A 144,179-nucleotide genomic window follows, 5' to 3' on the forward strand; every position below is an offset into this window, starting at 1 on the left:
GCTCTCTTATGTGACTTGCCGGCATATTCAATATGCTGACCTACACGGCTGCAACGTCTTATGTTGCAGATATTTTCTTCGACGAGTAAGAGTACGATTCAGGGTTACGGTCCGCACTCAACTTGCCGTTGGTGTTTATTGGGACTCCACTGCCTTGACTGCTTCCGCTGAGATATTTAAGGTATATATCAGTTTTACGCTATTTACATGTGATTTCACTTTGATATATACATTGATGTACTGTGTGTGCCAGCATACTGATCCAGGGATGGCACAGATACATAGAGGCTTGACTCGTTTTGAGTCGGGTCGCTACAGAAATGGTATCAGAGCACGTGTTGACTGTAGGGCGTGACCCTAGAAACTGGAAACTTCTTAGGATAGGATCTCTCAAAAATCTTATTTTCGAGAACACCTTTCACTTCTCATCTCTTCTGATTTCATCAAATGTTCTCTCTCACCTCAAATAGTTATACAATACCCTTACCCCTTTGACCTCCTGAAAAATCAATGGAGTTCTACTTCAAAGTAAAGAGGATTTCACGATGCATTTGAAGAATTGAAGCTACAACCATTGAAGACTCTCAAGACCCGAAGAACTTGAAGACCCCGAAACGTTCCAATGTTTATATACCCACGTTAGTTACAATGATTTGTGAGCCGTCATTGGTTTGTGTTTTCCGACAGCCACAACTGAAACCTATTCTCAAAAATATTGTTTGTATTGTGTGTATCTCCCTCCCTCTCTTACTCGTCTCATCCCCAAAACCTCAACCCTACCAGATGGAGTATGAAGCTGGACTTGTAGTCTCTGGACCAATGACCCAGCTGGAGGCTGAAACATGGATTCAGAACATGGAGAACCACTTCGGGAGCAACTTGATCTCAAGGAAGTATGAAGTGGAACACGCTCTTCAGTACTTTACACAAAGTGCTGCAATCTGGTGGAAAATGCATCATGCCATACAAGGATTTAGTGGAGCAGAAACTTGGGACGAATTCAAGAACACTTTGTTAAGATCCCGACTTATTCGAAAGTGCTATGATAATCCGAAGGAGAAGACTTGTGCATGCAAGATCTGTGGAGAAATAGTACACACCCAGGAAGAACACAAGGACGGATGCACTCATTGTGAGGAAAATCACCCAGTTGAGGAATGCCCAACTAGTCAGGTGACTTGTTTCTTGTGTGAAGGAATCACCCACTACCCAGCTCAGTGTCACATTTACCCCAAGGTGCAACAAGTTGTCAAGCAGCAGAAAGATGCAATGAAGGAAACCCTTAAGAAGAAGATTCTAGAAGAACCGGTGATGAACGAAAATATTGAAGACCCTAATAGACAAGGTCTGACCAGATTTTTCTCCAATGCATGCTACTCATGTGGAGAAGAAGGACATTATTCACAGGATTGCCCGAAGGGAAGCCAAGAGTATCTGGGAAACTTCCCGACGGAAAAAGTGGAGTTTGATCCACTTGAAATAGAAGAACTGGCCAAAATAAAGGAGTCCGGAAAGAAGAAAAAGTACCCTCGGAAGAGCCAAATCTCTGCGAACATGGACCTGAGTCATGTCAGATGTTACAAGTGTATGGAATTTGGCCACCACAAATACATGTGCTCACGAAGGAAGCCGGAAACCCAAGGGGCAAAAGCAAACACTAAGATGCCTCGAGACTTGTCAGAACTAATTTGCTTTCGTTTCAAGGAAGCAGGACATTTTGCTAGCGATTGTCCACAAAGGAAGAAAGCTAAAAAGGAGTAGTTAAGTTTTGACCGCGGCAATTAGTGTAATCTGAAGAACTCTTGTTTTTCATGAGATCATGGAGTGAAATTTTTGTAACAGAAGTCCCTGAGATTGTAATAACATCATGAATAAATGGAATTTATTGTCTCATGATTGCCTATGTTGAAAATGTATGCGTTGTTTCTCTTCGAACAAAGATCTCTGAACAATTATGAGGATATGAGGAAATATGGTCTATGCAGGCATGAGTATAATTCATTTTAAGTGTTCTAGTAAGCGGTAAACCCACAAGATCCACTGAGTAGGAATATACCATAACTACCAAGGAGACATATACATTCCTCTGAGTACCTATTTACTGACACCTGCAGATGACAACTCTCTACGAGTCATTCCTCAAGGGCCCAGATACGATCATGACCCTGACCAGTGACCATGATTACCCAAAAATCCTGAAGGACATGAGAAGCACATTCATCTTGAAGGAGATGCAGTCTACAAAGGCTATCCATTCATGGAAAGTGGAGTAGAACTTTGGTATGTGGAAGTACACCTCCACCATGTGAAAGGAGTTTGTCCAAAGACTATGGGGCAATACTTTTTCATTTCATGTGTACCATGAGCAACCTTCTTTGATGCTGTTCGTGAAGCTCCAATGGAAGCCATACGTCAGATTGGAGAAATACTTGAAGCTAGACTCTGTCATACCCAGGAATACCTGAGTGAGGTACGTGCGGAGATGATGAAGATGAAGCTCATGACCACCATGATGAAGCAAAAGATGGATGATTTCAAGGAGCACATTGGAAATTTCGAGTGGAACTAAAGTACCTCCAAGAGAGACAGATGAATAAAGTTGGCAGAAATGCTTGACCATACCGAACAATGTGGATGGCAGCATTTGTAATAAAGTTATCTTGAATTTGGAGTTTTGAGAAGAAATTAAGGATGTAATAAAGGATTGATTATGAAATGAATATGATTTATGGATGAACCAATACCTTTTCATGGTAAACACACCAATGGAAAGTATCTCACAGAGTGGCGTGTGTACCAAAAAAAATAAGTCTGAGGATTATTATCATATGATGGTTACCCCAAGAATATGACGGAATGAAACACTATGGAAATTTAAAGGCGGAGTAACTCCAAGTATGCCTGAAACCCACAGACCCCGGGACTAACAAGGATCAAATACTATCTTTTTGGAGAAGGAAACTTGTTTCAGCAAACGTTTTCTTAGGAGCATACGAAAACCTGAGAGTTTTGAAGAAACAATAGACGTTTGTTCAGCTTGCAGAATCATTGGATTTATCCGAACTTCGTTCGTGGACAAGAAAAACTCTGCAACGCTTGTGAGGATGCCCAAGTGTTAGAATACGAGATTCACTAAGCCTTATACAAGGTAATGATTTCAGTGCGACATGGCTTGGCCACCATGACGACTTACTATTATCATTCTCTTGCTATTCGGAATGGTAAATCTGAGAGACTTACCCATAGTGAGAGACGACATTCTTTGAAGCTTTTGTTTAAGCCTTAGAATGGTATGATGAAAGGCCCATGTACATGGCATTTGTTGTCACGCGTAGGAAATTTTACGGTGAGGATGAAGACAAGACCTCTCTCTCTGCAGGATAACCACAAATGGTAGACCACCATGAGAACCATCGATATGTTATTTAGAATTGACCACGAGACTGTCAGTTAAAGAAGACCCAGTAACGGAAGAAACTTATATCAACAGAAGGACCCTCGTTTTAATGGAAACGTTATGAATATAGCAGACGATATGAAGACTGTGAGGAGTCAGATGCCAAAAACCCCAGAGGTTTGTTAAAATCTTAAGGGACCAGTAGCTCTCATTTTAAGTGTGGTAGCATCCCATTTTGCCGGAAGTTGGATTAGTTGGACGATCCCCAAACCCTAACCTTTCTTTCTTGCCTCTTCGAATCTCGAGGACGAGATTCATTTTAAGTGTGGTAGGTTTGTAACATCCCAAATTTTGGAATGTTAATGTAATTATTATATTGTTTGTTTGTTTGCTTGAGTGATTGAAAGTTGAGTGAAATTTGAAACTTTTCAAAAACTTTTGAATGGGAGGGAATAAAATGACTTTCCCCATCTCCGATGAATTCAAATTCAATCTTTTAAAAGCAAAGAGAGAAGATGACATGACTTCTTCAACTATAAAGAATTTGAACGGAGTTTGCATTTGAATCCTTTCAAAACTTTTGCCCTTGCTTCTATATTTTTCTTCCCCAAGAAAATGCCCCGACAAAATGTGAGGCATTTCTGAAATATTTTGAGCCAAGAAGACCCAAGTTTATGGGGAAAATATTTTGCCAAATGAAAATACAGCATAAGGGATTTTTCTGAAAAAACATTTTTTTTAAAAGTTTTTATTTTGGTGTTGGGAAAATGATAAACGAGAAGGAAATATTTTTCTGAAAATTTTGGTATATAATACCCCATATAAATATTTTTATTTTGTTTCCTTTTATTCTCTTTCTCTTGCTGTTTAAATAAAACAAATTGGGGGATTGCCTGGGCGAGATCCCCAAATCGCTGGGAGAGAATTCCCACGGAGCCAGATCGGTGGCCAACCACCCCCACGTAGCGCAACCCCTTTTCTTTCCTTTTCTTTTTATTTCTGTCTCCTTTCTTTCTTTCTTTCTTTCTTTTCTTTTCTTTCCTTCTTTCTTCTTCCTTTCCTTTTCTTCCCCACGTGACTTCTTCCTTCCCAGCGACCAGCCCTCCCATGGCGTGAGCCCCCTGCATCACGGGATTCCCCTCCCGATTCCCCCTCCCCTTCCTTCCCCCCTCCCCCCTCGGCCCCCTCCTCCCCACGCCCCCGAGTTCGGCCGGTACAGGAACCCCCGAAGCTCCCGGAGCTCATCCCCACCCACGAGAAGCCTCGCCGTCGCCGCTATCCGACGGAGGAGAACCGCCGCCGTCGACTGGTGCCCTTCCCCACGTTGGAACCTCGCCGGAGCCTCGTCCCCGTCGACCACCACGTCCCTGTTCGCCGGAGAAGAGACAACACCGGCAGCCACCTCTGTGAGCAACCCCATCCCCTCTCTTAGTCGTTCGATTAAAATCCTACGTGTGAGATTAGATCTGAAGATACCCCTTCGGTTCTTTTAAAAGAACCAACGGTTATTTTTATTAGTAAGTTTAGCCGAAGCGGTTTCTTATATAGCGGCCATCCGCTGTTTAGCCTATGCAACGCACACCCCAGAGCCAATCACAACACGCCACGTGGACCCCCGCTCACTAATTAGCTATTCAGTTTTCAGTGTTAATTCAAAAACAAAGAGAGTTTCAATTTTCTTTTACTCATAACTTTTGATCCATAAGTCTAATGGAGTAAATTCTTTTTCCAGTAGATCACAATTGTTCTGTAGGTTTTAAAAACATATAACTTGTCTATGTTTGAAATTTTTAAATTTGAATTAGATCAGATTTAGTTTAAACCTTGTTTTGCTTATTCCAGGAGTTTAAAAATAGCTTTTAATTTGATTCTTTTTGCTACTGATCACTAGTGATCTTAGTTAACAGTGGTTAAAATTTCAGAATTATTTGAGTATTTTAGCTCATTGTTTCTTGTGAAACAATTTCTGTTTCACCTCTTTTAGGATTATGGCTATTTCCTTTTCTATAATTGTTTTTAAATTATTATCTTTTATATTTCAGAAAGATTATGTTTTGTTTCTGTTAGTTAACAGTAGGTTTGCAACAAGTTTTATTTTTTATTTTTATATGTTATCATGAAATCAATTATAGTTCTCTAATAGCTTGCAATTGGTTTCTCCACTGTTTCAAATCCCGTTTGGAAATACTTTCAAATAGTTTTGTGAAAAATACTTTATTTTATCTTAGTTCCCTGTTATTAAAGTATTTTATTTTCTGTTAGACAAAAACTACTTAGTGTTTGACGTAGTAGAAGACTCCCTAGTCTTATTTGAAGTTTCCTTCGGATTCTTATTCACTCTCTCCTTTGTTTTGATTGCTAGAATGATTGCTAGTATGAGTGCTTATGTGAATGATATGTTTGTTATATAGATTTCAATCGGAGAGTGACGAGTAGTCTATCAAGTTATTTCTCGAGAAATTCTTCTTTGTCAACATCGCCAGGCAAGTCATTTGATCATGTATCACCTATGTTTTATGCATCGTAGTTCTACCATCCTATGCCCAATTGCATGCTGACTAGGTACTTGGAAATTATGGTTACATATTGTAGTATCATGTGGTAGGTACCCAACAACCCCGTTACTTGGCCCGGGACGACAAATTTCATATTGCTATGCTTGAGTAGACAGGATTCTGGTTGAGAGTTTACCACGAGTGATGCGAGGATACTTTAATAACCAAGATCGGTTAAGTCAAGACTTTTCAAGACCTCGTGATGCAATGCAACTCTAGGTGAAGGACGGTTGATCGGCTCCCTGGAGAAACCAGTGGATGACCCGGGATGCTGGAGACGGCCATGACATCTTGCGGAAAGCTTCACCCAGGCTCAAAGAGACGGACGGATATTTTCAAGACCCAAGGCTTACCTGCACAGCCACAAGTCATTATGGGCTCTGGCTTGGTTGGACAACGTGGCGACTCTGGACAGGCGGTGCTAGCAGATGTAGAAGAACGGTAGGATTGGATGGGCACCGACAGGGATTCAGAGGGACCCGTTGAAAGACCATGTTTTGATCATCCGGTCTTCAAACACCCTGAAGTGCGAGGACATACACAGAGGCGATCAAATCTTGTGGGGAACGTGTGCAAAACTCTGCAGAGTACTCAAACCTAATTGATTAGCCGTGTCCACGGTCATGGACAACTTGAGCCAAAGGAACTGAAGTTATCTAAAATTCTCAACATAAATAATAATATTGATGTGGGAATTATTGACAACTCGGGTATGAGAATTGGTTGGCGGAACCATCTCGTTAACAACCAACAATGTAGTAACATTTTGCTTTTAGCCCTCTCTTGATGTAGGAGAAAACTTGCTTTTCGCTAAAAACTTATAGCCCCACCTGCCATATATGCATATAGTACAGATGATTACTTTTCACCCCTCTCTTATGTGACTTGCCGGCATATTCAATATGCTGACCTACACGGCTGCAACGTCTTATGTTGCAGATATTTTCTTCGACGAGTAAGAGTACGATTCAGGGTTACGGTCCGCACTCAACTTGCCGTTGGTGTTTATTGGGACTCCACTCCCTTGACTGCTTCCGCTGAGATATTTAAGGTATATATCAGTTTTACACTATTTACATGTGATTGCACTTTGATATATACATTGATGTACTGTGTGTGCCAGCATACTGATCCAGGGATGGCACATATACACAGAGGCTTTACTCGTTTTGAGTCGGGTCGCTACAAAACACAAACGTTAGTTTAAAGACAACCCTATGGCTCCTGCCGGTTGCCACAGCATCGACGTGCAAGTCGATATTAAGTATTACAACATGATCATCTCATACATCCAATATATCACATCATGTCATTGGCCATATCTTATCACAAGCATACCCTGCAAAAACAAGTTAGACGTCCTCTAATTTATTGTTGCATGTTTTACGTGGCTGCTATGGGTATCTAGTACGATCGCATCTTACTTACGCAAAAACCACAACGGAGATGTGCAAATTGCTATTTAACCTCTCCAAGGACCGCCTCGGTCAAACCCAATTCAACTAAAGTTGAAGAAAGAGGCACCCACCAGTCATCTTTATGCAACGAGGTTGCATGTCAATCGATGAAACCAGTCTCTCGTAAGCGTACGAGTTATGTCGGTCCGGCCGCTTCAATCCAACAATACCGCCGAATCGAGAAAAGACTAAGGAGGGAAGGAAATCGAACATCATCGTCCACAAAACCTTTTGTGTTCTACTCGAGATAACATTTACGCATGAACCTAGCTCATGATGCCACTGTTGGGTTACGTTGCATGGGAAGCAAAGAATTTCCTACGCACACAAAGATCTATCATGGTGATGTCCATCTACGAGAGGAGATTTGGATTTACGTACCCTTGTAGATCGCCCAGCAGGAAGCGTTAAGAAACACGGTTGATGTAGTGGAACGTATTCACGTCCCTCGAACCGTCCCACGAACCGTCCCACGATCCATCCCACGATCCGTTCCGATCTAGCGCCGAACGGACGACACCTCCGTGTTCAGCACACGTACTATTCGACGATGATCTCGGCCTTCTTGATCCAGCAAGAAAGACGGAGAAGTAGATGAGTTCTATGGCAGCGTGACGGTGCTCCGGTGGTGGTGATGATCTACTCCTGCAGGGCTCCGGTCGAGCTCCGCAGAAATCTGATCTAGAGGTAAAACTACGTGGTATAGGTTTGAGTTGCATGTGGCAAAGTTGTGTCTCAAATCACCCCTAAACCACCAATATATATAGGAGGGAGGGGGAGGGATAGCCTTGAGGCAAAAGGCCTCAAGGGTGCGCCGGTCAAGGGAGGAGGAGGAGGACTCCTCCAATTTGGCTTGGGAAGGAGGAGTCCTTCCCTTCCTTCCCACCTTCCTCTTTCCCTTTTTCTTTTATTTTCCTTTGGTATTTTCTTATGTGGCACCATGGGCCCCTTGGGCTGACTCCGCCAGCTCACTAAGGACTTGTGGCGCCACCTTAGTGCCTTGGGCTCACGCCCGGGTGGGTGGGCCCCTCCCGGTGAACTCCCGGAACCCATTCGTCACTCCCAGTACACTGCCGGAATTGCCTGAAACTTTCCGGTGACCAAATGAAACCATCCTATATATCAATCTTCGTTTACGGACCAACATTCGAAACTTCAGTGTGCAGACCCCGTGTGTCGTCCGTGATCTCATCCGGGACTCTGAACAACATTCGGTAACCACACATATAACTCAACTATACTAAAACATCATCGAACCTTAAGTGTGCAGACCCCGCGGGTTCGAGAACTATGTAGACATGAGCCGAGGCACTCCTCGGTCAATATCCAATAGCGGGACCTGGATGCCCATAGTGGATCCTACATATTCTCCAAAGATCTTTTCGGTTGAACCTCAGTGTCAAGGATTCATATAATCCCGTATGTCATTCCATTTGTCCTTCGGTATGTTACTTGCCCGAGATTTGATCGTCGGTATCCACATACCTATTTCAATCTCGTTACTGGCAAGTCTCTTTACTAGTTCCGTAATACAAGATCCCATGACTTACACTTAGTCACATTGCTTGCAAGGCTGGTGTGTGATGTTGTATTACCGAGTGGGCCCCGAGATACCTCTTCGTCACACGGAGTGACAAATCCCAGTCTTGATCCATACTAACTCAACGAACACCTTCGGAGATACCTGTAGAGCACCTTTGTAGTCACCCATTTACGTTGCGACGTTTGATGCACACAAGGTATTCCTCCGGTGCCAATGAGTTATATGATCTCATGGTCATAGGAACAATATACTTGACACACAGACAACAATAGCAATAAAACGACATGATCAATATGCTAGGTTCATAGTTTGGGTCTTGTCCATCACATGATTCTCCTAATGATGTGATCCCATTATCAAGTGACAACACTTGTCTATGGTTAGGAAACCTTGACCATCTTTGATCAACGAGCTAGTCAACTAGAGGCTTACTAGGGACAATGTTTTGTCTATGTATCCACACATGTATTTGAGTTTCCAATCAATAGAATTATAGCATGGATAATAAACGATTATCACGAGCAAAGAAATATAATGATAACTAATTTATTATTTCCTCTAGGGCATATTTCCAACAGTCCTTTCAAAATAAAAATGCTAAAGAAAGCTTTTCGTACAAAATCATATAACTTGTCATTCTTGATCTTCCTAGCATAAGGTATAAATCATGAGCACCTTAGTGTCAAATCAAGCAATTGGATCGTACTTTTTAATGCGCTTCAACTTTTTATTACTCACTCAATACATGAGCGTGAATGAGGGATATAGCATAAAGGTGGAATAGAATATGGTGGTAGGTTTCAAAGGGTAAAAGTGAAACAAAAGTCTCGCATCAACTCTGCGTATCAACGGGCTACCGAGATGCCCATCAATAGATACCTATGCAAGGAGTAGGTATTGCCATGAAAATGATGCACTAAGAGCTATAAGTGTATGAAAGCTCGACTGAAGCTAAATGGTTGTGCATCCAACTTGCTTGCTCATGAAGACCCGAGGCATTTGAGGAAGCCCATCTTCGGAATATACAAGCCAAGTTCTATAATAAAAAAAATTCCCACTAGCATATGGAAGTGACAAATCAAGAGACTCTCTATATGAAGAACATGGAGCCACTTTGAGGCACATGTGTGGTAATTAGCATGCCCCTTCTCTCTTTTATCTCATTTATTTATTTGGTTTTTTCATGGTTGGATTTGTTTTATTTTTTTCCTTTTTTCCTTGTCTTCCCCATTATTTTCCTTTTTTTGTGGTGGGCTCATTTGGCCTCCCCCATTTTTCATTTTTCGTCCGGAGTCTCATCCCGAATTGTGGGGGAATCATAGTCTCCATCATCCTTTCCTCACTCGGACAATGCTCTAATAATTAATAATGATGATCATCACACTTCTATATACTTACAAGTTGATCCCCAGAACGAAGTATGACTCTAATTATCCCCTACGTTAATGCCTCTGGCAGTGTACCAGGATGTGAAGTGATCTAGCATAGCATAAACATCAAAAAATGGACAAGACATGGAAATATCATGCTAGCTATCTTACAATCATGCAAAGCAATATGACAATGAATGCTCAAGTAATCAAAACAGAAGCGGTGGAAGTTGCATGGAAATATATCTCAGAATGGCTATGGAAATGCCATAATAGGTAGTTATGGTGGCTGTTTTGAGGAAGATATAATAAGGCTTGTATGCAATAGAGCATATCATGTCATGAGGTTTGGATGCACCGGATAAAGTTGCCCCGATCCTCGAGGTGAGAATGGGCAATGAACGGTACCGAAGAGGCTAGCAAATATGTGGAGGTGAGAGTGAGTATATCCATGGATTCACATTAGTCACAAAGAACTCACACACTTATTGTAAGATTTTATTATCTCTCTCGAATCAAAGCACTACTCGCATGCCCCTAGGGTGAAGGTTGGGAGGACTTAACCATTGCGCGACTATGATTATAATAACACAAAGGATTTCAATCAAGGATAAATTATGCTCCAACTTCATCGCATAACCAAAGACTACACGTGCATGCTTCGGGAGTCACAAATCTTAACATCATTATTCTTACTAATCCACAATCATCAACTGGTGCACCCACATTTACTATCTTAATGTCGCAAAACTATTGCAGGGAATCAAACATATCATACTGAGTGATCTACAAGTTTTATGTAGGATTTTATGACTAAGCATGTAAATGGACAATTCCTTTTGACTCTCTAAATAGGTATAGGTGAATCATGAGAGTTTAATTCTTTCTACGAAATACCATGCTCTAATAAATATAAGTGAAGCAGAAGAGCACTCTACAAATAACGGTTTTCTATATGTAGAGAAACAAGCAATCCAAACTTCAAATGATATAACTGAAGCACATAAAGCATTCTATAAAGCCATACTCAAAAGATATAAGTGAAGTACAATGAGCATTCTATAAGTCAACCATGGACTATCTCATACCAGCATGTTTTATTAAATAAAAGTGAAAACTAAATACAAACGACGCTCCAAGATTTATGCATATCACGTGAACAAAACAAAGACGAAAACATACTGATACTTGTTAAAGAAAGATGGGATAGCTTCCGGGGCATCCTCAAGATTAGACGCTTGAGTCTCCTCAGATATTTACTTAGGGTGCCTTGGTCATCCCCAAGATTGAAATCTTGCCTCTCCTCCATCTTCTCATATCGAGACCTCCTTGAACTTCGAACACTTCATCCACACAAAACTTAAGAGAAAACTTGTGAGAGCCATTAGTATAATAATCCAAATTACTACCTTAAATACTGTTGGAAACCCATTCATATTTGTTTGAATAATAGCTACTGTAATACAACTTCTCCATGGCTTATACCACCGATAGAATCGATAGTTTCATCAAAACGAGCAAAACAATGCATCAAAATAGAATCTGTCAAAAACAGACCAGTCTATAGTAATATGAACATTGACCATATTTCTACAACTTTAAAAACTCTGAAACATTAGGACGAAATAAAAAAGTTACACAACATTACTGTGTATAAATTTCAGAAACTTTCATGTTCGAGTAAAAATGTAAATTCACGCACCAGAGACAAAGTTTTTGTTTTTGCACCACACATACCAACAAGCGACCTAATCATCCTAAAGGAAAATCTTGGAACATTATTTTTATAATACAACGGAGTTGTACAAGGGCATAAGTTTTTTTTGAGAAACTCATGAAAAATTCTACATTGTTTCCATGAGCATGAACACAAGTGTTCAAGGTCGACCCTCACTTCTCCAATGCATAACCTTCCAATCGCTTCTATTTTTGAAAAAGTTTTAAGTTCCCCTATATTTGTTTTGTTTTAAAGCCTTTTAAAAGCACTCAACATAATGAATTGACTCTATAAAACTTCCGAGTTGTATCCCGGGGAGCGCTTTCTTTAAAGCCATTAAGCTAGGCATAAAGTACTCAAGCAATGGATCCACACGGATCCCAAGGTATATCAAAGCCAATTTTAATTAACAATGATTTGTAATTTAGTAGTGAGCACAAAGAAACATATATCATGCAATGAAAAAGTCTAACTCTCTTCGTATGTGTCGGCATGTCATAAAAAACAATTCATGCACATGAAGTAAAGGCCAATACATACCGAAGTTTCTTGCAATTTTATCGTGTCGGAAACATAAAGATGTGGAGATGTAGTTCCTCTCTCATAATAATTGCAAGTAGGAGCAGCAAGCACATGCATATTACATCCATAAAAATCATCACGTGTAATGGTAAAACACATCCCATCAATATAATCCTTAATAAGAGCAAACTTTTCTGTAATAGTGTAGTTGGGAGAATTCAAAAACATAATAGGACTATCATGTGTGGGTGCAATGGAAACAATTTCATGCTTAAAATAAGTAACTACAGCAATTTCGTCCCCATAAGCATAATTCATATTGGCATCATGGCCACAAGCATAGCAAGCATCAAGTTCGTCAAAAAGGGATATTTCAAACGAATCCAAGGGATCATAGAAATCATCATAGCATTCATCCTTCGGTAAGCACGAAGGAAAATTAAACAATGTATGAGTTGAACAGTTACTCTCATTAGAAGGTGGGCATGGGTAGCTAATCCTATCTTACTCCCTTTGTTCTTCGCTCTCCTCCTCATATTTTTCATCTAATGAGCTCACAGTTTCAGCAATTTCTTCTTCCATAGATTCCTACAAAATATTAGTTTCTTCCAAGGCAGCAGACATTCTCTCAATAAATTCATTAATATGGGCATTGTATTCATAATTTTCATAGCAATATTTAAGTATGGAAAATTTTTCAGGTTTGTAAAGAATAGCATCATACTTTTCAATAAAAGAAGCAATTTCATAAGCACCCTTAAAAGCAACGTATTCTTCTATTTGTTCCACATCATAGTAATCATATAAAACATTAGCATAAGAAGCCAAGGTTTCATTATCATTAAATTCACATTGAAATGGAAGGTGTGAAGTCTCCATCTTAGAGCAACAAGTATAGTCACACCTCAAGCATAAATTCCAAGCTTACCAACGCAACATGTTAATTTGATCCCATAAGTGTTTTCCTTTTTGAGTCAGGCGATAATCCCTAAAATACTCATGTTGATCCAACTTGCGTACCATCATCAAGATCAATGGGGAATTCTCAAGATTATCAAAGTAGTATTTAATGTTTTCCACATAACCATCATCACGGGTTTCAGGAGGTTCTCCATATCCATGAGGAGCAAGTAAAACTAATTTTTTTGGTGTTTCTTGTTCGACATCCATAAGTAAAGATATAAAATAACTAATAACAGAATATAAAAATTACTTAGTGATAAAGCAAACAAGCACACATGGGAATATTAACCCCACGCTATTGCTCCCCGACAACGTCACTAGAAAAAGGTCTTGATAACCCACAAGTATAGGGGATCGTTTGTAGCCCTTTTCAATAAATAAGAGTGTCGAACCCAAGTAGGAGCTAAAGGTAGAACAAATATTCCCTGAAGTTATATCGACCACCGATACAACTCCACGCACACTTAACGTTTGCGTTACCTAAAACAACAATAAACTAGAAGTACTTAGTAGGTGTAATAGATAGGTTTGCAAGATAATAAAGAACAAGTAAATAAAAGTTAGGTGTTGTTTCGCAAGAAAATAAAGAGCATGGAAATAGAAGTTAGGGGTTGTTTAGTAGAAAGCTTTTTGTGTAATGCGAGAAAAAGATTGTCCATAGGAAATTGAATATAACGTGATAGATACTTATCATGTGCAATGAGGGAGAGGCATACGCTAACACACTTTGTGTACTTGGATCATATGCATTACGATTGGACCTCTAGGAAGCATCTGAAACTACTAGAAATCATTAAGGTAAACCCAACCATAGCATTAAACACCAAGTCTTGTTTACTCCCATACGCGCACAACTCCCTTACTCGGGTGTAAGTTTCTGTCACCCTCGCCACCCACTATAAGCGAATCATGAACATATTGCAAACCCTCCAGTGTGTATCCTTCACGTGTGAGCCAGACAGAAGGCACCTTAGGACAACACCATATCAACACACAACTCATATCAATAACATCATATCACAATTAACCCGTAAGACAAAACAGACCTACTCAAACATCATAGGATAGCCACATAACATAGGGAAATAGTATGTAGTGTTGAGCACCATGTTTAATTAGAGAGTTACAGCGAGAAAAGAGGTGTTACACCGCTGCATAGAGGTGGAGAGGGGTGGTCATGATGGTGGCAAAATTGTTGATGTAGATAGTCGTCACACTCCTTGCCCCGACGACACTCCGGCGCCACCGGGAGAGAGGGGGAGAGAGCCCCTGATAACCCACAAGTATATGGGATCACAATAGTTTTTGAGGGTAGAGTATTCAACTTAAATTTATAGATTCGACACAAGTGGAGCCAAAGAATATTTGCAGGTATTAGCAGCTGTGTTGTCAGTTCAACCACAGTTGGAGATTTAGTATGTGCAGCATAGTGATCAGTAGCACAATAATATGATAGTTTTGATAGCAGTTGTAACAATAGCGGCAGTAACAGTAAGAGTGATAACAATTTTGTAACCGTTGTAAGAACAATAGAAATAGTAGTAACTTAGCAAGAACAATATGTGGAAAACTCGTAGGCAGTGGATCGGTAATACTGCTGGATGATATTCATCATGTATCAGTTATAACAAAAGATGACACAGAACTAGCTCCCGTTCATTGATATACTGTAGGCATGTATTCCGTAAATAGTCATGCGTGCTTATGGAAAAGAACTTGCATGACATCTTTTGTCCCACCCTCCCATGGCAGCGGAGTCCATAAGGAAACTAAAGGATATTAAGACCTCCTTTTAATAGAGAACTAGAACAAAGCATTAACACATTGAGAATACATGAACTCCTCATACTACGGTAATCACCGTAAAGAATCCAAATTATTGTCACTTTGAGGTATGCGGATCCTAACACGTAGTAGGTGCGTATAACTTGCAAGATCGGATCATGAACGTAGATATAATGGTGAAAACATAAATGGTCCACATCTAAAATCATGGCACTCGGGCCCTACTGACAAGCATTAAGCATAACAATGTCATAGCAACATCCATCTTCGAACATAGTGGATAATAGGGATCAAGTCGTGACAAAACTAACTCGATTATATGACGAACCTCATCCTGCTCTTCACGGACCAGCAAGCCTACGAAGGTATTACTCACTCCTGGTGGAGAGCATCATGGAATTGCGATGAAGGATGGTTGGTGATGACGAAGACCTAAGGTTCCCCTCTGCGGAGCCCCAAACAGACTCCAAATTTGGCCTCCCGATGAAGAATAGTAGGTGGTGGCGGCTCCATATCGTGAGACGCGATGAAACTTCCTCTCCTATTTTTCTTTGGAAATAGGATTTTATAATGCTGGAGTTAGGGTCAGACGAGCCCCGCGGGCCCCACTAGCCACCAGGCCGTGCGAGGGGGGTGGCACACACTGGTGCCTAGTGGGCGCCTGGGGCCTCCCCTCCGATGGTTCTTGGTTCTAGTATTTTACTTTTATCTGATAAAAAATTCAAAAGTTTTGTTCCATTCCAAGAACTTTTATTTCTGCACAAAAACAACACCATGGTAGTTCTGCTGAAAACAACGTCAGTCCGGGTTAGTTTCATTCAAATCATGCAAATTAGAGTCCAAAACAAGAGCAAAAGCGTTAGGAAAAGTAGATACGATAGAGACGTATAACTCCCCCAAGCTTAACCCATTGCTTGTCCTCAAGCAATTCAGTTAACAAACTGAAAGTGAAAAATAAAAAACTTTTATGAACTCTTTTGTTCTTGTTTACATATACATGCTTAGAGAGCACCCATGTTTTGAGCATAAATCATGACTAATCATATCGGCAATAATAACCATTAGAAACTATATTAGCTCATATCAATGCCATAATCAACTAGAGAGCAATAATAAGATAACTCAAACACCAACACTTTGTTAAAACAATCATGATATAATATGGCAATAGTGGTATCTCGCTAGCCCTTTACGAGAACATAAAACATAAACGCACACCGCCTCCAAAGTTCAAGAAGCGACTAGGCATTGTAATTCATGGTAGAGGAGATCTAGTCATGCTCCAAAAAACGTTTAACTAGACACAAAGCATGAGGATGACAACAATGCTCTCAGGTCTGGTACTTATTTGAGAAGGTGATGACTCAAAGTAAAAATAAAATAACATGAAAGTAAATAGAAAGTCCCTTCATAGAGGGAATATTGGATTTGCAGTGGTGCTAGAGCTCATAGCGAAAATCAGAGATAAATTATTTTGGGTGGTACATCCTTCTTGTCAACGTTACGACCAAGATTTATCAGTATCTTCCATGCTAAACAAATTAGCGGTGGTTCCCAAGCAGTAAAATTAAAGGTTTACCCCCCTCCACCAACAAACACACTCCACAGCTAGCCGAATCCATGGGTGCCTGATGACCCACAAGTATAGGGGATCAATCGTAGTCCTTTCCATAAGTAAGAGTGTCGAACCCAATGAGGAGTAGAAGGATCTGACAAGTGGTTTTCAGCAAGGAAATATCTGCAAGCACTGAAATTATCGGTAACAAGTGATTGTGTGGTGAGATGATTCGTAGCAAGCAACAAGTAACAAAAGTAGCAACGGTGCAGAAAAGTGGCCCAATCCCTTTTATAGCAAGGGACAAGCGTGGACAAAGTCTTATAGGAGGAAAAACGCTCCCGAGGACACACGGGAATTTCTGCCATGCTAGTTTTCACCATGTTCATATGATTCGCGTTCGTTACTTTGATAGTTTGATATGTGGGTGGACCGGCGCTTACTTGGACAAGCATCCCACCTATGATTAACCCCTCTCGCAAGCATCCACAACTACGAAAGAAGAATTAAGACAAAGTCTAACCATAGCATTAAACTAGTGGATCCAAATCAGCCCCTTGCGAAGCAACGCATAAACTAGGGTTTAAGCTTATGTCACTCTAGCAACCCATCATCTAGTTACCACTTCCCAATGCCTTCCTCTAGGCCCAAATAATGGTGAAGTGTTATGTAGTCGACATTCACATAACACCACTAGAGGAAAAACAACATACAACACATCAAAATATCGAACGAATACCAAATTCACATGATTACTATTAGCATGACTTATCCCAAGTCCTCAGGAACAAAAGTAACTAGTCACAAAGCATAATCATATTCATGACCAGAGAGGTAATGAGTAGCATGAAGGATCTGAACATAAACTCTTCCACCAAGTAATCCAACTAGCATCAACTACAAAGAGTAATCAACACTACTAGCAACCTTACAAGTACCAATCGGAGTCGTGAGACGGAGATTGGTTACAAGTGATGAACTAGGGTTTGGAGATGAGATCGTGCTGGTGAAGATGTTGATGGTGACGAGTCCCCTCCGATGAGAGGAGTGTTGGTGATGACGATGGCGGCGATTTCCCCCTCCGGAAGGGAAGTTTCCCCAACAGGATCATCCTGCCGGAGCTCTAGATTGGTTCTGCTCAAGTTCCGCCTCGTGGTGGCGGCGAATCCACGAAAAATCTCCTCCCTTATTTTTTCCTGGACGAAACCCTTCATATAGCAGAAGAGGGGGGCCAGAGGGCCAGCAGGCTGCCCACAAGCCCTCATGGCGCGGCCTGGGGGGGCGCCGCGCAGGCTTGTGGCCACCTGCACGCGCCCCTCTGGCACTTCTTTGGCCCTGTATTTTTTATAAATCTGGAAAAAAATCCTCGTTGATTTTTACGGCGTTTGGAGTTGCGCAGAATAGGTATCTCAAGTTTGCTCCACTTTCAGGCCAGAATTCCAGTTGCCGGCATTCTCCCTCTTCATGTAAACCTTGCAAAATAAGAGAGAAAAGGCATAATTATTGTAACGTGAAGTGAAATAACAGCCCAAGAAGCGATAAATATCAACATGAGAGCATGATGCAAAATGGACGTATCAATCCACCATGGATAAACTCGTTGTAAAATATAGTCATCATGACGAAAAGGGATGTAAAGCGTTTCGCTAAGCGAGTGGCATAAATACCATCGTGGATTTTACCCTTAGATTTGTTAGTGTGTAAATGACGAGCAATAATAGCTCCCAAATTAAAGGTGTGATTGTTATGGATTGCTCGGGGTGCAATGGAAAGGTCAAGAGATCTAAGTATACCACCCTGTTCCCTAGCAATTAAACACTTCATGACAAATGAAGCAAAGTAGTGCACCGAAGGAAACTGCAGACCTGTTGTTGTGGCTTTCGACACGCCTCTTCCCTCACCCACCGTTAAAGTGAGTAGGAAGTCCTGAAACTCGGCATGCTTGGGTTCCCTTAACTCCCCATTAGAGGGAATTAACCATAGCTCACAAATTTCAGTAAGCGACATTTGGTGGGTTTCAACATATAAATTAAACCCCACTAAAGGTGGATCATGCCAATTTAGAAAATACAAATTTTGAACAAAGGAATTAGTAAGGGTATGGTATTGGTCACACTCATTTGCGATGAAGTTGGCCGACCCAGCATTTGCCACGAATTGCGCAAACTCATGGTGGAATCCGACTTGTTCCATGAAGGGAATGTGTGGACATTCGCATGGCCGGACCTCTATCAATAACGGGGTGGTGAGTCCAGCAGCATATGATTCACCAACAACCACCTTGACATTCTTCTTGGATGAACTCCTCCTGCACAGGTTCATGTTTCCACGAACAAATTTCTGAATTTTTTTGGGCCACAACATAAAGTTATCAAGACTTCACAAGAATGATAGAAACTACTCATAAGGATGCCTAGAGCCTAAAACAAGCATTCAAACTACTTGCAAATTCAAGAATTCAACATGCAAGCTCATCTACAGCAGCACCTAGAGTAGCTTATTACTTCTAAGGTAAACCACTAAAGCAAAAAAACTATTTGGAGGAGTGGGGGAGTTACATACCAAGGAGCAATCCCCCCCAAAACAGTTTTAGAAACGGAGTTTCGAGCAAAGAGATCAAAATCCATGGGTTTGAGAGCAAGAACATGAGAGAGAGATACATGGATTTTTTTGTAGGTAAGTGATGAAGTGAGCTGAAGGAATAAGTGAGGGGACCCCTGAGGGTCCCACTACCCACCAGGTCGCACGTGGTGGGGGTGGCGTGCCCTGGTGCCTAGTGGGCACGTCGGACACCTCCATGTGATATTTTTAGTGCCAGATATTCTCAAATATTCAGAAAAAATCATGTGAAAATTTTAGTTCATTTGTAGAATTTTATTTTTGGGCACTTTCTTATTGCACGGGGAATTCAGAAATAGGATAAACATGGTATTTATTGTCTTTAACTAAAAATAACAGGAAAAATAAAGTGGGTACAGAAAGTTATGCCTACTCAATTCATCAACCTCATGCCTCTTGAAAATGATTCATTAACAAGGTTGATCAAGTGTTATTAACAACCACTTCCAATTAGCATGATCCCGAAGAATTTTCGTAAAACACTAAGTTACCTCAATAGGTATGTGCATATCCCCAACAATAAGTATCTTATATTTATTTTTGAAACCAGGTAGAGGTAGTTGAAAACTTCCATTGGTGATAGTCGAAGAATTTTCAATAACATTAACACTATTCACTTGAAATTGTTTCCTCAAAAAATGCACCATATGTTCTTTACCATTGACATGAAAAGTGACTTTGCTTTTGTTGCAGTGAATAACAACCCCTGCAGTATTTACGAAAGGTCTACCAAGGATAATGGACATGTTTTCATCCTCGTGCATATCAAGTATAACAAAGTCTGCCAAGATAGTAACATTTGCAACAACAACGGGTACATCCTCACAAATACTGATAAGTATGGCAATTGATTTGTCAGTCATTTGCAATGAAATTTCAGTAGGTCTGAGTTTATTCAAGTCAATTCTTTTGTATTAAGAGAAATGCATAACACTAACATCATCTCCTAGATCACATAAATCAGTTTTCACATAGTTTCTTTTGATGGAGCATGGTATAGTTGGTATTCCTGGATCTCCTAGTTTTTTAGGTACTCCATCCTTAGAAGAATAATTAGAAAGCATGGTGGAGATTTCAGCTTCTGGTATTTTTTTATTAGTGATGATGTCTTTCATATACTTAGCATAAGGGGACATCTTTAAAAGATCAGTTAAACGAGTACGTAAAAATACTCGCCTAAGCATTTTAGAAAAGCGTTCAGATTCTTCATCATATTTTTTCTTTGTTGGTTTGGGCGGATCAGGCATGGGTTTTTGAACCCATGACTCTCTTTCTTTTCCATGCTTTCTAGCAAGAAAATCTCTTTTATCGTAACATTTATTCTTAGGTTGTGGGTTATCAATATCAACAACAAGTTCTATCTCATCATTGTTATCTGGTTCTTTGTCATTGTCAAGTTGAGCATCTACATGAGCATCATCATTATCATTTTATTTATCACTAGGTGACTGTCACTACCAGATTGAGTTTTAGAATCAGATATAGAGATATCATTAGCATTATCAAAAGGTTTTTCTACTTCAGGTTCACTAGAAGTATGCAAGTGATACGTCCCAAACGTATCTATAATTTCTGCTTGCTCCATGATCTTTTGGGTGACATTGTTATATGTTTTGCTACACTTTTATATCTTTTTACACATATTTGGACTAACCTACTAACTCGGTGCACCTAGTGCCAGTTTCAGTGTGCTGATATCTTTTTTGCAGGGGATTTTACCAAACTTTCGAGAGCCCCAAAAATCCCGACAAAAATATATAAAAATCAGCATGAAAGAAGCTTCTAGATCACCGAAGATGGGCCAGAGGGGAGCCAGGGGTTGCCTAGGCGGCCACCCTGCATGGCCTGGCCCATGGCCACGCCCACAGGCCGCCTGGGTGGGCCCCACCTCCTCTGACGCCCTCCTTTGGCCTATATTTACCCCTCCAATCGGAAACCCTTCCATCATATCCAGAATCGCGAATTTCTCCATCGTTCAACCGCCGCAGCGCTTCCGAGATCGGGAGCGTCAGGAGACCTCTTCCCGGCACCCTGCCGGAGGGAGGATTGACCTCCGGGAGCTTCTCCACCGCCATGGACGCTTCCCAGACGTGCCGTGAGTAGTCCTCCTTGGACCATGAGTCCATGACCAGTAGCTATTCGATGTCTTCTCTCCAATCTTGTGCTTCAATAATTAGCCCTTGTGAGCTGCCCTACATGATCAAGGCATCTATGTAGTTTTCCTGCTATTACTATGCTCAGTTTGTTGGGATCTGCTAGATTATGAGATTGTGTTCAGATTGTTATGAGTTATATATTCGATTATCCTTTTATATTATGTTCTTTAGTGATTCATGCATGTTCTCCACTGCTCTTTATTGCTTTGGCTGAGTAGTAGATTGGAACTCCAAGAGGGAGCGTTATGCATGGGTTCATGTCCCCTGATGTCTAGACTGAGTGACAGAAACATGAGACTAGGGGATGTGCTCTTGCCACCAGGGAGAAAACAACGGTGCTTGTGACCACGATTGCAAGGATTGTTTACCTTACGCATAATTCTTTAATGCAGTTGTCCGTTGCTTTCAATTTACACTTTGGGTGGGGCTCGCAACTTAATACCAGCGAGATGTTCTGGATAGATATCTCAAGGTGGATGATTAGTAAGTAGATGCTGACGAATAAACGGTCTACTTGTCTTCGCGTACTGCCCATTACTATTGAGCCTCTAACTTTCAAGTAGCATGATTAGCATTGCAGTGCGTTTACAATTCTATCAATTGCCCATCTGTAATTTGTTTACCCAAGCATAGTTGTTGATCGTCTTTTGGGAGAGAGACATCACTAGTGAAAATCATGTGACTCAGGTCCATATCACCACCATTGCTTACACCTCCATCATTTACTGCTTTCATTTACTTTTTCGTTGCAATCACTATCACTATTCTCGCTTGTGTTTTGATCCTTTGCAAACTACAAGGCCGGGGAGATTGACAACCTCTCTGTACACGTTGGGAGCGAAGTTATTTGTTGTGTGTGCAGGTCCACGTCTTCTGCTAGCGCTAGGGCAGAGAACACCTACTTGTTGATCCTCGGAGTCCTCCTAGTTCGATAAACCTTATAGTCTCTATATCTTTTACTTGCGCTAGGGCAGGGACTCCAGTCTTCAAGATAGGGGAGTTGCACGGTATCTTTTACCTTTGCTTTTTAGTCTTGTTAGTTTGCTTTCTAGTTTTTGCTTTAGAGTCTTATACCAAAAACCACAAAAATATTAGTTACTTTGCTTTTAGTTGTTCTTTCTTCTTAGTCCAACATGTTAGGGTTTGATGCTTTGAGGGAATCTGAGGTCCTAGATTTCCATCAAAGAAATGGACAAAATATGAAGGAGGCTTGGTATAGAATTTCTGAAGCACATAAAAGAATTATGCCTTGGATACCTATTAGAATTGTTCTTAGACATTTTTATCATGGTCTTTTTATTTGGTGTAAACACACTCTTGATATTATAGCTGGAGGAGATTTTTAGAGTGTGAAGAGGCTAGAGGACTTGATATTATACATGGTCTATCTAAATACCTTGTTTATGGTCGTGGATATGACACTATTATAGATGGACTTGCTACCATTGAAAGTAAAATAGATGATCTAGACATAAGAGGAAGAGAGAAACCCATGGTTGATAAGAAAAAGGTTTTGAAAATAGATGATGACTGGGAGCCTTTTGTTAGAATTAGCATCTCTAACCAAGACTTCCTTGCTTATTGTGATGTTGGATCCATGGTTTCTACAATGCCAAAAGTTGTTTATGACTCTCTAAGCTTTTTGAACACAGACAATTTTTCATCTTATCATGAACATGCTAATGGGTATATTTCTGAAATCCAGGGGAAGGTAAAAGATGTCCAGGTTACATTCTTTAAAAGGAATGCAACGGTTGATTTCTTCATCATGAAGCCAAACCAAGGAAACATAGTGCTTGGAAGGGACTTCCTTTGAGCCATGAAAAGCTTCATTGATATAGGTAAAGGACACATACGCTTATGTGGGAAAGCGAAAGGTACGTACCCGTTCCCTAGGAAAAATAAGGATGAACTTGTTGAGGATACGTTTCAAGGTTTTGATGATTCCAATGACTTTGGTGAATTTTGATCCTCCTTTTTGCATCATGCCTAGCTCAAAGGCATAAAAGAAAGCGCTTGTTGGGAGGCAACCCAATTTGTTTTTACTTTCATTATTAGTGGTCTTGATGCTTGTTACTACTGTAGCAACATCATTGTATCTTTATTTTCAAGCTTTGTGCCAAGTTTTAGCCTCCGATTGCAAGAAAGTTCAAAAGTTGTGACATGTTGTCCAGAAACAGATTCTGTCTGCTTGACGGAAAAATTGGCCAAAACTCACCGGATCATCTTTTTGATCTGAATTGTTTTGACAGCATGCTCTATATAATTGTCTTTCTCGCATCTGTTCTGAGTTTTTTTATTCGAGTTGCATAAGTGCCCCAAAAAAAATATTTACTACGTGATGTTCTGTTTTTCACAGATTCTGCCACGCTTTGCGTTTTCATCATTTTGCAAATATTAAGCTTGCTTTTCCTTTGCAAAAACCTTTTGGCAATCATGAGAAACAGTAGATTTTCATTAAAATATATATTTCCAGTAGGTAATGAATTATTTCGATCCTTTGCAAACTACAATGCCGGAGAGATTGACAACCTCTGTGTACTCGTTGGGAGCAAAGTTATTTGTTGTGTGTGCAGGTCCACGTCTTCTGCTAGCGCCAGGGCAGCGGACACCTACTTGTTGATCCCCGGAGTCCTCCTGGTTCAATAAACCTTACCATCTCCATCTAAGGGAAACTTGTTGTTGACTACATCTCCACCTTCCACTTGGGGTAACCAACGAGGAGCGAGAAGTATATTCATCAACTCGTCATCAGCAAGGTCCTATCATTTTTATTTTTATTTTCTTCCTAGAAGTACTATGTGCATCAACATTAATTCATTGTGAATCTTGTTCAGTTCTTTTAGGATGACCTTATGGATATAGTGGATCTTGAGTCATTGTTCCTCCTCTAGTCATTACTCTAACAACATGATCATTCAAATTATTATTCATTTCAAGAAGTAGCTCACTTTGAGATTTAGCAACTTGTTCTTGTTGAGTTTGAATTATAGAAGCATGTTTTCCTACACCTCTTACATCATTGGTTATTCTAAATAACAAGTCAATTAAGAGAGCAATCATTTCAGAGTTTTGTTTTAACTATTTCATAACATAGGAGTTGAAATGATCTTGCTTTATAATATAATTATCAAACTCATATAAGCATTGACTAGGATGTTTATAGTAAGGGATGTCACCTTAATCAAACTTTAATGGGGGATTTACATCCACCACCTGTGGTGGTGTTTTGAGACCATGTATTTCTTTGATAGGTGGTAAATTCTTAACATCTTTAGCTTTAATGCCTTTTTACTTCATACATTTCTTTGCCTCATGCATAGTTTAAGGATTAAGGAATAAGATACCCCTCTTCTTTGGAGTGGGATTAGGCGATGGTTCAGGAAGTGTATCATGACCCACAAGTATAGGGGGTCAATCATAGTCCTTTCGATAAGTAGGAGTGTCGAACCCAACGAGGAGCGGAAGGAAATGACAAGCGGTTTTCAGCAAGGTAATTTCTGCAAGCACTGAAATAGTGGTAACAAGTTGTTTGATAACAAGATAATTGTAACAAGTGACAAGTAGAAATAGTAACAATAGGTCCACCAAGGTATCCCAATCCTTTTGTGGCAAATGACATGCCAGAACAATTATTTTATAATAGGCAAAGCGTTCTTGAGGGCACACGGGAATTTCGTCTAGTCACCTTCGTCACGTTGGTTTATTTTGCGTTCGCTATTTTGATAATTTGATATGTGGGTGGACCAGTGCTTGGGTGGTGTTCTTACTTGAACAAACCACCCACTTATGATTAACCCTACCGCAAGCACCCAAAACTATGAGAAAAGTATTAAGAATAAATTCTAACCATAGCATTAAACATAGGGATCCAAATCAGCCCCTTTACAAAGTAGTGCATAGACTCGTGTTTAAGTTTCCGCCAGTCTTGCAACCCATCCTCTAATTACTACTCCACAATGCATTCCCCTAGGCCCAAAATATGATGAATTGTTATGTAGTCGACATTCACATAACACCACTAACGGAATCACAACATTCATATCATCAAAATATTGAACGAATATCAACTTCACATGACTACTGATACGTCTCCAACGTATCTATAATTTTTGATGGTTTCATGCTATTATCTTGTCAAACATTGGATGTTTTGCATGCCTTTTATATATTTTTTGGGACTAACTTATTAACTCAGTGCCAGTTCGTGTTTTTTCCATGTTTTTGACCCCTTTCAGAGGAGATTTTGAAACGGAGTCCAAACGGAATAAAATTCCCGAAAAGAATTTTTCCATAACGAAAGAAGATCAGGAGACGTGAGAACCAAGGCAGGGGGGCCCAGGGGCCCCACAAGCCCTTACCCCGCGGCCAGGGGGAGGCTGCGACTCACGGGCCTGTGGGTCCCCTGGACGCCCTCTGGTTGCGCCTATAAATTCCCTAAAAATCCCAAAAAAATCAGGAGATCATCGAAAGTACTTTTCCGCCACCGCAAGCTTCTGTCTCCGCAAGATCCCATCTGGGGCACGTTCTGGTGCCTTGTCGGAGGGTGGATTCGGATACGGAGGGCTTCTTCATTAAGACCATGACCTCTCCGATGATGCGTGAGTAGTTCACCATAGACCTACGGGTCCATAGCTAGTAACTAGATGGCTTATTCTCTCTGTTGGATCTTCAATACAAAGTTCATGATATTCATGGAGATCTATCCGATGTAATCTTCGTTTGCGGTGTGTTTGTCGAGATCCGATGAATTGTGGATTTATGATCAGATTATCTATGAATCTTATTTGAGTTTCTTCTGATCTCTCTTATGCATGATTTCATATCCTTGTAATTCTCTTCGAGTTGTGGGTTTTGTCTGGCCAACTAGATCTATCATTCTTGCAATGGGAGAAGTGCTTGGTTTTGGGTTCATACCATGTGGTGACCTCACCCAGTGACAGAAGGGGTAGCGAGGCACGCATCGTGTTGTTGCCATCAAGGGTAAAAAGATGGGGTTTTCATCATTGGTTTGAGATTATCCCTCTACATCATGTCATCTTGCTTAAGGCGTTACTCTGTTCGTCATGAACTCAATACACTAGATGCATGCTGGATAGCGGTCAATGTGTGGAGTAATAGTAGTAGAAGCAGAAAGTATCGGTCTACTTGTCTCGGACGTGATGCCTATATGTATGATCATTGCCTTAGATATCGTCATGACTTTGCACGGTTCTATCAATTGCTGGACAGTAATTTGTTCACCCACCATAATACTTGCTATTTTCAGAGAAGCCTCTAGTGAACACTATGGCCCCTAGGGTCTACTCCACACCATATTTTCAGCCTTACACTTTTTACTTAGTTGCACTTTCCGCCTTCAGATCTCAATTTGCAAACAATCTTGAAGGGATTGACAACCCCTTTGAAGCGTTGGGTGCAAGCTTGTTTGTGTTTGTCTAGGTACTCTGGACTTGACGAGACCCTCCTTCTGGATCGATACCGTGGTTCTCAAACTGAGGGAAATACTTACTGCTCCTCTGCTGCATCACCCTTTCCTCTTCAAGGAAAAAAACCAACGGAAGCCCAGTCTCCATCAACGTGTCAATTTCTGGCGCTGTTGTTTGAGAAGTAGCAGAAGGATTTCTGGCGCTGTTGCCGGGGAGGAAGATCAAGTCAAGAACTCATCCAAGTAGGTGTCGCAAACTCATCTCTTGCATTTACTTTGTTTGCCACTTGCCTCTCGTTTTCCTCTCCCCCACTTCAAAATTTGCCTTTTTCGTTTGCCTTTTCGTTCGCCCTTTTTCTCGCCTGCTCTTTGTTTGCTTGTGTGCTTGCTTGCTTGCTGAAGTCACCATGAATGAAAACACCAAACTTTGTGAATTCTCGAATACTAATAATAATGATTTTATTAGTACTCTGATTGCTCCCGCCACTAGTGTGGAGTCATACGAAATCAATGCCGCTTTGCCGAATCTTGTTATGAAAGAGCAATTCTCTGGCCTTCCTAGTGAAGATGCCGCATCCCATCTCAATACCTTCATTGAGCTTTGTGACATGCAAAAGAAGAGAGATGTGGATAATGACGTGATTAAATTGAAGCATTTTCCTTTCTCGTTGCGAGATCACGCAAAAACTTGGTTTTCTTCTTTGCCCAAAAATAGTATCGATTCTTGGGATAAGTGCAAAGATGCTTATATATCCAAGTATTTTCCGCCGGCTAAGATTACCTCTCTCCGTAATGATATCATGAATTTCAAGCAACTTGATAATGAACATGTTGCACAATCTTGGGAGAGAATGAAATTAATGATTAGAAATTGTCCCGCTCATGGCTTGAGTCTTTGGATGATTATACAAATCTTTTACGCCGGCTTGAATTTCGCTTCTAGAAATATCTTGGACTCTGCCTCAGGTGGAACATTCATGGAAATCACGTTAGGGGAAGCCACAAAGCTCCTAGACAACATCATGACAAACTACTCTCAGTGGCACACTGAAAGGTCACCTACTAGTAAGAAGGTACACGCTATAGAGGAAATTAACTCGTTGAGTGCTAAGATGGACGAGTTAATGAATTTGGTTGCTAGTAGAAGTGCTCCTTTGGATCCTATTGATATGCCCTTGTCTTCTTTGATTGAGAGTAGCAACACTAGCTTGGACGTTAATTTTGTTGGTAGGAATAACTTTGGCAACAACAATGCTTTTAGAGGAAACTATGTTCCTAGGCCTTTTCCTAGTAACTCCTCTAATAATTTTGGCAACTCCTACAACAATACTCATGGAAATTACAATAGATTACCCTCTGATCTAGAGATTAATATCAAAGAGTTCACCAACTCTCAAAAGATTTTCAATGCGTCCATAGAGGAAAAGCTACTCCAAATTGACGATTTGGCTAAGAGCGTTGATAGAATGTCTAGTGATGTTGATGCTTTGAAAGTTAGATGTACTCCTCCCAAAGTCAACATGGATGAAACGTTGAAATCTATGCTTGTTTCCATGATTGAGAGCCAAGAACGAAACACCCAAATTTGTGCTAGACATGAATGGCTTAAAAAGGCGTGTTCTCATGATGAGAATCACGAAGATCTTAAAGTGCTTGGTGTGACTCCCATTGAATCTTTGTTTTCTTGTGTCAAACCTAATGATTATGGGGCTGGATATGAATCCACTTTGGTTGAAAAGTGCCCCAATGATTCGGAGTCCATCTATCTTGATGTTAAAAGCATTGAAAGTGGAGTATAAGATGTTAAAACTTTGAGTAGTAATGAAATTACTACCGTGGATTTCAAGGGATTCAATTATGATAGTTGCTCCTTGATTGAATGCATTTATTTGATGCAACCCATGTTAAACTCTCCACACGCTTATAGCCAAAACAAGGCCTTTACCGATCATATCGTCGAAGCTATGATAAAATCGCTTGAAGAGAAACTTGAATTGGAAGTCTCTATCCCTAGAAAGCTTCATGATGAGTGGGAGCCTACCATCAAAATCAAAATCAAAAACTATGAATGCAATGCTTTGTGTGATTTGGGTGCTAGTGTTTCTGCGATTCCAAAGTCTTTATGTGATGTTCTGGGTTTTAATGAGATTGAATAGTGTTCTCTTAATTTGCATCTTGCTGATTCTACTGTCAAGAAACCCATGATAAGGATCAATGATGTTCTTATTATTGCAAATAGGAACTATGTACCCGTGGATTTCATTGTGCTTGACATTGATTGCAATCCTACATGACCTATTATTCTTGGTAGACCTTTCCTAAGGACTATCGGTGCTATCATCGATATGAAGGAAGGGAATATTAGATTTCAATTTCCTTTAAGGAAGGGCATGGAACACTTTCCTAGAAAGAAAATAAGATTGCCTTATGAATCCATGATGAGGGCCACCTATGGTTTGAGCACCAAAGACGACAATACGTGATTCTATCGCTTTTATGCCTAGCTAAGGGCGTTAAACAATAGCGCTTGTTGGGAGGCAACCCAATGAATTTATCTTTTTATTTCTGTTTTATTGCGTACACACCATGAAAATTCTGTTGTGATTGTGTTTTTTGTGTTTCTTTTCGTGTTTGAGCCAAGCAAAACCTTTATGACTAGTCTTGGTAATGGTTGTTTGATCCTGCTGGAAAAAGACAGAAACTTTTCGCTCACGAGATGATTTTTCATTTTTTTTTCAGAAAGAGGTTTTGAGTTTATTCTTTTTTCTGCTGGTTGATATGCCTTTTGCCGAGGCCGTCGTAATTTTTCAGATTGTTTGAGGTACCAGAAGTATACGAAGTATACAGATTTCTACAGACTGGTCTGTTTTTGTTAGATTCTGTTTTTGTTGAGTTGGTTGCTTGTTTTGATGAAACTATGGTTAGTATCGGGGGGTACTAGCCATGGAGAAGTGAGAATACAGTAGCCCAACACCAATATAGATAGAATTCAAGTTTTCTATAGTACCAAAATAAGTGGTAGTTTGTTTTCTTGTGCTAATGTTATCACGAGTTTCTGTTTAAGTTTTGTGTTGTGAAGTTTTCAAGTTTTGGGTGATGTTCTCATGGACAACGAGATAAGGAGTGGAAAGAGCTCAAGATTGGGGATGCCCAAGGCATCCCAAGCCAAATTCAAGGACACCAAAAAGCCTAAGCTTGGGGATGCCCCGGGAAGGCATCCCCTCTTTCGTCTTCAATCCATCGGTAACATTACTTGGAGCTATTTTTTATTCACCACATGATATGTGTTTTGCTTGGAGCGTCTTGTATCTTAGGAGTACTTTATTTTTGTTGTGTCACAATCATCCTTGCTGCACACCTTTTTCAGAGAGAGAGACATGCACTCATCGTGATTTTTCTAGAATGCTCATAGTGCTTCCCTTATATCTTTTGAGCTAGATACTTTTGCTCTATGTGCTTCACTTATATATTTTAGAACACGACGATGCGTGATTTGGTAGTTGGATTATGCTATGAAAGTAGTCCCAAATGTGATGTAAGTCCCCCCTTTGTTTTTAAAACATTGACTTTTAAAATTGGTAGATGTAAGTCCGGCAGAAGATAATTCGAAATCCAGAAAAAGCAAGCAAACGTTGTGTCCGGTACTTAGGCTGGCATAGTCATTGGTGCAATATATGGGTTTCCTTGCCAGCTGCTGGCATAGTCATTGGTGGACTAAGTTGATTGCCTCCGTCTGCACCCAGTGCGGAGCATAGGTCTTCCACTAGGCGTGGGGTGGAACCCTTCCGCATCCTCGGGGGGCCCTGGGCGTATACAGCCTCAGCCCGTTATTACATGAGAGTGTCATGGTGGGGGTGTATATGGGAGGTCGCGAGGACGCTTTGGCCTCGCGAGTGTCCCTAGCCCCGAGGCATAGGCGCCTGATTCCAGAAGTCATTGGTGGACTATGTTGATTTCCACCATCTGTACCCAGCGCGGAGCATAGGTCTTCCACTAGGCGTGGAGTGGGCCCCTTCTGCGCCCTCGGGGGGGGGGGGGGGGCTGGGCGTATACAGCCTTGGCTCGTTATTACGTGAGAGTGTCACGATATGAAGTAGGTTCCAGAAGGATTGAAGGACGATGCAGAGGTGCGACGGGTTGATGTAGTTCCTCCGCGCTCCTTCTCCGGATGCCGGTTGAGGGATTTTTTATGGCTCTACGTTGACATGTCCCAGTCCCGCACATTTCCCTGCCGTCATGAGGCGCCTCACGAGACAAGGCCCCGACAGCCACCGATATCGACCGGACCTGGACGGCACCAGGGTGGTCAAGTGGCTTTGTGACCGGTAAGGCTCCTGAGGTGCGATGTTCAGGAGCCCCTTTTAAGTTCGAGCGGCTCTGCATCGCTAGGATCCAGCCCCGCACATTTCCCAACCACCGTTGCGTGTGACCGAATGAACGGATGTAGCTACGGGGTCAAGCCCTGCCACACTAATAACGACCGAATGTCCGTGGATGATATCAAAGGCAGCAGTTGGCCTTGTGTCCGATAAGGCCCCTGATCCTCCATGCTCATGAGCCCCCTTTTGGCGCTCATGCGACTCTGCGTCGCCAGGACCCGGTCCTGCACATTTCCCAACCGCCGCTGCTTACGACCGAATGGACGATCTCAACTACAGGGTCAAGCCCTTCCACCCTTGATAATGACCGAATGTCCATGGACGATATCAAGGGCGGCAGGTGGCCTTGTGATCAGCAAGGCCCCTGAGGCGCGATGCTCAGGAACCCCCCTTTGATGCTCAAGTGACTCTCATTTTATCTTGTTGATTGTGGCCTGGGGAGCCGCGGGGCCTCCCCAGTCCCTGTGTCAGGGTGACGTGCACCGGCCGGAGCCCCCGAGCGGGGGGTGGGGGGGGTGGGGGGGGGGGTGGATCGCTCGAAGATGCAAGCAAGGCAAGATGTGAGGTCGCCGAAAGGATGCAACAGGAGTTATAGAAACATGAGTAAATGAGGTGATATGCAGGGGAACGCCGTGAACACCTGAGGTCGATGCGGTCAGCAGGCACTCTCTAGAGCAGTGAACCCAAAAAATTACCTCGCGTAGCTTCTTCGCGTGTGAGGGCGCCCCGTGAGGCCCGACCCTCAGCGCGTGCTCCACCTCCGTGGTTGCCGCGGGTGACCCACGCCACTTGTGTCTTATCCGGTCCTTTGATGTTTCTCCGTGATGGCGACGGCTGGCGTCACGCCTCGTGGCCTGGGGGCACTATGGGCCTCCAGGGCCTTCCATACTCCTGAGGAGAATAGGCGCCCAGGGTGGACGCTTGAGGCCCTTCCTCGTCGAGAGGGTTAGGCAACATCGCATGCTCCGGCATGTAAGGCTCCATGTAGGCGCTAAATCGACCTTTGAAGTCGTTCAGCAGCGCGACGGTGGCGGTCTCTCTCGGCGTCTGAGTGGGATCCCCCTGGCTGTGTTGTTCAAAGATCTTCGTGTGATGGGCTTCCGCGCGGAGCCGCTTGTTCCTGTTGCCGCCGTTGGTTGGTCCCAGTGTTGCTCGGTGTAGACTCCCCCCTTGGTGCCCTTGTGTGTCTCCGTTGCCGTAGCTTGCCCGCGGTGGCGCCTCTGTCGCCCATTGCTAGCTGCACTTGAGGGAGCGCTCCTTCCTGGCCCTCCGGGTTGTCGGGGGCCGACCTGGTCTTGGTGATGCGCGCTGGTGTGTGCATCCAACGACCCGCTATTGTCGTTGTGCCTCGGGTGGTTGCTGGCATACCGCGCCTCGAGATCGGCCGTCGGAATCTGGAGGAGGAGAAGGGAGGCATGCGACGCATCTCTCTCGGCCCCGCCCCGCGCAGGAGGGGCTCCATCGCTTGCAGGCCTAGGGAACGGCATGAGGTGCGAGCCCCCGACCACTAGCGCCTACAGCCTTGAAGGAGAGTGGGGTCGGATGGTCTTCTGGGCAATGGCGATCAGCTCCATGATGTGGTCTGCCCAGGCGTCGAAGCCCCCTTGCTTCGGTCGTTGGAGGAGCATCTCGCTCGCCATATTCAATGCGTCGTGTGCGCCGAGGTCCGCCAAGTTGATGCGGCACGTCGGGGATGTCGGTGGCGCCGTGCAACCACCGGGCGCATGGGTGGCGCGGGTGGTCTTGACGGTGGAGGTGATGTTGACGATCTGGTACGAGCCACCTGGTACCACACCGTCGGTACACGTTGTGGCTGCTATGGTATGATGGTTGGAGGCCAGCTCGACGAGGCTCGAAGAAAGCTTGCTGGGTGATGTCCCACAAGCGTATGGGATCGCAGCAGTTTTCGAGGGTAGAGTATTCAACCCAAATTTATTGATTCGCTCACAAGGGGAACCTAAAGAACATTCTCAAGTATTAGCAGCTGAGTTGTCAATTCAACCACACCTGAAAGATTAGTGTCTGCAAGCAAAGTATCAGTAGCAAGGTAGTACGATAGCAACGGTACCAGAAAAAGCTTTGACAATCCCCGGCAACGGCGCCAGAAAAAGCCTTGTTGACGGGATGTTAATGCCAACAAAGTCTTGCAACAAGTAACAAAGGAGTAGCAAGTAACAGCAGTAGTGACAGCAGCAGCAAAGTAACAAGTAACAGCAGTAGCAACAACAACAAAGTGAGAGCAGCAAAGTGGCCCAATCCCTTTTGTAGCAAGGGACAAGCCTAGGCAAAGTAACGTAGCGAGGACCAATAGTAAAAGACTCGTAGGCAGTGGATCGGTGATGGATGAGTGTGACGGATGTGATTCATCATGTAACAGCTATAACACGGAGAGATATGTGGCTAGCACCCGTTCATCGATCTAATGTAGGCATGTATTCCGTATGTAGTCATACGTGCTTAGGGAAAAGAACTTGCATGACATCTATTGTCCATCCCTCCCATGGCAGTGGGGTCCTAATGGAAACTACGTGATATTAAGGTTCCCCTTTTAATAAAGAACCGGACCAACGCATTAACACGCGGTGAATACATGAACTCCTCATACTATACTCATCTCCGGGAGTGGTTCCGGCTATTGTCACTCCGGGGTTGCCGGGTCATAACACATAGTAGGTAACTACAACTTGCAAGATAGGATCTAAAACACACATATATTGGCGACAACATAATAGGTTCAGATCTGAAATCATGGCACTCGGGCCCTAGTGACAAGCATTAAGCATAGCCAAGTAGTAGCAACATCAATCTAGAACATAGTGGATACTAGGGATCAATCCCCGTCAAGAACTAACTCGATTACATGATAGATCTCATCCAACTCATCACCGTCTAGCAAGCCTACGATGAGATTACTCACGAACGATGAAGAGCATCATGGAATTGTCGATGGAGAATGGTTGATGATGACGACGGCGACGATTTCCCCTCTCCGGAGCCCGAAACGGACTCCAGATCTGCCCTCCAGATGAAGAACAGGATGTGGCGGCGCCTCCGTATCGCAAAACGCGATGAAACCTTCTCTCTGATTTTTTTTCCAGGCAAAACGGAAGATATAGAGCTGAGATTGGGGGCGGTGGTGCCACGTGGGCCCCACAAGCCCTCACGACGCGACCATAGGGGGTGGCCGCGGCCCAGGGGCTTGTGGCCCACTAGCACGCCCTCTTCAGTGGATCTTTGCTCATGTATTTTTCTTTTATTCCAGAAAAAATCTCCATCAATTTTCAGGACGTTCCGAGAACTTTCATTTCTGCACAAAAAACAACACCATGCCAATTCTGCTGAAAACAACGTCAGTCCGAGTTAGTTCCATTCAAATCATGCAAGTTAGAGTCCAAAACAAGGGCAAAAGAGTTCGGAAAAGTAGATACGACGGAGACGTATCAACTCCCCCAAGCTGAAAGCCTTGCTTGTCCTCAAGCAACCCAGTTGACAAACTGAGAGAGACAGAAGAAAACCTTGACGAACTCTGTTTGATCTTGTTGTTGCAACCATGTCTAACTCACAACCAGAATTTCAGCAAGATCACAATCAAACCACATAAGCTAATGACATCTAGGTCTCACGGTAAACTCATATCAATGGCATAATCAACTAGCGATCAAATAATAATAAGCCTCAAGTGTCAACACTTCAATCAAAACAACATGAAGCAGTACGAATAGATCGTATCTCGCTAGTTCTTTCTGAGACCGCAAAACATAAATGCACAGCACCTTCAAAGACCAAGGGTTGACTAAACATTGTAATTCATGGCAATGAAGATCCAGTCATAGTCATACTCAACACAGTTAAAAGCAAAGCATAAAAATGACAAAGGTGCTCTCTAATTGGTGCTTTTGTAAGAGGAGGATGACTCAACAGGAACATAAATAGACAGGCCCTTCACAGAGGGAAGCATTGATTTGCAGAGGTGCCAGAGCTCAAGCTTTGAAAACAGAGATAATAATTTTGGGTGGCATGCTTTCATTGTCAACGCAATGACTAAGAGTTCTCAACATCTTCGACGCTACACATGCTATAGGCGGTTCCCAAACAGAAAAGTAAAGTTTTGACTCCCCCACCACCAATCAATCACACTCCATGGGTAGCCGAATCCTCGGGTACCGTCCAAACCAACATCAATCCTGGGGGAGTTTTGTTTGCAATTATCTTGTCGATTTGAGTATGGAACTGGGAATTCCAATTACCGGCCCCTTTCTCGTGAATGATAGTGAATAAACACATATCGAGGATAATACGCCTAGCATGGAAGATACCAATAGCCCCCTGTCACCACATGAGCGGTTCGGGCATGCAAAATAGATTATTTCTTGAAGATTTAGAGAGTGGCACATGCAAATTTACTTGGAACGGCAGGTAGATACCACACATAGGTAGGTATGGTGGACTCATATGGCACAACTTTGGGTTTATGGGAGTGGATGCACAAGCAGTATTCCCTCTTAGTACAAGTGAAGGCTAGCAAAAGACTGGGAAGCGACCAACTAGAGAGCGACAACAGTCATCAAAATGCATTGAGATTAACTAATATTGAGTGCAAGCATGAGTAGGACATAAATCACCATGAACATGAACATCATAGAGGCTATGTTGATTTTGTTTCAACTACATGCGTAAACATGCGCCAAGTCATGCCACATGAAACATTCAAAGGAGGATACCATCCTATCATACTACATCATAGTCATCTCAACATTCATGTGGGCATCCAAGACAAACCATTATAAGCTCCTAGCTAAATAAGCATGGCATAAGCAACTATGATCTCTAAGTTGTCATTGCAAACATGTTTCTCTCACAACAAAGCTGAATAAGGCATGATGAGCTAGTCATATTTACAAAAACAAAATAGATCGAGTTCATACCAGCTTTTCCAGGCTTAGTCACTTCATCATATATCGTCATTATTGCCTTTCACTTGCACGACCAAACGATGTGAACAACAATAAGCGTGCTCGTGCATTGGACTAAAGTTGGAATCTGCAGGCAAACACAAAGGAGAAGACAAAGTAATATGGCTCTTTGAAAGCTAAACAGGTATGCATGCAAGAGCCACTAAACATTATAACCAATATCTTCTACCTTGACCCAAAGAAAAAGAAAACTATCTACACGGGAAAGCTCCCAACAAGCAAAAGAAGAAAAAGAAAATCTTTTTGGTTTGTTTTCTTTCTCAAACTAGACAGACAAACGAAAAGAAAACGAGAAAAAGAAAATAAACTAGCATGGATGATACAGTGGCAAAGTGTGAACACCGGCTAACAAAGTGAAAGAATGAGCAAGAATGTAAAGTCGGTGAGAACACGTACTCTCCCAAGCTTAGGCTTTTGGCCTAACTTGGTATACTCCCAAGGAAGGTCCTGGCGAGACCCAAAATCATAATCGGGGTTATAAGGGAGCGCTGCAGGCATTGCCTGAATAGCTGCCTCACGGAGACGAGCAGCCGTCACCTCCCTCTCATACTCCTTTGCCTCTCCTCTGGTTATGTAATATCTCTGTTTTACCTGAACGTCAAAGAAAGCAGGAGCAGGAAGGGTAATATGCAAAACACACTGTCGGTTAAATATCAATCGGTATAGGAGGGATTCATCATCCCTCTCAAGGAACGGGTAGCGTGTCATAGCGACGCGATCAAGGAAAGCTGTATGGAGTGGGGGATCTCCTGCGCGGATGGGTACTCCAAGGAAATTTGCTATGCGAGTGACATAGATCCCACCAAAGAAATCCCCTTCAACGGCATTCTTATTCAGCCTCCTTGCTATAATATCTCCCATGTTGAAGCTTTTGTCACCCGTCACTGCGTTCTTAAGGATACTGAGGTCGGGTGCGCAGAGGTGACAATGCTCAATCTTGCCATCAATGCATCTACCTATGAAGAGGGCAAAGTAATGTAAGGCAGGAAAATAAATACTCCCCATGGTAGCTTGCGTAATGTCTCTAGTTTCTCCAACCGTAATACCAGCGCAAAAATCTCTAACCTAAGATTTAGGAGGATCACTGAGGCTACCCCAAGTAGGTATTTTACAAATCCTACTGAAATCCTCTAAATCCATGGTATACGATTTATCATAGAGATCAAACAGTACCGATGGCTCACGGCCAGCTGAAAATTTGAATCTACGAACAAAAGAGGTAGTGAGAGCAACATACTTTCACATTTATCGGAGATGAATTCTTTGAGTCCGACGTTGCGAACAAGTGCATCAAACTCATCTTTGAAACCTGCCTCAATCATAAATTCATCAGAAGGCCATTCACAAGGTTGTACCTCCGCGTCCCTAGGTTGGTAAGGATCAGGCTCCCGAATCGCAAGACCGGGACCTCCCTTGCTTGAGAAACCACCATGAAAGCTTCTCCTGAACATCTTCCTTTTCTGAAATTTTCAGTGACCCAAAGGAAGGGTGAACAAGGTTCAACTGAACTAGTAGCAACTACTCCCACAAGTGCCTAGAGACCATATTACGCATCAAAACTACTTGGGACCAGCTAGAATCAGCATACAAAGCTCAAGAACATGGTCACCAAGGCAGCAAAAATACGCGGAGTATAAGGCACTAGAGCAAAACTAATTGGACCAATGGAGGAGTCACTTACCAAGGAGTAATTTCCCCAAAACAGTTCAGAGTATGGTGATTTGAGCAAAGAGATCGAAAATCCCAGCAAGAGGAGCAAGAACACAGGTTTGAACTACGAAACGATTTTTTCTGGAGGTAGGAGAAACAGATGGAAGCAAGAATGAATGGAGGGGGTGAATGTGGGCCCCACAAGCCTGGGTGGCGCGGCCAGGGTGGTGCCTGCGCCCCTAGGGCTTGTGGCCCACTGGTGTGGCCCCCAGATAGACTCTTTGTCCCAACATTTTTCAAATATTCCAGAAAAAATCATACTAGATTTTCACAGTGTTCGGAGAACTTTTATTTTCGGGGTACTTTTCTACCGGACGCTAAAACAGAAAACAGGGAAAACTAAACTAAATCTATCATTTTTCTTCTAAGCAACCTAAAGTGAAAGCTTGGAACAGAGGTTTGTGACTCCTTGATTTATCCATCTCATGGTCATCGAAAGAAATCCGTCAATGGGGTTGATCAAATCCCCTCGACAAAACTTTCTCGAATCGCAAAAGAAGATCGAGAATTTTCGAATCGTCACTAGGTCACCTCAATGGGGATATGTATCTCCCCAACAAGCAAATCATACTTCATCTTGACACGAGGAATAGAGCATTCAAAGCTCCCAATAAGAATCGATGAAGTTTTTTCGATAGCATTGATGCAATGTACTCGATATTGTTTCTTCGGAAAGTGCACCGTATGCTCATTACCGTTGACATGGAAAGTGACATTGCCTTTGTTGCAATCTATAACAGCCCCTGCAGTGTTTAAAAAGGGTCTTCCGAGGATGACAACCATGGCATCGTCCTTGGGAATATCCAAGATAACAAAGTATGTTAAGATAGTGGTGTTAGCAACCACAACAGGCACATCCTCGCAAATGCCGATAGGGAGAGCAGTTGATTTGTCGGCCATTTTGCAGAGAAATTTCAGTGGGTGTCAACTTATCCATCTCAAGTCTACAATAAAGAGAGAGAGGCATAACACTAACACCGGCTCCAAGGTCGCATAATGCAGTTCTAACGTAGTTGCCTTTTATGGAGCAAGGTATAGTGGGCACACCGGGGTCACCTAGTTTCTTAGGAGTTCCACCCTTGAAAGTGTTATTGGAAAGCATGGCGGAGATCTCAAGATCAGGTATCCTCCTCTTATTAGTCACAATATCTTTCATGTACTTAACATATGGAGACATTTTGAGCATATCTGTCAAACGCATTTGCAGAAAGACAGGTCTGATCATCTCAACAATCGCTCAAAATCCTCATCATCATTTTTCTTGGATGGTTTGGGAGGAAAGGGCATGGATTTCTGAACCCATGGTTCCCTTTCTTTACCATGCTTCCTAGCAGTCAAGTCATTCTTATCGTATCTCTTAGTCTTAGGCTGTGGGTTATCAAGATAAACACTAGGTTCAATCTCCACATCCTTTTCATTGCTAGGCTGAGCATCTTCATGGACATCACTATTGATATTATCTCATCACTAGATTGTGTTTCAGCATTAGAGACAGAGGCATCGTTTGGACTCTCATGTGTAGCAGCAACAGGGTTGCTAGCGTGCATGTTCCTATCATCTTTCTTCTTCTTCTAGGATGACTAGGTGCATCAGTGCTAACTCCTTGAGACTCTTGTTCAACTCTCTTCGGATGACCCTCAGGATACAAAGGTTCCTGGGTCATTCTACCGCCTCTAGTGACGACTCTGACGGAATTGTCATTCAACTCGTTGAGCAAGTCATTTTGAGCTTTAAGTACTTGTTCTACCCGAGTAGTAACCATAGAGGCATGTTTACTCAGAAGCTTAAGATCATTGATGTTTCTGTCCACACAAGCACTTAAATGACTAAGCATATGAGCATTCTTTTCCAATTGTCTGCTAACATAATCATTGAAACTCTGTTGTTTGGCAACAAAGTTATCAAATTCATCCATGCATAGGCTAGCAGGTTTATCAAAAGGAATATCACTCTCATCAAACCTACGCAGAGAATTTACTTCCAATACTTGTATCGGGTTATCGAGACCATGGATCTCTTTGATAGGTGGTAGATTTTTGACATCTTTAGATTTAATGCCTTTCTCTCGCATAGATTTCTTAGCTTCTTGCATATCTTCAGGACTGAGGAATAGAATACCTCTTTTCTTCGGAGTTGGCTTAGGAGGTGGTTCGGGAATAGTCCAAGCATTCTCATTGCACAAGATGTTGTTCAACAGAATCTCAACTTGTTCTACGGTTCGTTCCCTAAAAACACTACCGGCACAACTATCTAGATGGTCTTTGGAAGCATCGGTAAGTCCATTATAGAAGATATCAAGTATTTCATTCTTCTCAAGAGGGTGATCAGGCAAAGCATTCAGTAGCTGGATGAGCCTCCCCCAAGCTTGTGGGAGACTCTCTTCTTCAGCTTGAGCAAAGTTGTATATTTCCTGCAAGGCAGCTTGCTTCTTATGGGCAGGGAAATACTTTTCAGAGAAGTAGTAGACCATATCCTGGGGGCTACACACACATCCAGGAGCAAGAGAAGTAAACCAGGTCTTAGCATCATCCTTTAGGGAGAAAGGAAACAACTTGAGCATATAGTAGTGTCGGATCTTTTCCTCACTAGTGAATAGGGTGGCTATAGCGTGCAGTTTGGTAAGATGGGCTACAACCATTTCAGACTCATAACCATGAAAAGGATCAGATTTGACCAGAGTGATTAACTCAGGGTTGACAGAGAATTCGTAATCCTCATCGGTCACAAAGATAGGTGAAGTGGCAAACTTCGGGTCGTATTTCATCCTAGCGTTCAGAGATTTTTCTTTCCACTTGCGCAGAAGTTTCTCAATATCATAGCTATCCTTACACGCAAGAAAATCCTCAGCTATCTCTCCCTCCATAACATAGCGTGTATGAGGCATAACAGGCAATTCAGGCATAGTAACAGGTTATACTTCAATAGTATCAGCAGTTTCAGAAGTATCATCACATCTAGCAGCAGCTCTAGCAATATGTGCATCAAGGAATGCACCAAGTGGCAAAGCAGTATTAGGCATAGCAGACATAGTATCTAGCATAGCATCATCACGCGTAGTATCAAGCATAGCATCATCAGGCATAGTATCAAGCATAGCATCATCAGGAATAGTATCAAGCATAGCATCATCACGCATAGTATCTAGCATAGCATCATCGGCAGCAGAAGTAGCATCATCAAGCATAGGAGACATATCAAGATTTCTAGCAGGAGGCGATGTCGCAAACTTACTCAAAACTGAAGGTGAATCAAGTGCAGAGCTAGATGGCAGTTCCTTACCTCTCCTCGTAGTGGAAGGCAGGATTTTAGTGCTTGGATCTTTCGGATTCCTCATAGTGATTAGCAGACGTCAATCCCAAGTGACTCACAGAATATAGACGTGCTTCCTCGGCAACGGCGCCAGAAAAAGCCTTGATGTCCCACAAGCGTATGGGATCGCAGCAGTTTTTGAGGGTAGAGTATTCAACCCAAATTTATTGATTCGCTCACAAGGGGAAGCTAAAGAATATTCTCAAGTATTAGCAGCTCAGTTGTCAATTCAACCACACCTGAAAGATTAGTGTCTGCAAGCAAAGTATCAGTAGCAAGGTAGTACGATAGCAACGGTAGAAGAAAAAGCTTTGACAATCCCTGGCAACGGCGCCAGAAAAAGCCTTGTTGATGGGATGTTAATGCCAACAAAGTCTTGCAACAAGTAACAACAGAGTAGCAAGTAACAGCAGTAGTGATAGCAGCAGCAAAGTAACAAGTAACAGCAGTAGCAACAGCAGCAAAGTGAGAGCAGCAAAGTGGCCCAATCCCTTTTGTAGCAAGGGACAAGCCTAGGCAAAGTAACGTAGCGAGGACCAATAGTAAAAGACTCATAGGCAGTGGATCGGTGATGGATGAGAGTGACGGATGTGATTCATCATGTAACAGCTATAACACGGAGAGATATGTGGCTAGCTCCCGTTCATCGATCTAATGTAGGCATGTATTCTATATGTAGTCATACGTGCTTAGGGAAAAGAACTTGCATGACATCTATTGTCCATCCCTCCCGTGGCAGCGGGGTCCTAATGGAAACTACGGGATATTAAGGTTCTCCTTTCAATAAAGAACCGGACCAACGCATTAACACGCGGTGAATACATGAACTCCTCATACTATAGTCATCTCCGGGAGTGGTTCCGGCTATTGTCACTCCGGGGTTGTCGGGTCATAACACATAGTAGGTGACTACAACTTGCAAGATAGGATCTAAAACACACATATATTGGCGACAACATAATAGGTTCAGATCTGAAATCATGGCACTCGGGCCCTAGTGACAACCATTAAGCATATCCAAGTAGTAGCAACATCAATCTAGAACATAGTGGATACTAGGGATCATTCCCCGTCAAGAACTAACTCGATTACATGATAGATCTCATCCAACTCATCACCGTCCAGCAAGCCTACGATGAGATTACTCACGAACGATGAAGAGCATCATGGAATTGTCGATGGAGAAAGGTTGATGATGACGACGGCGACGATTTCCCCTCTCCGGAGCCCGAAACGGACTCCGGATCTGCCCTCCAGATGAAGAACGGGATGTGGCGGCGCCTCCGTATCACAAAACGCGATGAAACCTTTTCTCTGATTTTTTTCCAGGCGAAATAGAAGATATAGAGCTGAGATTGGGGGCGGTGGTGCCACGTGGGCCCCACAAGCCCTCATGCCGCAGCCCAGGGGCTTGTGGCCCACTAGCACGCCCCCTCCGGTGGATCTTTGCGCAGGTATTTTTCTTTTATTCCAAAAAAAATCTCCGTAAATTTTCAAGACGTTCCGAGAACTTTCATTTCTGCACAAAAAGAACACCATGGCAATTCTGCTGAAAACAGCGTTAGTCCGGGTTAGTTCCATTCAAATCATGCAAGTTAGAGTCCAAAACAAGGGCAAAAGAATTCGGAAAAGTAGATACGACGGAGACGTATCACTGGGCGTCGGTCATCGTGGCAGCGGGCTTTGGGAAGATGAAGCTCGGAGAAGACCTCGACAGGCCCCCTCCCTGGCGCGTCAAATGTCAGATTTCGGGCTCCGCAAAACTCTAAAGATTCGAACACGGGGGGCGGGTACGAAGATCTCTCATGGCCTAACCTTGCCTAGCTCGTTACTCGATGGGCAGGACAAGGAACTCACTCGATGGTGAGGAAGACAAAGAACACAACAGTTTACCCAGGTCCGGGCCGCTGTGAAGCGTAATACCCTACTCCTGCTTTGGTGGATTGCCTCTCTCGAAGGAGGGTGGATGAACTAGTACAGTCTTCTTGAGGACCTTCGGAGGTTTGGTGGATCTGCACCGTGCTAGTAGGTGAATGAAATGAATCGAGGGGGGGGGGGGTTCTATGAAGCAACCTATCCTCTATATGTAGTCACGGCCCGGGTCCTCTTCCCTTATCGTTTCGACGGGAAGGGATCCCACAACAGACAATTTCGAAGGGGGGCACGGGAACATGCTTCCCCTGTCCAAAAGTGGTATTCGCCTGCAAAGTGGTTGCCAGCACTGCAGGGGCGGGTTCAGGGGTGACGCCCGTCCTACTAGGGGCGTCCATGGCTTTGTTACACCATAAGGGAAACCTTTGGAAGATGCCTTCACAGCCCCGGTACGTCCTTGCCTCCTTTTCACTAAAGGGGAAACTGCGCCACCCTGCTGTGTGTTGCTCGCCTGTCCTTCCCTTGTGTCATCCTTGACTCCTGAGGACGGGCCTCGCCTCAGAATATCTGCTGCTCCGGAGGGGTCCTGAGGAGGCCCCGTGCGGGTCTTGATGCCGTTCCTCCTCGTGAGGCTTGGCCCCTCACGCGGGCCTTGCCTTGAGTGATGTCGGGCCTGTTAGCTTGCTTGATTAAGTGGGCCAGCCCTGGGCCGCAGGCAGGCAGGTCTGGGTACCCGCATTCCCAGAACGCCGACAACAATCTACTTATGATTACCCTCTCTCGCAAGCATCCACAACTACGAAAGAAGAATTAATAATAATCTAACCATAGGATGAAACATGTGGATCCAAATCAACCCCTTATGAAGCAACACATAAACTCGGGTTTAAGATTCTATCACTCTCAAAACCCATCATCTATTTGTTACTCGACAATGAATTCCCTTAGGCCCATAACATGGTGAAGTGTCATGTAGTCGACATTCATATGACACCACTAAGAGAAGTAACAACATCCATATCGTCAAAATATCAAACGGATACTAACTTTACATAATTACTTATAACAAGACTTCTCCCATGTCCCGAGGAACAATAATTACTACTCACACATCATCAACATGTTCAAGATCATATGTGTAATAATAATAATTATGGATATAAACATAATATCTTCCACCAACTAATCCAAGAAGCATTAACTACAAGATTTAATCAACACAACTAGTAACCCACATATACCAATGTGAGGTTTTCAGACAAAGATTCGATACACGTGATGAACTAGGGTTGTAGATGAGATGGTGTTGGTGAAGATTGGTCCTCCCACGAAGGAGGAAGCGTTGGTGATTACGATGGATTTGATTTCCCCCTCCCAGAGAAAAATTCCCTCGTAGAATCTCTTTGCGGAGAGAGAAAGGGACTCTGCCCAGGTTTCCGCCTCGACATGGCGGCACTTCGTCCTGAAAGATAACTTATGATTTTTTGTAGGGTAAAACGCATCATATAGGAGAATATGGTTGCGAGAGGGCTAGCTGGGGCCCCACAAACCATCAGGGCGCAACCAGGGGGAGCCCTATTGTGTTGTCCCTAGCTGGTGGCCCCTCTCTGGTATATTTTCGTACCAAAAATTCTAAAATATTCCAAAAAAATTCTCAGTAAAGTTTCATGTCATTTGGAGCAAGTTGATTTCCTCCCTTTTCTTGGTTTCGTGGTCGAGGATTCCAGTTTCAAGATTTTTCCCTCTGAGTGATGTACCTTGCATATTTAGAGAGAAAGGGCATAAGAATTGTATGATAATAGGGGATAATGGGCAGGATCAATACAAATATCAATAGTAATTCACGATGCAAAATGAGCGTATCAACTCCCTCAAGCTTAGACCTCGCTTGTTCTCAAGCGGAAGCCAAGCTCGAAAATAATGACCACATGATTTCAGAGAGAGAGAGATGTCCATAAAAAGAGAATACAATCATGAGAGCGTCATGAATAATAGCATAACAACAAGTATTTTGTCATATAACTTCTCATAAATAAGAGACAATCCATTCACAACTATTGGAGTATGAAGCATAAACCCACATTGGTAATCAACAGACTATGTTCTTAGTCTTTAGGGAAATCATAATTCATCATAATACAGAGGATGTTCTATGTAAGAGCTTTCTTTTTGGAAAGTTCACATACTCAACTATCATTTAATCTTCTACAATTGCTCACGCTCAAGGCATATTTTTAGAGCTCATGTTTCCATAGGACACATAGGAAGATAGGGGGCTTAAATGGCTTGCCACCCAACTTAATTACTGCTACTTCTTGAGCTTGCATTGGTTTTTCCCTTGAAGAAGAAAGGGTGATGCAGCAAAGTAGAGATAAGTATTTCCCTCAGTTTGAGAACCAAGGTATCAATCCAGTAGGAGTATCAAGATGAGGCACCAAGGCACCTGCGCAAAGACAAACAAACTTGCACCCAACGCGATAAAGAGGTTGTCAATCCATTTACGATTACTTGCTAAGTGAGATCTGATAGTGATAATTTGTAAATATAAATAAATAAATAAAAGTTCAGCAAGATATTTTTGGTATTTTTGTATGTAGATCTGAATATATAATGTGTAAAATAGACCCGGGGGCCATAGTGTTCACTAGAGGCTTCTCTCATGATAGCAAGTATTACGGTGGGTGAACGAATTACTGTCGAGCAATTGATAGAATCGCGCAATGTCATGACGATATCTAAGGCAATGACCATACATATAGGCATCACGTCCGAGACAAGTAGACCGATACTTTCTGCATCTACTACTATTACTCCACACATCGACCGCTATCCAGCATGCATCTAGTGTATTAAGTTCATAACAAACAGAGTAATACCTTAAGCAAGATGACATGATGTAGAGGGATAAATTCATGCAATATGATATAAACCCCATCTTTTTACCCTTGAAGGCAACAACACGATGAGTGCCTCGCTACCCCTTCTGTCACTAGGTGAGGACACCGCACGGTATGAACCCAAAACCAAGCACTTCTCCCATTGCAAGAATTATAGATCAAGTTGACAAAACGAAACCCATAACTCGAAGAGAATTACAAGGATACGAAATCATGCATATAAGAAATCAGAGGAGACTCAAATAATATTCATATATAATCTGATCATAAATCCACAATTCATCGGATCTCGACAAACACACCGCAAAATAAAGTTACATTGGATAGATCTCCATGAAGATCATGGAGAACTTTGTATTGAAGATCCAAGAGAGAGAAGAAGCCATCTAGCTACTAGCTATGGACCCGAAGGTCTGTGGTGAACTACTCACGCGTCATCGGAGAGGCAATGGTGTTGATGAAGAAGCCCTCCTTATCCGAATCCCCCTCCAGCAGGGCACTAGAACGGTCCCCAAATGGGATCTCGCGGAAACAAAATCTTGCGGCGGCGGAAAAGTATTTTCGTGGCTCTCCCTGTTGGTTTGGGGATTTTAGGAAATTTATAGGTGAAATAGCTAGGGCAAAGGAGGCACGGGGGGCCTACGCGCCTGCTAGGCGCCCCCCCGTGGGGCGCGCTTAGGGGGCTCGTGGCCTCCTTCGTGGCCCTCTGCCTTGGTTCTCAAGTCTTCTAGATCCCTTATGTTATGGAAAAAATCATCCCAAAGGTTTTATTCCGTTTGGACTCCGTTTAATATTCTTATCTGAAAAAGGTCAAAAACACGGAAAAAACAGAAACTGGCACTGGGCACTGAGTTAATAGGTTAGTCCCAAAAATGATATAAAATAGCATATAAATGCATATAGAACATCCCAAGTTGATAATATAATAGCATGGAACAATAAAAAATTATAGATACGTTGGAGACGTATCAAGCATCCCCAAGCTTAACTCCTGCTCGTCCTCGAGTAGGGAAGTGATAAAGACCTTATTTTTGATGTGGAATGCTACCTAACATATTTGTTCTTTGTAACTTCTTTATTGTGGCATGAATGTTCAGATCCATAAGATTCAAAACAACAGTTTAATATTGACATGAAAACAATAATACTTCAAGCATACTAGCAAAATAATCATGAACTTTTGAAATAACAAGGCCAAAGAAAGTTATCCCTACAAAATCATATAGTCTGGCAATGCTCCATCATCCCCACACAACGAATTTAAATCATGCACAACCCTGGTATTTCCCAAGTAATTGTTTTCGTACTCTTACTTTCTCAAACTTTTTCAACTCTCACGCAATACATGAGCGTGAGCCATGGACATAACACTATAGGTGGAATAGAGTGTGGTGGAGGTTGTGAGGCAAAAAGGAGGAGATGGTCACATCGACTCGGCGTATCAATGGGTTATTGAGATGCCCATCAATAGATATCAATGTGAATGAGTAGGGATTTCCATGCAACGGATGCACTAGAGCTATAAGTGTATGAAAGCTCAAAAATAAAAACTAGTGGATGTGCACCCAACTTGCTTGCTCACGAAGACCTAGGGCAATTTTGAGGAAGCCCATCATTGGAATATACAAGCCAAGTTATATAATAAAAATTTCCACTAGTATATGAAAGTGATAAAACAAGAGACCCTCTATCATGAAGAACATGGTGCTATTTTGAAGCACAAGTGTGGAAAAAGATAGTAGCATTGTCCCTTCTCTCTTTTTCTCTCATTTTTTATGGGCTCTTTGGCATCTCTTTTTTCATTTTATTTTTTTATTTTTTTTGGTGGGCATCTTTGGCCCCTTTTTTTATTTGGGCTTCGTTGGCCTCTTTTATTATTTCCTCACATGGGACAATGCTCTAATAATGATGATCATCACACTTTTATTTACTTACAACTCGATACTTAGAACAATAATGATTCTATATGAAATGCCTCCAGCAGTGTACCGGGATGTGCAACGATCTAGCTTAGCGTATGACATTGAAACATCTCGCTAGCTATCTTATGACCATGCAATGGCAATATGAAAGTGATGGCACATGTCATGAGACGGAACGGTGGAAGTTGCATGGCAATATATCTCGGAATGGCTATGAAAATGCCATAATAGGTAGGTATGGTGGCTGTTTTGAGGAAGGTATATGGTGGTTTTGTGCACCGGCGAAAGTTGCGCGGCACTAGAGAAGCTAGCAATGGTGGAAGGGTGAGAGTGCATCTATACCATGGACTCACATTAGTCATGAAGAACTCATATACTTATTGCAAAAGTTTTATTAGTAATCGAAACAAAGTGCTAAACGCTTACTCCTAGGGGAATGGTTGGTAGGGGTTAACCATCGCGCGATCCCGACCACCACACAAAGGATGACAATCAATAAATCGATTATGCTCCGACTTCATAACATAGCGGTTCACCAAATGTGCATGCTACGAGAATCACTAACCTCAACACAAGTATTTCTAGATTCACAACACCCTACTATCATAACTCTAATATTACCATATCCATATCTCAAAACTAATTGTGAGGAATCAAACTTCTCTTACTAATAAATGCACTTGAATATGAAAGTTTTTATTATATCCTATTCGGATGCCTATCATATTTAGGACTAATTTCATAACACACGCCAATTACCAAGTTACTTAGAGAGAGCGCTCTCAAAATGATATAAGTGAAGATCGAGAGTTTTTATTTCTAAAAAATATGACACCGCCGTGCACTACAAAGATTTAAGTGAAGCCCTAGAGAAAAATTATCTAGCTCAAAAGATATAAGTGAAGCTCATGGGAGAAAAATTATCTAGCTCAAAAAGATATAAGTGAAGCACATGCGAGCTAAATTGCCTAACTCAAAAGATATAAGTGAAGCTCATTGAGTATTCTAACAAATTCACGATGAGTGCATGTCCCTCTCAAAAGGTGTGCAGCAAGGATGATTGTGATAAAACAAAAAGCAAAGACTCCTATAATACACGACGCTCCAAGCAAAACACATATCATGTGGTAAATAAAAATATAGCTCCAAGTAACGTTACCGATGGATTGAAGACTAAAGAGGGGATGCCTTCCCGGGGCATCCCCAAGCTTAGGCTCTTTGGTCTCCTTGAATTTGGCTTGGGATGAATTGAGCATCCCCAAGCTCAGGCTCTTTCCACTCTTTATTCCATTGTCCATAAGAACGTCACCCAAAACTTGAAAACTTCACAACACAAAACTTAAACAGAAACTCGTGATATCATTAGCATAAGAAAACAAACCACCAACTTTTTAAGTACTGTAGTAAACTTAATTTCAATATAGATTCATGTTATATTACTGTATTATCACTTCTCCATGGCTTGTACCCCCCGATACTAACCATAGTTTCATCAAAATAAGCAATCAACACAACAAAAACAGAATCTGTCAAAAACAGAACAGTCTGTAGCAATCTGTATATTTCGTATACCTATGCTATCCCAAAAATTCTGAAACAATTATGAAAATTAGGGAAATTTGCATATCAATCAGCATAAAGAAGAATCAACTCAAAATATCTTTCTGTATAGGAAGTAAAAATAATTTCGTGAGCACAAAGTTTCTGTCTTTTTGAACATGATTAAACAACTATCACCAAAACTAATCATAAAGGTTCTACTTGGCACAAACACTAATTAAAACATAAAATACACAATCATAACAGAATCATGATGGTGTGGAATCAACAAAGAAGAAAGTAAAAAGCAAAAATAAATTTATTCATTGGGTTGCCTCCCAACAAGTACTATTGTTTAACGCCCTTAGCTAGGCGTAAGGCAATAGATTCAAGTGTTGTCATCTTTAGTGCTCAAACCATAAGTAGTTTTAATAATGGATTCATAAGGCAATTTTATTTTGTTTCTAGGAAAGTGTTCCATTCCCTTCTTTAATGGAAACTGAAATTTAATATTCCCTTCCTTCATATCAATAACAACACCAATAGTCCTAAGGAAAGGTCTACCAAGAATAATGGGACATGTCGGATTGCAATCAATATCAAGCACAATGAAATCTACGGGCACATAGTTCCTATTTGCAATAATCAAAACATCACTGATCCTTCCCATAGGTTTCTTAATAGTGGAATCTGCAAGATGCAAATTAAGAGAGCACTCATCAATCTCATTGAAACCTAGAACATCACATAAAGATTTTGGAATTGTGGAAACATTAGCACCCAAATCACACAAAGCATGGCATTCATAATTTTTAATCTTAATTTTTATAGTAGGTTCCCACTCATCATGAAGTTTTCTAGGAATAGATATTTCCAACTCAAGTTTCTCTTCAAGAGATTTCATCATAGCATCAACGATATGTTTGGTAAAAGCCTTATTTTGGCTATAAGCATGTGGAGAGTTTAGCATGGATTGCATCAAGGAAATACATTCAATCAAAGAGCAACCATCATAATTAAATTCCTTGAAATCCAAAGTAATAATTTCATCACTATTCAAAGTTTTGATATCCTCTACTCCACTTTTAGTATTTTTAGCATCAAGATAAATAGACTCTGAATCATTGGGGCATTTGTCAACGAAAGTGGATTCACATACAGCCCCATCATCATTAAGATTGACATTAGAAAACAAGGATTCAATACGAGTCACACCAAGCACTTTAAGATCTTCGTGATTCTCATCACATATTTTAGGTTTAGCAGCCATTTTATTGACTAAGGTAGCTTGTTTATCAGAAATCTGGCCTACCAATTTTTCAAGACTAGCAAATTGAGAATTTAACGCAAGGAATTCTTTGGCCATATCATCAACCTATTTATTCATATAAGCCATAAAAGAATTTTGCTCCCTTAGTTCACCACGAAAGTAACTATTATGATCAAACTGTGTAGACATGAAGCTTTTAGCACTAGTTTCAATCTCTTCCAACTTTTTATAGTAAGCATCATAATCATTTGGTTAGGCCATGAGGATAAATAAGATAGTACACACGAGAAAAACGAAAGCAAGCGAAAGAAAGGGCGAATGAAAAAGGCAAATAAAGAAAGGCAAATATTTTAGTAAATTTTGTTTTAGATGTGGGGGAGAGGAAAACGAGAGGCAAATGGAAAATAATGTAAATGCAAGATATGAGTTTCCGATAGGTACTTGGTAGATATGCTTCACTTGAATACTCCCCGGCAACAGCGCCGGAAATTCTTCTTGCTACTTCTTGAGCTTGCGTTGGTTTTTCCCTTGAAGAGGAAAGGGTGATGCTGCAAAGTAGAGATAAGTATTTCCCTCAGTTTGAAAACCAAGGTATCAATCCAGTAGGAGTATCAAGATCAGGCACCAAGGCACCTGCGCAAAGACAAACAAACTTGCACCCAACGCGATAAAGGGGTTGTCAATCCCTTTACGATTACTTGCAAAGTGAGATCTGATAGTGATAATAGGTAAATATAAATAAATAAATAAAAGTGCAGCAAGGTATTTTTGGTTTTTTGTATGTAGATCTGAATATATAATGTGTAAAATAGACCCGGGGGCCATAGTGTTCACTAGAGGCTTCTCTCATGATAGCAGGTGTTACGGTGGGTGAACGAATTATTGTCGAGCAATTGATAGTATCGCGCAAGGTCATGACGATATCTAAGGCAATGACCATACATATAGGCATCATGTACGAGACAAGTAGATTGATACTTTCTGCATCTACTACTATTACTCCACACATCGACCGCTATCCAGCATGCATCTAGTGTATTAAGTTCATAACAAACAGAGTAACGCCTTAAGCAAGATGACATGATGTAGAGGGATAAATTCATGCAATATGATATAAATCCCATCTTTTTACCCTTGATGGCAACAACACGATGCGTGCCTCGCTACCCCTTCTGTCACTAGGTGAGGACACCGCACGGTATGAACCCAAAACCAAGCACTTCTCCCATTGCAAGAATTATAGATCAAGTTGGCAAAACGAAACCCATAACTCGAAGAGAATTACAAGGATACGAAATCATGCATATAAGAAATCATAGGAGACTCAAATAATATTCATAGATAATCTGATCATAAATCCACAATTCATTGGATCTCGACAAACACACCGCAAAAGAAAGTTACATCAGATAGATTTCCACGAAGATCATGGAGAACTTTGTATTGAAGATCCAAGAGAGAGAAGAAGCCATCTAGCTACTAGCTATGGACCCAAAGGTCCGTGGTGAACTACTCATGCATCATCGCAGAGGCAATGGTGTTGATGAAGAAGCCCTCCGTGTCCGAATCCCCCTCCGACAAGGCACCAGGAAGGTCCCCAGATGGGATCTCGCGGAAACAGAAGCTTGAGGCGACGGAAAAGTATTTTTGTGGCTCTCCCTGTTGGTTTGGGGATTTTAGGGAATTTATAGGCGAAAGAGGTAGGGCAAAGGAGCCACGGGGGGCCCATGAGCCTGCTAGGCGCCCCCCTGGGGCGTGCCTACGGGCTCGTGGCCTCCTCCATGGCCCTATGCCTTGGTTCTCAAGTCTTCAGGATCCCTTCTATTATGGAAAAATCACCCCGAAGGTTTTATTCCGTTTGGACTCCGATTAATATTCTTATCTGAAAAAGGTCAAAAACACAGAAAAACAGAAACTGGCACTGGGCACTGAGTTAATAGGTTAGTCCCAAATATGATATAAAATAGCATATAAATGCATATAAAACATCCCAAGTTGATAATATAATAGCATGGAACAATCAAAAATTATATATACGTTGGAGACGTATCAATTACCTCTAGGATAATGTCAACAATAATGAATCATGATCATTTACATCCACTTGGATATATAAGTTTGAATCTTTCCTCAACACATCGTGCTTGCTACTATAGGATTAATAGGTTGGAAGAGGGATAAACTTTATTGACTCAAGCACATAGTTAAACTCCTGAAATTAAAAGATAGGCCCTTCGCAGAGGGAAGCAGAGGTTGTCATGCACTTTTAGTTTGTTAGATGTGTGAACTCTTAATGCAAAGGAATGTCACTTTATATTTCCCCTTATGATAGAAAACTTTATTACGCACTCTCTTGCTTTTATTTGTTTGCCATCACAAGATCGTACAAAGCATATTTCCCCTTCCAATAAGAGATCATACATGTTTAGGAGCAATTTTTATTGCTTGATGAACCGATGAAAACTTACTTGAAGGATCTTACTCAATCCATAGGTAGGTATTCTGGACTCTCATGGCAAGAAACTGTGTTTCAGGGTTATGGATGCACAAGTAGTATCTCTACTTAGTGCAGAAGTTTTGGGCTAGCAAAGGATCTAAAGCAAGCATCACATGTTGGAGGATCCAAGACCATATAACTTCTATGTGAATATAAACTACCAAGATTATTATGTCATCTTCCATGTCCAATATCAACATTTAATCATTATATAATTTTTTATGAAGGCTCACAATCATAAAAGATGTCTAGGATAGTGTATTTATAGGCGAGTTTCCTCTCCTCTATCATAATCTTGATTAGATTGCAACAATGACTAATACTGTGTTTGTTTACTATCAACAAATTTTATCACTTATACCCTTTTTGTGTGAAGTCATTACTTCTCATGAGATGAGCATACGATCTTTATCTTTCTTTTTATTGCCATGCTATGATGATGGGTGCCCACAGGTAAACCACAAAAACTGAACTAATCTTTATTATATAACTCGCATACTTGATTACAAGGATAGGTGTAACTCAAAGCAAAAGTTCTAAGGAAAGCATATCTGAAATTTATTTCTCTAAATCACGAAACAACTAAGGATCGAACTAAGATAGATAGTAATGATGGAATTGATGGTGATACGATACCGGGGAACCTCCCCCAATCTTGGAACAACCAAGGGTGGTGCCCATACCCATGTACTCAAGCGTCCTCTTTAGGTGATGGTGGTGGTTATGTAGCAGCATTCTTCTTCTCCAGCTTACGTCGAAGGACAAAATTATCCTCCCTCAAATCATCGTTCTCTTGCTCAAGCTTCAATATATTTTTGCATAATCCAATCTTGCTTTCTTGTAGAAAACATGACGGGATAAATTGTTCCTTAGATTTCTTCACCCTATTTGGGAAACTGGACTTCTTGAATTCCACATGCTAATCTTCGGGATGAGGTAGTGGAACTTCATCTTCATGTGAGTCGGCTTCCCTTGTTTCCTCCAAATCAGTGTCCTCCTTCTGATTCGTGGACCAAAGGTAGGGATAGATATCCCCAAAGATCTTTGGGTCCAAAATATAGTAGGACACATAGCCCTCTCCATCTGAATCTTGAGACAACATATTCCAATCCTGCCAGAAAAACAACTGAAAAAAAAGAACAGAGGAGAAACCCACGATGAGGTGGTCAATACACATGGGAGTATATATAATGGAATTTTCCAGGTAATAATACGTGCCCAAGAAGAATTCGGAGTACGGGAGGTGCACGAGTGCCCCACAAGCCATCACGGCGCGGCCAGGGGGCGCCCTGTTGGCTTGTGCCTCCCTCGTGGGTCCTGTGGACTCCTAATACGTCCATTTTGCATCATGTTTTCTGACTGTTATTTATAATGTTTTTATAAACAATAATTATTTTGGGAGTATTTATAATGCATTTTCTCTCATAAAATGCAAGGTTTGCACAAAAGGGAGGAATACTGGCAGCTAGAAATCTGGACGTGAAAAATCTACGTCAAGTTACCTATTCTGCACAACTCCAAATGAGCTGAAACTTCATGGAGATTTTTTGTGGAATATATAAAAATTACTGGAGCAACGAGCTACTAGAGGGGGCATGTAACATCACAAATTTTGGAATGTTAACACAATTATTAGATTGATTGTTTGTTTGTTTGAGTGATTGAAACTTGAGTGAAGTTTGAAACGTTTAAAAAAACTTTTGAATGAGAGGGAATAAAATGACTTTCCCCGTTTCCTGTGAATTCAAATTCATTTTTTTAAAACCAGCGAGAGGAGATAGCATGAATTCTTCAACTATAAAGAATTTGAATCAAGGTGGCATTGGAATTCCTTTCGATTTTGCTTTGCATTTTGTTTCTTCCTCACTCACGGAATGCCGGGAACAATACTTTGTCAAACAAGAAAAAAAGAGAGGAGGAACATGACCCTCCAAAACCCGGGTATATTCTTTGAATTATTTGAGCCATGAAACCCAAGACTTATTTGAGAAAATATTTGCAAAAAGAAATAAAGCATTTAGGGATTTTCGGAAAAACATTTTTTTAGTTTTTATTTTGGCCGTGGAAAAATGTCCATCATTTAGATTTTATTTTTCTGATAATTTTAGTATATAAAAACTATTTATTCCGAATTTATTTGGTTTCCTTTTTTATCGTTTACTTTTCGGTTTTTGAAAATAGGAAAGAGATCTCATTTATTTGGAAATAAAGCGCTGGCCCATTAAGAGGTTCCCAAAAACTGGCCCAACAAGATCTTCTTCTTCCTCACGTTCTCCCTCCTCCCACGAAATTCCATAGCCATGGTGACAGGAACCTCCACCTTCCCGATCTTCATCTCCTTTCCTTCCCGGCACCTCCTGAGCCCCTCTATATAAAGCCCCGATCCTCCTCGTTCCATTTTTCCCATCACCGCGCCCTCTCCCTACCCGTAGCCTCCTCGCCACCATCTTCCTCTTCCCTATCAAGAACACCACCAGGAGCTCTCCTGGATCAACCCTGCCGAGCTCCTCCAGCGCCCATGCACTCCCCGCTCCCTCCCTGGTACCCTGCTGCACTCCCCTAACCCCACCACACCCTCGTCGCCCTACCGTCCCTCACCCCGTCGCCCCCTTGGCCCTGCAGGACCACCTCGCCGGCCATCTACAGGAAGCAGGAGCCACCAGGAGCCATCATCCCCACCTCGACAGGAGCACCCCAAGCGCCGAACCCCCCCTCCTCGGCCACCCCCACCCCGCCGGTGATTTCCCCCACGCCGGAGCTGCCCCCCCCCCCACGCCGGCCATCCCACCGGAGCTCCCCATCTCCTGTGTCCACGGTGAGATCCTCCCCTCCTCTCTCTCTTTTCTTTTATTGTTTCCCACCATAGGATCGTTAGCCTACGGTGTAGATTAGAAGGGAATACCCCTTCGGTTCTTTAACAAGAACCGGCCATTTATTTTTATTAACCGAATAGTTTTTTCTTATATTGCGGCCGTCCTCTAGATAGCCTAAAACGTGCACAGCCGGGAACCAATCAGGATCCGCCACGTCACTTTTTCGTTTTTATCTTTTTCAATTTTTGTTTCCGAAACAAAACCAGTTCCAATTTTGTTTCCCTTATATCTTTTAATCTAGAAGTCCAATGCAGATGAATCTTTTTTGCGTTAGATCACAATTTGCTTGTAGTTTCCGAAAACATATTATTTGCCTATGTTTGAAATTTCAAAATTTGAATTAGAACAGATTTGATTCAAATCTTGTTTTGCTTATACCGGGAGTTTAAAAATAGCTTTTAAATTAATTCTTTGTGGTACTGTTTCCTATTGAACATATCTTTCAGTAGTTTAAGTTTCAATTTTTTTTTAATATTTTTACTTGGGGGTTTTACCAAAACCGATTATGTTTTGGTTATGTAAAGTGAATTGCATCACTTTATGCTACAGTGTTTATGTGTTAGTGATTGTAGTGCTTATTGTGTGTATTTTGTTTGTATTGATAGATCACCCGGAATGCGAAGCTTGCTACCTAGAAGCGCTTGAGCACGACAACTATCAGCAAGGCAAGTCACGTTGAACATATGATTACCTATGTTTTATATGCATTGTAGTTCTAGCTTTCTTCACCCAATTGCATGCAAAGTAGGTACTTGGAAATTTTGGATCTTGATGTATTATCATGTGGTAGGCACACACCCCCTTGTTACTTTGGCCGGGACGTTATTATGATATGCTCCTAGTAGACGGGGTTTTGGTTGAGTGTTTACCATGAGTGTTGTGAGAACTTAATAATCAAGACCTGAAGAACTCCAAACTTGCAAGACCTCAGAACGAAATATACCTCTGGGTGAAGGACGGTTTAGATGGGCTTCCTAGAGAAACCAGTGCACGACCCGGGATGCATGGGGAAGCGCCATGGCATCTTGCGGAAAGCTTCACCCAGGCTCAAAGAGACGGACGAATATTTTCAACACCCAAGGCTTACCTGCACAGCCACAAGTCATTATGGGCTCTGGCTTGGTTGGACAACGTGGTGACTGTGGACAGGCGGTGCTATGAGATGTAGAAGAATAGTAGGATTGGATGGGCATCGACAGAGGATCAGAGCAACCCGTTAAAAGACCATGTTTTGATCATCCGGTCTTCAAACACCCTGAAGTGCGAGCACATACACAGAGGCGATCAAATCTTGTGGGGAGCGTGTGCAAAACTCTGCAGAGTACTCAAACCTAATCGATTAGCCGTGTCCACGGTCATGGAGAACGTGAGCCAAAGGAACTGAAACTATTAGGAATTCTCAACGCCATTTATTATTGATGTGGGTAATATTAACTTGGGTATGAGAATTGGTTGGTGGAACCATCTCATTAACAACCAACAATGTAGTAATATTTTGCTTTTAGCCCCTCTCTTGTGGTAGGAGAAAACTTTGCTTTCCGCTAAAAAAAACTTACAGTCCCACCTGCCATATATGCATATAGTATAGATGTTATTTTTACCCCTCTCTTTTGTGACTTGCCGGCATATTCAATATGCTGACCTACACGGCTGCAACGTCTTATGTTGGAGATACTTTCTTCGACGAGTAAGAGTACGATTTAGGGTTACGGTCTGCACTCAACTTGCCGTTGGTGTTTATTGGGACTCCACTCCCTTGACTGTTTCCGCTGAGATTTTGAGGTATATATCAGTTTTACGTTATTTACATGTGATTGCACTTTGATATATACATTGATGTACTGTGTGTGCCAGCATACTGATCCAGGGATGGCATAGATACACAGAGGCTTGACTCGTTTTGAGTCGGGTCGCTGCAGATATGGTATCAGAGCACATGTTTACTGTAGGACGTGACCCTAGAAACTGGAAATTTCTTAGGAAAGGATCTCTCTGAAAATTTATTTCTAAGAACATCCTTTACTTATCATCCCTTCTGATTTCACCAAATGTTCTCTCTCACCTCAAATAGTTAGACAATACCCTTTCCCATTCGACCACATGAAGGATCAACTGAGTTCTACTTCAAAGTAAAGAGGATTTCAACATGCATTTGAAGAATTGAAGCTGCACCAATTGAAGACTCTCAAGACTCGAAGAATTCGAAGTCCCTGAAGCGTTCGAATATTTATAAGAATATTAGAAGTCCAAACCCCTGTTATATACCCATGTTAGATATGATGATTTGTGAGCCGTCATTTGTGTGTGTTTTCCGACTGCCACAAATAAAACCTATTCTCAAAAATATTGTTTGTATTGTGTGTATCTTCCCCTTTCCCTCTCTCTCTTACCCATCTCATCCCAAAAACCTTGGACCCAATAGATGGTGTATGAAGCTGGACTTGGAATATCTGGACCAATGACCGAGCTGGAGGCTAAAATATGGATTCAGAACATGGAGAACCACTTCGGGAGCAATTTGATTTCAAGGAAATGTGAAGTGGCACACGCTCTTTAGTACTTTACCCAAAGTGTTGCTATCTGGTGGGAAATGCATCATGCCATACAAGGATTTAGTGGAGCATAAACCTGGGACGAATTCAAGAAGACTCTGTTGAGATCCTATCTGATTCATAAGTGCTATGATAGCCCAATGAAGAAGCCTTGTGCATGCAAGATCTATGGAGAAATAGGACACACCCAGAAAGAACACAAGGAAGGATGCCCTCATTGTGAAGAGAATCACCCAGCGGAGGAATGCCCAACTAGTCAGGTGACTTGCTTCTTGTGTGAAGGAACCACCCACTACCCAGCCCAGTGTTACCTTTACCGCAAGGTGCAACAAGTTGTCAAACAGCAAAAAGAAGCAATGAAGAAAACTCTCAAGAAGAAGATTATAGAAAAACCCGTGATGAAGGAAAATCTAGAAGACCCTAATGGACAAGGTCTAACCAGATTTTTCTCCAATGCATGCTACTCATGTGGAGAAGAAGGACATTATTCACAGGATTGCATGAAGGAAAGCCATAAATATCTGGGAAACTTCCCGACAAAAAAAGTAGAGTTTGACCCTCACGAAATGGAAGAACTGAACAGAACGAAGAATTCCGGAAAGAAGAGAAAGTACACTCGGAAAAGCCAAATCTTTGCAGATAAGGATGTGAGTCATATCTCATGTTTTAAATGCAAGACGTTAGGTCACTATGCCAATATGTGCCCAACAAGGAAGCATGAAAACCAAGGAGTAATAGCAAACTCCAAGAAGCCCCGAGACTTGTCGGAACTCATTTATTTTCATTGCAAGGAAGCAGGACATTATGCTACTAATTGTCCACGGGGGAAGAAAGCTAAAGATGGAGTAGTTAAGTTTTGACAATGGCAATAAGTGTAACATGAAGCCTCTTGTTATCAGGAGTTTATGGAGTTAAATTTTGTAACGGAAGACTCAGAGATTGTAATAACTTCATGAATCAATAAATTTATTGTGCCATGATTTCCTATGTTGAAAGTGTATGCGTTGTTTCTCTATGAACAAAGATCTCTGATCATTTATGAGGATATGAGAAAATATGGTCTATGCAGGCATGAGTATATTTCATTTTAAGCGTGGTAGTAATCGGTAAACCCACAGGATCCAATGAGTAGGAATGTACCATGCATACCAAGGAGTCAAACCCAATGAATACCATGGAAGGAAATGTTGGATCATATCAAACTATGGGTGTGACAACCGTTGAATAATGTACCTTGGAATTGGAAATTTGAGGAGAGATTTAAAATGAGGAACAAACACTTTTATTGGTACACAAGCCAATGGCAAGGAAAAAATGAGTTCAAGGAATTCAATCGGTACCACGGTTGCATCCCAAGATTTTCATGAAGGTTGCTCCAAGAGCATGAAGGAATAAGCTATGACTTGTCGGCAAACGTTTTCTTAGGAGCACGCATAAAACCGGAGAGTGGTAAAGCATATGATAGATGTTTTGTTCAACTTGCAGAATCCAATGGATTATCCGAACTTCGTTGGTGGACAAGAGAAATTCTGCAACACTTGTGAGGATGCCCAAGTGTTAGAATGCGAGATTCGCTAAACCTTATACAGAGTAATGATTTGGGTGCGGAATGGATTGATCACCATGACGACTTACTTTTATCATTCTCTTGCTATTCGGAATGGTAAATCTGAGAGACTTACCCATAGAGAGAGAAGACGTTCTTTGAAGCCTTTGTTAAGCCTTAGAATGGTATGATGAAAGCCCATGTACATGGCAGTTGTTGTCACGCGTAGGAAATTTTACGGTGAGGATGAAGCCAAGAACCCTCTCTCTGTAGGATAACCACAAATGGAAGACCACCAGGAGAATCATCGATAGGTTATTTAGAATGATCACGAGACTGTTAGTAAAGAAGACTCGGTGACGGAAGAAGCTTATAACAATAGAAGAGCACTCGATTTTGATGGAAAACGTTATGAATATAACAGAAGAGCATCACCAAAGGAGTTAGTATGAAGAAAGTGAGGAGTCAGATGCCAAAACCCCAGAGGATTGTTAAAACACTTTGAGGGACCAGTAATCCTCATTTTAAGTGTGGTAGCATCCCACTTTGCAGGAGATTGGATTTGTTAGAAGACCCCCAAACCCTAACCTTTCTTTCTAGCCTCTTCGAATCTCGAGGACGAGATTCATTTTAAGTGTGGTAGGTTTGTAACATCCCAAATTTTGGAATGTTAACATAATTATTAGATTGATTGTTTGTTTGTTTGAGTGATTGAAATTTGAGTGAAGTTTGAAACTTTTCAAAAAACTTATGAATGAGAGGGAATAAAATGACTTTCCCCGTTTCCTGCGAATTCAAATTCATCTTTTTAAAACCAGCGAGAGGAGATATCATGACTTCTTGAACTATAAATAATTTGAATCAAGGTGGCATTGGAATTCCTTTCTATTTTGCTTTGCATTTTTTTCTTCCTCACTCACGGAATGACGGGAACAATACTTTGTCAAACAAGAGAAAAAGAGAGGAGGAACATGACCCTCCAAAACCCGGGTATATTCTTTGAATTATTTGAGCCATGAAACCCAAGATTTATTTGAAAAAATATTTGTAAAAAGAAATAAAGCATTTAGGGATTTTATGAAAAAAAAAATTTTGCTTTTTATTTTGGCCGTAGAAAAATGTCCATCATTTAGATTTTATTTTTCTGATAATTTTAGTATATAAAAACAATTTATTCCAAATTTATTTGGTTTCCTTTTTTATCGTTTACTTTCCAGTTTTTGAAAATAGGAAAGAGATCTCATTTATTGGGAAATAAAGCGCTGGCCCATTAAGAGGTTTCCAAAAACTAGCCCAACAGGATCTTCTTCTTCCTCACGTTCTCCCTCCTCCCAGGAACTTCCATAGCCATGGTGACAAGAACCTCCACCTTCCCGATCTCCCTCTCCTTTCCTTCCCGACACCTCCCGAGCCCCTCTATATAAAGCCCCGATCCTCCTCATTCCATTTTCCCCATCACTGTGCCCTCTCCGTGCCTGTAGCCTCCTCGCCACCATCTTCCTCTTCCCTGACAAGAACACCACCAGGAGCTCTCCTGGATCGCCCCTGCCGAGCTCCTCCAGCGCCCAGGCACTCCCTGCCCCCTCCCTGGTACCCTGCTGCGCTCCCCTAACCCCACCGCACCCTCGTCGCCCTACCATCCCTCACCCCGTCGCCCCCTTGGCCCTGTAGGACCACCTCGTCGGCCATCTACAAGAAGCAGGAGCCACCAGGAGCCAGCGTCCCCACCTCAACAGGAGCACCCCAAGCGCCGAACCCCCCCCTCCTCCGCCACCCCCACGCCGAAGCTTCCCCCCCACGCCGGCCATCTCACCGGAGCTCTGCAGCCCCTGTGTACACGGTGAGATCCTCCCCCTCCTCTCTCCCTTTTCTTTTTTTTGTTTCCCACCGTACGATCGTTAGCCTACGGTGTAGATTAGAAGGGAATACCCCTTCGGTTCTTTAACAAGAATCGGCCATTTATTTTTATTAACCGAATAGTTTTTTCTTATATTGCGGCCATCCTCTATATAGCCTAAAACGTGCACACCCGAGAACCAATCAGGATCCGCCACATCACTTTTTCGTTTTTATCTTTTTCAGTTTTTGTTTCCGAAACAGAACGAGTTGCAATTTTGTTTCCCTTATATCTTTTAATCTAGAAGTCCAATGAAGATGATTCTTTTTTTGCGTTAGATAACAATTTGCTTGTAGTTTCCGAAAACATATTATTTGCCTATGTTTGAAATTCCAAAATTTGAATTAGAACAGATTTGATTTAAATCTTGTTTTGCTTATACCGGGAGTTTAAAAATAGCTTTTAAATTAATTATTTTTGCTTATGTTTCCTATTGATCATATATTTCAGCAGTTTAAGTTTCAATTTTTTTAAATATTTTTACTTGTGGTTTTTACCAAAATAGATTCTGTTTTGGTTATGTAAAGTGAATTGCATCACTTTGTGCTATAGTGTGTATGTGTTAGTGATTTTATTTTGATTGTTAGTGATTGTTGTGCTTATTGTTTGTATTTTGTTTGTATCGATAGATCACCCAGAGTACGAAGCTTGCTACCTAGAAGAGCTTGAGCACGACAACTATCAGCAAGGCAAGTCACGTTGATCATATGATTACCTATGTTTTATATGCATTCTAGTTCTACCTTTCTTCACCCAATTGCATGCAAAGTAGGTACTTGGAAATTTTGGATCTTGATGTAGTATCATGTGGTAGGCACCCACCCCCTTGTTACTTTGGCCGGGACGTTATTATGATATGCTCCTAGTAGACGGGGTTTTGGTTGAGTGTTTACCATGAATGTTGTGAGAACTTAATAATCAAGACCTGAAGAACTCCCAGACTTGCAAGACCTCAGAACGAAATATACCTCTGGGTGAAGGACGGTTTAGATGGGCTTCCTGCAGAAACTAGTGGACGACCCGGGATGCATGGGGAAGCGCCATGACATCTTGCGGAAAGCTTCACCCAGGCTCAAAGAGACGGACGGATATTTTCAAGACCCAAGGCTTACCTGCACAGCCACAAGTCATTATGGGCTCTGGCTTGGTTGGACAACGTGGTGACTCTGGACAGGCGGTGCTACGAGATGTAGAAGAATGGTAGGATTGGATGGGCACCGACAGAGGATCAGAGGAACCCGTTGAAAGACCATGTTTTGATCATCCGGTCTTCAAACACCCTGAAGTGCGAGGACATACACGGAGGCGATCAAATCTTGTGGGGAACGTGTGCAAAACTATGCAGAGTACTCAAACCTAATCGATTAGCCGTGTCCACGATCATGGACAACTTGAGCCAAAGGAACTGAAACTATCATGAATTCTCAATACCATTTATTATTGATGTGGGTAATATTAACTTGGGTATGAGAATTGGTTGGTGGAACCATCTCATTAACAACCAACAATGTAGTAATATTTTGCTTTTAGCCCCTCTCTTGTGGTAGGAGAAAACTTTGCTTTCCGCTAAAAAATCTTACAGACCCACCTGCCATATATGCATATAGTATAGATGTTATTTTTACCCCTCTCTTTTGTGACTTGCCGGCATATTCAATATGCTGACCTACACGGCTGCAAAGTCTTATGTTGGAGATACATTCTTCGACGAGTAAGAGTACGATTCAGGGTTACGGTCTGCACTCAACTTGCCGTTGGTGTTTATTGGGACTCCACTCCCTTGACTGTTTCCGCTGAGATTTTGAGGTATGTATCAGTTTTAAGTTATTTACATGTGATTGCACTTTGATATATACACTGATGTACTGTGTGTGCCAGTATACTGATCCAGGGATGGCACAGATACACAGAGGCTTGACACGTTTTGAGTCGGGTCGCTACAGGGAACCTGGTGAGCATAAGACACCAGGGCACTGATATGTCTCAAACGTATCTATAATTTTTGATGGTTTCATGCTGTTATCCTGTCAACTTTGGATGTTTTATATACCTTTTATATCTTTTTTGGTACTAACTTATTAATTCGGTGCCAAGTGTCAGTTCCTGTTTTTTCTGTGTTTTTGACTCTTTTCAGATCTGATTTTGGAATGGAGTCCAAACGGAATAAAATCCCAGAAAAAAAAATTCTAGAACAGAAGAAGATCGGGGGACTTGAGGGCCAAGGCAGGGGGCTCACAGGGAGCCCACAAGCCCTGTTGCAGCGGCCAGGGGGCCCCGCGGCAACCAGGCTTGTGGCCTCCCTGGCACTCCCCAACCCTAGCTCTTTGGCCTATAAATTCCCTAAAATCCCAAAAAAATCAGAGCATCCACGAAAACACTTTTCCGCCGCCGCAAGCTTCTGTTTCCACGAGATCTCATCTGGAGACCCTTCCCGGTATCCTGCCGGAGGGGACTTTGGAGTTGGAGGGCTTCTAAATTATCGCCTCTCCAATGACTCGTGAGTAGTCCACTTCAGACCTACGGGTCCGTAGTTAGTAGCTAGATGGCTTCTTCTCTCTCTTGGATCTTCAATACAATGTTCTCCATGATCTTCGTGGAGATCTATCCGATGTAATCCTCTTTGGTGGTGTGTTTGTCGAGATCCGATGAATTGTGGATTTGTGATCAGATTATCTGTGAATTATATTTGAGTCTTTGCTGATTTCTTATATGCATGATTTGATATCCTTGTAAGTCTCTCCGAGTCTTGGGTTTTGTTTGGACAACTAGATCTATGATTCTTGCAATGGGAGAAGTGCTTGGTTTGGGGTTCATACCGTGCGGTGACCTTTCCCAATGACAGAAGGGGCAGCAAGGCACGCATCATGTTGTTGCCATCTAGGGTAACAAGATGGGCTTTCATCATAGATTTGAGATTGTCCATCTACATCATGTCATCTTGCTTAAGGCGTTACTCTGTTCTTATGAACTTAATACACTAGATGCATGCTGGATAGCGGTCGACGTGTGGATTAATAGTAGTAGATGCAGAAAGTATCGGTCTACTTGTTTTGGACGTGATGCCTATAGATATAATCATTGCCATAGATAACGTCACGACTTTGCGCGGTTCTATCATTTGCTCGACAGTAATTCGTTCACCCACCGTCTACTTGCTTTCAGGAGAGAAGCCACTAGTGAACACTACGGCCCCGGGGTCTATTCACAACTATCGTCTCCACTTTTACTTTTACTTTCTTTTTTTACTTTTTGCTTTCAGTGGTCACTTTGCAAACAATCTATAAGGGATTGACAACCCCTTCATAGCGTTGGGTGCAAGCTCTTTGTGTTTGTGCAGGTACTTGTGACTTGACGCGATCCTCCCACTCGATCGATACCTTGGTTCTCAAACTGAGGGAAATACTTACCGCCGCTGTGCTACATCACCCTTTCCTCTTCAAGGGAACACCAAGGCAAGGCTCCAAGGCCGCGGGGAAATCCTTTGCATATTTGCCAAGGAAGTCCCTATAGGCGTAGCCCGCAGCAGAAGGATTCCTCGCGCCGTTGCCAGGGAAGGTCTGTTGTTGCAGTAGCAGAAGGATCTCTGGCACCGTTGCCGGGGAGGATCGCTTGCCGAGGAAGATCAAGACAAGAATAATCTCCCGTCAACACGCCGATTTCTGGCGCCCTTGTCGAGGAGGAGAGATCATGTCAAGATCTATCCAAGTAGGTGCCAAAAACTCATCTCCTGCATTTACCTTTTTTGCCAGTTGCCTCTCGTTTTCCTCTCCCCCACTTCACATTTGCCGTTTTCGTTTGCCGTTTTCGTTCGCCTTTTCGTTCGCCCTTTTTCTCGCTTGCTTTCTGTTCGCTTGTGTGCCATGTACCTTCAATATGATTGCATCTTCGCTTGCTGAAAATCTAGTGATATGGATCCTCATCCACTTGCTAATCTCTTTAAGAGATCCACTTATGTGGAACCAATTGCTAGTGAGGTTAGTGCACTTTACTTTCTCTATGGAGTTTTGCTTGAGATGCGTGAATCTGAAAATCGTGATGAAGAAATTTATGAAATGATTCACGAGGACTCCTTGGATGAAAAGCATGATTGCAATGGTTTCACTATAAATCCTATTAGTGACAATCATGCTAAAAATATGCAAAACACTAAGCTTGGGGATGCTAGTTTTGCTTTGTCCACAGCTTGTTGCAATAATCATGATTGGGGTGATGATCTTTCTGATGATCTTGAAAATTTGTTCAAACCTCATGATGAATATGATATTTGCAATAAAATTGAAAGTGGGTTTGGAGAAGTCATGACTTTAGTTGATGATAATCCCACTATTTTTGAAGAGCGTCAACTTTGCATGCATGTGGATCACGAAAAGAATATCCTATGTGATAGTTACATTGTTGAATTCGAACATGATCCCACATGTAATTGCTATGAGAGAGGAAAATATTGTGGTAGAAACTTTCATGTTACCAAATTACCTCTTGTTATGTGGAAATTGCTATTGTCTCTTTCTTCTTCCTTGCATTTGGTAACTATTGGTTGTCTTGACAATCTGTTTTCCTATAAAATGCCAATGCATAGGAAGTATGTTAGACTTAGATGTGATTTTCACATGCTTTATGATGCTCTCATTGTCGTTCAATTCTTGTCTTTTGTGTGAGCATCATTGAATTACCAATGCCTAGCTAAGGGCGTTAAACAATAGCGCTTGTTGGGAGGGAACCCAATGAATCTATCCTTTTTATTTCTGTTTTGTGTTTTCCACAGTTTCATAATTCAGTTATGATTGTGTTTTTTGTGTTTCTTTTGCGTTTGTGCCAAGTAAAACCGTTATGATTAGTCTTGGGGATGATCGTTTGGTCATGCTGGAAAAGACAGAAACTTTCCGCTCATGGAAATAATTTTAATTTTTTTTCTGTAAGAGCTTTTGAGTTGATTCTTTTTGTTGCTAATTGCTACGAAAATTCTTCAGACTGTCATAATGTTTCAGATTTTTTTAAGGACCATAAGTATACATATTGCTACAGACTAGTCTGCTGTTAACAGATTCTGTTTTTGTTGAGTTGGTTGCTTATTTTGATGAAACTATGGATAGTATCGGGGGGTATTAGCCATGGAAGATTGGAAATACAGTAACCCAACATCAACATAAGTAGAATTTAAGTTTGCTACAGTACCTAAGGAAGTGGTGGTTTGCTTTCTTATACTAATGTTATCACGAGTTTCTGTTTAAGTTTCGTGTTGTGAAGTTTTCAAGTTCTGGGTGAAGTTCTTATGGACAAAGAGATAAAGAGTGGCAAGAGCTCAAGCTTGGGGATGCCCAAGTCACCCCAAGTTGATTCAAGGATGTCGTAAAAGCCTAATCTTGGGGATGCCCTGGGAAGGCATCCCCTCTTTCGTCTTCAATCCATCGGTAACGTTACTTGGGGCTATATTTTTATTCACCACATGTTATGTGTTTTGCTTGGAGCGTCTTGTATCGTAGGAGTCTTTTATTTTTGTTGTGTCACAGTCTTCCTTGCTGCACACCTAGAGAGAGATACATGCACTCACCGTGATTTTGTCGAGCTTCACTTATATCCTTTGGTTAGACAATTTAGCTCACATGTGCTTCACTTATATCTTTTGAGCTAGTCGATGTTGCTCTATGTGCTTCACTTATATCTTTTAGAGCATAGCGGTGCGTGGCTTGGTAGTTGATCTATGCTATTAAAGTAGTCTCAAAAGGGGTAGTTATCCAAAGGGATATGAAAACTTCCACCTTCATGTGCATTGAGTGGTTAGAGAAGTTTGATTCATCTCAATTAGTTTTGAGTTGGGGTTGTGGTAATATTGAAGTTATACTAGTAAGGTGTTGTGGATCTAGAAATACTTGTGTTGAAGTTAGTGATTCCCGTAGCATGCACGTATGGTGAACCACTATGTGATGAAGTCTGAGCATGATTAGTCTATTGATTGTCATCCTTTGTGTGGCGGTCGGGATCACGCGATGGTTTATACCTACCAACCCTTCCCCTAGGAGTATGCGTTGAATGCTTTGTTTCGATAACTACTAAAACTTTTGCAATAAGTATATGAGTTCTTCATGACTAATGTTGAGTCCATGGTTTAGATGCACTTTCACCTTCCACCATCACTATCCTCTTTAGTGATGTGCAACTTTCGCCGGTGCATAAAACCCACCATTAGCCTCCCTCAAAACAGCCACCATACCTACCTATTGTGGCTTCTTCAAAGCCATTCCGAGATATATTGCCATGCAACTACCACCATGACATGTGCCACCACTTCTACATTGCCATTGCATGATCATAAGATAGCTAGCATGATGTTTCCATTGATGCCTATGCCATGCTAGATCATTGTCACGGTACACTACCGAAGGCATTTCATATAGAGTCATCATTGCTCTAAGTTTTGAGTTGTAAGTGTGATGATCATCATTGATGGAGCATTGTGCCATGTGAGGAAATAAAAGATGCCAGCGAAGCCCATTTATAAAAAGAGGCCAAAGATGCCCACCAAAAATAAAAAAATAAAAAAAAGAGGCCAAAGAGCCCACCAAAAAAATGAGAGAAAAAGAGAGAAGGGACAATGCTACTATCTTTCCACACTTGTGCTTGTTAAGCACCATGATATTCATGATTGAGAGTCTCTTGTTTTGTCACCACCATATAGCTAGTGAGAAATTTTCATTATATAACTTGGCTTGTATATTCCAATGATAGGCTTCCTCAAAATTGCCTTAGGTCTTCGTGAGCAAGCAAGTTGGATGCACACCCACTAGTTTTCTTTAAGAGCTTTCACATACTCTTAGCTCTAGTGCATCATTATTATGGCAATCCCTACTCATTCACGTTGATATCTATTGATGAGCATATCCATAGCTCATTGATATGCCTAGTCAATGTGACCATCTTCTCCTTGTTTGCCTTGCAACCTCCACCACACTCCATTCCACTTATAGTGCTAAAACCATGGCTCACGCTCATGTATTGCGTGAGGGTTGAAAAAGTTTGAGAAAGTAATGGTGTGAAAACAATTACTTGGCCAATAGCGAGGTTGTGCATGATTTAAATTCGTTGTGCAAGGATGATAGAGCATAGCCAGACTATGATTTTGTAGGGGTAACTTTCTTTTGGCCTTGTTAGTTGGAAAGTTCATGATTACCTTGCTAGTTTGCTTGAAGTATTATTGTCTCCACGTCAATAGCAAACTATTGTTTTGAATCTAATGGATCTGAACATTCACGTCACATAAGAGGAGTTACAAAGGACGTCTATGCTAGGTAGCATGAAAGCATCAAAAATTCATTCTTTATCACTTCCCTACTCGAGGACGAGCAGGAGTTAAGCTTGGGGATGCTTGATACGTCTCAAATGTATCTATAGTTTTTGATGGTTTCATGCTGTTATCTTGTCAACTTTGGATGTTTTATATACCTTTTATATATTTTTTGGGACTAACTTATTAATTCAGTGCCAAGTGCCAGTTCCTGTTTTTTCTGTGTTTTTGACTCTTTTCAGATCTGATTTTGGAACGGAGTCCAAACGGAATAAAATACCCGGAATAAATTTTTCCAGAACAGAAGAAGATCGGGGGACTTGAGGGCCAAGGCACGGGGCTCACAGGGAGCCCACAAGCCCTGTTGCCACGGCCTGGGGGCGCGGCAATTAGGCTTGTGGCCTCGCTGGTACTCCCCTTGCCTAGCTCTTTGTCCTATAAATTCCCTAAAATCCCAGAAAAAATCAGGGCATCCACGAAAACACTTTTCCGCCGCCACAAGCTTCCGTTTCCGCGAGATCTCATCTGGAGACCCTTCCTGGTGCCCTGCCGGAGGGGACTTTGGAATTGGAGAGCTTCTACATCAACATCATCGCCTCTCCAATGACCCGTGAGTAGTCCACTTCAGACCTACGGGTCCGTAGTTAGTAGCTAGATGGCTTCTTCTCTCTCTTGGATCTTCAATACAAAGTTCTCCATGATCTTCATGGAGATCTATCCGATGTAATCCTCTTTGGCGGTGTTTTTGTCGAGATCCAATGAATTGTGGATTTGTGATCAGATTATCTTTGAATTATATTTGAGTCTTTGCTGATTTCTTATATGCATGATTTGATATCCTTGTAAGTCTCTCCGAGTCTTGGGTTTTGTTTTGCCAACTAGATCTATGATTCTTGCAACAGGAGAAGTGCTTGGTTTTGGGTTCATACCGTGCGATGACCTTTCCCAGTGACAGAAGGGGCATCAAGGCACGCATCGTGTTGTTGCCATCAAGGGTAACAAGATGGGCTTTCATCATAGATTTGAGATTGTCCATCTACATCATGTCATCTTGCTTAAGGCATTACTCTGTTCTTATGAACTTAATACACTAGATGCATGCTGGATAGCGGTCGACGTGTGGAGTAATAGTAGTAGATGCAGAAAGTACTGGTCTACTTGTTCTAGACGTGATGCCTATAGATATAATCATTGCCATAGATAACGTCACGACTTTGTGCGGTTCTATCAATTGCTCGACAGTAATTCATTCACCCATCGTCTACTTGCTTTCATGAGAGAAGCCACTAGTGAACACTACGGCCCCCGGGTCTAGTCACAACTATCGTCTCCACTTTTACTTTTACTTTGCTTTGTTTACTTTTTGTTTTCAGTTCTCACTTTGCAAACAATCTATAAGGGATTGACAACCCCTTCATAGCTTTGGGTGCAAGCTCTTTGTGTTTGTGCAGGTACTTGTGACTTGACGCGATCCTCCCACTGGATCGATACCTTGGTTCTCAAACTGAGGGAAATACTTACCGCCGATGTGCTACATTACCCTTTCCTCTTCAAGGGAACACCAACGCAAGGCTCCAAGGCCAAGGGGAAATCCTTTGCATATTTGCCAAGGAAGTCCCTATAGGCGTAGGCCGTAGCAGAAGGATTCCTGGCGCCGTTGCCAGGGAAGGTCTGTTGTCGCAGTAGCAGGCACACCAGGCCCCTTAGGTGCGCCCTGGTGGGTGGTGTTCAGCCCGGCCTACCTCCGGTGCCCCCTTCTGGTATATATTTGGTTTTGACCAAAAAAATACAGAGGAGGAATTTTAGGACGAAGCACCGTTGTCTCGAGGCAGAACTCGGGCAGGAGCACTTTTTCCCTCTGGCGGAGCGATTCCACCGGGGGAACTTCCCTCTCGGAGGGGGAAACCATCGTCATCATCATCACCAACAACCCTCTCATCTTGGGGAGGCCAGTCTTCATTAACATCTTCAAAAGCACAATCTCCTCTCAACCCTAGTTCATATCTTGTGTTCAATCTTTGCACCGGAACCTTAGATTGTTGCTTGTGAAGGGCTAGTAGTGTTGATTACATCTTGTAGTTGATTACTATATAGTTCATTTGGTGGAACAGAAAATGTTCAGGTCCTTTATGAAAATTAATACTCCTCTTATCTTGAGCATGTTTATCATTTGTGAGTAGTTACTTTTGTTCTTGAGGCCACGGGAGAAATCATGTTGCAAGTAATCATGTGAACTTGATATTTGTTGAATATTTTTATGGTATGTATCTTGTGATTCCCTTAGTGGTGTCATGTGAACGTCAACTACATGACACTTCACCATATTTGGGACTAAGGGAATGCATTATGGAGTATTTATTAGATGATGAGTTGCTAGAGTGACAAAAGCTTAAACCCTAGTTTATGCGCTACTTCGTAAGGGACCGATTTGGATCCAAAAGTTTAATTCCATGGTTAGATATTTATCTTAATACTTCTCTCGTAGTTGTGGATTCTTGAGAGGTATTTAATCACAAGTAGGAGGTTTTTTCAAGTAAGAACAACACCTAAGCACCAGTCCACCCACATATCAGACTATCAAAGTATCGAACGCGAATCAAGCTATCATGGTCAAAGTGACTAGATGAAATTCCTATGTGCCCGCAAGAACGCTTTGACTATAATAAGAAACCACTTTGGACTGTCCTTTGCCACAAAAGTATTGGGGTACCTTGCTGCACTTATTGTTACTCTTGCTACTAGTTACTTGTTATAGCTATCTTGCTATCAAACAACTTGTTAACGCTATTTCAGTGCTTGCAGAAATTACATCGCTGAAAACCACTTGTCATTTCCTTCCGCTCCTCGTTGGGTTCGGTACTCTTACTTATCAAAAGGACTACAATTGATCCCCTATACTTGTGGGTCATCAAGACTCTTTTCTAGCGCAATTGTCGGGGAGTGAAGCGCTCTTGGTAAGTGGAAATTGGTAAGAAAATTTATTGCTATGTGCTGAAATTTATTGTCACTTGTTACTATGGAAAAAAATTCCTTTGAGGGGTTTGTTCAGGGTTTCTCCACCTCAACCGGAAGCACAATTAGTTGCCTTCAACCTACTGCACCTACTGAAAATATTAGTTATGTAATTCCCTCGGGTATGATAGAACAACTACTAGCTAATCCTTATGCAGGAGATGGAACTGAACATCCTAATAAGCACTTGATATATGTGGATGAAATTTGTGGATTATTTAAGCTTACAGGTCTAGCCGGAGATGATGTTAAGAGGAAGGTTTTCCCTTTATCTTTAAAGGGAAAAGCATTGGCATGGTATAGGCTATAAGATGATATTGGATCATGGAACTAGAATCGATTGCAAATGGAATTTCATAAAAAAATTATCCTATGCATCTTATTCATCGTGATCGGAATTATACATAATTTTTTGCCTCTGAAGGAGAAAGTATCTCTCTAGCTTGGGGGAGTATTAAGTCAATGTTATATTCATGCCCCAATCATGAGCTCTTGGGATAAATTATTATTCAAAACTTTTATGCTTGGCTTCCTCGCAATAATGAAACCATGCTCGATGCTTCTTGTACTCGTTCTTTTATGAAGAAGACTATTGAATTCAGGTGGGATCTCTTAGGAAGAATGAAACGCAACTCTGAAGTTTGGGAACTCGATGAAGGTAAATAGTCAGGTATTAATCTTAAGTATGATTGTTTTAAATCTTTTATGAATACCGATGCTTTTCAAAAGTTTAGCACTAAGTATGGACTTGACTCTGAGATAGCAGCCTCCTTTTGTGAATCATTTGCTACTCATGTCGATCTCCCTAAGGAGAAGTGGTTTAAATATCATCCCCCTAGTAAAGAATAAATTAAGGAACCAACAATAGCCAAAGAACAAACTATCATTTATAATGTTGACCCAGTTGTCCCTACTGCTTACATTGAAAAAGATCCTTTTCCTGTTAAGATAAAAGAACATGCTAAGGTTTCAACTGTGGTTCACAAAAGTGATATTAAATCACCTAAACCTTCTGAAAAACTTGAGGTAGAACCTAATGTTGCTATGGTTAAATATCTCTTGAAAGAAAATATTGATGGGCATGCTATCCACTACTGTGGTGAAACTGCTAGAATTGCTAACCCTCATGGGAAAGATAAACATAGAACAATTGTTGGCATGCGTGTCATTTAAGTTAAAATAGGAGATCATTGTTACCATGGTTTATGTGATATAGGTGCTAGCATAAGTGCTATTCCATTTACTTTGTATCAAGAAATTATGGATGAAATAGCACCCGCTGAAATAGAAGACATAGATGTTACTATTAAACTTGATAATAGAGAAACCATCGCACCACTTGGGATTGTTAGAGATGTTGAAGTCTTGTGTGGGAAAACAAAATATCCTACTGATTTTCTTGTTCTTGGTTCCCCACAAGATGATTTTTGTCCCATTATCTTTGGTAGACCTTTCTTGAACACCGTTAATGCTACTATAGATTGTCATAAACAAACTGACGGTCTTAATTTTTGTGGTGATTCTCATGACTTTAATTTTTCCAAGTTTAATAGAAAACATCATAGGAAATAATTTCCTAATAAAGATGATATAATTGGTCTTGCTTCTATTGGTGTGCCTCCTACTGATCCTTTACAACAATATATTCTAGACCATGAAAATGATATGCATATGCATGAGAGAAATGAAATAGATAACATCTTCTTTGAACAACAACCTTTGCTTAAACACAATTTGCCTATTGAAACTCTAGGAGGTCCTCCTCCACTTAAAGGTGATCATGTGTTTGAATTGAAACAATTGCCTGATACTTTGAAATATGATTATCTTGATGAAAAGAAGATATATCTTGTTATTATTAGTGCTAACCTTTCAGAACATGGAGAAGAAAGGTTATTGAAAGTTCTGAAGAAGCACCGAGCTGCTATTGGATATACTCTTGATGACCTTAAAGGCATTACTCCCACTTTATGTCAGCATAAGATTAATACGGAACCTGATGCTAAACCGATTGTTGATCACCAACGTCAGTTGAATCCTAAAATGAAAGAAGTGGTCAGAATTGAAATATTAAAGCTTCTGGAAGCAGGTATAATCTATCCCATAGCTAATAGTAGATGGGTAAGCCCCGTTCATTGTGTCCCTAAGAAAGGAGGTATTACTGTTGTTCCTAATGATAAGAATGAACTTATTCTACAAAGAATTGTCACTAGCTATAGAATGGTAATTGATTTCAGAAAATTAAACAAAGCAACTAGAAAGGGTCATTACCCTCTACCTTTTATCGATAAAATACTAGAAAGACTCTCTAAGAACACACATTTTTGCTTCCTAGATGGATATTCAGGTTTCTCTCAAATAATTGTTTCACAATCTGATCAAGAGAAAACCAATTTTACTTGTCCTTTTGGAACTTATGCTTATAGACGTATGCCTTTTGGTTTATGCAATGCACCGGCTACCTTTCAAATATGTATGACTGCTATATTCTTGGATTTTTGTAAAAAGATTGTGGAGGTTTTCATGGATGATTTTTCTGTTCATGGAACTTATTTTGATGATTTCTTGAGCAACCTTGATCGAGTTTTGAATATATGTGAGCAAACTAATCTTGTCTTGAATTGCGAGAAGTGCCACTTCATGGTTAATGAAGGTATTTTCTTGGGTCATAAATTTTTTGAACAAGGCATTGAGGTGAATAAAGCTCAAGTTGATGCAATTGAGAAAATGTCGTGTCCTAAAGATATCAACGGTATTTGTAGTTTCCTTGGTCAATTTGGTTTCTATAGGAGGTTTATTAAAGACTTCTCTAAAACTTCTAGGCCTCTTACAAATCTTCTACAAAAGGATGTTCCATTTGTTTTTGATGATGATTGTGTAGAAGCCTTTGAAACACTTAAGAAAGCCTTGACCACTGATACGTCTCAAACGTATCTATAATTTTTTATGGTTTCACGCTGTTATCTTGTCTTCTTTGGTTGTTTTATGTACCTTTTATATCTTTTTTGGGACTAAATTATTAATTCAGTGCCAAGTGCGATTCCTGTTTTTTCCGTGTTTTTGACTCTTTTCAGATATGATTTTGGAATGGAGTCCAAACGGAAGAAAAACCCCGAAATGATTTTTTCCCGAACGAAAGAAGATCAGGGGGCCTTTGGGCCAGGCCAGGTGGGCTCCACGGAGCCCACAAGCCCCCACTCCGTCACCAGGGGAGGCGACGGTGGGCAGGCTTCTGGCCTCCCTGGCCGCCCCCTGACCTAGGTCTTTGGCCTATAAATTCCCAAATATTCCGCAAAAAATCAGGGGAGCCTCGAAAATACTTTTTTGCCGCCACAAGCTTCCGTTTCCGCGAGATCTCATCTGGAGACCCTTCCCGGCGCCCTGCCGGAGGGGACTTTGGAGTTGGAGGGCTTCTTCATCATCATCATCGCCCCTCCAATGACTCGTGAGTAGTTCACTTCAGACCTACGGGTCCGTAGTTAGTAGCTAGATGGCTTGTTCTCTCTCTTGGATCTTCAATACAAAGTTCTCCATGATCTTCATGGAGATCTATCCGATGTAATCTTCTTTGGCGGTGTGTTTGTCGAGATCCGATGAATTGTGGATTTGTGATCAGATTATCTATGATATATATTTGAGTCTTTTTTGATTTCTTATATGCATGATTTGATATCCTTGTAAGTCTCTCCGAGTCTTGGATTTTGTTTGGCCAACTAGATCAATGATTCTTGCAATGGGAGAAGTGCTTGGTTTTGGGTTCTACCATGTGGTGACCTTTCCCAGTGACAGTAGGGGCAGCAAGGCACACATCAAGTAGTTGCCATCAAGGGTAAAAATGGGGTTTTTATCATTGGTTTGAGGTTATCCCTCTACATCATGTCATCTTGCTTAAGGCGTTACTCTGTTCTTATGGACTTAATACACTAGATGCATGCTGGATAGCGGTCGACGTGTGGAGTAATAGTAGTAGATGCAGAAAGTATCGGTCTACTTGTTTTGGACGTGATGCCTATAGAGATATAATCATTGCATATATATCGTCACGACTGTGCGCGGTTCTATCAATTGCTCGACAGTAATTTGTTCACCCACCGTCTACTTGCTTTCATGAGAGAAGCCACTAGTAAACACTACGGCCCCGGGTCTATTCACATCCATCGTTTACACCTCCGCTTTTACCTTGCTTTGTTACTTTGTTGCTTTCAGTTCTAACTTGGCAAACAATCTATAAGGGATTGACAACCCCTTCATAGCGTTGGGTGCAAGCTTTTGTGTTTGTGCAGGATCTTGAGATACTCCTCCGCCGGATTGATACCTTGGTTCTCAAACTGAGGGAAAGACTTACTGTCATTGTGCTACATCGCCATTTCCGCTTCGAGGGAAGACCAACGCAAGGCTCCAAGGCCACGGGGGGAATCCTTTGCATACTTGCCTAGGAAGTCCCTTAAGGCGTAGCCGCAGCTGAAGGATTCCTGGTGCCGTCGACACGACTATTTCTGGCGCCGTTGCAAGGGATGCACAGCAAACATCAGAAGTATTTCTAGCGCCGTTGCCGGGGAGGAGATATCAAGATCTATCCAAGTAGGTCTCACAAACTCTTCTCTTGCATTTACTTTTGTTGCCAGTTGCCTCTCGTTTTCCTCTCCCCCACTTCACATTTGCCATTTTCGTTTGCCTTTCTCCTTCTCCATTTTCTTTTCCCTTTGCCGATTTTCTTGCTTGCTTGTGTGCTTGTTTGGTTTTTGAAGTCATCATGTCTGAAAACACCAAACTTTGCGACTTCTCGAGCACTAATAATAATGATTTTATTAGTACTCCGATTGCTCCCGTCACTAGTGCGGAATCGTATGAAATAAACGCAGCTTTGCTGAATCTTGTTATGAAAGAGCAATTCTCTGGCCTTCCTAGTGAAGATGTCGCATCCCATCTCAATACCTTCATTGAGCTTTGTGATATAAAAAAGAAATGAGATGTGGATAATGACGTGATTAAGTTGAAACTTTTTCCTTTCTCGTTGCGAGATCGTGCAAAAACTTGGTTTTCTTCTTTGCCTAAAAATAGTATCGATTCTTGGGTAAGTGCAAAGATGCTTACATGTCCAAGTATTTTCCGCCGGCTAAGATCATCTCCTTACGTAACGATATCATGAATTTCAAGCAACTTGATCATGAACACGTTGCACAATCTTGGGAGAGGATGAAGCTTATGATTAGAAATTGTCCCGCTCATGGCTTGAGTTTGTGGATGATTATACAAATCTTTTACGCTCGCTTGAATTTTGCTTCTCGCAATATCTTGGACTCCACCTCAGGTGGAACCTTCATGGGAATCACGTTAGGAGACGCTACAAAACTCCTAGACAATATCATGACCAACTACTCTCAGTGGCACACTGAAAGGTCGCCTGCTAGCAAAAAGGTGCACGCTATAGAAGAAATTAACTCGCTTAGTGCTAAGATGGACGAGTTGACGAATTTGGTTGCTAGTAGAAACGCTACCGTAGATCCTAATGACATGCCACTATCTTCTTTGATTGAGAGTAGCAACGCTAGTTTGGACGTGAATTTTGTTGGTAGGAACAATTTTGGCAACAATAATGCTTTTAGAGGAAACTATGTTCCTAGGCCTTTTCCTGGTAACTCCTCTAACAATTATGGCAATTCCTACGGCAACACTTATGGAAATCACAACAAATTACCCTCTGATCAAGAGAGTAATATCAAAGAGTTCATCAACTCTCAAAAGATTTTCAATGTGCCCATAGAGGAAAAACTACTCAAAATAGACGATTTGGCTAAGAGCATTGATAGGATGTCTTGTGATATTGATGCTTTGAAACTTAGATGCGCTCCTCCCAAGGTCAACTTGGATGAAACTTTGAAAGATATGTGTATCTCCATGAATGAGAGCAAAGAAATAACCGCCCAAATTCGCGCTAGACATGAATGGTTTAAAAGGGTGCGTTCTAGTGATGCAAATCACGAAGATCTTAAAGTGCTTGGTGTATCTCCTCTTGCTTCCTTGTTTTCGCGTGTCAAACCTACTTATGGAGGGGCTGGATATGAATCCACTTTGGTTGAAAACGCCCCAATTATTCGGAGTCCACCTATCTTGATGATAAAGGTGTGGAGAGTGGAGTAGAAGAAGTCAAAATTTTGGCTAGTAATGAAACTCCCACTTTGGATTTCAAGGAATTCAATTATGATAATTTCTCCTTGTTTGAATGCATTTCTTTGATGCAATCCATTGCAAACTCTCCACATGCTTATATCCAAAGCAAAGCCTTTACCACGCATATCGTAGATGCTATGATGGAATCTCTTGAAGAGAAGCTCGAACTAGAAGTCTCTGTACCTAGAAAACTTCATGATGAGTGGGAACCTACTATCAAAATCAAGATCAAAAACTATGAGTGCAATGCTTTGTGTGATTTGGGTGCTAGTGTTTCCGCGATTCCAAAGTCTTTATGTGATATTCTTGGTTTTCATGAGATTGAAGAGTGTTCTCTTAATTTGCATCTTGCGGATTCTACTGTCAAGAAACCCATGGGGAGGATCGATGATGTTCTTATTGTTGCAAATAAGAACTATGTACCCGTGTATTTCATTGTACTTGACATAGATTGCAATCCTTCATGTCCCATTATTCTTGGTAGACCTTTCCTAAGGACTATTGGTGCTATCATCGATATGAAGGAAGGGAATATTAGATTTCAATTTCCTTTAAAGAAGGGCATGGAGCACATTCCTAGAAAGAAAATAAGATTGCCTTATGAATCTATGATGAGGGCTACCTATGGTTTGAGCACCAAAGATGACTATACGTGATTCCATCACTTTCGCCTAGCTAAGGGCGTTAAACAAAAGCGCTTGTTGGGAGGCAACCCAACGAATCTATCCTTTTTTCTTTCTGTTTTGTGTTTTCCACACTTTCATAATTCTGCTATGATTTTGTTTTTGTGTTTCTTTTTTGCGTTTGTGCCAAGCAAAACCGTTATGATTAGACTTGGGGATGATCGTTTGGTCATGCTGGAAAAGACAGAAACTTTCTGCTCACGAAAAGAATTTTAATTTTTTTATGTAAGAGCTTTTGAGTTGATTCTTTTTGCTGCTGATTGCTACGCAAATTCTTCAGACTGTCGTAATTTTTCACAATTTTTGAAGTACCAGAGGGATACAAAATATACAGATTGCTACAGACTGGTGTGCTGTTAACAAATTATGTTTTTGTTGTGTTGGTTGCTTATTTTGATGAAACTATGGATAGTATCGGGGGGTATTAGCCATGGAAGATTGAAAGTACAGTAACCCAACATCAGCACAAGTAGAATTTAAGTTTGCTACAGTACCTAAGGAAGTGGTGGTTTGCTTTCTTGTACTAATGTTATCATGAGTTTCTGTTTAAGTTTCGTGTTGTGAAGTTTTCAAGTTTTGGGTGAAGTTCTTATGGACAAAGAGATAAAGAGTGGCAAGAGCTCAACCTTGGGGATTCCCAAGGCACCCCAAGAGATTCAAGGATGCCGTAAAAGCCTAAGCTTGGGGATGCCCCGGGAAGGCATCCCCTCTATCGTCTTCAATCCATCGGTAACGTTACTTGGGGCTATATTTTTATTCACCACATGTTATGTGTTTTTTCTTGGAGCGTCTTGTATCGTAGGAGTCTTTTATTTTTGTTGTGTCACAATCATCCTTGCTGCACACCTAGAGATAGAGACATGCACACACCATGATTTTGTTGAGCTTCACTTATATCTTTTGCTAGACAATTCAGCTCACATGTGCTTCACTTATATCTTTTGAGCTAGATAATTTTGCTCTATGTGCTTCACTAATATCTTTTAGAGCACAACGGTGCGTGGCTTGGTAGTTGATCTATGCTTTGAAAGTAGTCTAAAAAGGGGTAGTTATCCAAAGGGATACGAAAACTTCCACCTTCATGTGCATTGAATAGTTAGAGAAGTTTGATTCATCTCAATTAGTTTTGAGTTGTGGTTATGGTAATATTGAAGTCATGCTAGTAAGGTGTTGTGGATCTAGAAATACTTGTGTTGAAGTTAGTGATTCCCGTAGCATGCACGTATGGTGAACCGCTATGTTATGAAATCTGAGCATGATTAGTATATTGATTGTCATCCTTTGCGTGGCGGTCGGGATCGCGCGATGGTTTATACCTACCAACCCTTCCCCTAGGAGTATGCGTTGAATGCTTTGTTTCGATTACTAATAAAACTTTTGCAACAAGTATATGAGTTCTTCATGACTAATGTTGAGTCCATGGTTTAGATGCACTTTCACCTTCCACCATCACTATCTTCTTAGTGTCGTGCAACTTTCGTCGGTGCACAAAACCCACCATTAGCCTCTCTTAAAACAACCACCATACCTACCTATTATGGCTTTTTCAAAGTCATTCCGAGATATATTTCCATGCAACTACCATCATGGCATGTGCCACCACGTCTACACTGCCATTGCATGATCGTAAGATAGCTAGCATGATGTTTCCATTGATGTCTATGCCATGCTAGATCATTGCCACGGTATACTACCGAAGGCATTCCATTTAGAGTCATAGTTGCTCTAAGTTTTGAGTTGAAAGTGTGATGATCATCATTAATGGAGCATTGTCCCATGTGAGGAAATAAAAGAAGCCAAAGAAGCCCACAAAAAAAGAGGCCAAAGAGCCCACCAAATAAAAAAATGAGAGAAAAAGAGAGAAGGGACAATGCTACCACTTTTTCCACACTTGTGCATATTAAGCACCATGATCATCAGGATTGAGAGTCTCTCGTTTTGTCACCACCATATAGCTAGTGGGAAATTTTCATAATATAACTTGGCTTGTATATTCCAATGATAGGCTTCCTCAAAATTGCCTTAGGTCTTCGTGAGCAAGCAAGTTGGATGCACACCCACTAGTTTTCTTTAAGAGCTTGCACATACTCGTAGCTCTAGTGCATCATTTGTATGGCAATCCCTACTCATTCACATTGATATCTATTGATGAGCATCTCCACAACTCATTGATATGCCTAGTTAATGTGACTATCTTCTCATTTTTTGTCTTGCAACCTCCACCACATTCCACACCATCTATAGTGCTATAACCATGGCTCACGCTCATGTATTGCGTGAGAGTTGAAAAGGTTTGAGAAACTAAAGGTATGAAACAATTACTTGGCCAATACCGGGGTTGTGCATGATTTAAATTCATTGTGCAATGATGATAGAGCATAGCCAGACTATATGCTTTTGTAGGGATAACTTTCTTTTGGCCTTGTTATTTTGAAAGTTCATGATTACTTTGCTAGTTTGCTTGAATTATTATTGTTTCCACGTCAATAGCAAACTATTGTTTTGAATCTAATGGATCTGAACATTCACGTCACATAAGAGGAATTACAAAGGACACCTATGCTAGGTAACATGAAAGCACCAAATATTCATTCTTATCACTTCCCTACTCGAGGACGAGAAGGAGTTAAGCTTGGGCATGCTTGATACGTCTCAAATGTATCCATAATTTTTGATGGTTTCACGCTGTTATCTTGTCTTCTTTGGTTGGTTTATGTACCTTTTATATCCTTTTTGGGACTAACTTATTAATTCAGTGCCAAGTGTCGGTTCCTGTTTTTTCCGTGTTTTCGAATCTTTTCAGATCTGATTTTGGAACGGAGTCCAAACAGAAGAAAAACCCCGAAATGATTTTTTTCCCGAACGGAAGAAGATCAGGGGGCCTTTGGGCCAGGCCAGGTGGGCTCTAGGGAGCCCACAAGCCCCCACTCCGCCACCAGGGGGGAGGCGGCGGTGGGCAGGCTTGTGGGCTCCCTGGCCGCCCCTTGACCTAGGTCTTTGGCCTATAAATTCCCAAATATTCCGCAAAAATCAGGGGAGCCTCGAAAATACTTTTCCGCCGCCGCAAGCTTCCGTTTCCGTGAGATCTCATGTGGAGACCCTTCCCGGCGCCGTGCCGGAGGGGACTTTGGAGTTGGAGGGCTTCTTCATCATCATCATCGCCCCTCCAATGACTCGTGAGTAGTTCACTTCAGACCTACGGGTCCGTAGTTAGTAGCTAGATGGCTTCTTCTCTCTATTGGATCTTCAATACAAAGTTCTCCAAGATCTTCATGGAGATCTATCCGATGTAATCTTCTTTGGCGGTGTGTTTGTCGAGATCCGATGAATTGTGGATTTGTGATCAGGTTATCTATGATATATATTTGAGTCCTTGCTGATTTCTTATATGCATGATTTGATATCCTTGTAAGTCTCTCCGAGTCTTGGGTTTTGTTTGGCCAACTAGATCTATGATTCTTTCAATGGGAGAAGTGCTTGGTTTTGGGTTCTACCATGTGGTGACCTTTCCCAGTGACAGTAGGGGCAGCAAGGCACACATCAAGTAGTTGCCATCAAGGGTAAAAAGATGGGGTTTTATCATTGGTTTGAGGTTATCCCTCTACATCATGTCATCTTGCTTAAGGCGTTACTCTGTTCTTATGGACTTAATACACTAGATGCATGCTGGATAGCGGTCGACGTGTGGAGTAATAGTAGTAGATGCAGAAAGTATCGGTCTACTTGTTTTGGACGTGATGCCTATAGATATAATCATTGCATAGATATCATCACGACTTTGCGCGGTTCTATCAATTGCTCGACAGTAATTTGTTCACCCACCGTCTACTTGCTTTCATGAGAGAAGCCACTAGTAAACACTACGGCCCCGGGTCTATTCACATCCATCGTTTACACCTCCTCTTTTACCTAGCTTTGTTACTTTGTTGCTTTCAGTTCTCACTTGGCAAACAATCTATAAGGGATTGACAACCCCTGCATAGCGTTGGGTGGAAGCTTTTGTGTTTGTGCAGGATCTTGAGATACTCCTCCGCCGAATTGATACCTTGGTTCTCAAACTGAGGGAAATACTTACCGTCGCTGTGCTACATCACCCTTTCCGCTTCGAGGGAACACCAACGCAAGGCTCCAAGGCCACAGGGGGAAATCCTTTGCATACTTGCCTAGGAAGTCCCTTAAGGCGTAGCCGCAGCTGAAGGATTCCTGGTGCCGTCGACACGACTATTTCTGGTGTCGTTGCAACGGATACACAACAAACATCAACCACTACACCCATTGTTAAACCACGTGAGTGGAACTTGACTTTTCAAATTATATATGATGCTAGTGACTATTTTGTTGGTGTTGTTCTAGGACAAAGAATTGATAAAAAATTAAATGTCATCCATTATGCTAGTAAAACTCTAGACAATGTGCAAAGGAATTATGCTACGAGTGAAAAGGAATTTTTAGCAGTTGTGTTTGCTTGTGATAAATTCAGATCTTATATTGTTGATTCCCAAGTAATTGTTCACAACGATCATGTTGTTATAGAATATCTTATGGAAAAGAAAGATGCTAAACCTAGACTCATTAGGTGTGTTCTCTTGCTACAAGAATTTGATTTACACATCACTGATAGGAAAGAAGTTGAGAACCCTGTTGCTGATAACTTGCCTAGGTTAGAAAATATTCTTGATGACCCACTACCTACTGATGATAGTTTCCCTGATGAACAATTAGCTGCAATAAATGTTTCTCACAACACACCTTGGTATGCTGACTATGCTAATTTTATTGTTGCCAAGTATATACCACCTAGTTTCACATACCAACAAAAGAAAAAAAATCTTCTATGATTTAAGACATTAATTTTGGGATGACCCACATGTTTATAAAGAAGGAGTAGATGGTATTATTAGACGTTGTGTACCCGGGCATGATCAGGAACAAATCCTACGGAAATGTCATGCTGGAGATAGAACTTTTCACAAGGTATTGCATCCTGGTTTCTATTCGCCTGCTCTCTTCAAGAATGCCCATAAGTTTGTTTTATCTTGTGATGAATGTTAGATAATTGGTAATATCGGTAAGCGTCAAGAAATTCCTATGAGTTATTCACTTGTTGTTGAACCATTTGATGTTTGGGCTTTTGATTATATGGGACCATTTCCTTCCTCTAATGGGTATACTCATATTTTGGTTGGTGTTGATTACATTACTAAGTGGGTAGAGGCTATTCCAACTAGTAGTTATGATCATAACACTTCCATTAAAATGCTTAAAGAAGTTATTTTCCCTAGGTTTGGAGTCCCTAGATATCTAATGACTGATGGCGGTTCACACTTTATTCATGGCGCCTTACATAAAATGCTTGCTAAGTATGATGTTAACCATGGAATTGCATTGCCCTATCATACTCAATCTAGTGGACAACTTGAACCTAGCAATAGAGAAACAAAATTGATATTACAAAATACTGTCAATAGGTCTCAAAGAATTGGTCTAAGAAATTAGATGATGCACTTTGGGCCTACAGAACAGCCTATAAAAAATCCGATGGGTATGTCTCCCTATAAAATGATCTACGGAAAATCTTGTCAATTGCCTCTTGAGTTAGAACACAAAGCATTCTGGGCTATCAAAGAACTCAACTATGATTTCAAACTTGCCGGTTAAAGGAGGTTATTTGATATTAGCTCGCTAGATGTATGGAGAACCCAAGCTTATGAAAATGCCAAACTATTTAAAGAAAAAGTTAAAAGATGGCATGATAAAATAATTCAAAAGCAGGAATTTAAAGTGGGAGAATATGTTCTTTTATACAACTCTCGTTTAAGATTCTTTGCAGGAAAACTTCTCCCTAAATGGGAAGGACCTTATATCATCTAAGAAGTTTATCATTATGGAGCTATCAAAATAAATAATGCCGAAGGTACTAACCCGAAAGTGGTCAATGGTCAAAGAATTAAACACTACATCTCAGGTACGCCCATTAATGTTGAAAGCAATATTAGTGAAACCATGACACCGGAGGAACACATAAGGGAAACCTTTCGGAACACTCCAGAATCGTGAAAAATAGGAGGTATGTGATACGGTAAGTAAACGGACTCCAAAAAATCTGCAAAAATATTGTTTATCAGTTTTGGAATATATCAAAAATTAGGAAAATAATAAATAGCCCGGAAGGTACCCGAGGAGGGCACAAGACACCAGGGTGCACCAGGCACCTCAGGTGAGCCCAAATGGGTGGTGCCCACCTCGGACACCTTCCCGACTCCATTTTCCCCTCGTTCTGCTTGTCTCCCAAGATAAAAAAATCTATATATGCTCCCCGATCGTGTTGACCATCGTACCGCAGAGAGATCTCTTGTTCTTATTTCTTGGTGTTTCTTTGTCAGATCCAACAGGGCCAGACATCATGACTTCCTGATGACCCACAAGTATAGGGGATCTATCATAGTCCTTTCGATAAGTAAGAGTGTCGAACCCAACGAGGAGCAGAAGGATCTGACAAGTGGTTTTCAGCAAGGAAATATCTGCAAGCATTGAAATTATCGGTAACAAGTGGTTGTGTGGTGAGATGATTCGTAGCTAGCAACAAGTAACAAAGTTAGCAACAGTGCACCAAAGTGGCCCAATCCCTTTTGTAGCAAGGGACAATCCTGGACAAAGTCTTATAGGAGGAAAAACGCTCCCGAGGACACACGGGAATTTCTGTCATGCTAGTTTTCATCATGTTCATATGATTCGCGTTCGTTACTTTGATAGTTTGATATGTGGATGGACCGGCACTTGGGTACTGGCCTTACTTGGACAAGCATCCCACTTATGATTAACCCCTCTCGCAAGCATCCGCAACTATGAAATAAGAATTAAGACAAAGTCAAACCATAGCATTAAACTAGTGTATCCAAATCAGCCCCTTAGGAAGCAACGCATCAACTAGGGTTTAAGCTTCTGTCACTCTAGCAACCCATCATCTACTTACTACTTCCCAATGCATTCCCCTAGGCCCAAATAATGGTGAAATGTTATGTAGTCGACGTTCACATAACACCACTAGAGGAAAAACAACATACAACTCATCAAAACATCGAACGAATACCAAATTCACATGACTACTATTAGCATGACTTATCCCATGTCCTCAGGAACAAAAGTAACTACTCACAAAGCATAATCATATTCATGACCAGAGAGGTAATGAGTAGCATCAAGGATCTGAACATAAACTCTTCCACCAAATAATCCAACTAGAATTAACTACAAGGAGTAATTAACACTACTAGCAACCTTACAAGTACCAATCAGAGTCAGGAGACGGAGATTGGTTACAAGAAATGAACTAGGGTTTGGAGATGAGATGGTCCTGATGAAGATGTTGATGGTGACGAGTCCCCTCCGATGAGAGGAGTGTTGGTGATGACGATGGCGACGATTTCCCCCTCCGGGAGGGAAGTTTCCCCGGCAGGATCGTCCTGCCGGAGCTCTATATTGGTTCTGCTCAAGTTCCGCCTCGTGGCAGCGGCGAATCCTCAAAAAAGCCTCCTCTTGATTTTTTGTTCTGGACAAACCCTTCTTATAGCAGAAGAGGGGAGCCAGAGGGCCAGCTGGGTGCCCACAAGCCCCCTAGGCGCGGCCAGGGGGTGGCCACCTGCTGGCTCCCCTCTCGCACTTCTTCGGCCCAGTATTTTTTATAAATCCCTAAAAAAACCTCGGTGATTTTTATGGCGTTTGGAGTTGCGCAGAATAGATATCTCAACTTTCCTCCATTTTCAAACCAGAATTCCAGCTGTCGGCATTCTCCCTCTTCATGTAAACCTTGCAAAATGAGAGAAAAGGCATAAGTATTGTACCGTGAAGTGAAATAATAGCCTAAGAAGCGATAAATATCAACATGAAAACATGATGCAAAATGGACGTATCAACTCCCCCAAGCTTAGACCTCGCTTGTCCTCAAGCGAAAGCCGAGCTCAATAAATATGCCCACGTGTTTAGGGAGAGAGGTGTCAACAAAACAAGATACGAACATGCAGGCATCATGATCATGATCATAACAGCAATACCAACATATAATCTCTCATGCTAAAGTGAAAATTCCTTCACAAAGTAAAGTATGGATCAAGAACCTTACCGAGAAGTAACAACCGATAGCATGTAGTCATTGAAGCAATTGCAATTTATCACAACATCAGAAAGAGTCAAATAAGAGCTTGTAAAGAAAATCCACATACTCAATCATACTTTCGTTCTCTACAATTGCTACAACTCACGTGATACTCATGAGATCAAAGTTTCAGCTGGACACAGAGAAAGGTAGGGGCTTATAGTTTTTCCTCCCAACTGCTTACCTCAAGGGTAATGTCAATAATAATAATTCATGAATGCTTACCTCCAAGTTGGCATATGAATATAGGTCTTTCCCTAGCATATGACGTTAGCCAAGATAAAGGCGAAACAAGGAATTGGTGAAGATGACCATGACTCTTTCAAGGGCAAAAAGTAAAGGTACAAGATAGGCCCTTTGCAGAGGGAAGCAAAGGTTGTCATGCGCTTTTGAGGTTTGGATGCGTGTCCTCTTAGTGCGGAGGAACGTCACTTTATATTGCCTCCTGTGATAAAGAACTTTATTATGCAGTCTGTCGCTTTTATGTCTTCCTCATCACGGGTTCGTACAAAGCTTATTTTCCACACACTAATAGATCATACATATTAGGGAGCAATTTTTATTGCTTGCACCGATGAGAACTTACTTGAGGGATCTTATTCAATCCATAGGTAGGTATGGTGGACTCTTGTGGCAAAACTGGGTTGAAGGTTTATGGATGCACAAGTAGCATTTCTACTTGGTGCGGGAGTTTTGGCTAATATGAGGTGGAAGCAATCGTCACATGCTAAGGGATCTCTAATCATATAACATTGTTCGGAACCAAGCAAACACAATTCATTATGTTGTCTTCCTTGTCCAACATCTACTTCTAGGCATGCAATAGTTTAGTGAGTGTTCACAATCATAGATGGTATCAAAGATGATATATTTATATGTGAACCTCTCCTTCCTTATCACTTCCTATTAATTGCAACAATGACCAAGGTCTACATTTGTCTACCCTCAACAAGTTCCAATCAACATTCTTTTTGTATGTGCAGCCATCACTTCCCATAAGATTATTACATGATCTTTCATGCTTTTGTTCTTTTCTCACTCTTTTGATCATGGCAAGAGGCAAAGCCCTCAATATGGGAAGTGATGGTGGTAGTTGCATGGCAATATATCTCGGAATGGCTTTGAAAAAGCCATAGTAGGTAGGTATGGCGGCTGTTTTGAGGGAGGCTAATGGTGGGTTTTATGCACTGGCGAAAGTTGCACGGCACTAAAGAAGATAGTGATGGTGGAAGGTGAAAGTGCATCTAAACCATGGACTCAACATTAGTCATGAAGAACTCATATACTTGTTGCAAAAGTTTTAGTAGTAATCGAAACAAAGCATTCAACGCATACTCCTAGGGGAAGGGTTGGTAGGTATAAACCATCGCGCGATCCCGACCGCCACACAAAGGATGACCATCAATAAACTAATCATGCTCACACTTCATCACATAGCGGTTCACCATACGTGCATGCTACGGGAATCACTAACTTCAACACAAGTATTTCTAGATCCACAACACCTTACTAGTATAACTTCAATATTTCCACAACCACAACTCAAAACTAATTGAGATGAATCAAACTTCTCTAACTACTCAATGCACATGAAGGTGGAAGTTTTCATATACCTTTGGATAACTACTCCTTTTGAGACTACTTTCATAGCATAGATCAACTACCACGCCACGCGCTTCCTTGCTCTAAAAGATAGAAGTGAAACACATAGAGCAAAATCAACTAGCTCGAAAGATATAAGTGAAACACATGTGAGCTGAATTGTCTAACCAAAGGATATAAGTGAAGCTCGACAAAATCACGGTGAGTGCATCTCTCTCTCTAGGTGTGCAGCAAGGAAGATTGTGACACAACAAAAATAAAAGACTCCTACGATACAAGACGCTCCAAGAAAAACACATAACATGTGGTGAATAAAAATATAGCCCCAAGTAACGTTACCGATGGATTGAAGACGAAAGAGGGGATGCCTTCCCGGGGCATCCCCAAGCTTAGGCTTTTTCGGCATCCTTGAATCAACTTGGGGTGCCTTGGGCATCCTCAAGCTTGAGCTCTTGCCACTCTTTATCTCTTTGTCCCTAAGAACTTCACCCAAAACTTGAAAACTTCACAACACGAAACTTAAACAGAAACTCGTGATAACATTAGTATAAGAAAGCAAACCACCACTTCCTTAGGTACTGTAGTAAACTTAAATTCTACTTATGTTGATGTCTAGTCACTGCGGCCCCCCTGGCCGCGACATCAGGGCTTGTGGGCTCCGTGTGGGCCTCCTTCCTTGGCCCTCAAGTCCCCCGATCTTCTTCTGTTCTGGAAAAATTCATTTCGGGGATTTTATTCCGTTTGGACTCAGTTCCAAAATCAGATCTGGAAAGAGTCAAAAACACAGAAAAAACAGGAACTGGCACTTGGCACTGAATTAATAAGTTAGTCCCAAAAAAGATAAAAAAAAGGTATATAAAACATCCAAAGTTGACAAGATAACAACATAAAACCATCAAAAATTATAGATACGTTTGAGACGTATCACTTCCCAATGTCATTGGCATCGATCCTGTGTTTGTTGGTGAACTCCGTGATCATCATGTGGTTGGCGTTGAGTCCACGCTCCACCATCCCTTGGCACTTGAAGACATGTTGCTCCATTGCTTCGAGCCTCGCTTCCATGCTTCCGGTCTTCCTGGGCCCCTCAACATCACGGATGTGCAACATCCCCTCACGCATCTCGATAGATTGAGGGTGTTGCAGCACTCCCGTGAGGTAGGGATTGATGACCTTCTCGAAGATCGTGTCCTTCGGAGCTTTTGGGGACGTCATAGCAACCTAGATCTACAACAGAAACAGGCTCGAAATGAAAACAAAGGAAATCTGTGTGATACGAGGGTCAGACCTTACGGGAGAATCTATAATGATTTTTTCCAGACCAGAAGGAGTACTTCGCACGAAAACGGAGTCCGGGAGGCACACGAGGTGGCCACAAGCCCCCCAGGCGCGGCTAGGGGGTGGACCCGCGCCGGGCAGGCTTGTCGCCTCCTTGCGCGCTTTCCTGACTACTTCCAATTTTTCTATTTTTTCAAATATTCCAAAACGGAGAAAAATTCCTACTGGAAAAGTTTTGGAGTCTGTTTTCTTACCGAATCACATACCTATTCGGTTTCGGAGTCTGAAACAGGCTGATAAATATCCCTTGGGTATTCTTCCGTAGTTATGGTATTGATGATATTGCTTTCAACATTTATGGGAGTACTTGAGATATAATGCTTGATTCTCTACCCATTTACAACTCACGGACAATTACCTTCCGTGTTGTTAATCTTGATAGCACCGGAACGATATACTTCCTCGACAATATAGGGACCTTCCCATTTAGAGAGAAGCTTGCCTGCAAAAAATCTTAAACAAGAATTATATAGCAAGACATAATCACCTACATTGAACTCACGCTTTTGTATCCTCTTATCATGCCACGACTTAACCTTTTCTTTGAACAACTTGGCATTCTCATATGCCTGAGCTCTCCATTCATCAAGTGAGCTAATATCAAATAACCTCTTCTCACCAGCAAGTTTGAAATCAAAGTTGAGCTCTTTGATTGCCTAATAAGCTTTATGCTCTAGCTCAAGAGGTAAATGACATGCTTTACCATGCACCATTTTGTACGGAGACATGCCCATGGGATTCTTATAGGCAGTTCTATAAGCCCACAGTGCATCATCGAGCTTCTTAGACCAATTCTTTCTAGACCTGTTGACAGTCTTTTGCAGAATTAGTTTAATTTCTCTATTGCTTAGCTCTACTTGACCACTGGACTGAGCGTGATAGGGGGACACAATTCTATGGTTGACATCATACTTAGCAAGCGTTTTACGGAAAGCACCATGAATGAAATGTGAACCACCGTCGGTCATTAGATATCTAGGGACTCCAAATCTAGGGAAATAACTTCTTTAAGCATCCTGAAAGAAGTGTTGTGGTCAGCACTACTAGTGGGGATAGCTTCTACCCACTTAGTGACATAATCAACAACAACTAGGATATGAGTATACCCGTTGGATTTTGGAAAAGGTCACATAGAATCAAAGCCCCAAACATCAAATGGTTCAATGACAAGTGAATAGTTCATAGGCATTTCCTGACGTTTACCTATATTACCTACTCTTTGACATTCGTCACAAGACAAGACAAACTTACGGGCATCCTTGAAGAGAGTAGTCCAATAGAAACCTAATTGCAATACCTTGTGTGCAGTTCTATCTCCCGCATGGTGTCCTCCATAGGCCTCGGAGTGACACTTCTGTAGGATTTGTCCCTGTTCATGTTCAGGTACACAACGTCTAATAACACCATCTACTCCTTCCTTATAAAGGCGAGGATCATCCTAGAAGTAATGTCTCAAGTCAAAGAAGAATTTCTTCTTTTGTTGGTATGTGAAACTAGGTGGTATATATTTGGCAACGATATAGTTTACATAATTAGCATAACAAGATGCACTACGTGAAGTATTGATGGCATTCAATCGCTCATCGGGAAATCTATCATCAATAGGTTGTGGGTCATCAAGAACGTTCTCCAACCTAGACAAGTTATCTGCTACGAGGTTATCAGCACCCTTCCTGTCGACAACGTGCAAATCAAATTCTTGTAGGAAGAGAACCCATCTAATAAGTCTAGGTTTAGCGTCCTTCTTCTCCATGAGGTACTTAATAGCAGCGTGATCAGTGTGAATAGTGACTTTGGAATCAACTATGTAAGACCTGAACTTTTCACATGCAAACACGACTACTAAAAAATCCTTTTCCATAGTAGCATAGTTTATTTGGGCATTGTCTAGAGTTTTACTAGCATAGTGAATAACATTCAACTTCTTATCAACTCTTTTCCCTAGAACAACACCAACAGCATAATCACTAGCGTCACACATGATTTCAAAAGGTAAGTTCCAATCAGGTGCTTGAACAATAGGTGCAGTTATCAAGGCCTTCTTAAGTATTTCGAAGGCTTCCTCACAATCATCGTCAAAAACAAAAGGAAAATCCTTTTGCAAGAGATTGGTAAGAGGCCTAGAAATCTTAGAGAAGTCTTTAATGAACCTTCTAAAGAAACCAACATGACCTAGGAAACTTCTTATACCTTTGATATCTGCAGGGTATGGCATTTTCTCGATCGCATCAACCTTAGCTTTATCGACTTCAATACCTCTTTCAGAAATTCGATGTCCTAAGATGATGCCTTCATTAACCATAAAGTGGCACTTCTCCCAATTCAAGACAAGATTGGTGTCTTTACATCTCTGCAAGACTCGATCAAGGTTGTTGAGGCAATCATCAAAAGAAGACCCGTAAACGGAGAAGTCATCCATGAAAACCTCAACAATGTTTTCACAAAAGTCAGAGAATATAGCCATCGTACATCTTTGAAAGGTGGCAGGTGCATTACATAAGCCAAAAGGCATACATCTATAAGCAAAGGTACCGAAAGGGCAGGTGAAAGTGGTTTTCTCCTGATCAGATTGTGCAACTGGTATTTGGGAGAAACCACAATAATCGTCTAGAAAGCAGAAGTGTGTGTTTAGACAGTCTTTCTAGCATTTGGTCGATAAAATGCAAAGGGTAATGATCTTTCCTAGTGGCTTTATTCAATTTACTAAAATCGATCACCATCCTATAGCCAGTAATAATCCTCTGTGGGATCAATTGATCCTTATCATTAGGGACAACGGTAATGCCTCCCTTCTTAGGGACGCAATGCACCATACACACCCAATCACTATGAGCAAGAGGATAGATAATACCTGCTTCCAGGAGCTTTAGTATTTCTTTTCTTACTACCTCTTTCATCTTATTATTTAATCTCCTTTGATGATCAGCAACTGATTTGGAATCAGGATCAGTTTTAATCTTGTGCTGGCATAGAGTGGGACTAATGCCCTTAAGATCATCAATAGTATATCCAATAGCAACACGGTGCTTCCTCAGAGGTTTTAGTAACTTCTTTTCTTCATGCTCTCAGAGGCTAGCACTAATAATAACAGGATATATCTCTTTTTCATCAAGATAAGCATACTTAAGAGTATCAGGCAACTGTTTAAGCTCGAAAACAGGATCACCCTTTGCTGGGGGTGGATCCCCAAGCAGTTCAACAGGAAAATTATTCTTAAGGATAGGATATTTTTCTAAGACAACTCTATCTATCTCATGCCTTTCATTCATATGCATATACTTTTCATGCTCAAGCAAGTATTGCTCTAAGGGATCAGTAGGAGGCACGGCAATAGAAGCTAAGGCAATAGTTTAATCCTTACTAGGCGACTCCTTTTCATGAGGTTGTCTACCAAACTTGGAGAAATTGAACTCATGTGACACACCTTCAAAGCCAATAGTGACAGTTTGCTTCTCACAGTCAATATGAGCATTGACGGTATTGAGAAAAGGTCTGCCAAATATGATGGGACAAAAGCTATCTTGAGTGGTAGCACGAACGAGGAAATCAGCAGGATACTTCGTTTTACCACACAAGACTTCAACATCCCTAACAATTCCCACTGGGCAGATAGTATCTCTATTGGCAAGCTGAATAGTGACATCAATAGGCTCTATCTCAACACGTGCAATCTCGTCTTTGATTTCATCATACAAGGATTGAGGTATTGCACTAACACTAGCACCCACGTCACATAAACCATGATAACAATGATCGCCTATCTTAACAGAAACAACAGGCATGCCAACAACAGGCCTATGTTTGTCTCTAGCGTGAGGTTTAGCAATTCTAGCAGCATCTTCACAGAAGTGAATATTATGTCCCTCAACATCGTCGGACAGAAGATCAGTGATAATAGCAATGCTAGGTTCAACTCTAATTTTCTCAGCGGGTGTAGGTGTTCTAATGTAGCCTCTACGTATCATAGTTGAAGCTTTAGAATGATCCTTTATCCTAACAGGGAAAGGTGGTTTCTCAATGTAAGCACTGGGAACAATAGGATCAATATAGGCAATGACTTTCTCTTCAACTGGATTGGGTTTAACTACATTGACTTCTAAAGGAGGGGGATATTTAAACCACTTCTCTTTGGGGAGATCAATATGAGCAGCAAAATATTCACACAATGAAGCTACTATCTCAGAGTCAAGTCCACACTTAGCGCTAAAATCACTAAAGGTATCTGTTTCAACAAAGGATTTAACGCAATCAAACTTGAAATTCATACCTGACTCCTTACCTTCTTCAATATCCCAATCTTCAGAGTTGCGTTTAATTCTCTCCAATAAATTCCATTTGAAGTCAATATCTCTCTTCATAAAAGAACCGGTACAAGAAGTGTCAAGCATGGTGCGATCATCATGAGAAAGTCGAGCATAAAAGTTCTGAATGATAATTTCTCTCGAGAGCTCATGGTTGGGGCATGAATATAACATTGGTTTAAGCCTCCCCCAAGCTTGAGCGATGCTTTCTCTATCACAAGGCCAAAAATTATAAATATAATTCCGATCACGATGTACTAAATGCATAGGATAAAACTTTTGATGAAATTCCAATTTCAATCGATTGTAGTTCCATGATCCAGTATCATCACATAGCCTATACCATGTCAACGCCTTATCCTTCAAAGATAAAGGAAAGACCTTCTTCTTGACCTCATCCTCGGGCAAACCTGCAAGCTTAAATAAACCACAGACTTCATCTACATAGATTAGATGCAAGTCTGGATGTGATGTTCCATCTCCTGTAAAAGGATTAGCCAGCAGTTTCTCAAGCATACCCGAAGGAAATTAAAGCAAATATTTTCAGTAGGTGCAACAGGTTTAGGAGAAACTCTTTGTGCTTCCGTTCGGTGTGAAGATACCCCGAACAAGCCCCTCAAAGGATTAGTTTCCATAGTGACAAGTAACAATAAATTTCAGCACACTATATGAATGTTTCCTTACCAAGTTCCACTTACCAAAGGCGCTTCACTCCCCGGCAACGGTGCCAGAAAAGAGTCTTGATGACCCACAAGTATAGGGGATCTATCGTAATCCTTTTGATAAGTAAGAGTGTCGAACCCAACGAGGAGCAGAAGGATCTCACAAGTGGTTTTCAGCAAGGAAATATCTGCAAGCATTGAAATTATCGATAACAAGTGGTTGTGTGGTGAGATGATTCGTAGCAAGCAACAAGTAACAAAAGTAGCAACAGTGCAGACAAGTGGCCCAATCCCTTTTGTAGCAAGGGACAAGCCTGGACAAAATCTTATAGGAGGAAAAACGCTCCCGAGGACACACGGGAATTTCTGTCATGCTAGTTTTCATCATGTTCATATGATTCGCGTTCGTTACTTTGATAGTTTGATATGTGGGTGGACCGGCGCTTGGGTACTGCTCTTACTTGGACAAGAATCCCACTTATGATTAAGCCCTCTCGCAAGCATCCTGAACTACGAAAGAAGAATTAAGACAAAGTCTAACCATAGCATTAAACTAGTGGATCCAAATCAGCCCCTTACGAAGCAACGCATAAACTAGGGTTTAAGCTTATGTCACTCTAGCAACCCATCATCTACTTACTACTTCCCAATGCCTTCCTCTAGGACCAAATAATGGTGAAGTTTTATGTAGTCTACGTTCACATAACACCACTAGAGGAAAAACAACATACAACACATCAAAATATCGAACGAATACCAAATTCACATGACTACTATTAGCATGACTTATCCCATGTCCTCAGGAACAAAAGTAACTACTCACAAAGCATAATCATATTCATGAGCAGAGAGGTAATGAGTAGCATCAAGGATCTGAACATAAACTCTTCCACCAAATAATCCAACTAGCATCAACTACAAGGAGTAAGTAACACTATTAGCAACCTTACAAGTACCAATCGGAGTCGGGAGACGGAGATTGGTTACAAGAGATGAACTAGGGTTTGGAGATGAGATGGTGCTGATGAAGGTGTTGATGGTGAAGAGTCCCCTCCGATGAGAGGAGTGTTGGTGATGACGATGGCGACGATTTCCCCCTCCGAGAGGGAAGTTTCCCCGGTAGGATCGTCCTGCCGAAGCTCTAGATTGGTTCTACTCAAGTTCCGCCTCGTGGCGGCAGCGAATCCTCGAAAAAGCCTCCTCTTGATTTTTTTCCGGACGAAACCCTTCTTATAGCAGAAGAGGGGAGCCAGAGGGCCAGTTGGGTGCCCACAAGCCCCCTAGGCACGGCCAGGGGGTGGTCGCGCCTAGCAGGCTTGTGGCCACCTGCTGGCGCCCCTCTGGCACTTCTTCGGCCCAGTATTTTTTATAAATCCCAAAAAAGATCCTCGTTGATTTTTACGGCGTTTGGAGTTGTGCAGAATAGGTATCTCAACTTTGCTCCATTTTCATACCAGAATTCCAGCTGCCGGCATTCTCCCTCTTCATGTAAACCTTGCAAAATAAGAGAGAAAAGGCATAAGTATTGTACCGTGAAGTGAAATAACAGCCTAAGAAGCGATAAATATCAACATGAAAGCATGATGCAAAATGGACGTACCACTTCCCCATCTCCCAACAACGAGGAAGTAGATGCTTGGCTGATGAAGATAGAACTCAAGAGGGAGGAACCCATGGTAATCATCCCGAAGATCAAGGACAAGGAGGCTGTGGTGGAGCAAATTCAAGTAGGGGAGCAAGCCTCGTCGATGGAAGAAGAAGATATCCTTAAACGCTACTATGATCATCTTACCCCCACTGAAATCGAAGCCTTTCGTACCTTTGAAATGGTTCGTATTCAAAATAAATGTCTCACTCTTGAAAATATCGAGTTGCAAGAGTACAACAGCACCCTCCGGAGCATCATTCGTAGACTGCAGCACCTCTTGTAAGTGAAGTGCAATCTTACTCCATCTACACCACCAACAGAGGATTGAGTATCTGGTATGGGCACTCCCCTTGTCTTGAGCCAACCTTGGGGGAGGTGCCCTGGTATTGTATCACACCACTATCTTTATTTTATCTACTTTAGTTCGATCCTTAGTTTTCCTATGATTTAGTTGAATAAAAAGTTTAGTTCGATCCTTTCTTTTTGAGTGTTTGCTTAGTGATCTATCTTTGTAATCGTGTGCGAGATATAATAAAGTTAGTTCAAGTTTTGCCTTCTATAGTTCTATGTTGCAATAAAAATAAAGGAAATGAAATAAATGAATAAGATAATATACTAGTCTTATGTCAAGTAATAACATTACATAAGGAAGAGTATAAGTAGTAAAATCTGTTGGAGATTGAAAAACATAGCATTGATCAATAATGCAACTCGTGAAAAAGTAAATAGGGGAAGAGAAGATTCACATGCAAATATACTATCTAGGACATCTTTTATGATTGTGAGCCCCCATCAAAATATTATATGCCAAAACGGTTGACGTTGGACAAGGAAGACAACGTAATGATTTATGCTTGCTTATATTCACATAGAAGTTATATTGGCATGGATCCTTTAACATATGGTGCTTGCTCAATATATTTTCTCGCCAAAAACTCAGCACTAAGTAGAGATACTACTTGTGCATCAAAAACCATTAAACCCAAATCTTATTCCAAAGATTCCACCATACCTACATATGGATTGAGTAAGATACTTTAAGTAAGTTTTCATAGGTGCAATGAGGCAATAAAAATTGCTTCTAAATGTGTTGGATCATTTAGTGTAAGAGAAAATTGAGCATTTTACGAACTTGTGATGGTAAAGTAATAAAATAGATATAGTATGTAATAAAGGTTGCTATCATAAGGGTCAATATAACGTGATGTTCTTTTGCATTAAGGGATTTAGCATACAAACAAATAAGTGCATGACAACCTCTACTTCCCTCTGCGAAGGGCCTATCTTTTATCTTCATGCAAACATTCAAATTATTTTCTTCTAAGCCTTTTTATTCTTATTTTTTCGCAAGCATCATGTGGTATGGAAAGATCTAGGCACATATATGGAGTTGAATATGGGTGAGCATGAGTTATTATTGTTGACATCTCCCTTGAGGTGAATACGTTGGGAGGTGAAACTAAAAGCCCCTATCTTTCCATGTGTCCGGTTGAAACTTTTTGCTCATGTGTATGCAGTGAGTGTTAGCAATCATAGAATATTATATGATGGTTGAGCATGTGGACTTGCCAAAAGGCTCCGACATGAGACCCTTACTAAAAATATGATGAATTGTAGTTGCAAAGTTGACTGAGAACATAGTTTGTTGGTTTTCTATAAAGTTTATGCTTCTACTTCGATATTGTGATGAATTGTTGCTTGTTCATGAGAAGTCATATGATAAATTTCTGTTATGAATAAGTTTATTTCTGTTATGATAATATGCATGATGCCTCTATGTCCGTATTTTATTTTTATCGACACATCTCTCTCTAAGCATGTGGACATGTTTTTCAATTTCAATTTTTCGTTTGAGGACAAACGAGGTCTAAGCTTGGGGGAGTTGATACGTCCATTTTGCATCATGTTTTCCTACTATTACTTATAATGTTTTTATGCATAACAATGCTTTTGGGAGTATTTCTAATGCATTTTCTCTCATAATATGCAAGGTTTGCACAAAAGGGAGGAATACCGGCAGTTAGAAATCTCGACCTGAAAAGGCTACGTCAAGTTACGTATTCTGCACAACTCCAAATGAGCTGAAACTTCACGGAGATTTTTTGTGGAATATATAAAAAATACTGGAGCAAAGATCTACCAAAGGGGGCCCACCTTGTGAGCACAAGACACCAGGGTGCACTAGGCCCCTCAAGTGCGCCCTGGTGGGTGGTGCTCAACCCGGCCCACCTCCGATGCCCCCCTTCTGGTATATATTTGGTTTTGACCTAAAAAATATAAAGGAGGACTTTCGGTATGAAGCATCGCCGTCTCGAGGTTGAACTTGGGCAGGAGCACTTTTTCCCTCTCGCGAAGCGATTCCGCCGGGGGAACTTCCCTCCCGGAGGGGGAAATCATCATCATTATCATCACCAACAATCCTCTAATCTTGGGTTTATTTGGTGGAAGACAAAATGTTCATATCCCTTATGCAAATTAATACTCCTCTTATCTTGAGCATGTTTATCATTTGTGAGTAGTTACTTTTGTTCTTGAGGCCACGGGAGAAATCATGTTGCAAGTAATCATGTGAACTTGATATGTGTTCAATATTTTGATGGTATGTATGTTGTGATTCCCTTAGTGGTGTCCAGTGAACGTCGACTACATGACACTTCACCATATTTGGGCCTAAGGGAATGCATTGTGGAGTAGTTATGAGATGATGGGTTGCTAGAGTGACAGAAGCTTAAAACCTAGTTTATGCGCTACTCCATAAGGGACTGATTTGGTTCCAAAAGTTTAATGATATGGTTAGATATTTATCTTAATACTTTTCTCATAGTTGCAGATGCTTGCGATGTAGTTAATCATAAGTAGGAGGTTTGTTCAAGTAAGAACAACCCCTAAGCACCAGTCCACCCACATATCAAACTATCAAAGTATCGAACACGAATCAAGTTATCATGGTGAAAATGACTAGATGAAATTCCCGTCTGCCCTCAAGAACGCTTTGCCTATTGTAAGAAACCACTTTGGCCTGTCCTTTCCCACAAAAGGATTGGGCTACCTTGCTGCACTCATTGTTACTCTTGATACTAGTTACTTGTTACAACTATCTTGCTATCAAACAACTTGTTACCGCTATTTGAGTGCTTGCAGAAATTACCTCACCGAAAACCACTTGTCATTTCCTTCTGCTCCTTGTTGGGTTCGACACTCTTACTTATCGAAAGGACTATGATTGATCCCCTATTATTGTGGGTCACCAGCTCTGTTTTATTTTTGTATTTTTCTAAAATACCAAAACCATTATTTTTTTTGGAATTTTTTTAGTCGATTTACTTTCCGTACAACGTACCTACCTCTTTTTCAGGTTCCTGGAGTGTTCGGAAGACTCCCTTTATGTGCTCCTCCAGTGTTATAACTTGGATGACATTAGTTTCCTCATTAATGGGTGTACCTGAAATATAATACTTGATTCTTTGCCCATTCACCACTCTCGGGTTTTTACCTTCGAAGTTATTAATTTTTATGGCACCAAAGTGATAAACCACCTCGACAACATAAGTCCCTTCCCATTTGGAGAGGAGTTTCCCTGCAAAAAATCTAAAACGAGAATTGTATAAAAGCACCAAGTCTCCTACATTGAATTACCGTTTTTGAATTCTCTTGGCATGCCATCTTTTAATCTTTTCCTTAAATAACTTAGCATTTCCATAAGCTTGGGTCCTCCATTCATCCAGTGAGTTAATATCAAATAACTATTCTCACAGGCAAGTTTAAAATAATAATTAAGTTCTTTAATTGCCCAATAAGCCTTATGTTCTAACTCAAGAGGCTTATATGGGGACATCCCCATGGGATTCTTATAAGCAGTCCTATAAGCTCGCAAAGCATCATCAAGTTTCTTAGACCAATTATTTCTGGAACTATTGATAGTCTTCTGCAAGATTAATTTTATTTCTCGATTGCTCAGTTCAACTTTACCACTAGATTGAGGATGATAAGGTAACCCAATTCTATGGTTAACATCATATTTAGCTAGCAGTTTACGGAAAGCACCATGAATAAAATGTGAACCACCATCTGTCTTTAAGTATCCAGGGACACCAAACCTCAGAAAGACAATGTCTTTAAGCATTTAATAGAAGTGTTACCATCATCACTTCTAGTTGGAATAGCTTCTAACCACTTAGTAACGTAATAAACATCAACTAGAATATGAGTATCTCCATTAGAGGAAGAAAAAGGTCACATAAATTCAAATCCCCAGACATTACATGGTTCAATAGAAAATGAATAGTTCATAGGCATTTCTTGACGTTTACCAATATTACCAACTCTTTGGCATCCATCACAAGAAATGACATACCTACGAGCATCTTTAAATAGAGTAGGCCAATAGAAACCAAATTGTAATACCTTGTGTGCAGTTCTGTCACCGGCGCAGTGTCCTCCGTAGGCCTCGGAATGAAACTTCCTTAGAATTTATTCTTGCTCATGCTCAGGTATACAACATCTAATAACACCATCTACTCCTTCTTTATAAAGACGTGGGTCATCCCAAAAGTAGTGTCATAAATTAAAGACTATTTTTTTCTTTTGTTGATAGGTGAAGCTAGGCGGAATATAGATAACAACAATGTAACTAGCACAATCCGCATACCAAGGAGTACTATGTGAAGTGTTTATAATAGCAAGTTGCTCATTAGGAAAATAATCATCAATAGGCAGTGGGTCATCAAGAACATTTTCCATCCTAGACAAGTTATCTCCTACATGGCTGTCAGCTCCCTTTCTGTCAACGGTATGCAAATCAAACTCTTGGAGTAAGAGTATCCACCTAGTAAGTCTAGGTTTAGCATCTTTCTTTTCCATAAGGTATTTAATAGTAGCATGATCAGTGTGAATAGTTAGAATCAACAATGTAAGGCCTAAACTTATCACATGTAAACACAACTGCTAAAAAATCCTTTTCAGTAGTAGCATAATTCCTTTGAGCGGCGTCTAGGGTCTTACTAGCATAATGAATAACATTCAATTTCTTGTCTACTCTTTGCCCTAGAACAGCACCAACAGCATAATCACTAGCATCACACATAATTTCAAAGGGTAGGTTCCAATCAGGTGGTTGGACAATAGGTGCTGAAATTAGAGCTTTCTTAAGTATTTCAAAGGCTTCTACACAATCATCATAAAAAACAAAAGGAATATATTTTTGGAGAAGATTAGTTAGTAGCCTAGAAATATTTGCGAAATCTTTAATGAAACGCCTATAGAAACCAACATGACCAAGGAAACTTCTTATACCTTTGATATCTTTTGGGCTAGGCATTTTCTCAATTGCATCAACTTTGGTCTTATCCACCTCAATACCGCGTTCAGAAATTTTATGCCCAAACATTGTACCTTCATTCACCATAAAGTGGCAGCTCTCCCAATTCAAAACGAGATTAGTTTCTTCACATGTGTGCAAAACTCGATCAAGGTTGCTCAAGCAATCATCAAAGTAAGTCCTGTAAACAGAAAAATCGTCCATGAAAACCTCAATAATCTTTTCACAGAGGACAGAGAATATAGCACTCGTACATATTTAAAGGTAGCACGTGCATTGCATAGACCAAAAGGCGTACGCCTATAAGCATAAGATCCAAAGGGGCAAGTAAAGGTAGTTTTCTCTTGGTCCTCTTTTGACATATGTATTTGAGAGAATCCAGTATATCCATCAAGAAAGAAAAAGTGTGTGTGGTTAGATAATCTTTCTAATATTTGATCAATAAAAGTCAATGTGTAATGCTCTTTTCTAGTAGCCTTATTCAATTTCCTAAAATCAATTACCATCCTATAACCAGTTACTACCTTTGTGGAATAACTTCGTTTTTGTCATTAGGAACAATAGTTATACCACATTTCTTAGGAACACAATGAACATGGCTTACCCATCTACTATCAACAATACGGTAAATTATACCTTCTTATAGAAGTTTTTGTATTTCGGTTCTTACCACCTCTTTCATCTTAGGGTTGAGACGATGTTGGTGATCAACAACTGGTTTAGCAACAGGTTCCATATTAATCTTGTGCTGACAAAGAGTGGGGCTTATGCCTTTAAGATCATCAAGAGTATATCCAATAGCAGCCCCATGCTTATTTAGAGTTTTGAGTAATCTCTTTTCTTCATGTCCTAAAAGGTTAGCACTAATAATAACAGGATATATGTTCTTATGATCAAGATAAACATATTTCAAAGTATCAGGTAAGGCCTTAAGCTCAAATACGGGAACTCCCTTGGATGGAGGAGGGTCACCTAGAATCTCAACACATAAGTTATGCTTAAGGATAGTTGTTGATCAAGGAATATCCTATCTATTTCATTCCTTTCGTTCAAATGCACATCATGCTCATGGTCTAGCAAATATTGTTCTAGTGGATCGGTAAGAAGTGCAACAATAAAAGCAAGACCAATTATTTCATCCTTACTAGGCAATTCTTTTTCATGTGGTTGTTTTCTAAAATTAGAGAAGTTAAACTCATGATAAATATCACCAAAGCTCACTTTGACCTTCTCAGTAGCACAATTAATTTCAGCATTAACTGTATTCAAGAATGGTCTACCAAATATGATGGTATAGAAGTTATCTCGTTCCGAACCAAGCACTAAGAAATCAATGGGGTACTTGACTTTTCCGCACAAGAATTCAACATCTCTAACAATACCAAGTGATGAAATAGTATCATAGTTTGCAAGCTTAATAGTGACATCAATATCTTCAACTTCACAGGGTGCTATATCATGCATAATTTCTTGATATAATGTTAAAGGTATAGCACTTATACTAGCACCAATATCACGTAGGCCACGATAAAAATGATCTCCAATTTTAACTGAGACGACAGGTGTGCCTACCACTGGTTTATTTTTATCTAGTTCATCTCGTTTGTTTATAACATGTTTCACAATTCTAGCAGCTTCATCACAAAGGTAAATAACCTTCCCATCAATATTATCAACTAGGAGATCTTTAACTATAGCTACATTAGGCTCAACATTTATTTGTTCAGAAGGTGTAGGTGTTCTAACATAACTCTTATTAAACACTGTTGTATCCTTAGCATGTTCTCTAATCCTAACAAGGAAAGGAGGTTTCTCAATGTAAGTAGTAGGAACAATTGGATCAACATGGTTAACAATCATTTCTTCCTTCTTAATTTTAACAGGTTCCTCACGTAATTTTTCAAGGCAAGGATGATACTTGAACCACTTTTCCTTGGGAAGGTCAACATAGGTAGCACAAGATTCACAGAAAGAAGCTACTATCCCAGAGTCAAGGCCATATGTTTTTCTAAACTTATGAAAAGGAGAAGTTTCCTTAAAATATTTAACACAATCAAAATTAAGCTTTATACCTAACTCTTTACCTTCAACGAGTTCCCAATCATCAGCGTTATGTTTAATCTTTTTCGGAAGATCCCATCTGAATTCAATAGTCTCCTTCATATAGGAACCGACAACACAAGCATCGAGTAACGTTTGATCATCATGAGAAATTCGAGCATAAAAATTATGTATAATCAATTCCTTTGAGAGCTCATGGTTGGGGCAGGTGTGCACCATAGATTTAATCCTCCCCGAGCTCGAGCGATGCTTTCTCCTTCACGAGGCCAGCAATTATAAATAAAATTCCAGTCATGATGAATTAGATGCATAGGATAAAACATATGATGAAATTCCAGCATCAAGTGATTCCAATCCCATGATACAATATCATCCAATAGCCTCTACCATATTAATGCTTTTACCTCCAAAGATAAAGGGAAAACTTTCTGAAAGTGCGTTATATCGACTAGAGGGGGTAAATAGGCGATTTTTAGAATTTCATCACTTAGGAAATTCCTTGTGAGGAAATTCCTCACTGATGAATAACTTGCAACGGAAACAACAAAGGACCAGAAGTGCAAAGACTACAACAACAGTTTTCTCGATGAGGATTAAGAAAAACAGTTTGCACAGTACACAGGCACAGAGTAGCAGGTGAGGATTAACGGGTGTGAAGAATTTGGGTTGAGGAACTTCAGAGAAAATCTTTAGGAAATTCTTCAAATAGAGACAATGAAAGTCTTCAACATACAATATTCAGGAATTGAAAGAGTTGAAGAAATAGAACCCGTATCATAGTGAAGACAGTTGTTGACGACCCAGTTCCAACTGTTGTGACAGTCGTATGTCTGGTTTGGAGCGGCTTGGTATTGAAACCAAAGGACACACAGTCCGAGGACACACAGTCCCTACCGTATTCTCCTTGAGCCAAGGACACACAGTTCTCGCCCAACACTCGTGGTAATTCTTCAGGGCAGACATCCAAACCCTCACAAACTCGGTCACCCGGCGATCCACAATTGACTGCTGGATTGCTCTAGACCATGACGCCTAACCGTGTGGAGGATGCACAGTCCTCGAAGGTAAAAGGCTTCGGTCCACACAGGAACAATTCCTAAGTGATGCTCAATCACTCTGTTTAGGTTTGTGGTTTAGTGTTTGGGGTATTTCCTCCCTAATGATTTACTCTAGAAGACTATGAGGAATTTTGGTTGCTCTATATGACAAGTGTCAGTTTCTTGCGGAGCAGCCAACCAGCTAGTGGTTGTGGGGGCGGGTATTTATAGCCTCGGAGCATCCCGACATGATTTGACATAAATGTCCTTAAATATTATGACCGTTGGTGTGGATAAGATCGGTGAGGTGGTGTGAATCGCGGCAACGGTCGGGACCCTCAACTGCGAGAGTTCTCATGTCTCTCATATTCCCCACTTGAGGCTTTTGTAGGTTTAGGATTGGGTTGAGCATCATGAGGAAATTCATTCCGTAGTATTACCTCGACTCCCTTTAACAGTACGGTGTTCCTATGACTCAAGAGTGAAGAAAATGAAACAAAAGAATAAATCTTCATGCTTCAAAGTCTTCGGATTGATTTTCTTCAGGACACACCAAATTCCTCATCTTCAATATCTTCAAGAGGAATATCAATTTCATCGCAATTTCTTCACGATCAAAATCTTCAGCATAAGACCAATTTCTTCAGCCGAAGATATACATTTTTAGGGGTAGATATTCATCGCATAACTGAAACTCCTCGGTGACTTATAGAGCATGTGTACACTTATAAACACATTAGTTACTTGACCTATAAGTCTTCAAACCACCAAAATCACTAAGGGCACTAGATGCACTTACAATCTCCCCCTTTTTGGTGGTTGACGACAATTAGGTTAAGTTTTCAACAGGGATAAAAATATGAAGTGTAAATACTCAGTTTGAGGAATTTGAAATCAAGATACTGAGATACTCCCCCTGAAGATGTGCATATTTTGAGGAAATTGCTTTTCACAGCAGATGCACATTGATGATTTATATCATGGAGATCTCCCCCTGTATCTTGTAGATCATGCATACATATGACATATAATATGAGGAATTTGAGAATTCATGATGAGAAATGGTATCTAACGAATTTCAGCATGTGTGCATTATTATTTTGAGGAATAAGCATGCGAAGAAAATCGTTCAAAAGTGTTAGAGTACCATCGGGCTTAAGTTACAACTCATTACATAAAAGACTTCAGAAGAACCAAGAGTTTGTAACTTAATAAAGTTCATAAGACCCAAAATATATCCCGCATGAAGACTAACTCAGATTCGCCCCCCCTTTGTCATCAAGTGACGAAAAGGGACAAAACTGAGGAATAACACCCCATGAAGACTTTCACTTCTTGGCTGATGAAGAGGCGTGAGGATTCTTGACGACGGGCTTCTTCCTTGGTCCAGTAGCAGTGTCTTCTGGTTCTTCATCAGACTCTGTAGTGCGGAATGAAGAAAAAGAACTGTCCTCAAGATTAGGAACTTGAATTGGCTTGAATTTCTTCTTGGGAGGCCACGACCAGTCAAAGTCCTGAGTAAACTCTAATTCATCAAGTTCCTCTTGAGTCTTCAGATGAGCCAAGGTGGCCCACGTACGATCAAACGCCTCATGAAGATAATAGTGATTTTTCCTCACTGCATTCTGAGTCTCGTTGAGGGTTTTCACAATGGTACTGAATTGACGTTTTACCCATTTGTGATTGCGATCGACCTTCTGATGAAGACTGAGGAGTAGCTCTGTGTTATTCATCACTCTTGGGGCAACAGGGCTTGGTGGGTCTTGGGTAGCAGTTTCATCATATGAAGAATATGACTCTGCTTCACGAAACTGGCCATCTAGGGGCCTTTTTCCTTCATCAATGGTAGATTTTCCTTTGCCTTCAACTGGCTCAAATGTCTTCTTGATGACTCTGACAGGTGGCAGATACCCAATGTGGTTAGGAAAATCAGCAAGGTAGTTGATGCCTGACCTACTTTTGATGAATCTCATGATCCAAGGAGCATAAATCTTTATGTCGAAGGGAGACATAGCATTATCAACCAAAGTCCTCAGGAAGAAGTCATGAAGGTTTATTGGTATGTCATGGATGATGTTGAAGAGGATATTCTTCATGATGCCTACGACATCTTCTTCATCATCATGGCCTTTGATAGGAGAGATGACATTGCACAGGATTCTGTAGATGGTTCATGGTTCATACTTCAAGTCTTGAACCAGAAAGCTAGTCTGTGGAGGTTGATCCTTGGGCAAAGGCTTCATGAGTACTTCCATCAATCTGTTGGGCAACTCTCGTTCATCATACATTAGCACTGCATTTTCTGAGGGAATTGAGACTGGAAGCGCACGAAGCAATTCAGTGGTTGGTTCTTTGTAGTGCGTGTGCTGAGTCATCCAGTCCAACACCCAAGTGTTGACATCCTTCGGGTCTCCAGAGATATGCAAAGTAGCGTAAAACTGAAGAATTATGTCGCTATTCCAGTCACCTATGTCAGTGCAGAGAGGCACCAGTCCAGCTTCATGAAGAACACTGAGGACTGGGACGAAGCAAGGAATTTCTTCCATGTCAACGTGAGGAATATGCTTGTGCTGAAATATTTTGTTCCTTCCGCAGAGCACAGAGGCATAGTAGTTGAGGTGAGTCCTCGTCTAGAATTTGCGATTCCTAATGCGAAGCTTATCATACGTATTTCGCCTGTGAAGTACATCCGTTCTTCATAGAAAGCTTCCTTTTGAAACTTTGGCCTTCTCGACAAAGGCTGATTTTGCTACGGCTGAAGATTATGCTGCTGTTCTTGAGGAGGACCTACTATCATTGTTGTTTCTGTGTTGAGCACAACAATAGTAGTTTCGGTGTTAGGTGCAGGAGCATTTTCTTCATTTTGACCTTTTTCCTTAGGTTGAGAATTTCCCTCAGCTTGAGGAATTTGCTTGGTGGAGGAGGCAAAATCATCAACTGGTGCACCTGATCCTTGAGCAGATTCATCACATACGGTCTTCCCATCAGATCCTGTGAGGATTTCTGTTGCAGCAGGAGTAGGAGGGATTTGGATTGACCTTGGTGAGCGATGAATCTCTTCCTAGAAGTCATCATAGAAAACTGGAGTGGTGCAATCAATATCATCAGATGTCTTTTGAGGAATGGAGAATTGAGGAAAGTCATCAATTTGTATTTCCTCATCCATGATTTCTTCAGATTCAGCATCTTTCATTTCCTCATCTTCTTCCGGAATGACATAGTCAATTCCGAAGGGAACAAGTGCGTAGGCTGGAGCTACATTCATAGGTGTAACATCCACTGGGGTAGTTGAAGATTTTGTCTGAGTGACCTTCGGGAGCTTGGCCACTAATGATTCTGAGGTCATTGAAGCTTTTCGTTTCTTTGCTTCTTTCTCAGCAACCTTGGTCTTCTTCACGTCTGATGTAGACGGAACCATCTTCTTCACCTTTGAGGGTTTAGGTGAAGGAATTCTTTCTTCAAGAGCTAGTGCAGTCTCAGTCCTGGCAGTTTCCTCAGCTGAAGCATTTTCTTCAGCTGGAACATTTTCATCAGCTGGAGCAGATTCATCAGCTGGAGTTTCTTGAGGCATTTCCTCAACATCGAGTTCATCAGCTTCATCTTCTTCGTTCAGCTGAACCGAATAGCTGGACTCAGGTAGCTTTTGCTGCACAGGAGGATCAGCCATCTTGTTGTATTCATCAACTTCATCAGTTGCAAACTTGATGAAATTCACCTTGAGACTTTGACGATCAGATAGGTTCGTGTACTTGTTTGTCTACGTCTTTAGTTTAGCCTTGGTTGAAACAAGAGCTTCACGCGTCAGATTGAGGAGATTATGTTTGAGGAATTTCTCCTTCTTCAGTTTTGCAGCCTTTGTTTGCTTGGCTTGCTGCTCTTTCCATTTTCCCTCATTGATGAATGTGGAAACCATGTGACTGAGACCAGGGGAAGCTTCAAATCATCAATGGGAGTGTTTGGGTCTTCATACCAGACATTGATGAAATCCAGCAGAACCTTGGGGTCCATGGCAAGAGGAATAGAGCTGCCTGAGGCTTGTGCAACTCGTTCCTGCTTGTTTCGGATGATAGCTTGAAGAGTTTCGTTGTCGAATTCTTCACTTCCTTCTGATGCAGAAGGGATGTTGATGACTTTGCTTGGACTGGATTTGATGCCTCTTCCAGCAGTCATTTTAGTCTTCAAGAGAGTTGGTGAAGACTTTGTCGCAGAGCTCGTGGCAGATGGCACAGAGGATCTAGAATGAGCAGGCTGATGCTTGACTATCTTCTTTTGTTCAAGCTTTGAGGCATGTGGTGTTGTTGAAGGTTTTGGCGCAGGTGCAGCCTTCTGAGGCAATTGCTCTTTAGCAACTGAGGCCTTTGGTTTCTTTGGCAGAGTCTTCATTTGAGGAATAGTTGTACCAGAAGCTTCAGCAGCAGAAGAGGTGGCTGCAGTGGCAGCAGCAGATTCCTCATTGTATTTCTTCACTACAACTTCTCCTTTTCTATGTTACTTGGACAAGTGCTTGTTCTTCTCCTCACGGTAATCCTCAATTGTTTCAACACTTGAGGGATGTGCAACCTGTTAATTACCAAGAGGATGCCTCTTGCAAGGTGGCTTGAGGGCGAATTTCTTCGCATACTTTGGAGTTACATAGTGATATTCCTTCCACTCCTTAGTCCACCTGCGTTCTATTTTCTGAAGCCTTATTTTGCGCTTCGGCATGGGTTCTTTGCCATATATTTCCTCATCAGGTGTGTAGTAGTCAACGAATATGTCATCAGGAATATCAACTGCAATGTTCTGTTCAAGTTTCTTTCCTCCTTTCTGCTTTCTGTCATCTTCCATTTTCTTCAACTAATGCTTTTGCTGAGGAATTTGCACTCTTGAAGATTTTATGACCCTCGTATAGTTTCTTCGAGGAACACTGCAAATGAGTTAAGTTGATGAGAACCTAGTGATTCATCAGCTAACATTTTGTACCTGTGAACAGAGTATGGGTGCGAGGAATTTAGAGAGGTCATGTGCATTCTCAAATTTGAGGAAATTGAAAATTTTAGAAGTTTAGGAATTTGACCAGTGGGTTGAGAAATTTGACTAAGCATTCTGATCTTTGGTTCCAGAGTTGTGCAGATTCGAGAATTTACACAATTGAGGAATCTCGTGAAGAATTTTAGTGGCTTAGTGAAATTCATCAAGTGTTTGAGGAATTGAGTGTGCAAGGCTGAGAGACACTGAGGAAAAACAGGTTTCGCGAATCTAAAGTGAATAGAAGATCAACAGGGGCAGTAAAATAAGATTATAATTACCCTGAACGATGAACACGAAGAACAGAGGCGGTAAAAGTGAGAAGCTATTCGGTTTCGGTCTTATGCGCCCTAACTTGGCGGCAGAAGACAACTATGGCGGTGGCAGAGGAAGATATTCCGCTTCCGGTGTAAGTTCGGCGACGGCGAGGGCGAGGCAGTGAAGCTGTTCCTCACCGGCGACGAGATTGCTAGCGGTGGCGCTAGGTTTGAGCTCGAGCGGAGAGATGAAGAGAGGACGAAGGGTTTTAACTGAGGGGGGTAAGGACCTATTTATAGCTCACGTGGAAAACTGTTCGAGCGAATACTTCGAACCGAACTGCCCTTGCCTATTCGTCTGTGCACGATGCGTGGAGCCTGAGATTAAAGCGGTGGAGATCGTGCTTATCTGATAGTGGGAAGTGGGGTTCAGTTACTGTGTAACAATATAAAATTCATTTTTGAAGATTTGAGGATTTCGTTGCAAAATCCTTAGCTGACAAGGACAGAGTGAGGATTTTGAACAAGTTTCAAGTAGAACACATATGAAGAATTGAATAGACTTGGTGAGTATAGCATAGAGGGGAGTAGGGTCCAATCACATTCACTTAGATGAAATATCAATTTGAAGAAATAGCTATAAGTGAATGTTGTTGAGGACTTTGAAATCACAGTCTACATATAGATATATATAGGCAAATGAAAATCATCAAGTGTTTTGAAGATTTTGAAAAACTTGAGGATTTTGGGACAAAGCGTTAGGTTGATGAATTTCAACTTTGAAGAAAAGCAGCTTGAACGTTTTCAAAGTTGGGTGGTGGTGTGACCCACCGTATAAGAATGATGATTTCAGGCGCCGTGTACAATTGTCGTAGAGCCCTGAGAACCAAATTCTTCATTAATTTCGTCACACTAAGAGTGATATTCTTCATTGTTTGAAGAAAATCGATTCTTCGTGCGTTGCACATCTAAGTCATCAATTTTGCGTAAGTGTTAGGATCACTACTTGAAAACAGTTTTTTGCCATCTTCCTAGTCTTTGCCGTCTGCTAGCTGATGGCAAAGAGTGTCTTTGCCGTCAACTTCAGCAAAACAGATGGCAAAAAACTGGCTGATGGCAAAGAAGGTCTTTGCCAGCAGTCAACTCTTTGCCGTCTGCCGCAGACGGCAAAGAAGGGGCCAGCAGACGGCAAAGAAGCTCATCTGGCCGGGGGAACCTTAGGTCAAACTACTCCCTTCTTTGCCATCTGCTGGCTGACGGCAAAGAAGCCACAGGCAAACGGCAAAGAGTATAGACCCATTTGTCGTCCGCCAGCACACGGCAAAGGTCCTCAATCTAGTAACGGTTGTCCCGCCCCCACCCCGGCCCTCTCTCTCTCTCTCTCAAATGGCCACTCTCTCTCTCTCTCCTCCCCCGACGCCCAACGCCGCCACCACCGTCGCCCGGCCACCCTCGGCGCCACCCCGGTGCCCCTGGTGCCGCCCCCGAAGCCCCCACAACCCCTCGGTGCCCCTGGTGCCTCCCCCGAAGCCCCACCACCGGCGCCGCTGGTGCCCCTGGTGCCGCCCCCGCTGCCCCACCCCTGGCGCCCCTGGTGCCACCCCCGCAGCCCCACTGCCGGCTCCGCCAGCCCAGCCACTGCCCCGCAGGCCCCGGCGCCGCCCCCGTAGCCCCAACACTGCCGGTAATCCCATCCACCCCCACCCCCTTGTTATTTAGTTATTTGGAGGAAGAAGAAGAGGAGGAGGAGGAGGAGAAGAGGAGTAGGAGGAGAAGGAGGAGGAGAAGAAAAAGAAGGGGAAGAAGAAGAACAAGAGGAGAAAAAAAATAAGAAGGAGAAGAAGAAGAAGAAGAAGAAGAAGAAGAAGAAGAATAAGCGAAGAAAAAAATAAGAAGGAGAAGAAGTAAAGAAGAAGAGAAGAAGAGAATAAGAAAAAAATAAGAAGGAGAAGAAGAGAGAAAAAAAGAAGTTGATTTTTTATTGTTTGGTATTCAGTTTTTTGGAATTAGATTATAACTACTGGCATGATTTTTTATTGTTGTTGTAGTAGTTGTTCTTGTTATTGTAGTTGTTGTAGTTGTTGTTGTTATTGTAGTTGTTGTGGCATATATAGTTTAGTTGGTAGGTTAGTTAATTAGTAGTTTTAGTGGTAGTTTAGTTAGTTGGTAGATTTAGTTAGTTAATTAGTAGATTTAGTAGGTAGTTTAGTGGTAGATTTTGTTTTGTTATTTAGTGGTAGCTAGATTCTTTTTTAGTTACTTAGTGGTAGATTCTGTTTTTGTTATTTTTTTTTGCTATTTAGTGCTATCTAGGTTTAGCGATAGGTTTAGTTAGCTTGGTTAGTTAGGTTAGTTAGTTAGTTAGCTTAATAGAAACAATAGGAAGAAGAAGAAGAGGAGGATGAGGAGAATAAGAAGAAGAAGAAGAAGAAGAAGAGGAGGAGGAGGAGAAGACAAAAATAAGAAGGAGAAGAAGAAAAGAAGAAGAAAATAAGAAGAGAAGAAGAAGAGAAGAAGAATACCTTCTCCTCCTCCTTCTTCTCCTCCTTCTTCTCCTCCTCCTCCTTCTCCTTCTTCTTGATTTCTTCTTCTTCTTATCCTCCTCCTCTTTCTTCTCCTCTATCTTATTCTCCTTACCTTATTTTCCTCAACAATGAGATAATTAGCCCATTTAGCTACAAAATGGCATAAAAACCTTGGTTAGCTCATGAATATTATATTCTTAACTTGTTTTCCTCTAAAATGACATAATTAGAATATTTGTGTTGATCGGGTGGATTTACATGTGATAGTTGTCTCGTCGCTGTGAGGTCTGCTGTGCGAAGACCTACCTGTGCATTGTACGAGCTCCGCCCCTGCATTCATGGGTCAGTACAAATTTCATCTCCTCCCCGCCCCTTCATTTACTGTGGCTCGGTTTCCAGATGAAACTTTCTAGATTTAGGTAATTAAATTAATTTATCAGTATGCGTGACCAGTATGCGTCTCCCATTCGAAAGGACGACATCTATAAATATGCATGTCTTTGCATATTTATAACCGTCATCCTTTCGAATTGTCCAACATTATCCATGGACAGCCCGAGTATGTGTAGATTGGGTTCGTTTTCCCGTATGCTGTGCTGTCGATCCGATGCGGAATTTCGTCAGTGCCTCCCTGTTGTTCTCCGGATGCACATCCTCTCTGTTTATTGCGGAGACGTGTATCAGGAGAACGGCGGGGAGGTGATGCCGAAATTTTGCGTTGGATCCGGAGCAGAGCATGGGAAAACGAACCCAATCTACACATACTCGGGTGGGATTAGGACCTATCTTTACCTATTAGCGTGTAGGTTGCCTGGACGTAATAAAAATGGCGAACCTGATTAACCGATGAATATAAATGCTAAATTATATATAAATATATTTCTTCTGTCTTTAGTAGCTAGGCAAGATGAGTGATCGTGCGTGGATGTATACCGGTCACCCTAGTCAGAAAGAGATGACGAAAGAATGGTTTGTAAAAACAAAGGAATTTGTGAAAGCCGCATTCGCAAATGGCCAGGAAAGAAACTATTGCCCCTGTCCTGGATGCGACAACTATAAAAAGACAATAGAGGTTGTAATGATTAAACACCTGCAGAGGAGGGGTTTTAAGCCTAATTATATGGTGTGGACATTTCATGGTGAGTCTATACAACGCACAAGAGTTGAGGTGGTCCATCGTCGCACGGATGAGCATGGTAACGGGATCGAAGACATGGTGCAAGACTTTGATGATGCTCGGGATTCGGAAGATGAGATGGAGGAATCTGCAAAGGCCTTTTATGAAATGTTGGAGTCTTCAAAACCTCCTCTCCATGAGCACACTGAGCTCTGTCAGCTGGATGCAATTGCACAAGTAATGGCTCTGAAGGCTCAGTTCAACTTGGGAAGAGAATGCTACGACACGATAATGACACTATTTGGACGCTTCCTACCCAAAGGCCATGTCATGCCTGCAAATCTGTACCAGTCGGACAAAATACTTCATGTACTTAAGATGCCCTATGAGAAGATAGATGCATGTGAGAAAGGATGTGTCTTATTTAGGAAGGAGTATGCACACTTGGACTATTGTCCGAATTGCGAGTCTTGCAGGTATCTTGTGGTAGACAACGGTATGGGTGAGAAGAGGCAGACCAAAATCGCACTTAGTGTTCTTCGGTATATGCCAATCATACCAAGACTTCAACGTCTTTTCATGGTCGAAGAGACAGCCAGACACATGACATGGCACAAATTGGGCAAAAGAACCGAACTAGATGTGGATGGGAATAAGATGGTGGTACACACATCGGATGGGGAAGCGTGGAAACATTTCGATGGATTGCATCAGGATAAAGCGGCAGATCCAAGGAATCCTCGAGTCTGCGCCGCCACGGATGGTTTTAATCCCTTCGGCATGACGGCAACCCAATACAGTTGTTGGCCTGTATTTGTCATTCCACTCAATCTCCCCCCGGGCAGATTATGCAAAGAAAGAACATATTTCGGACATTGATAATTCCAGGGCCCAATTATCCGGGGAAGAATATGAATGTGTACCTGCAACCGCTTAAGGATGAATTGGAAGAAGCTTGGGATAATGGGGTCAAGACATACGATGCCGCTAGAAAAGAAAACTTCAAAATGCATGTGTGGTACATGTACTCTATGCATGACTTGCAAGTGTATGTGCTATTCTCTGGATGGTGTGTGCATGGAAGGTTCCCGTGCCCCCAATGCAAGGCAGCTCTTCAGTTTCATTGGTTGCAGGAGGGTCGGAAGTATTCTTGCTTTGACTTGCATAGACAGTTCCTGGATCCTGACCATCAGTTCAGAAAAGACAAGAAGAACTTTACGAAAGGTAAAGTTGTCAAAAGCTTGGCGCCACCTGCGTTGACAGGCCAACAGATCCTGGATCAGTTAAATGCCCCCGAGCCTGATCCAGAGTGTCCGGGGTATTTCAAAGGGTATAATTCAAAACACGCCTGGACTCACAAGCCATGCTTCTGGGATCTGCCTTACTTCAAAGACCTCCTTCTTCCAAACAATATTGACATGATGCACACTAAAAAGAATATCGGAGAGGCTATTTTTGGTACATTGTTCGACATAGATGGGAAGACAAAGGATAATACTAAGGCTGGAGTTGATCAAGAGACACTATGTCATAGACCGTTACAAAACATGCGAGAAGGCAAAGGAAAGCAGAAGTGGTCGAAGCCAAAGGCCTGGTTCAATCTTGGAAGGCCAGCTATGAGGGAAATTATCTTGTGGGTCAAAATGCACTTGATGTTCCCCGATGGGTATGCAGCGAATCTAAAGAGGGGAGCGAGTCTTGAAAAATTAAAAATATTTGGTCTCAAGAGTCATGATTGGCACATATGGCTAGAGCGGGTAATGCCGATGATGTTACGTGGCTTTATTCATGAGGATGAATGGCTAGTACTGGCGGAGCTGAGCTATTTCTTCAGTGTTCTTTGTGCGAATGAATTGTCGCCTGGCGTGGTAGAAGACATGGAGGAGTTTGCACCAGAGTTGTTGTGCAAGTTAGAGAAGATCTTTCCACCGTGCTTCTTTAATCCAATGCAGCATTTGATTTTACATCTACCGACCGAGGCAAGATTGGGTGGGCCCGTGCAAGATCGTTGGTGCTATGCAACTGAGAGGATGCAGAAGACCCTTCGAGCTAAATGTAAAAATAAGCATAGAATTGAAGCATCGATGGCTGAGGCATTCATTACTGGGGAGGTGGCAAACTTTGTGACAGTACACTACGAAGCCAAAAATCATCATTTGCATAATCCGAAGCCTCGGCACAATGATGCAGACCCTAAAAAAGGTGGGTCCAACCTCAGCCTATTCAAAGGGAAGCTCGCACCAGCCAGTGCTTCGAAACCAATAACGTTGGATGTCGAAGAATGGCGGAACATATTCGTTGTATATCTTCAACAACCTAAGAGAAGTGCAGCCGTACATCGAGTGAGTTCTTAGAGCCGTAGTGCCTTGGCAGACAGTCTGTCGACACCACCTTCTTCTTCGTCGGCGGCATTGCCCACTGGGAGAGGTGCTGGTCGGGTAGGGAAGAAGGGGAAGGGTACAGGGAGAGGTGGTGGCCGCGGAAGATCCAGGAGAACTGTTGAGCCGTCCTCGCCACCACCACCAGCTCATTCACCCGAGCATAGGACTACTATGGTTGACCAGTTTGCGGAGGAGGCTACGGGGACTCCGTTCCATGAGCCTGGTGTTGACGGGCATTCGTCCCATGAGACTCTTGTCCAGGAGCAGCCTCGGGTCGAGGTGCATTCGGCCCACGAGACTACGGTTCCGGAGGCTTCACCCGACGTGGAGAGGCCCGGATGGGAGACCTGGCCGGATTGGACCGAGGGTCCGGGTGGCTCAGGGGGCGGGGAAGGCGGGGATGAGCTTACGGATAGTGAGGACGATGTGCAGGTGGACGGGGCCACCGTGTAAAAGCGTGGTAGTACACGTCTCCCGGTCATGCCGGCTACCCGCGAGCAGAGGCCGGTGATTAAACCTGAAGGAGATAGGTAAGTACATTTACTCTTTTTTTAGCTTTTGCCTTCAAGTTTGTTCAAATATCTAATGCGTTGACCTTATCATACTGCAGGGGATGGGTACACCCTCTTGGAGTCTGCAGGTCCAACTCCGTCCTTGGTGTGCTTTTCCGGACAAATTTCCCGGGGTTTGTCACGTTGCCTGGTGAGGGTCAGGTTCCTACACTAGGATTTTCCTGGGAGCACTACCAGGCTGCGCAGGCCCCGCCGGAGGAGATTATAGATGGTGTCTTGTGCCACACGAGGGCCGAGATGGTGATCAAGATCTTTTGGGTAAATTATCCTTTTACACAATCTAAAAATAACATTATAGCTAATTATTGTACTAATCGGCAAAAGCTAAAAAAATATCCATCATCACATTCACGTTTGATTGCAGGCCTTCTATAGGTGTGATGATGGATATGAGAAGGAGGCGGCTAGGGTTCTCGAGGCCGAGTGTAGGCGGTTACTAAAGAACTTACGCCACGAGGCTCGGCCACAGTCTATTCGAGACTACTACGCCACGCGTGGTATTAAGAAGCAGAAGAAGGATTGCCGCGGAAAGTTTCTGAAGAAGGAGCAATACATGAAGGTAATTACCTATTCTTAAGTCCTTCTACGTAGTTTTCTTGATTTCATTCATAGGCGTAGCACTCAAAATTCTTTCTAATAACTTACAGGTGCCCCCGAGATGGTGTGCGGATAAGATGGATTGTTGGGAGGCGTTGGTTGATGAGTGGTGCATAGGCAGCTGGAGAGCCGTCCACGAGAATGCGAAGGATGGGCGTAGACAAATGGTTGGTGTGCCACACCATCAAGGCAGCGCCAACTTACTTCAGTTCGGACGAAACTGGGTATGTGATTTGCTTCATGATTCATGCAATTCATTCTTCATGCTAATATTTTGTTCCTCTCTTTTAGGCGCATCACAATAAGACGGAGATGCCACACTTGTATGACCTTTATGGCATGGCCCATACTGCCTCGTACAAGAAGGCGAAGGCATTCTCTGAGTCTGACCTGGATGATCCCAATAACTTCACCAACATATCATCCCACCAGAAGCTCGTGGCATACAGGGACGCGGGGAAGGCTACGAAAGGGGATGACTTTAAACCTAGCCAGGAACCTTTGGATCCAGAGCTGGTGATGATATCTGGTGACGGGAGGCCCCTTGGCTCGATAGCCATTGGAGATGGGATAATACGTTGTCCACTCACTCTCCCGGAGATCAAGGCGCGCCAGTCGAGCAACTGTCCTGAGATAATGCGTCGTCCACGGCCAGTCGATCTTGCCATCGAGGTTAGTTGTACGGACTAAGAACACTTCCATCCATTTCATTATGTGTGTCACCATAGATCATTACTGTGGTAACGAGGAATGGTGTTTCAGGCTGCTCTTCAGAAAGAGAGATTGGCAAACCAGACTGCTCTTGAGAAAGAGAGATTGGCAAGCCAGGCTGCTCTTGAGGCTGCTCTTGAGAAAGAGAGATTGGCAAGTCAGGCTGCTCTTGATGAGAGGGACCAGACCACGGCACGATTGATTGAGGAGGAGAGATCCCGGAATGAGGCGGGTCAACGGGCCCGGTATGAGCTTTTTGTGGTAAGTTTTTTTTCACATTAGCCAAATCATGTGTGTAATGTCTGTTTCATTACTAACTAATACGACCCACTCTTCAGGGTCTGTGCGAGAAGAGCGGTCAAGTCCCTCCGTCGATGCCCGTCTTCTCTTCGATTGGCACGGTGAGTTTCATTATAAACTAGTATTAATAATTGAGTGTCATCATGCTAACTGAGACATTGCAAAATATCTATTATGCAGAATAACTCCCGAGCGGCATCGCACGACCCTTCTCCAGGTGTTTCTCCTCCTTAATGACCACTACGGTAAGTTTCTCTTCTCCTCTTTCATATTCTCATTGCCTTAATTTCCCCAACAATGACATAATTAGCCCATTTAGCTCCAAAAAGACATAGTTAGCTAATTTAGCTCCAAGAAGAGGACAAGAGGAGAAGAAATAGGACCTATGAAAAGAAATAATAAGAAGAAGAAGAGAAGGAGGAGGAGGAGGAGAAGGCCAAGGACCTTCTAGTCCTTCTCCTCCTCCTCCTCCTTCTCCTCCTTCTTCTTTATTTCTTCTTCTTCTCCTCCTCCTCCTATTTGTTCTCCTCTTTCATATTCTCCTTGCCTTAATTTCCCCAACAATGACATAGTTAGCCCATTTAGCTCCAAAATGCCATAATAAGCTCAAAATGGCATAAGAACCTTGGTTAGCTCATTAATATTATATACTTAGCTTGTTTTCCTCTAAAATGAGATAATTAGCACATTTAGGTCCAAAAAGACATAGTTAGCTAATTAACTCCAAGAGGAGGAGAAGAGGAGAAGAAATAGGAAAAATGAAAAGAAAGAAGAAGAAGAAGAAGAAGAAGAAGAAGAAGAAGAGAAGAAGGAGAAGGAGGAGGAGGAGGAGGAGAAGGAGGAGAAGGCCAAGGACCTTCTAGTCCTTCTCCTCCTCCTCCTCCTTCTCCTCCTTCTTCTTTATTTCTTCTTATTCTTCTTCTTCTCCTCTTTCTTCTCCTATTTCATATTCTCCTTGCCTTAATTTCCCCAACAATGACATAATTAGCCCATTTAGCTCCAAAATGCCATAATAACCTCAAAATGGCATAAGAACCTTGGTTAGCTCATTAATATTATATACTTAGCTTGTTTTCCTCTAAAATGGGATAATTAGCCCATTTAGCTCCAAAAAGACATAGTTAGCTAATTTAGCTCCAAGAAGAGGAGAAGAGGAGAAATGAAAGGAAGAACAAAAAGAAGAACAGATAGAGAAGAGAAGGAGAAGGAGAAGAAGGAGGGGGAGAAGAAGGAGAAGGAGGAGGAGGAGAAGGCCAAGGACCTTCTAGTCCTTCTCCTCCTCCTCCTCCTTCTCCTCCTTCTTCTTTATTTCTTCTTCTTCTCCTCCTCCTCCTCTTTCTTCTCCTCTTTCATATTCTCCTTGCCTTAATTTCCCCAACAATGACATAATTAGCCCATTTAGCTCCAAAGTGCCATAATAACCTCAAAATGGCATAAGAACCTTGGTTAGCTTATTAATATTATATACTTAGCTTGTTTTCCTCTAAAATGGGATAATTAGCCCATTTAGGTCCAAAAAGACATAGTTAGCTAATTTAGCTCCAAGAAGAGGAGAAGAGGAGAAGAAATAGGAAAAATGAAAAGAAAGAAGAACAAGAAGAAGAGAAGGAGGAGGGGGAGGAGGAGGAGGAGAAGGAGGAGAAGGCCAAGGACCTTCTAGTCCTTCTCCTCCTCCTCCTCCTTCTCCTCCTTCTTCTTTATTTCTTCCTCTTCTCCTCCTCCTCCTCTTTCTTCTCCTCTTTCATATTCTCCTTGCCTTAATTTCCCCCAACAATGCCATAATTAGCCCATTTAGCTCCAAAATGCCATGATAACCTCAAAATGGCATAAGAACCTTGGTTAGCTCATTAATATTATATACTTGGCTTGTTTTCCTCTAAAATGGGATAATTAGCCCATTTAGCTCCAAAAAGACATAGTTAGCTAATTTAGCTCCAAGAAGAGGAGAAGAAATAGGAAAAATGAAAAGAAAGAAGAAGAAGAAGAAGAGAAGAAGGAGGAGGAGGAGGAGGAGGAGAAGGCAAAGGACCTTCTAGTCCTTCTCCTCCTCCTCCTCCTTCTCCTCCTTATTCTTTATTCCTTCTTCTTCTCCTCCTCCTACTCTTTCTTCTCCTCTTTCATATTCTCCTTGCCTTAATTTCCCCAACAATGACATAATTAGCCCATTTAGCACCAAAATACCATAATAACCTCAAAATGGCATAAGAACCTTGGTTAGCTCATTAATATTATATACTTAGCCTTTTTTACTCTAAAATGGGATAATTAGCCCATTTAGCTCCAAAAATACATAGTTAGATAATTTAGCTCCAAGAAGAGGAGAACAGGAGAAGAAATAGGAAAAATGAAAAGAAAGAAGAAGAAGAAGAAGAGAAGAAGGAGGAGGAGGAGGAGGAGAAGGCCAAGGACCTTCTAGGCCTTCTCCTCCTCCTCCTCCTCCTCCTCCTTCTTCTTTATTTCTTCTTCTTATCCTCCTCCTCCTCTTTCTTCTCCTCTGTCATATTCTTCTTCTCCTCTTCCTCCTCCGTCTTCTCTTCTTCTTTTTTCTTCTTCTCCTCCTCCTTCTCCTTCTCCTTCCCCTCCTCCTCCTCCTCCTCCTCCTCCTTCTTGTTTTTATTCTCCTTGTTCTCTTCTTGATTCTTTTCTTTCTTCTTAAATTTAGCTTATTTTTCATATATATGTTGTTGTTCTTCTTCTTCTGACTTTCTTATTCCCATTTTGCAGATTGGATGTACTACATGCATGGAAGCTGGCATTGGAGTGCTTTAGTTTCCGTTTTTATTTGAGTTGATGAACAATGTGGAACTATATGTATATATATATATATATGGATGAACAATATATGTGCAACTATATGTATGTATATATGGATGAAACTTTGTATGTGTTGGTTCCTTTGATATATGGGATGTATGTTGATGAACAAATGGCATTGATGAGCTTTATATGTATATCATATATGTGTTGTGACCTATTTATCATATATGGGCTATGAATTATATGTATATGTGCTGTGAAATAGAAAAAATAAACAAAAATGTGACAATATAGGCTCTTTGCCGTCTGCCAGCTGATGGAAAGGCCTTTGCCGTCAGCTGGCCGACGACAAAGGTGCCACGTGGCGCCCAGCTGTGCAACCTCGGCAGTAGCAGCTGGCCATATAGTATCTTTGCCGTCTTCTTCCAGGGGGGCAGACGGCAAAGAAGAGGGCACAGAGGAGGGGTGGAGGAGGTGGAGGCTGACGGCAAAGAAGAGGGGAGGAAGACGGCACAGAAGAGGGGGGAGGCAGACGGCAAAGAAGAGGGGGGAGGCTGACGGCAAAGAAGAGGGGGGAGGCAGACGACAAAGCCTCCGTTAGCCCCTAACAGAGGCAACGCCTGTCAGCTGCCGTCTCGACCACTTTGCCGACTGCTCCTATGAAAAGCTGACGGCCAAGCTCTTTGTCGTCCGCTTTGGGGAGACAGACGGCAAAGAAGCTACAATGCCGTCGTAGGCTGACGCAAAAATTTTGCCGGCTGTGAGATTCTTTGCCGTCTGTGATATTCTCTTTGCCTTCCACTATTGACACTTTTCCGTCTCCTCCTTCGTCATGGGTTCTTTGCCATATATTTCCTCATCAGGTGTGCAGTAGTCAACGTATATGTCATCAGGAATATCAACTACAATGTTCTGTTCAAGTTTCTTTCCTCCTTTATGCTTCTATCATCTTCCATTTTCTTCAACTAATGCTTTTGCTGAGGAATTTGCACTCTTGAAGATTTTATGACCCTCCTATAGTTTCTTCGAGGAACACTGCAAATGAGTTAAGTTGATGAGAACCTAGTGATTCATCAGCTAACATTTTGTACCTGTGAACAGAGTATGGGTGCGAGGAATTTGGAGAGGTCATATGCATTCTCAAATTTGAGGAAATTGAAAATTTTAGAAGTTTAGGAATTTGACCAGTGGGTTGAGAAATTTGACTAAGCATTCTGATCTTGGGTTCCAGAGTTGTGCAGATTCGAGAATTTACACAATTGAGGAATCTCGTGAAGAATTTTAGTGGCTTAGTGAAATTCATAAAGTGTTTGAGGAATAGAGTGTGCGAGGCTGAGAGACACTAAGGAAAAAACAAGTTTCGTGAATCTAAAGTGAAATAGAAGATCAACAGGGGCAGTAAAATAATATTTTAATTACCCTGAACGATGAACACAAAGAACAGAGGCGGTAAAAGTGAGAAGCTATTCGGTTTCGGTCTTATGCGCCCTAACTTGGCGGCAGAAGACAACTATGGCGGTGGCGGAGGAAGATATTCCGCTTTCGGTGTAAGTTCGGCGACGGCGAGGGTGAGGCAGTGAAGTTGTTCCTCACCGGCGACGAGATTGCTAGCGGTGGCGCTATGTTTGAGCTCGAGCGGAGAGATGAAGAGAGGACGAAGGGTTTTAACTAAGGGGGGGGGTAAGGACCTATTTATAGCTCAGGTGGAAAACTGTTTGAGCGAATACTTCGGACCGAACTGCCCTTGCCTATTCGTCTGTGCACGACGCGTGGAGCCTGAGATTAAAGCGGTGGAGATCGTGCTTATCTGGTCGTGGGAAGTGGGGTTCAGTTACTATGTAACAATATAAAATTCATTTTTGAAGATTTGAGGATTTAGTTGCAAAATCCTCAGCTGACAAGGACACAGTGAGGATTTTGAACAAATTTCAAGTAGAACGCATATGAAGAATTGAATAGACTTGGTGAGTATAGCATAGAGGAGAGTAGGGTCCAATCACATTCACTTAGATGAAATATCAATTTGAAGAAATAGCTATAAGTGAATGTTGTTGAGGACTTTGAAATCACAGTCTACATATATATATATATATTCTTAGTGTGACGAAATTAATGAGGAATTTGGTTCTCACGGCCCTACGATGATTGTACGTGGCGCTTGAAATCATCATTCTTATACGGTGGGTCACACCACCACTCAACTTTGAAAACCTTCAAGCTGCTTTTCTTCAAAGTTGAAATTCATCAACCTAACGCTTTGTCCCAAAAACATCAAGTGTTTTGAAGATTTTGAAGATTTTGAAAAACTTGAGGATTTTGGGACAAAGCGTTAGGTTGATGAATTTCAACTTTGAAGAAAAGCAGCTTGAAGGTTTTCAAAGTTGAGTGGTGGTGTGACCCACCGTATAAGAATGATGATTTCAAGCGCCACGTACAATCATCGTAGGGCCCTGAGAACCAAATTCTTCAGTAATTTCGTCACACTAAGAGTGATATTCTTCATTGTTTGAAGAAAATCGATTCTTCGTGCGTTGCACATCTAAGTCATCAATTTTGCATAAGTGTTAGGATCGATGTGTGCATGTTTTCATAAAACATTAGAAGACTCTAAGATATTTAGCTCACACCTCAACTTGCAAAACCTTTTCTCATCCAAGGGCTTAGTGAAAATATCTGCTAGTTGACCGTCAGCCTTCACATGGTCGATGATGATATTGCCCTTGAGGACATGGTCCCGAAGAAAATGATGACGAATTTGGATGTGCTTAGTCTTCGAGTGTTGTACTAGGTTGTATGCAATCTTGATTGCACTCTCATTGTCGCAGTAGAGAGGCACATTGTTCATGTTGATGTCGTAGTCCTTGAGGGTTTGCTTCATCCATAGCAATTGAGCATAGCAGGACCCAGCAGCAATGTACTCACCTTCGGAAGTGGAGAGAGAAACACAGTTCTGCTTCTTTGAGGACCAGCAGACTAATGATCTTCCAAGGAAATGACAAGTGCCAGAAGTTGACTTGCGATCCACACGGTCACCAGCATAGTTAGAATCAGAATATCCCACGAGATGAAGATTTGAGCCCTTGGGGTACCATAATCCTAGTATTGGTGTGTGAGCTAAGTATCGAAGAATATGCTTCACAACCTTATGGTGTGATTCCTTCGATTTTGCTTGGAAACGAGCACACATGCAAACACTAAGCATTATATCTGGCCTAGATGCACATAGATACAATAAAGAACCAATCATCGAGCGATATACGTGCTGATTGAAATCTTTACCATTTTCGTCACTGCAGAGGTGTCCGTTGGTAGGCATGGGAGTCCTGGAGCCTTTGCATTCATGCATGTCAAATTTCATCAGAACATCCTTGAGGTATTTCTCCTGTGATATGAAGATGCCACTGTGTTGTTGATGAGTTTGAAGACCTAAGAAGAATTTCAGTTCCCCCATCATAGACATCTCATATTCTTCACTCATCATGTAAGCAAATTCATCACTGTAACGTTTGTCAGTACAACCAAATATGATGTCATCGACATATATTTGGCACACAAATAGTTCATTGTCATAGGATTTTGTGAAAAGAGTTGGATCGAGTGAACCAAGTTTGAAGCCTTTCTTCATGAGGAATTCCTTCAATGTATCATACCACGCCCGAGGGGCTTGCTTGAGGCCATAAAGCGCCTTTTTGAGTGTGAAGACTTTGTCTAGATTCTTTGGATCCTCAAAACCTGGGGGCTGAGCAACATATACTTCTTCCTCAAGCTTACATTTGAGGAATGCACTTTTCACATCCATTTGATATAAAGTAATGTTATGATGATTAGCATAAGCAAGTAGAATTTGAATAGCTTCAAGTCTAGCAACAGGTGCAAAAGTTTCATCGAAATCAATTCCTTCTACCTGTGTGTAGCCTTGGGCTACAAGTCGTGCCTTATTCCTCACCACTTGACCATCCTCATCTTGCTTGTTTCGGAAAATTCACTTGGTGCCGATGATATTGTTCTTGCGAGGATATGGTCGTTTGACGAGCTCCCACACGTCATTTAGCTTGAATTGAAGAAGGTTATCTTGCATGGCTTGAATCCACTCAAGTTCCATGAAAGCCTCAGCAACTTTTGAAGGTTCTGTGATAGACACAAAAGAAGAATGCCCACAAAATTTAACTAAGTGTGAATCTTTTGAGCGAGTGAGAGGACCTGGCGCGTTGATGTCATCGAGGATTTTGTCAAGGTCTACTTCATTTGCAATCCTCGGATGAGTTGGTTGAGGATTTCTTCTAGGCTGAGGAATTTGTTCTGGAGCAATTTCCTCAGGAGCATCTTCTTGAATTTCATCAGTGTTGGAGATGATTTCTTCAGCAATTTCCTTAGTAGGAACAATGTCTTCAGTAGCTTTGAACTTGATTGCTTCCTCAGGAGATAATTTATCTGGATCAGGAGGCAATTGCTCTGTTTGCGAGCCATTAGTTTCGTCGAACTGCACATCTACAGTTTCAACAACCTTGTTTTGTAGGTGTTGAAGACTGTGTAGGTGTGCGAGTCCTTTCCGTAACCGAGCATAAAACCCTCATGTGCTTTAGGTGCAAATTTTGAGCTATTGTGAGGATCTCTAATCCAACATTTTGCACCGAAGACTTTGAAATAACTTACATTCGGTTTCTTGTCAGTGAGGAATTCATATGATGTTTTCTTGACGAATTTGTGAAGATATACCCTATTGATGATGTGGCACGCAGTGTTGATTGCTTCAGGCCAGAAACATCGAGGAGTCTGATATTCTTCAAGCATAGTCGGTGTCATTTCAACCAGAGTCATGTTGTTTCTTTCAACGACGTCATTCTGTTGAGGAGTATAAGGAGCAGATAATTCGTGAGTAATACTAAGTTCATCAAGATAAGCATCAAGACCAGTGTTTTTGAATTCTATCCCATTATCACTCGTGATGTGTTTGATCTTGACGCTGAACTTCGTCGAGGCCCTTGAAGAAAATCGTTTGAAGACTTCCTACACTTCAATTTTATACAGAATGATATGCACCCAAGTATATCTAGAATAATCATCAACTATGACAAAGCCATATAAGGATGCTGCATTGGTTAGAGTAGCATAATGAGTAGGTCCAAATAGATCCATGTGAAGCAATTCAAATGGACGAGTAGTGGTCATGATAGTCTTTGACGGGTGTTTGGATGTGGTCATTTTTCCACACTCACAAGCACTGCAGAGGTGGTCCTTGAGGAATTTGACTCATTCGATGCCAATGACATGCTTTTTCTTCGCTAGCGTGTGCAAATTCCTCATGCCTGCATGACCAAGTCTTCGATGCCATAGCCAGCCTTCTAAGGTTTTTGCTAGTAAGCATGTGGATCGTTGAGGACCTATGGAAAAGTCAACAATGTACAAATATCCTCTGCTAACACCTTCGAAGACTTTGGATCTGTGAGATTCCATGATGACTACACATCTATATTTTCCAAAAATAACAGCCATATCAAGATCACAAAGCATTGAGACTCACATGAGGTTAAACCCAAGGGATTCAACAAGCATCACTTTGTCCATGTGTCTGTCCTTGGAGATAGCCACTTTGCCAAGTCCCAATACCTTGATTTTACCTTTGTCAGCATAAGTGATTTGCTTCAGTGGTGATGGAGTCAGTGGCATATTCATCAGCAAGATTTTGTCACCAGTCATGTGGTGTGTGCACCCACTATCAAGAACCCACTCAGTACTCTTGGGTTTGTCATCCTGCAGATGAATTAGTACAACTTACCATCTCATATGCTTCAGACTTGAAGAATGTGATATCAATTTCATCAGATAGGAATTTCATCATAAACAGTAAATTTTAGGACGTGTGAAATGTTATCATTTCATCAAGGTTAGCTTGCGTACAATCAAGAATTTTCTCAGGTCTCCAGCAAATTCTTCAAATGATGATTTTCATCTGGAGACCTGACCTGCAGAAGTGATTAGTTCAATTTCTTCACCACCCACATCTAAAGGGGTGGCAAAGTTTTCATCATCCTGCGAGCACCATATGAGAAAGGGGGCATTGAAGCTAATGCACTTCTCTTCACAGTAGAGGGGTTAGACTACTCAAATGAATAGGCAGAGAAGTTCTTTGAGGATTTATGAACATAATGATTTGAGGAGTAATGCTCATATTCACATCCCTTGTAATTTCCCTGCATATCAGAAGCATTAGCGTGAGTACGAGCATAGTTTTGACCAGTTGAGGATTTTGATCCATTTGAAGACTTTGGTACACCTGAGGAATTTGATCTGGGGTTCTAGTTCTTCACTGGTGGTGTCATGAGGACATTCACCTGAAGATTTTCCATGCAACTTTTAGGGACCCAGATTTTCCTCAGGGGTGGTCCATTCCTGTAGTTAGTTCCAACATATCAAGCAAATACTTCACTAGATTGATTTTTGAACAGTTTATAATTGGAGTCAAATGACTCATCTAAGGAATAGGATAATTCACATGCAAAGCCTGTTAGATTGGATGGATCAACAGGAGGTCCTTTAGCAGCAACCCATGAGGTTTTGGGATACTGCCCAGGTTTCCAGTATGATCCATCAGCATTCAATTTCCTCTCAAAGGCAATTCCTTCTTTCCTCGGGTTCCTGTTCAATATCTGTTTTTTGAGCACATCGCAAAGGGTTTGATGCCCTTTGAGAATTTTGTACATGCCTGTCACATACAATTCCTTCAGCCCTGCATTTTCGTCAGTAACATTTGTGGTTTCCTCAAGTGAGGAATTTGATACCACATGAGCAGTTGAAGAGTTTGTAGCAATAGAAGCATTTGATGATTCTGGTGAAGAATTTGCAGTTTCACGTTCGATGCATTTGAGACATGGTGGAATGAATTCAACCTGAGCGGCACTGATCTATTGAGCAAGTAATGAATCCTTTTCCAATCGAAGATCATCATGAGACATCTTCAACTTTTCAAGATCAAGTTTCCTTTGAAGAAATTCATAGGAAAGTTTCTCATGATCAGCCAAGAGTGTGCCATGACGATCTTGAAGATTATCCAATCTGGACTGAAGACTTTTCATATCTTCAATGAGGATTTGGGTAAGATTCATTTCATCATTCAACAGATCACCGCTTCTGCCTAGCAGTTTTTGAACCTTTTCAAGGGCAGTATGTTGTTTAGTAGAAATGTTGGCAAGTTTACTATAACTGGGTTTTTTATAATCATCAAGTTCGCAGTCACTTGAATCACAGGAGGAAGTGTCATTCAATACCTTTGAACCTTTTGCCATGAAGCAATAGGTTGGAGCGAAGTCATCGGCATAGTCATCAGTGTAGATAGCGTTCTCATTTTCTTCAAGATTGAAGATTGACTTGTTGACGAATGTGGTAGCCAGTGCAAGACTTGCCACACCAAACTCCGAGTCTTCTTCAGAACCTTCCTCTTCATCACATTCCTTAGATTCTTCCTTAGAGTCCATTTCCATGCCAATGAGTGCCCGAGCTTTTCTAAAACTTGTCTTCTTGTGCGATGAGGACTTTGAGGATGAGGATTTTGAAGATTTCTTCTTTTTCTTTGAGTCATCAGAACTTTCATCCTTGTATTTCTTCTTCTTTGATTCCTTCACCCGGCAAGGACAATCAAAAATATAGTGACCTAATTTCTTGCATTTGTGACAGGTTCTTTTCTTGTAGTCCTCAGATGAAGATTTTGATATCCTCATGTCTCTTCTTAAAGATTTACCAAACTAGCCACGTCTTGTAAACTTCTGGAATTTCCTTACGAGAATTGCAAGCTCCTTTCCAAGTTCTTCAGGATCACCAATGCTGCAATCTGAGTCTTCTTCTTCATATGAGGAAATTGCTTTGTACTTCAGCACACGAGGTCTAGAGAAGCTTGGTCCATACAGTTCTCTCTTTTCTTCCTGTTGGAATTCGTGAGTGTTGAGTCTTTCGAGTATATCAGCAGGATCAAGCATCTTATAGTCTGATCTTTCTTGAATCATGAAAACGAGTGTATCAAATGATTAATCCAAAGATCTTAGCAGATTCTTCACAACTTCATGGTCAGTAATGTCTCGAGCTCCAAGTGCTTGCAGTTCATTTGAGATGTCAGTGAGGCGATAAAAGGTATCTTGGCAGCTTTCATTGTCATGCATCTTGAAGCGATTGAAGAGATTGCGAAGAACATCAACACGAGAGTCACACTGGGTTGATATTCCTTCATTGACTTTGGACAACCTATCCCAGATTTGTTTTGCTGAGCCCAAAGCACTCACTCTGCCATACTGACCTTTGCTCAGATGGTCACAGATGATATTCTTCGCTTGAGAATCAAGTTGCTTGAATTTCTTCACATCAGCGGCAGAGTCAATAACAGCGATGGAGGGAACGCCATGTTCCACAATATACCAGAGATCATTGTCAATAGCTTGAAGTGCATATGCATCTTAGTCTTCCAGTAGGGGAAGTCCTTTCCTTCGAAGGTAGGACATCCTGCAGTAACCTTGATCATGCCTGCAGTCGACATAACTAAAACTCTAGGTGGTTAAACCAAAATCACACAGAACAAGGGAGTACCTTGCTCTGATACCAATTGAAAGTGCGGTATATCGACTAGAGGGGGTGAATAGGCAATTTTTAGTGAGAGATCACCTCATAATGCTACCGTCGTTCTAAGCAAAATAAGGTGCATAAAAGGATTAACATCACATGCAATTCATAAGTGACATGATATGGCCATTATCACGTGCTTCTTGATCTCCATCACCAAAGCACCGGCACGATCTTGTTGTCACCGGCGCCACACCATGATCATCCATCAACGTGTTGCCATCGGGGTTGTCGTGCTACTTATGCTATTACTACTAAAGCTACATCCTAGCAAAATAGTAAACGCATCTGCAAGCACAAATATGTTAGTATAAAGACAACCCTATGGCTCCTGCCGGTTGCCGTACCATCGACGTGCAAGTCGATATTTCTATTACAACATGATCATCTCATACATCCAATATATCACATCACATCATTGGCCATATCACATCACAATCATACCCTGCAAAAACAAGTTAGACGTCCTCTAATTTTGTTGTTGCAAGTTTTACGTGGTGACCAAGGGTATCTAGTAGGATCGCATCTTACTTACGCAAACACCACAACGGAGATATATGAGTTGCTATTTAACCTCATCCAAGGACCTCCTCGGTCAAATCCGATTCAACTAAAGTTGGAGAAACCGTCACTTGCCAGTCATCTTTGAGCAAAGGGGGTTACTCGTAACGATGAAACCAGTCTCTCGTAAGCGTACGAGTAATGTCGGTCCAAGCCGCTTCAATCCAACAATACCGCGGAATCAAGAAAAGACTAAGGAGGGCAGCAAAACGCACATCACCGCCCACAAAACCTTTTGTGTTCTACTCGAGAAGACATCTACGCATGAACCTAGCTCATGATGCCACTGTTGGGGAACGTCGCATGGGAAACAAAAAATTTCCTACGCGCACGAAGACCTATCATGGTGATGTCCATCTACGAGAGGGGATGAGTGATGTACGTACCCTTGTAGATCGTACAGCAGAAGCGTTTAGAGAACGCGGTTGATGTAGTGGAACGTCCTCACGTCCCTCGATCCGCCCCGCGAACAATCCCGCGATCAGTCCCACGATCTAGTACCGAACGGACGGCACCTCCGCGTTCAGCACACGTACAGCTCGACGATGATCTCGGCCTTCTTGATCCAGCAAGAGAGACGGAGAGGTAGAAGAGTTCTCCGGCAGCGTGACGGCGCTCCGGAGGTTGGTGATGATCTTGTCTCAGCAGGGCTCCGCCCGAGCTCCGCAGAAACACGATCTAGAGGAAAAACTATGGAGGTATGTGGTCGGGCAGCCGTGAGAAAGTCGTCTCAAATCTGCCCTAAAAGCCCCATATATATAGGAGGAGGGAGGGGGACCTTGCCTTGGGGTCCAAGGGATCCCCAAGGGGTCGGCCGAGCCAGGGGGGAGGACTCTCCCCCCCCAAACCGAGTCCTACTTGGTTTGGTGGGAGGGAGTCCTTCCCCCTTCCCACTTCTTCCTTTTTTTTCTTTCCTTTGATTTTTTCTTCCTTGGCGCATAGGGGATTGGTGGGCTGTCCCACCAGCCCACTAAGGGCTGGTGTGACCCCCCCAAATACCTATGGGCTTCCCCGGAGTGGGTTGCCCCCCTCCGGTGAACTCCCGGAACCCATTCGTCATTCCCGGTACATTCCCGGTAACTCCGAAAACCTTCCGGTAATCAAATGAGGTCATCCTATATATCAATCTTCGTTTCCGGACCATTCCGGAAACCCTCGTGACGTCCGTGATCTCATCCGGGACTCCAAACAACATTCAGTAACCAACCATATAACTCAAATACGCATAAAACAACGTCGAACCTTAAGTGTGCAGACCCTGCCGGTTCGAGAACTATGTAGACATGACCCGAGAGACTCCTCGGTCAATATCCAACAGCGGGACCTGGATGCCCATATTGGATCCTACATATTCTACGAAGATCTTATCGTTTGAACCTCAGTGCCAAGGATTCGTATAATCCCGTATGTCATTCCCTTTGTCCTTCGGTATGTTACTTGCCCGAGATTCGATCGTCAGTATCCGCATACCTATTTCAATCTCGTTTACCGGCAAGTCTCTTTACTCGTTCCGTAATACAAGATCCCGCAACTTACACTAAGTTACATTGCTTGCAAGGCTTGTGTGTGATGTTGTATTACCGAGTGGGCCCCGAGATACCTCTCCGTCACACGGAGTGACAAATCCCAGTCTTGATCCATACTAACTCAACTAACACCTTCGGAGATACCTGTAGAGCATCTTTATAGTCACCCAGTTACGTTGCGACGTTTGATACACACAAAGCATTCCTCCGGTGTCAGTGAGTTATATGATCTCATGGTCATAGGAATAAATACTTGACACGCAGAAAACAGTAGCAACAAAATGACACGATCAACATGCTACGTCTATTAGTTTGGGTCTAGTCCATCACGTGATTCTCCTAATGACGTGATCCAGTTATCAAGCAACAACACCTTGTTCATAATCAGAAGACACTGATTATCATCGATCAACTGGCTAGCCAACTAGAGGCATGCTAGGGACGGTGTTTTGTCTATGTATCCACACATGTAAATGAGTCTTCATTCAATACAATTATAGCATGGATAATAAACTATTATCTTGATACAGGAATTATAATAATAACTATACATTTATTATTGCCTCTAGGGCATAATTCCAACACCTCAAAGGTAAGAGGCTTCGGTTCCACACAGGAACAAATTCTTTAGTGATTCTCAATCACTCGGTTTAGGATTGTGGTTTAGTGTTTGGGGTATTTCCTCACTGATGATTTACTCTCGAAGATTCTGAGGAATTTGGGTTGCTCTAAATGACAAGTGTCAGTTTCTCGCGGAGCAGCCAACCAGCTAGTGGTTGGGGCGGGTATTTATAGCCTGGGAGCATCCCGACATGATTTGACATAAATGCCCTTAAATATTATGACCGTTGGTGTGGATAAGATCGGTGAGGTGGCGCGAATCGCGGCAACGGTCGGGACCCTCAACCGTGAGAGTCCTCATGTCTCTCATATTCCTCACTTGAGGCTTTTGTACGACTAGGCTTGGGTTGAGGATCATGAGGAAATTCATTCCGTAGTATTACCTCAACCCCCTTTAACAGTACGGTGTTCCTATGACTCAAGAGTAAAGAAAATGAAACAGAAAGAATAAATCTTCAAGCTTCAAAGTCTTCGGATTGATTTTTTTTCAGGACACACCGAATTCCTCATCTTCAATATCTTCATGAGGAATATCAATTTCATCGCAATTTCTTCGCGATCAAAATCTTCAGCATAAGACCAATTTCTTCAGCCGAAGATATACATTTTTCGGGGTTGATATTCATCGTATAACTCAAACTCATCAACAACTTATAGAGCATGTGTACACTTATAAACACATTAGTTACTTAACATATAAGTCTTCAAACCACCAAAATCACTGAGGGCACTAGATGCACTTACACTTTGTTCTTAACTTTGTCTCCGGGTAGACCTGAAAGCTGAAACAATCCACAAATCTCATCGACATATATCAAATGGTAATCACGATGAGTTGAACTGTTATAACGATTAGCGAGCAGTTTTTCCACCATACCCGAAGGAATCTCATAATAAATATTTTCAGTAGGTTCAACAGGTTGAGGAACAATTTCCACAACTTCCGTTCGAGGCGAAGATGCCCCAAACAAGCCACTCAAAGGGTGACCGTTCATAGTGGTAAACAACAATAAATTTCAACACGCACCGAAAGTGTTTCCTTACCAATTTCCACTTACCAAAGGTGTTTCACTCCCCGACAATGGCGCTGGAAAATAGTCTTGATGACCCACAAGTATAGGGGATCAATCGTAGTCCTTTCAATAAGTAAGAGTGTCCAACCCAACGATAAGCAGAAGGAAATGATAAGTAGTTTTCAGCAAGGAATTCTTTGCAAGTGTTGTAAGTAACAATGATACATAGTTTTGTAGCAAGATAATTCAGAAAAGGTGACAAATAACAATAGTAGCAAAGGTGCAGCAAGGTAGCCCAATCCTTTTATAGAAAAAGACAGGACTGGAAGTTCTCTTATATGAAGCAAGTCTCCCGAGGACACGTGGGAATTTTTGTCTAGTCATGTTCATCATATTAAATTGATTCGCGTTTGCTACTTTGATGATTTGATACGTGGGTGGACTGGTGCTAAGGTGTTTTTCTTACTTGAACTAACAACCTAGTTATGATTACCCTCTCTCGCAAGCATCTACAAACTATGAAAAAATAATTAAGAATAGTCTAACCATAGCATGAAACATGTGGATCCAAATCAGCCCCTTACGAAGCAACGCATAAACTGGGGTTTAAGCTTTTGTCACTCTCGCAACCCATCATCTATTTGTTACTCCATAATGACTTCCCTTAGGCCCATAACATGGTGAAGTGTCATGTAGTCGACGTTAACATGACACCACTAAGAGAAGTAACAACATCCATATCATCAAAATATGGAACGAATACCAACTTTACATGATTACTTATAACAAGACTTCTCCCATGTCCTCAGGAACAATAATTACTACTGACACATCATCAACATGTTCAATATCAGAGGTGTAATAATAATAATTAAGGGTCTGAACGTAATATCTTCCGCCAAGTAATCCAACAAGCATCAACTACAAGATGTAATCAACACAACTAGTAACCCACAGGTGCCAATATGAGGTTTTGAGACAAAGATTGAATACACGTGATGAACTAGGGTTGGAGATGAGATGGTGTTGGTGAGGATGTTGTTGAATATTGGTCCTCCCACAAAGGAGGAAGCGTTGGTGGTGACAATGGCTTCAATTTCCCCCTCCCGGGGGGGGGGGGGGGGGGGGATTCCCCCGGTAGAATCTCTCTGCTTGAGAGCAAAAGGACCTCTGCCCAGGTTTCTGCCTCGAGATGGCGGCGCTTCATCCCAAAAGATAACTTACGATTTTTTTTCTAGGGTAAAACACACCATATAGGAGAAGATGGTCGTCATAGGGACAACTGGGGCCCCACAAGCCATCAGGGTGCAGCGAGGGGGTCGCCTCCTGTTGGATTGTGCCTAGCTGGTGTCCCCTCTCCGGTATATTTTGTCCCAGAAATTTTCAAATATCCCAGAAAAATTATTCCTAAAGTTTCAGGTCATTTGGATCAAGTTGATTCTTTCTCCCCTTTTCTCGGTTTCCCGGTCGAAAATTCCAGTTTCCAGAGTTTTCACTCTCAGTGATGTACCTTGCGTATTTAGAGAGAAAGGGCATAAGAACTGTATGATAATAGGGGATAATGGGCAGGATCAACACTAATATCAATAGTAATTCATGATGCAAAATGAGCGTATCACTCCTCCATAGAATATTCCACCATACAACAGTTCAAGTGTGAAAAAGGAGTGTCCACACTTTTTTCCCATTTCTGAATCATACACTCCATACAAATGGTGCAGAAATTCAGTTAAAAGTTTAGTTAAGCAAACACAAATTCAGTTAATAGGTCGGTTTGCTACAAAACATAAGCATCAATACACTACAAAGTTAAAAGTTCATAAATGCATAACTCAATTTTTAACATTACATAGAAAACAGCTAACTAAATATATTCATATTTGTAGCAAATTCCGAGTTAAATTCTTAACTGCACAATTTCAGTTTACTTTTAACACTAATGTAGTATCACAGTTAAGAAAGCAGCTAAATTAATAAATTCATATTAGTAGCAACTAAAAATGAGCATTAGCAATAAATGGTTGTGACGAGATCTAGAAAACAAACATAGCAAGAATTTGAAAAACAATGACAGAGATTTTGCACAAAGGTTCTTTGCACACAAAAGCTGAAGCTTTCATGTCTGAAACCCTCTCCTCTCCTCCCCTGCACAAAACCCGAGCCCAAATGTAGAGCTACAAAGCCTAGCTTTACTACTACGGATGCACCATAGGAACAACCGAGCACCTCCAAGACATCAATCAATGTCAAGTTGAACGAATCGATCGTAGGAGTTAGTTGTTGGACCGGAGGAGAGGAGTAAGGAGAGGAGGAGCAGAGCAGAGCAAGACTCACCATAGTCTGGTGGGAAAGCAGCTGGCGTACAAACGCGATGAGCTGAGGGAGGTAGCTGTGGACAACCGAAGAACTCCAGCGACGCCGCCATGGGCGGTGACGTCATCAGCGGCTCCCTCGAGTCCGCAGGAAGAAGATCGGGGGAAAGTGACGAGTAGGTTCTACAGGAGTTCGCCTCGACATAATTAATTCAGGTGCTCGTCACGGTGGTGTGCAGGTTAATTACGCAAAAACGCGTTTTTTTTAAATGACTAGAGTCGAGCTTCTAGGTCCAGCTAGTACCACTTGTCATGTTGCGATAGGTCGTGGACCTCATTTGCACATTAGATGCAAGTTTAGGGAGTGGGTATGATTACTTTTCAACTTTTAGGACTAAAGCATCACATTCAATGCAAGTTTTAGGACCCTGATCCTATTACCTCTTGATGAATGTTTTTTATTCTTAAGATTCGTCGAAGACAAAATCATTAGTTAAGGAGTAATTTTTTAAAGACCACTTCCATTTTTTCAAGTTGCGACAAGCAACGTGTGTCACTTGTCGTAACGTGAGAGTTTTTATTTTTTTCGTAGATTCATATTTTAGAACGTTTTAATTTTTAAACCGTGCGTCTAAACCTCGAACCGTTTTCATTGTTGGATTCCTTACGTTGAGATCTTTAAAACTAGATCTCATGTTGATAGGTTTTGACAAACCTTTTTTTTCATAAAAAAGAACGCAAAAATAGTGCCTCCGGCGGAAAGAAAAAAATGATTTTTTTCGTTTTCAATAGGTACGGCCGTGCCTTCCGCGAAAGCAAACATGTGACTCTCATGGAAGCAAAATCGTGCGTCTCGTGAAAGAGAAAAAAAGAAAGCACGGATTTTTGTATGTTTTCAAAAGGCACGTCTGTGCCTCTCGTGAATGCAAATCCGTGCCCCTCGCAAAAGCAAAACCGTATCTTTTGCAAAATAAAACAAAAACAAAAAACGTGTTTCTTTTCCCGTTTCCAAAAGGCACGGTGCTCCTCTCAAGAAAGCAAATCCGCGCCTCTCACGGAAGTAAATCCGTGCCTCTCGAATAAGAAAAAAAACATGAAGCAAATTTGTGCTTCTCATGAAAGAGAACCGTGCTTTTAAAAAAACATGTTTTTTCGTGCAAAAAAATATGATGTTTTTGTCATCCAAAGCTAAGAAAAACCAATGAAAAACCGGAAGACCAAAAAAACTCCTAAAAAGCCAAAAATACGTGCAGAAAAATAAAAAAATAAAATTTCAAAGAAAGTGCTCAGAACACGACATGTGACGGCGGCTGAGAACACGCCAAGTGGGAGCCCATTGAAGTGATCGTTGGAAGGCTTTCGAAGGAACGCTCGTCAACTAGTTGCTCCTTTCATTGCATAAGGTTTGAATTTTTTTTTATTCTGAGATTGTCAAAAACCGGGCCTATGTCCAGATTCCCTATACAAGCTCATTGTATTGTAAATTTAGTGTTATTTTTGTATTCTTGTAAAAATATTAAATTTATTTATCAACTATCAATGTATAAACATATTACTAATAATCTACTCCTAAAAGGGAATCGATAGGGTCGTCTCACCTCGTGCCAACCCTATAGCGTCTTATAGGTGACCTTTCGTTCAAGCTTGGTCAATTTGGACGAGCCCATTGAACATGTGCATTAACTCAATTAAGTCGACGCTTCCAGAAAACTATGCTATGCATTAATTTATTTAAATGAAATCTTTTAAAAATCAATTAAATCCAAACTTTGCTTGCCTTTCTCTATCATACCGAGATCAAATGAAATCTTACCAAAACATCGAGTATAATCAAAGTTGGCCGGCGCATTTGAACCGTGCACGTGTTTTATTTTTCCTTTTCTTTTATGCTTCATTTTTTGGTTTTTTATTCTGTTTTATTTTATATATGACCAACATATTATTTGCATTTCTTTCTTTTCTTTCTCTACTATTAAAGGGAATACATATGTGGTCGTCATTCGTTCCTCGCAGTCATTGATGCAAAAAGTGCATATATAAGGAAAACTCTTCCTGGTTTTGCTTCAAGATACTACTTTTTTGAATGATTTTATAAGTGCATCTAGTGCCCTTTCGTGATTTTGGTGGTTTAAATACTTATAGGTTAAGTATCTAATGTGTTCATGAGTGTACACAAGATCTATAAGTCGTTGAGGAGTTTGAAATATTCAATGAATATCGACCCCTAAAATGTATATCTTCGGCTGAAGAAATTGGTCCGAAGCTGAAGAATTGAATCGCAAAGAAATTGCGATGAAATTGATATTCCTCGTGAAGAAATTGAAGATGAGTAATTCGGTGTGTCCTAAAGAAAATCAATCTGAAGATTTTGAAGCATGAAGATTTATTCTGTCTGTTTTATGTTCTTCACTTTTGAGTCATAGGAACACCGTACTGTTAAAGGGGGTCAAAGTAACACGTCCGAATGAACCCACGACTGTTTACAGAATCCTCTGCAGTGTTCTTGCACCAATCAAGGGCCATGATGATGAAGAAGATGTCGTAGGCATCATGAAGAATATCCTCTTCAACATCATCCATGGCATTCCGATCAACATTCACGATTTCTTCTTGAGGACTCTGGCGGAAAATGCTATGTCCCCTTTTGACCTGAAGATTTACAGTCCATGGATCATGAGATTCATCAGACGCAGGTCAGGCATCAACTATCATGCTGATTTCAACAATCACATTGGATATATGCCTCCTATCAGGGTCAACAACAAGACTTTCGAGCCAGTCGAAGGAAAAGGCAAATGTGTGATCGATGAAGGCAGTAGGCCCCTTGATGGCCAGTTCCGTGAGCCAGATGCATATTCTTCATGGGATGACACTGAAACCCAGCCGCCAAGTCTTGTTGCTCCAAGGGTGATGAATACCAGAGAGCTTCTCCTCAGTCTTTATCAAAAGGTTGATCGAAATCACAAGTGAGTCAAATGCCAGTTTGGCGCCATTTTTTTTGAAGGAAAACTGTAAGGGAAACCCCCCACAGCAAGTTTTTTTTTTGAAATACTAAGAACCCAAATTCGCGCCCGTGGGGACTTGAACTTGGGTGGCTGGGTTGTACATCCACTCCACTAGCCAAGTGAGCTAGGCTCACTTCCTCCAGTTTGGCGCCATTGTGAAAACCCTCAATGAAACTCAGAATGCAGTGAAGCTTAATCATCATTATCTTCATGAGGTTTTTTATCGCACCTGGGCCACACTGGGGACTTCGACTGGTCTTGGCCACCAAAGAAGAAATTCAAGCCAATTCCAGTTCCAGACCTTGAGGACAGTTCTTTTTCTTTATTCCGCACTGTTGAATCCGATGAAGACCAACAAGACACTGCCACTGGTCCAAGGAGGAAGCCTGCTCCCAAGAATCCTCACGTGTCTTCCTCAACTGCCAAGAAGTTAAAGTCTTCACGGGGCATTAGTCCTCGGTTTGTCCCTTTTCGTCACTTGATGACAAATGGGGAGAAATCTGAGAGTTAGCCTTCACGCGGGATATATTTTTGGGCTTATGAACTTTATTAAGTTACAAACTCTTGGCTCTTCTGAAGTGTTTTATGTAATGAGTTGTAACTTAAGCCCGATGGTACTCTGACGCTTTTGAACGTTTTTCTTCACATGCTTATTCCTCAAAATATTAATGCACGCATGCTGGAATTTGTCAGATACCATTTCTCATCATGCATTCTCAAATTTCTTCATACTATATGTCATATGTATGCATGATTTACAAGACTCACGGGGAGACCTCCATGATATAAATCATCAATGTGCATTTGTTGTGAAAAGCAAAATCCTCAAGATATGCACATCTTCAGGGGGAGTCTCTCTGAATCTTGATTTCAAATTCCTCAAATGAGTATTTACACGTCATATTTTTATCCCCGTTGAAGACTTAACCTAATTGTCATCAACCACCAAAAAGGGGGAGATTGTAAGTGCATCTAGTGCCCTTTAGTGATTTTGGTGGTTTGAAGACTTATACGTTAAGTATCTTATGTGTTCATGAGTGTACACAGGATCAGTAAGTCGTCGAGGAGTTTGAAATATTCGATGAATATCGACCCCTAAAAATGTATATCTTTGGCTGAAGAAATTGGTCTGAAGCAGAAGAATTGAATCGCGAAGAAATTGCGATGAAATTGATATTCCTCATGAAGAAATTGAAGATGAGGAATTCGGTGTGTCCTGAAGAAAATCAATCTGAAGATTTTGAAGCATGAAGATTTATTCTGTCTGTTTTATTTTATTCACTTTTGAGTCATAGGAACACCGTACTGTTAAAGGGGTCAAAGTAACACGTCGGAATGAATTTCCTCATGATGCACAACCCAAGCCTAATCCTACCAAAAGCCTCAAGTGAGGAATATGAGAGACATGAGGACTCTCACAGTTGAGGGTCCCGACCGTTACCACAAGTCGCGCCACATCACTGATCTTATCCACACCAACGTTCATATTATTTAAGGGCATTAATGTCAAATCATGTCGGGATGCTCCCAGGCTATAAATAGCCGCCCCCCACAACCATTAGCTGGTTGGCTGCTCCGTTGGAAACTGACACTTGTCATAAGAGCTACCCAAATTCCTCAGTCTTCGAGAATAATTCATCAGTGAGGAAATACCCCAAACACCAAACCACAAACCAAAACCAAGTGATTGAGCATTACTCAAGAAGTTGTTCCTGTGTGGAACTGAAGCCTTTTACCTTTGAGGACTGTGCATCCTCCAGACGGTTAGGCGTCATGGTCTAGAGCAAACCAGCACTCCATTGTGGATCGCCAAGTGACCAAGTTTGTGAGGGTTTGGAAGTCTGCCCTGAAGACTTACCACGAGTGTTGGGCGAGGACTGTGTGTTCTTAGCTCAAGGATAATACGGTAGGGACTGTGTGTCTCGGGACCGTGTGTCTTTTGGTTTCAATACCAAGCCGCTCCAAACCAGATATACAACTATCACAATAGTTGGAACTGGGTCATCAATCACTGTCTTCACTGTGAAACTGCTTCTATTTGTTCAACTCTTTCAATTCCTCACATTGTATGTTGAAGATTTTCTTTGTCACTGTTTGAAGAATTTGCTGAATACTTTCACTGAAATTCCTCAACCCCAAATTCTTCACACGAGTTATTCTTCACCCGCTGTCTCTGTGCCTGCATACTGTGCAAACTGATTTTCACATTCTTCACCTTGAAAAACTGCTATAGTGATACTTTGCACTCTTGATCCATCGTTGTTTCCGCTGCAAGTTAGTCATCAGTGAGGAATTTCCTCAGTGATGAAATTCTAAAAATCTCCTATTCACCCCCCTCTAGTCGATATAACGTACTTTCAATTGGTATCAGAGCAAGGTACTCCCTTGTTCTGTGTGATTTTGGTTTAACCACCTGGAGTTTTAGTTATGTCGACTGCAGGCATGATCAAGGTTACTGCAGGATGTCCTACTTTCGAAGGAAAGGACTTTCCCTTCTGGAAGACCAAGATTCAGATGCATCTACAAGCTATTGACGATGATCTCTGGTATATTGTGGAACATGGTGTCCCTATCATCACTTCTATTGTCTTTGTCGCTGATGTGAAGAAATTCAAGCAACTTGATTCTCAAGCGAAGAATATCATATGTGCCCATCTGAGCAAGGGCGAGTATGGCAGAGTGAGTGCTTTGGGCTCAGCAAAACTTATCTGGGAAAGGTTCTCCAAAGTTAATGAAGGAGTACTAACCCAGCGTGATTCTCGTGTTGATGTTCTTCGCAATGTCTTCAATCGCTTCAAGAGGCTTGACAATGAAAGTAAGCACGCTATTCTAAATCGAAGTAAAGTAAAACTTTCTAGTGTATTATATTACGGCTTTATTACATTCATAGAAAGGAGATAAAATGAGAAATCTTTGCCATTCAATCTGATTAGAATATTATAAAGTATAAGTGGCATAAAAATATTTGTAGGAATATTTTAGCAATTCATTTTCATTTCCAAGATACCTTTGATCGCCTCACTGACATATCAAATGAACTGCAAGCACTGGGAGCTTGAGACATTACTGATCACGAAGTTGTGAAGAAACTGCTAAGATCTTTGGATTCTTCATTTGATATTTTAGTTCTGATGATTCAAGAAAGACTAGACTACAAGATGCTTGATCTGGCTAATATACTTGAAAGACTCAATACTCATGAATTCCAACAAGAAGAAAAGAGAGATCTATATGGACCAAGCTATTCTAGACCACGTGCACTGAAGGCCAAAGCAATTTCCTCATCTGAGGAAGAAGACTCGGATGGTAGCATTGGTGATCTTGAAGAATTTGGATAGGAGCTTGCAATGCTCGTGAGGAAATTCCAGAAGTTTACAAGATGTGGCCAGTTTGGTAAATCTTCAAAAAGAGATATGAGGAAATCAGAATCTTCATCTGAGGACTACAAGAAAAGAACCTGCCACAAATGCAAGAAATCAGGTCACTACATTGCTGATTGTCCTCGTTGGGGAAAGGAATCAAAGAAGAATAAATACAAGGATGAAAGTTCTGATGACTCGAAGAAAAAGAAGAAATCTTCAAAATCCTCATCCTCAAACTCCTCATCGCACAAGAAGACTAGTTTCAGAAAGGCTCGGGAACTTATTGGCAAGGAAATGGATTCTCAGGCAGAATCCGAAGAATGTGATGAAGAGGAGGGTTCTGATGAAGACTCAGAATCTGGACAGGCTAGCCTTGCACTTGCAACCACATTCGTGAGCAAGTCAATCTTCAACCTTGAAGAAAATGATAACACCATCCACACTAATGACCATGCTGATGACTTCGCTCCAACCTATTGCTTCATGGAAAAAGGTTCAAAGGTATCAAATGATGCTTCCTCCTCTAATTCAAGTGACTGTGAACATGATGATTATAAAAAACCCAGTTATAGTAAACTTGCTATCATTGCCACTAAACAACAAATTGCCCTAGAAAAGCTTCAGAAACTGCTAGACAGAAGCGATGATCTGTTGAATGATGAAATGAATCTTACCCAAATCCTCACTGAAGATATGAAAAGTCTTCAGTCCTAATTTGATAATCTTCAAGATCGTGATGTTACACTCCTCGCTGATCATGAGAAACTTTCCTATGAATTTCTTCAAAGGAAGCTTGATCTTGAGAAGCTGAGGATTTCTCATGATGATCTTCATATGGAAAATGATTCATTACTAGCTCAACAGATCAGTGTTGCTCAGGCTGAATTCATTCCTCCATGTCTTAAATGCATTGAACGTGAAACTGCTAATTCTTCACCAGAATCATCAAATGCTTCTATTGCTACAAATTCTTCAACTTCTCCTGTAGTGTCAAATTCCTCACTTGAGGAAACCACAAATGTCAATGATGAAAATGCAGGGCTAAAGGAATTGCATGTGACAGGCATATACAAAAGTCTCAAAGGACACCAAACCCTTTGTGATGTGCTCAAAAAGCAGATCTTGAACAGGAACCCTAGGAAAGAAGGAATTGCCTTCGAGAGGAAATTGAATGCTGAGGGATCATACTAGAAACCTGAGCAGTATCCCAAAACCTAATGGGTTGCTGCTAAAGGGCCTCCTTTTGATCCATCCAATCTAACAGGCTTTGCATGTGAATTACCCTATTCCTCGGATGAGTCATTTGACTCCAACTATAAAGTGTTCAAAAATCAATCCGGTGAAGTATTTGCTCGATATGTTGGAACTAACTGTAGGAATGG

This window comes from Hordeum vulgare, chromosome 7H (genome assembly GCF_904849725.1).
Source record: "Hordeum vulgare subsp. vulgare chromosome 7H, MorexV3_pseudomolecules_assembly, whole genome shotgun sequence".
Lineage (NCBI taxonomy): Eukaryota > Viridiplantae > Streptophyta > Magnoliopsida > Poales > Poaceae > Hordeum > Hordeum vulgare.